Source organism: Lycium ferocissimum, chromosome 7 (assembly GCF_029784015.1).
Source record: "Lycium ferocissimum isolate CSIRO_LF1 chromosome 7, AGI_CSIRO_Lferr_CH_V1, whole genome shotgun sequence".
NCBI lineage: Eukaryota > Viridiplantae > Streptophyta > Magnoliopsida > Solanales > Solanaceae > Lycium > Lycium ferocissimum.
In genome coordinates this window covers 30,552,515-30,674,504 of record NC_081348.1, presented here as the reverse complement: position 1 = coordinate 30,674,504, position 121,990 = coordinate 30,552,515, and the positions used below count along the sequence as shown (strand labels likewise).

The 121,990-nt window shown below is 34.2% G+C and overlaps 11 protein-coding genes, 2 long non-coding RNA genes, 5 other non-coding genes and 2 pseudogenes across 26 annotated transcripts; all 20 read left to right on the top strand.

Moving 5' to 3' along the window:
* The first annotated feature begins 8,914 nt into the window (after window positions 1–8,914).
* On the top strand, window positions 8,915–11,148 carry LOC132064315 (F-box protein PP2-B15-like). The gene is made up of 3 exons (XM_059457260.1): window positions 8,915–9,442; window positions 9,965–10,083; window positions 10,485–11,148. Exons 1-3 carry the CDS (start codon window positions 9,173–9,175, stop codon window positions 10,951–10,953), a joined length of 858 nt encoding a protein of 285 aa, XP_059313243.1. The 5' UTR covers window positions 8,915–9,172; the 3' UTR covers window positions 10,954–11,148.
* Window positions 11,149–12,288: 1,140 nt separating this feature from the next.
* Window positions 12,289–13,723, top strand: LOC132064314 (F-box protein PP2-B15-like). Its single transcript, XM_059457259.1, has 3 exons — window positions 12,289–12,818; window positions 12,913–13,031; window positions 13,169–13,723. The coding sequence occupies exons 1-3, from the start codon at window positions 12,552–12,554 to the stop codon at window positions 13,575–13,577; spliced, it is 795 nt and encodes a 264-aa protein (XP_059313242.1). The 5' UTR covers window positions 12,289–12,551; the 3' UTR covers window positions 13,578–13,723.
* Window positions 13,724–18,218: 4,495 nt separating this feature from the next.
* Window positions 18,219–19,827, top strand: LOC132062703 (F-box protein PP2-B15-like; annotated as a pseudogene).
* Window positions 19,828–23,194: 3,367 nt separating this feature from the next.
* On the top strand, window positions 23,195–25,925 carry LOC132064313 (F-box protein PP2-B15-like). Its single transcript, XM_059457258.1, has 3 exons — window positions 23,195–23,611; window positions 24,117–24,235; window positions 25,294–25,925. The coding sequence occupies exons 1-3, from the start codon at window positions 23,348–23,350 to the stop codon at window positions 25,760–25,762; spliced, it is 852 nt and encodes a 283-aa protein (XP_059313241.1). The 5' UTR covers window positions 23,195–23,347; the 3' UTR covers window positions 25,763–25,925.
* A 1,753-nt stretch (window positions 25,926–27,678) lies between these two features.
* Window positions 27,679–28,699, top strand: LOC132062702 (uncharacterized). Its single transcript, XR_009416238.1, has 2 exons — window positions 27,679–27,803; window positions 28,445–28,699. It is a non-coding gene; the product is annotated as an uncharacterized LOC132062702 (long non-coding RNA).
* LOC132065875 (small nucleolar RNA snoR69Y) lies at window positions 27,748–27,851 on the top strand. The gene has a single exon (XR_009416838.1). It is a non-coding gene; the product is annotated as a small nucleolar RNA snoR69Y (small nucleolar RNA).
* Window positions 27,964–28,069, top strand: LOC132065877 (small nucleolar RNA snoR69Y). Its single transcript, XR_009416840.1, has one exon. It is a non-coding gene; the product is annotated as a small nucleolar RNA snoR69Y (small nucleolar RNA).
* Window positions 28,175–28,278, top strand: LOC132065876 (small nucleolar RNA snoR69Y). Its single transcript, XR_009416839.1, has one exon. It is a non-coding gene; the product is annotated as a small nucleolar RNA snoR69Y (small nucleolar RNA).
* On the top strand, window positions 28,389–28,494 carry LOC132065878 (small nucleolar RNA snoR69Y). The gene has a single exon (XR_009416841.1). It is a non-coding gene; the product is annotated as a small nucleolar RNA snoR69Y (small nucleolar RNA).
* Window positions 28,611–28,691, top strand: LOC132065883 (small nucleolar RNA snoR53Y). The gene has a single exon (XR_009416845.1). It is a non-coding gene; the product is annotated as a small nucleolar RNA snoR53Y (small nucleolar RNA).
* Window positions 28,700–30,806: 2,107 nt separating the features above from the next.
* Window positions 30,807–36,823, top strand: LOC132062701 (uncharacterized). The gene is made up of 2 exons (XR_009416237.1): window positions 30,807–31,588; window positions 36,586–36,823. It is a non-coding gene; the product is annotated as an uncharacterized LOC132062701 (long non-coding RNA).
* A 3,121-nt stretch (window positions 36,824–39,944) lies between these two features.
* LOC132064312 (glycine-rich domain-containing protein 1) lies at window positions 39,945–45,908 on the top strand. 2 transcript variants are annotated; one of them, XM_059457256.1, is made up of 8 exons: window positions 39,951–40,397; window positions 40,508–40,622; window positions 40,902–41,288; window positions 42,103–42,366; window positions 43,749–44,260; window positions 44,348–44,472; window positions 44,651–44,811; window positions 44,905–45,908. In XM_059457256.1, the coding sequence occupies exons 1-8, from the start codon at window positions 40,222–40,224 to the stop codon at window positions 45,445–45,447; spliced, it is 2,283 nt and encodes a 760-aa protein (XP_059313239.1). In that variant the 5' UTR covers window positions 39,951–40,221; the 3' UTR covers window positions 45,448–45,908. The 2 variants fall into 2 exon arrangements, with proteins under 2 accessions (XP_059313240.1, XP_059313239.1); XM_059457257.1 differs by lacking the exon at window positions 44,905–45,908 and having other exon boundaries at window positions 39,945–40,397; window positions 44,646–44,804.
* A 14,357-nt stretch (window positions 45,909–60,265) lies between these two features.
* LOC132064311 (F-box/LRR-repeat protein 3) lies at window positions 60,266–67,436 on the top strand. 3 transcript variants are annotated; one of them, XM_059457254.1, is made up of 8 exons: window positions 60,266–61,713; window positions 62,171–62,296; window positions 63,823–63,927; window positions 64,026–64,425; window positions 64,785–64,914; window positions 64,994–65,288; window positions 65,775–65,885; window positions 66,985–67,105. In XM_059457254.1, the coding sequence occupies exons 1-7, from the start codon at window positions 61,084–61,086 to the stop codon at window positions 65,853–65,855; spliced, it is 1,767 nt and encodes a 588-aa protein (XP_059313237.1). In that variant the 5' UTR covers window positions 60,266–61,083; the 3' UTR covers window positions 65,856–65,885; window positions 66,985–67,105. The 3 variants fall into 3 exon arrangements, with proteins under 3 accessions (XP_059313237.1, XP_059313236.1, XP_059313235.1); XM_059457252.1 differs by lacking the exon at window positions 65,775–65,885 and having other exon boundaries at window positions 60,272–61,713; window positions 66,985–67,436; XM_059457253.1 differs by lacking the exons at window positions 63,823–63,927; window positions 65,775–65,885 and having other exon boundaries at window positions 60,271–61,713; window positions 66,985–67,436.
* A 7,396-nt stretch (window positions 67,437–74,832) lies between these two features.
* Window positions 74,833–77,294, top strand: LOC132062120 (putative pectinesterase/pectinesterase inhibitor 22). Its single transcript, XM_059454759.1, has 2 exons — window positions 74,833–75,871; window positions 76,537–77,294. The coding sequence occupies exons 1-2, from the start codon at window positions 74,873–74,875 to the stop codon at window positions 77,164–77,166; spliced, it is 1,629 nt and encodes a 542-aa protein (XP_059310742.1). The 5' UTR covers window positions 74,833–74,872; the 3' UTR covers window positions 77,167–77,294.
* A 3,171-nt stretch (window positions 77,295–80,465) lies between these two features.
* LOC132062700 (probable pectinesterase/pectinesterase inhibitor 20) lies at window positions 80,466–83,284 on the top strand. The gene is made up of 3 exons (XM_059455225.1): window positions 80,466–81,150; window positions 81,453–81,812; window positions 82,374–83,284. The coding sequence occupies exons 1-3, from the start codon at window positions 80,622–80,624 to the stop codon at window positions 83,075–83,077; spliced, it is 1,593 nt and encodes a 530-aa protein (XP_059311208.1). The 5' UTR covers window positions 80,466–80,621; the 3' UTR covers window positions 83,078–83,284.
* Window positions 83,285–85,452: 2,168 nt separating this feature from the next.
* Window positions 85,453–87,733, top strand: LOC132062119 (probable pectinesterase/pectinesterase inhibitor 20). The gene is made up of 3 exons (XM_059454758.1): window positions 85,453–86,004; window positions 86,310–86,462; window positions 87,630–87,733. Exons 1-3 carry the CDS (start codon window positions 85,479–85,481, stop codon window positions 87,731–87,733), a joined length of 783 nt encoding a protein of 260 aa, XP_059310741.1. The 5' UTR covers window positions 85,453–85,478.
* A 3,987-nt stretch (window positions 87,734–91,720) lies between these two features.
* LOC132064308 (probable pectinesterase/pectinesterase inhibitor 7) lies at window positions 91,721–93,265 on the top strand (annotated as a pseudogene).
* A 435-nt stretch (window positions 93,266–93,700) lies between these two features.
* On the top strand, window positions 93,701–97,137 carry LOC132064310 (pectinesterase). Its single transcript, XM_059457251.1, has 4 exons — window positions 93,701–94,973; window positions 95,355–96,149; window positions 96,784–96,877; window positions 96,974–97,137. Exons 1-4 carry the CDS (start codon window positions 93,965–93,967, stop codon window positions 97,131–97,133), a joined length of 2,058 nt encoding a protein of 685 aa, XP_059313234.1. The 5' UTR covers window positions 93,701–93,964; the 3' UTR covers window positions 97,134–97,137.
* Window positions 97,138–108,586: 11,449 nt separating this feature from the next.
* LOC132064307 (uncharacterized) lies at window positions 108,587–111,505 on the top strand. Of its 2 annotated transcripts, none has more exons than XR_009416531.1 (6): window positions 108,587–108,878; window positions 110,240–110,309; window positions 110,401–110,463; window positions 110,679–110,829; window positions 110,916–110,972; window positions 111,120–111,170. XR_009416531.1 is itself a non-coding variant. In XM_059457250.1 (6 exons), the coding sequence occupies exons 1-6, from the start codon at window positions 108,679–108,681 to the stop codon at window positions 111,210–111,212; spliced, it is 525 nt and encodes a 174-aa protein (XP_059313233.1). In that variant the 5' UTR covers window positions 108,589–108,678; the 3' UTR covers window positions 111,213–111,505. The 2 variants fall into 2 exon arrangements, 1 of the variants encoding a protein (XP_059313233.1); XM_059457250.1 differs by having other exon boundaries at window positions 108,589–108,878; window positions 110,788–110,829; window positions 111,120–111,505.
* Window positions 111,506–113,774: 2,269 nt separating this feature from the next.
* On the top strand, window positions 113,775–116,237 carry LOC132064306 (uncharacterized). 5 transcript variants are annotated; one of them, XM_059457249.1, is made up of 4 exons: window positions 113,778–113,967; window positions 114,120–114,458; window positions 115,686–115,970; window positions 116,034–116,237. In XM_059457249.1, the coding sequence occupies exons 1-4, from the start codon at window positions 113,916–113,918 to the stop codon at window positions 116,048–116,050; spliced, it is 693 nt and encodes a 230-aa protein (XP_059313232.1). In that variant the 5' UTR covers window positions 113,778–113,915; the 3' UTR covers window positions 116,051–116,237. The 5 variants fall into 5 exon arrangements, with proteins under 5 accessions (XP_059313229.1, XP_059313228.1, XP_059313232.1 ...); XM_059457246.1 differs by having other exon boundaries at window positions 113,775–113,967; window positions 114,120–114,455; window positions 115,686–116,237; XM_059457245.1 differs by having other exon boundaries at window positions 113,777–113,967; window positions 115,686–116,237.
* The last annotated feature ends 5,753 nt before the right edge of the window (window positions 116,238–121,990 follow it).

Below are 121,990 nucleotides of genomic sequence, written 5' to 3'. Positions count from 1 at the left end.
TAACAATGATAATCAAACCCCAATTATTAGGACCGCATTTTTTTGTAGTGATGTTGCTTAGCTGGATAATCGATGGTCGCCGTCAAGTGCAGTGATAACCTTGACATACACTGGACTAAATTATTTTCTAACGAGTTTAATTTTGACACTCCGTTCAATGCATGTAATTTTTTATACCATCAGGTAACGAAATTTTAAGATAAGTCTCATTAAAATGTGGGATTTGAAATCTTAAAAATAAAATATGTTGTCTGCTATAACAGATAAAAATGACATGATACATATTGACATTAACGATGATGGTAAATATTACTTAAACTGGTGACTTGTTACTTTTAGCAATAGTGTGAACTTATTTTCCTTACCAAAACACGCATCGTTATAATTGACGATGAGCTTAGTTTTTGTACGATGGCGTTGTAGTTCCTTTTTTATACTACTATCAAATTTATCGGTAAATGTTTATAAATGGTTTTGATCTTGAATTTATTTCGTTCTTTATTGTTGTCAACTTCAGTTAATAACATTCCTAGGATGTAATTAATAACTATTGCTCTACTGCTTCAAGGCTTCTGTAATGCGCATTTTTTCGAGTTCATCTTCAATTGAGTAGTTTCCTTAATTACTTTTTTAAACAACTGTGGAATAATCTTTCTAAACCATGAATAGTGCATAAATAATTGTTATATGACATGTTCCTTGTCCATCACCCATCGGTGCCATGCATAACAACCAGTGGCGGATCCATGATTATATAGTCATGGATGCTCACTTCCTTTAACATAAAATTACTACTAATCACATAGTATAAGTGCATCCGAACATGACAATGAAAGTTAATAAGAAACCTACGATTAATATTATCCTTACCAAAAGAAGACTTCTAGCGTGTTGTACTTATACCCAAAATCTCTAGCTTTAGTGTGTGCTTGGTACGACTAAAAATGTTTTCTTGAAAATATTTTAAAAAAAATAAGTGCATATCTTACTTATCAAAATATTAATCTTATTACGTTTTTTTTTTTTTTTTTTTTTCAATTTTCTTTCTTCGACCAAGAAGCTGAAGAAGCCAAGAAGGGTTTATTTGGTGTTCTCTTTCTAGAAATCTACAAATGTTTTTATGATTTAGTTAGTGAATGAAATATAAAATAGGAAAAGTGAAAAAAAAAATAAAGAAAAGGTAAGCAAAAAGTGTGAAAAGGTAGGAAAAGAAGAGTCAAAGTTTTAACATAAACTAAGAAGTTTCAGTTTCCGTTTTTTCTTTTTTTTCCATTAAAAAGATATCTCATTTGCCTTTTTGCCATTTAAAAATGCTGCAGCATGGTTTCAAACCCTCGCTAGAGGGCACCAGCGCGCTAAAACTTCCAACTTCAGAACCAAAGCACCCATCAAACTTTTTGGCCAGTGGGTGCGCACGATTGTAATATATACAATTTCCAATATTTTTTATATACGTATACAAAGTTTCTGTCGGGGTCAATGGGTGCTCGAGCACGTGAAATCTATATGTGGGTCCGCCCCTGATAACAACTTTTCAGTCGGATATTTTACCAGCATCAATGACCCAATACAAATTACTTCCTTTGTCTAAACATATCTGTATTTACTTCAGCAAAAAAAATGGTTACAAGATATATATAGTTGCCTTTTAATTTCTAGGCTTAATTGCAAAGATCACGTTACACTAAACTAATAAAGACGAATTGATATATTGGATTGCCTCCGTAGACTCTTTTCATAGCAAGATCATCCATGTAAATGAAAAGAAAAAAGAACAAATATTTTGGTAGATATACTTTTTAAAATCCAACTCGCTCGCTCTTTCTCTCTCTCTCTCCAATTTTCTTAGTTATTACTTCCAATTAGGGAAACGAAATCATTAAAACAAGGTAATACTAGATTTATAAGGCAAGAAAAGGGATCCTCGCTCTAAATGAGCTTCGTAATTCATTGTTCTGAATTATAGCTCTTCTCTTTTCATTTTATTTTAGCATAGACCCACACATTTCATACTTTCTAAGAGAGATTTTCGTTGAAAAGTTTCCACTTTTAACCATTTTCTATTTAGGACAAAGGTGCAAATATACCCCTCAGTGTATCTTTTTTTTCCATCATTATCTCTGCTCCATCAAAATTCGTTATTATAAGAAGATCATCTTTATCACATGATTATTGTCAAAACAAAATAAAACATGCCAATTAAGATAAGTAAGCTTCATACAATTTTTTATCTCAATTTTTTTTATCTCTTTTACTTAATTCTGCACGAATTAATTTTCAAGAGTAAGCTCATATTGCAACTGAATTATGCTATCAATACATACTTGTGTTGGTTAAAATTACTACAATATTGATTAAAAACAGAAAGTTAAGACAGTAAATAAACTATCGTAAAGTTGTGTCGTGGCAAGCCACTATTTTGAAAGAGATTTCTCCCCGACAGAGATGCAAATTGTTGTAGTCGGTCACTCCCCAAGGTTCTACAGTCACTTCCAAGCATGTACACTCATGGTTGAAAGTTTGGAGATTGCACAAAAGTATTGCCCAAAAAACTATTCAGAGAAGGAGATGTAATTAGAATTTATATATATATATATTATCGACAAGAGAAATCTGTATTGATTTATATAGGTAGAAGACCATTTCTGGGTAGTTTCAAAGAAGGTCCGAAAAGCCTCTTAACGTTCGGAAAAATAAAGAGCCATATCAATCGGAGTAATGGTCGAGAATAAAGACCGTCATTAATTGTAATTGACTATTCACTCCTAGGGAATGAACTTGGACAGTTATCTGGTAAGCATGTCTGGATAATTTCGGGTTAGCTCAAAGAGAGAAATAATATCTTGCAAAACCAAATTTGAATTAGGCCCCACGTATATCTCGCGCGTGTGAGGGTGGGGGGCAAATCGACTCGTTTTGCATTGCAAGCCCAATTCGCATGTGCGCGAGGTCACTCCCTTTTGCTAGCTCTTTACCAACCCAATAATACACAACCCAATATAAAAAGAAAGAAAGTTCTTTCCACTACCAATGTGGCAGAAAGTGTATTTCCTATAAGACAAGCATGAATAAAAATAAAAAGAGGCCCCAAAGAATAAAGAAAGTAAAGGGAATTTCTTTATTCTTTGCATTACTAAATGATTTATTTCCAACCACTTGTTTATAATGTGCAAAATGAATAAAAACAAAAATTCTCATCACATTATGCAACTCTCATGTCATAAGAACTCATTTGTGATAACAATACATTTACTACTTATTAAAGTTTTAAAAAAACTCACTAAAAGGCTTCTTGTGATTGTTATCCAAATCTGAGGATTTTATTTTCTTTACGATCCTTCCTCCACATTTTTTATGATTGTCCAACCAACCATCCCACGACTCAAGAGACTCCGTAAATATACGTTTGCTACCGTCTTTAGTGTCGACAAAAGTGTAACCCGTGGCCACATGTGGTTCTCCGTTCAACTTTTGTAAATGACAGATGTACCTAAACGCAATTTCCACATTGCAACAAATTAAATGCGAAATAGATACTTCTCTGAATTAACCGACACGTATCAATGTTTTTTTAATAGTAAACGTTGCCCTTTATATATTGTCCCGTAGTATAATTCTCAAGAAAATATACCTTTTGTACCTTCTACTTCCAGGTCTAAACTATCTTCTTTGAAAAATAGGAAGCTTGAAATTATTGAGTTTTTTTAATCTGTTGTCTCGTATTTTTTAACTAGTATGATATTAGTAATGATCATATGAATTTTATGAGGAAAAAAAAGTCATCCAACACAATTTGATGGTAACGCCATCGTTAAACCATTTTTTTAATTAACTTAGCCATTTTGTTACATTAATTAATTTTTAACAAATAATGGATAATGTATTACACTATCAGAAGTGAATTTATTTATACTTGTATTAGTTTATTAGATTCTTCACATTATGCTTAATTGATTACGTAAGAGTAATTTATATGGAACAATAAGTATAAACTTGTATCGGTCTGAAATATTTTAGGAGTTAAAAAGATATTTGAAGCCATTTGAGTGAAATATAGGACTTCGTCCCATACTCAAAATCTTGGTCGCAGATATACATAACCTTTTCAGCAAGCTGTTTAAAAATTATTTTGCATGTCTAGTCGTAATAGTCTATAATTATTGTTGGGGTATACTTATTGTATAATAAGTGTATAGTCAATATATAGTTTGTGTATATGTTGATCATACACAAATTATGCAATGATTATATAGTACGAATTGGATCTAGTAATAGATTTTATATGTGCTACTTAAATTATATCTATTTTTTTTTTAAAGTATATAATTTGTAGGTATTAGCAAATTTCAGATAGAAATTGTCTGCTCCTCCTCCGCTTCTTCTTTTTCACCTTGATCCTTGTTATCTGACACAACTTTTGTTTTTCAAACATAGATGAGTACTTGATATTGGATGCTTTTGTGAACAAACCAGCGAACAAATTCCTAGAAGTCAGATATTTATTCTTCAATTCTCTTTGCGTTTGTTCAGATGAATGAACTTTGTGTTCTTCTCATCGCAATTGTCTACCCATCTCCAATAATGGTTGCTTGAGTTTCTTTGAGCATCTTATTTTCTGTTATATTCATCATCTATAATTCTTGCTCTTAGTTTATGTTGAATCACACGCAGCTTAGAATTAGAAAGAGTCAATAATTTCATTTCTCTTTTGGGCTCTCTATTTTTCATATTTCATGATGAAATTGGACACGTGATAAGCGAACAGCACTAAAATGATTCTCTTTTCAAGGTATATATTAAGGCATCACTTCTATTGCGTCAGACTTGGGTCATGCCAATTTTAGAAATTTGAGTCTGGTTAGGTTTGGTAATTCCAACTTCAGACATACAAGTCTCAAGTTGGGACTGTCAAGCCTTATTTTAGACCTAAATATCTAAAGTTTGAACTGCATAAATAATATGCTTAGTTCATACATACATGTCTCATGATAAGCTTTGGCAAGTCTAACTTCAAACTTGTATAGTTGTGCGTCTAAAGTTTGTAATTTCAGATTCAGATTTTCAATTTCGGTCTCGTAGATCTAAAGTTTATTAATATGAAACGGCCAAACATTAAATATTTTTGTATTTTTAGCTATGCTTTAAATAGCAATCCTCGAAGCGGATCTATGTGCACTTAGTCCGACTATACACTTTATACTGACTAAAATTTGGAAAAAAGTAAAATAAAAAAAGTAAATTACAGCATACTCCACACAATCTCTTTTTCTCAAATTTAACATTCTCTGTCCCCTTCCTAGAAGTATTTCAGTTTTGTCTATCTCTCATAATTAGACCATCTTCTCTAATTATAAAACAAGGATTTAATCTGGATTTTAGTTATGTGTTTCCTTTCAGTTAACTATGATATCTTAGTTCTCTGTGATGGTATAGTCACTTTTCCTTTCTTCTCTTTTTAAAATGTACGTAATTTTTTGTTAATAAATACATTAGAAAAAAGATTTTGAGTCTATGGGTGTCTCTGATACAAGAAAAATGACTTCCAGAAAAACATTTTGATGTTTAGTATGATGAAACTATGAAAGTCGTGAGTCGGGAATTTTTATTTACCTTGCGATAAGTATTCCTTTTTATAGATATCGTTGTTCATGCGGAAGACTAGTAAGGAAACGGAAGATTCATATCAGCAACAAAACTCTTCCCATTCCTTGTTCGGTTGTTCCTGAAAAAATATTTGCCTAATAAATAATTTTTGTCATATCAAATGTGTATATATCAATTTGATTTTTTTTTTTTTTATGCCCTTTAGTTTATGTGTCAGCGTAGAAGATAAAACCTAGTGGTCATTTAGTACGTTCTCCAAGTGGTTCAAGTGGTAGTCCTAGATAGCGCACACCAAATTAGAAGTCACATAAGTCTTCCAAGTTGAGTTTGCATTTAATAGGAGTGTCTTTTTCACCTGTCATGGTTCCTTGCCCTTGGATTATTATTCAGCTAGCTCATCTTTGAAGCAAGTTGTGATTGATTTTTATTTCGTGCAAAATAATAATAATAATAAGGAATATTACTGGCATGATGATAATATTACTCATAATGCACTTTTTTGAGTTAGGTAAAGTTTTGATGACTTTCAAAAGTCCTGGAACCAAATTGAACGCCTTTCTAGATGTGGATTAATAAAGAAAGACTAGCTTTTTTGTGTCTACACGTCTTCAATATTTTACAGAAGTGAATAAATAGAGATTCCAACCGTGACACTGGGTTTGCATAAAATTGACGAGCTGTTAGTTTCCACTCAAAACAATCTGTTGCAGTCTCCAGATTTTGACCAATTTGCAATATGAAATCAGCGGTATATTTTTGTAAAACCAAATTATAAGCACGTTAGATTATGACACCCCCAGCTTTGACCAGTTTGGGCGGGTCGTGCCTATTGCCTCTGTACAAGTATGACCCCCTTTATTACTTTTTTTAATTTAGTTCTTTGTCATAAAGAAACGAACCATATTGATCAGTTTATTACTATCAAAGGACTTTTGTAATCCTCATAAAAATTTCAAATTAATATCAAAAAAAATTATTAATTACTTTTAGATCCTTTTCTTATTTTTAGAGTCAAATTTACTTTTTGGTTCTTATGATCTATTATTCAAAAGCTATCAAACCTTCTACCTTATTTCCCATGTTACTTTCTCCTACCATCTTATCTATTAACCTAAAATACAACAATTTCTTCACTACTCTCATTTTCTCCTTTTTCATTTGTTGCTTATTATTTTCGGACAATTTTTTCTCTTGTTGTTGGTTCGTTTGCTATAGATTCTTACATGTCGGCATTTCTTTTAATTTATATTTGCATTATAAAATTTGAGAATTTCTGAAAACTCTTTTACTTATATTTAGGCATTTTTTTTACTTTATATTTATACTTTAATGAGCTCACATGTGTTTAAAAAAAATTGTAGTGTTTAAAAAAAAATTGTACTAAAATGATTTTCAGATATAGTTTCGAATATTATTTAGTCTTTATGGTCTATTTTATCTAAAATATTTGTTATTTGGAAAAACAAGATAGAATTAATTATTTTTTTCAACTTTACCCGTGCTCTGATAAATATGGAGAGATGTGCTGAAAGAAAGATTAATATTAATTGAGATTTAAAAAATATAAGATAATTTAGTTAAAACATGTTTTAGTTAAAATTTGAAGAATGTAATTTTAACTCAATAAAAAAAATTATGGACAATTTTATAAGTCGCCTTTAAAATATCTATGATTTTTTATAAATACATAAATAAAATTTATTAAATCATGCCATATAGTGTTGTAAATGAAGAAAATGTTCTCCGTCAAGATTGAGCTATCTTTAAAATCTCTTGTTTCGTTAACTAAATTTAATCGTTTTAAGTATAGAGTATATATGAAGAATTAAATTTCATTGATTCTCGAGGTTCATTAATAAATATAAGTTATTTCTTGAATTTCGTCTAAAACTAAGGTTAAAAAATCGCATTTAACTGGCATAAACCCTTGATCAAAATAATGAGTGAAATTTTACAAAATATCGAAACAAATCAATTTTTATCTATGAATAAATTCCCACGATCACAAATTTACAAAAATTCGAAAATATTTTTTGATTTATGAGCTTTGCAAGTTGTAATTATTATACTTTATCTATATCATGTTAGTAGGATATCGAAACACTGTGTCCCTTTGAGATTTGGTAATTTTTGTATTTAATGTTCTTCCTCATGAATAAAATTTTCATTAAAAATCATCTAATTATGTGACGAAGAAATTTTAATAATTATAAAACTTATCAATAAGTTATCATTAACCTGCAACTATGTTAAATTATTTATGTGGTAGTAAATGTGTCACGTTATACTTATTTAATAAATAAATTTAATTTTATATTTTAAATTTGGGCTCGTGCTAAGCAAGGCCTTCCGTAACTATAGGGAAAAGGGTCGAATATACCCCTTTACTTTAGTTTATTAGTTAAATATATCCTCTGTTAGCCAAAGTTGATCAATATACCCTTTCCGTTAAGAAAGTATTTATCCATACCCTTCAGATAACATAAATCCCCAATTCCACATTAAATTATCCAATTTCACTAAAAAAAACCATACCCGACCGATCCGACCCGCAAAAATATTTCTTTCACCCAAATATACCCCTGTACGACCTTAACCTCAATCCATCCAATTATCATAGATGAATTAGACAGGCAAACTAGCATACGAGGAAAAAGAATTGAACTAGGAAATAATGTTGGAAATACGGAATTCAAAATATTACCTGCAATGATATTTTTTCTTTCGCACTTCCTATTTTCCAGTCATTTTGTCTTTTCTTTTTTATTTTCTTGTCCATTCCATCATTCTTTCTTTTTAATTGCGTTCAGTCAATTCGACAATCGTAAGAAAATCAATCACTTATAGAATGATACTTCTGAGTTCTTGAGGCATTTTGGTCTGATATCGAAAGTTACCTTCATACTTGCACATTATAGGATTTCTATCGATAATCACGACATAATCTTTTATAAATTTGCGACCTTGTTTTGGTGGTTGCTTGTTCAGGAAGTGCCAAAACACTTGAAAATGGAAGTGGCCTGCCTAATGCTGCTGATTAATATGGACGGACTGAGGTTAAGGTCGTACAGGGGTATATTTGGGTGAAAGAAATATTTTTGCGGGTCGGGTCGGTCGGGTATGGTTTTTTTTAGTGAAATTGGGTAATCTAATGTGGAATTGGGGATTTATGTTATCTGAAGGGTATGGATAAATACTTTCTTAACAGAAGGGGTATATTTATTAACTTTTACATTTGTAAAATAGATATTTAACTAATAAACTAAAGTAGAGGGGTATATTTGACTCTTTTCCCTAACTAGTATCATTAATAAACCAGATCATTAGACCAAAACAATGTGAATTACCGGTTGAAAGAAATAGGAAACTTCCCCACAAGACCTTCTCCATTACTACGTGCCCCTACTGTACACGTATATTTATATCTCACACGAACAAATGTTCTCATTCAAACTACAGACTTTTGAATCTGAATTCTGAACCAAATCCTTCATTGGATTACTTCAACTTAGGTCCTTTTTTTCTTCTCATTCTGATTTCTTCACAAAAGATAGTAAACGTTACAACAATGGTAGCAGCAGGGGAGCACTTATATGATCTGCCAGAAGATTGCATTAGTACCATAATCTGTCTCACTTCTCCCCCAGATGCACTAAAATTGTCACTGGTTAATTCTATTTTCCGGTCAGTGGCAGAATTGGACTGTGTTTGGAATGCTTTCTTGCCATCCGATTGGCAAGAAATTGCTGGAAATTCAGTCACCCCTTTGAAGTTTTCTTCAAAAAGAGAGCTTTTTCTCTGCCTCTGCAGTTCCATTCTCATAGACGGTGGCAACAAGGTAAGACTAATGAATCATATATTGGATAACAGTTTCTTATCAAGCATGAAGTTATTTCAATTTATGTTAACTTATCATTTATGGTAACAAAATAAGGTTAGAAATTATATTAACGAGTTTAAGTTTTGTACGTTGAAAGTGGATAGTAAAAGGTAAAATTGACAGATAGTAATGGATAACTCTTGTATTTTATGGTAACTTGGAAAATAAAGTGATATCTGCTATAAATAGTTAAATTACACCATAATGTAAAACCTTTTACGTTATAGTGTACAAAACTTAAATCATGTATAATGTATTATTCATTTGGTAAGTTACATATTTGGTCGGTCGGTAAAATATAATTACATTCGCTAGGCAAATATACAGAAAATATATACTACTATAAAAAATGTAATCACATGAACAAACATTTTTTTTCAAATTATGGTACCCAATTTCTTCATTTTTCGGGGCACAATCTCAAATGGGTCGGAGACTTAACGCATATAGCTGATCATTTCTATTATTTTCATGTTTCAGGCCTTTGCTTTAGATAAATCAACTGGAAAAAAGTCATATGTAATTTCAGCAAAAGAGCTCTCTATTGTGTATGGAGATGAACCAGAACATTGGAACTGGAAAACTATCCTAGAATCAAGGTGAATACCCTTCTTCTTTTCTTATTTTTCTTTTGAGATATTGGTCAAAAAACCCGAAGTATCGCTTTTAGCGAGTCCCAACCTGTACTATTTAGTATTTGCGCTTTCTACCTGAATTATCACAACTAATTTATTAAATCACACCTTTACATCTGATGGTGCGTGGTGTACATACCTTTACATCTGATGGTGCGTGGTTCGATTTTTTTTTTTTTTTTTTTTTTTTAAAGATGGTGCCAAATGATACTCCACACGGATACTTCAAGTAGGGAACTAAAGTTATACTTAAGATGTGTGTTTGACCATTATCTTTTTTTTTTTCCCCTTCATTTTCTAGATCAATCTGAAAGATAAAAATTCAATAATGATGCTAATTTCTAGTTTGATAAACTGTTTTATAGGTTTGCAGAGGTAGCTGAACTGAAAATGATATGTAGACTAGAAATACAGGGGAAGATGAAAACAGGGGAACTATCTCCAAACACAACATACGGAGCTTATTTACTCATAAAAATTTCGGAGCGATCATTCGGGTTGGATTCAATTCCTGTAGAGATTAGTATTGAAGTTGGTGATCAAGAATCAGTGAGCAGTACTGCTTATTTACGCCACCCAAGAAACAAGAAGAAAGAGCAAATGGAGTCTCTGTTTTACAGAAACAGAGTTGAGATGTTGAAAACAAGAGTGAACCAAGGGGATAGAAGAATGCCTTGTGAAAGGGAGGATGGGTGGTTGGAAATTGAGCTAGGAGAGTTCTTTAATGGAGGAAATGGTGATGAAGAGATAATAATGCGGTTGATGGAGGTGAAGGGTTATCATGTTAAAGGTGGACTTGTTATTGAAGGCATTGAATTAAGGCCTAAACACTAGTCAAGATGTCAGGTTTCCTTTCTTCTTCTTTTTTTTTTTTTTTTTTTTTTTTTTTTTTTTGTGAAGTCTAGGATGGGATATCTTTTTTCTTTTTTTCTTCTCTATTAGTATTTTTTGTGCGTAAACCAACAGGTTCTTTCATTTATTTTCTTCTTTTTCTATTAAAAAGGTTATTATTGAAGAGTTTCATTTATACATTATGATAGTGTGAAAAAAAATTACTATCAAATCACTTCAAATATAGTTCAAATAACCAACAAAAATTGCGGCGAAGTAATAAATCTTTCCGTTAATCGAGAGATTTGAGTTAGACCCGGCGTTTGTTAGAAAGTGTTTTATCTTTCACGAATGTGAGGCTGCATTGGCAATTTAAATTTAATCGAGCCTTAATGTGAATATCGAACACTGGGCACTATTCGAATACCAAGCGTTATCTCGTCAGCCCATAATATCCAAATTACTCACATTGACTGATACCTTAACAGCTCAATGTTTGGCCACTATTCGAAACTAAAAACACGTGCAAATGTGGCCAAAGTTCTATCCTTTCAAAAGTTATTGTGGAGGTCCACGATGAGTCGAATAAAAATGAAAGAAAGTAAAGAGCAACCAAGGTTGACTGACAACTAAGATTATGGGAACATAAACACCAGATTCCAACACTTATCACACGCTTTCTTTAGAATTTTCCCTTTTACGCCTTCTCTTTTTGCTAAATTCTTCTTTGGTTAATTATGCATTTATGCCTAATCTCTTAACTTTGTGGGTCATAGTTCAAAGGGAAGTTCCTTTAATTTTAACGATATATACTTAATGACCTCCTTAACATTCTTTTATTGACGATGTTACTTTGAGATTTTAGTTCACAAGGAGATAGAAAAACTGTTTCAGTCTGCTTATGGAAAAAATCTCATCTTCTGCTATTTCTCGCAACACTTAGGTACCTTAATTTCCTCAGGATCAGAGTTCTAGTCATTTGATTGCAGCTCTAATCCATGTCAATTAGTTGTAGAGTTCCAATTCTTTAAATATTCCTTAACATGTTACCTTCGTCTATTACTCGCGAGTTCACCGCCCGAATATAACACTGAAGAAAAAATAGTGAAAGTGTACTCAAGTGTCAAATTTCACCCCACCAATAATTAACCTTTTCCTATCGATTTACAAGTACTTAATTCCACCACAGATATTAATTTAAAAATATCTTCTTGTTTAAAAGCAAATAAATAAACGATAAATAAGTTATAAACTACGTCGGCACTCGTACAGAACTGTATGAGATATTAGCTGGCAGATTTTTATCCAAAAAGGTCGAGAGAGCAACAAATGATTCCTTGTCAATTTATCCTGTTTGGCACACCAACTCAACCAGGAAGCTTCATGTCATTTGAACAATTCAAAGTTCCACATTATTAGACCTAAAACCCTCCACCATTCCACACTAGTAGTATATAATAAAGAACCAAAATGCAACATGTCCAAAATTAATCAAAGAGATTTTACAAACCCAAGATTCATCTCACCCATATTTCAACAAAAAAGAAGCAGTACATTGAACAAAGCCAAAGCCTTTCTATTTTTAGATAAGGTTCAAGAAAATGGCAGGGGCAGAGCTATTCAATAGATTGCCTGAAGATTGCATTTCTTCAATTCTTTCTCTTACTTCACCTAAGGATACACTTAGCTTCTCGTTGGTTTCTTCCTTTCTCCGATCAGTGGCATCATCTGATTTTATATGGCAAACATTCTTGCCTTCCGATTATAACCAAATTATTGACAAATCTGTCATACCATTCAATTATTCTTCAAAAAAAGAGCTTTTTGTTCATCTCTGTAACTCAATTCTCCTTGATGGTGGTAACAAGGTATGTATACAGTCTACAGATGCTATTGCCAAATCAATTCTTCCTGTCCTCCATTTTTAAAGCTTTTCTAAAATTGTTGTTGTTATAATTGTAGAGCTTTGCATTAGACAAGTCAAGTGGCAAGAAATCCTATATAATCTCAGCAGAAGAACTGTCCATTTTGTATGGGGAAGAACCAGATCATTGGATCTGGAAATCAGTACCAGAATCAAGGTTTGATCACTCGTTTCCCTTCAATTTTAACTTACAAATATGGGTATTCATAAAATCAAGTACTACCTATTTTGAAAAAATGCAATCTTTTCCTACATTCTTGAAAATTTTAACCTGCTCATTTTTTTTTCTTACAGATTCTCAAAGGTGGCTGAACTGAAAGTGATATGCAAACTAGAAGTAAAAGCAAAGCTAAGGACAAGTATGCTTTCTCCAAACACAAAGTACGGAATTTATTTCATAATGAAAATCTCGGATCGTGCATTTGGTCTGAATTCAGTGCCTGTTGAGATTAGTGTAGAAATAGGCGATCGGAAAGAAGTTCACACGGCTTCTTTAGACCACAGGAATGGCCAGAAAGAAAAACAGAGGGATCAGAGATTGCCGTATAAAAGGGAAGATGGATGGATGGAGATTGAGTTAGGAGAGTTTTTCAACGGTGGAGATGAAGATGAGGAAGTTAGAGTAAGTTTAAGGGAGGTGAAGGGCTGCCATGTTAAGGGTGGACTTGTCATTGAAGGCATTGAAGTTAGGCCTAAACACTAGGATTCTTATCTACTCCCTCACCAATTTCATTCATTTTTTCTATAATTAATGATTTATTTGTCTGGTTCATGTCAAAGATTGGTGAGGAACAAAAAAGTGTGATAATGAAATATTGGAATATACTATTGGTTTTAGAAGTGGCAAAATCAATCTAATTTATTTGTAACTCATATAAGTTTCTTCTTTGTTTACTTGATTTAATACTAGATTGAATTCGAAATTACTCATGCAAATGGGTCAAACAATGTAACCCAACGAATAAAATTCAACCTAAACTCAAACATACAAAATGAATTCTTTAAGACAGGTAATTGTATCAATTTTGAAGAACTCGAAAATCATAACAGCACATCGTTTATTTGAAACTAAGGCCCTGTTTGTCCATAGATACCAAAAAAAAAAAATCGCTTTTTTTTTTTGGAATTTTGGAGTTGGAGTTGGAGTTGTGTTTGGCCATAGTTTTTGAAATTGTAGTTTTTGGTGAAACGTAGTTGAAAAAAAGTGAAAAAGGTGATTTTTTTTTTTTGAAAAACAAGTTTTTTGAGTTTTGATATTCCGGAATACAACTTCAAGTTGTATTCGGAATTCTCATGGCCAAACGCTGATTTCGGAAAAAATTAAAAAAAAAATCCGAAATAAAGTGAATAATTTTTATGGCCAAACGGGGGCTAAAAAAAAGTAGGGTATCTTAACAGCTCATCGTTTATTTGAAACTAAAAAACAACACGTGCAAATGGGCTCAAATTTTATCCGTCTAAAATGAGGCAATTTGCACGATTGTCCTTATTCGGGGTGGTCTTTTTTCTGCCGCTTTTTGATTTTTGCCTTTCGTCTAGTACCTCGAAGTTCTGGGTTTAAATTCTGACTCAATCAAAAAAAAAATCGTAAGATAGAAGTCCGTAGCAAATTAGTCCTATTCGACCAAAAGTTAGGCTTAAGGCAACCTTTTGCCTAAATTGCCCAAAATTAGGCCTATTCAGGCAAAAGTTATGCTTTAAGGCAGAGGTTTGCAGATAAATTTTTGCCCAAAATTAGGCGGGCAATTTGCAGGATTTTCCTTCGCTGGGGGTGGTCTTTAATTTTTTCCCCCTCAAATTAGTGGTCTTTAATATTTTCCGCTCAGTCAAAAATTTAAAAAAAATAAAAAAAAATCGCAAGGCATAAGTTGGGACTCGGGGTTGTGCCTTAAGGCAAAAAAAAAAAAAAAAAAAAAAATTGTTGAAATTTTGCAAACCTTAGCAAAAGTTAGGCCTTGAAGGCAGAGGTTTGCCTTAAGGCCTAATTTTGGGTAAAAGCTTGCCTCTGCCTTAAGGCATAAGTTGGGGTCTAACTTATGCCTTGCGAATCCCAACTTTCGCCCTGCGAATCCGAACTTATGTCTTGCGATTTTTATTTTTTTTACTGAGCCTAGATTCTAATCTAGGACCTCTGAGTGTTAAGCGAAGAGCAAATATTAAAGACCAACAATTTGAGGGCCAAAAATTAAAGATCACCCCAAAAGAAGGGCAATCCGGGCAAAAAAAGCAAATTAGGCCTTAAGGCAAACCTCTGCCTTAAGGCCTAACGTTTGCCCGAATAGGCCCAATTTTGGGCAAATGTTAGACCTTAAGGCAGAGGTTTTGAGAGCAGGGGTTCGAATTCAGAACCTCAAGATATTTTTGATCACTTTTTTAGGCAAAGAGCAAAAATTAAAGACAAGCGCCTTTGGAGAACAATCCACGCAAAAAAATGTTTTAAATGTTACTCCCTCCGTTCATAGTAAGTGGCTATTTGTCCTTTTTTGTTTTGGTTCAAAACCAGTAGCCGCTAACTAATCAAAAAGAAATATTTATTTTCTTTCAAATTTATCCCTATTTAGATAAGTTAATATTTTATATAATCAAGAATTTATATTAATTAGGTAGCATTTAATTAAATATAATTTAGTTAAAATATTTTAGAAGTTAGTATTTTCTTAATATGTTTGTAAAAGCCTAAGGGTCTGTTTGGAAAGCCACCTGTAATTAGAATTGGTGTAACTACTAGGGTAGTAACTACATAGCCTAGTAACTACACATTATAGTAATTATGACGACCTATTTGTTTGTCATAACGTAATTACTGTATTTTAATTAGGTAGCATTTAATTAAGGATAATTTAGTTAAAATACTTTTTTTTCCCCCTAGAAGTTAGTATTTCCTGAATATGTTTGTAAAAGCCTAAGGGTCTGTTTGGAAAGCCACCTCGTAATTGGAATTGGTGTAACTACTAGGATAGTAATTACACAGCCTAGTAATTACTCATTATAGTAATTATAACGACCCGTTTGTTTGTCATAACTTAATTGCTGTGTAATTATAAGTGTCTTGTTTGGTTGCATAATTACATAGTTATATTAGGTTAAAAATAAAATATTAATACTTCACAAATATGTGCCTTTATAAATGATATATTAAATTAGGTATTTAAGATACATATTGTTTCTTGAAATATATTAATTAATATTCACATATTTGTAAATCATATCATAAAAATAATTGTATATACTTTTCAAATATTTTAATTTAATTAATTATAAAAATTAAAAGCACACATTTTATAAGAACATCACGGGCTGGATGTTTGACAAAAAAAATAATCTATCAATCGTAAGTGAAAGATGAAGAAATAATTGAAACGGAAAATATAGCATAAATTCAAAAAGAGAAAAGAAAATTAACATGATACTTTTATGTCAAATTCCAATATAACATAAAATAAGTTCAACATAACTTAAATAAATATAATTCAAAAGAAAAGTTCAAACATATATAAGTCCATAACCTCATTCAACAATGAAATTTTACTTTAATAACATCACTCGTTATATGTCAAGTTTGTTAATGACTTATTCTTTCTAATATTAGGAGGTGTAATTTTAATAACAAGAATAATAACGTAGTTATGCTAAATGAAGAAAGTAAGAAGATTTTTTTTTAAAAAAAGTACGAGTAATTATATGGAATCACAAGAAGTAAAAGTTGGTGAAAATGAGAAGAAAGAAAATGAAAGATAAATAATATAAAAAGATATTTTAAAATATGTAAATAAAAAAGAAGTTAAAGTAATAGAAATAAAAGATAAATTAAAATAAAAAGAAAAAAATTAAAAAGTAATCCTGTAATTACACTCAATTCTCAATCCCCCTCTCCCCCTTAAAAATTGGAGAGTGTAATTATTCCCTTTCAATTACACCCAATTACATGGTGATCATATAATTACTTGGCCTGACAAATATATCAAACTGCCCAATTACATTAAATTACACTCAATTTCAATTACACCGTGACTTTCCAAACAGACCCTAAATGAATACTTATTATTTTGAACCGAGGGAGAATTGTAGAGGTCATCGACGAATCAAACAGAAATGATTGAAGTAAAGAAAGCAACCAAAATTGACTGTCAAGTTCTCAGTACATTTATTGCTCGCCCGTGATTTCTCTGCACTACCCTTTAGTCCATCCTGTAGGTAAAATCATTTTCTTACACTTAATTTTCACGATACTTCAGAAAATTACTTTCTCCATTTCATAATAAGTGTACATTTTAGCAAAAAAAAAAAAAGCCTACCAACACTTATTACACGATTTCACTGAATTTCCCCTTTTTGGCCTTCTCTCTTTGCTGCTATTTTCTCTGGCTTTGCCCAATCTCTTAACTCTTTTTGTCAATTATTGAAAGGAAAGTTCCTTTAATTTTAACGTTATACATACTGACCTCCTTAACATTCTTTTGTTGACGATGTCAGTTTAAGGTTTCAGTCCGCTTATTTGTAAAATGAAATAAGTATCATTTTCTGCTATTTAACGCAAATTTGACGGATGGGGCTCTTCTCCATTTTCACTCTCTCTATTTTTCTTAAGTTTTTACTTAGATGAGAGATACATGTCATAATAAAAATTAAAGGTTATGATTTAATTGCCCAAAGTAAAATCTTAACCATGATTAGCATAACATATGGTATTTCCTTTATTTACTCTAAAACTTTTTGGCAATCACACAATTGAAACTAAAACATTATCTCAGTCATAAATATATTTAATTCTTTTTCCTACTTTATTACTAGTTCCGTTTTTTAACTGGTTTTATTTTTATTTTTGTACAGGCACTAAACTACTAGTTCTATACTTTTTTTACCTAATTCTTCTTTACATCCCTATCAAATATGAGAGAAATCGACATCATTAGCTTAGTGGGAAGAGTAAGACCAAATTGAATCAACTTTAACATTTAAAAATTTAAAAAATAAAAAAGAATATTTATAAATTTTCCATCGTTACTTTTTGCACAAAGGAGTAATTTTCTATCTAGTGAATTACCCTTTATATTTTGTACAATTCGTCCAAAAATAATTTTCAGTTAGGATGATTACTGTTAGTGCACTTTTTTTTTAGAACCATTCTAATTCGTAAATGTTTCAAATAGGACACTGTATAAGGTGGAAAATATTAGGTTAACTATACCGTTTAATATTTTTTTACGTAGAGGAAATAAGGAAAAGAGAAAAGTTTTTAATATATTTAGGAAAGATATAATGTAGATCTAGAATTTTGGGATTGTAAAAATATGTTGGGTCAAATTATATTAGTAAGTAATTAATTATTCTAATTTCTAACCATGGTTAGTGCTTTGTATTAGTAAATTAAATTTCAGCCGTTGATTCAAAACTATGACATGTATCTCCAATCTAAGCTAGAATTTAGACAAAATGAAGAGAAGAAAAATGGAGAGGAGCCAAATCCACATTTGACAGCTTTGCATGAGATATCAGCCAGCTATTTTTTATCCATAAAGTTGGCATACCAACTCAACGAGCAAGCTTCACGTAATTTGATCATTCAACGTTCTGCATCTTTAGACCTCAAAAACCATGCAAGTGCCACCATCCCACTCCACTATATGTATGCAACAACCCAAATCCAACATTTCCCAAACAAAGTAATCAAAGTGACTAAGAATCATCTCACTCTAATTTCAACAAAAATCAGCAGAACCCACAAAAAAAGAAGAAGGAAACAAACAGTAGATACATTTAACAAAGCCAAAGCCTTTTGTTTCAAGAAGATAAGGATCAATACAATGGCAGGGGCAGAGCAATTCAATCGATTGCCAGAAGATTGCATTTCTTCAATTCTTTCTCTTACTTCACCTAAGGATACACTTAGCTTCTCGTTGGTTTCTTCCTTTCTCCGATCAGCGGCATCATCTGATTTTGTCTGGCAAACATTCTTGCCTTCCGATTATAACCAAATTATTGACAAATCTGTCATACCATTGAATTATTCTTCAAAAAAGAGCTTTTTGTTTGTCTCTGTAACTCAATTCTCCTTGATGGTGGTAACAAGGTATGTAAACAGATGCTATTGCCTAATGCGTCATCAGTGCTTTCATTTCTTTATTTGTAGAGCTTCATTTTGAAATTGTTCTTGTTATAATTGTAGAGCTTTGCATTAGAGAGGTCAAGTGGGAAAACATCATATATAATCTCAGCAGCAGAACTGTCCATTTTATATGGGGAAGAACTGGATCATTGGACCTGGAAATCCGTACCAGAATCAAGGTTTGATAACTTGTTTCCCTTCAATTTTAGCTTACAAATAATGGGTTTTCCAAATATCAAGTAGGAGTGACTATTTCTGAAAAATGCAATATTTTCCTACATTTCTGAAAATTTTAACATGCGTTTTTTTTTCCTTTCTCTGACAGGTTTTCAAAGGATGCTGAACTGAAAGTGATATGCAAACTAGAAGTAAAAGCAAAGATAAGCACAAATATGCTTTCTGTAAACACCAAGTATGGAATTTATTTCATAATGAAAATATCGGATCGTGCATTTGGTTTAAATTCAGTGCCAGTTGAGATTTGTGTACAAATGGGTAATCAAAAAGACGTTCACGCGGCGTATCTAGACCACCGGAACAGTGATAAAGAGCTACCGGAATGTTTTATGCCGCATAAAAGGGAAGATGAATGGATGCAGATTGAGCTTGGAGAGTTTTTCAACGGTGGAGGTGAAGATGAGGAAGTTAGAGTAAGTTTAAGGGAGGTGAAGGGCTGCCATGTTAAGGGTGGACTTGTCATTGAAGGCATTGAAGTTAGGCCTAAACACTAAGGAAAATTTAAAGATTCTTACTACTCCCTTACAAATTTGGTCATGAGGACCAAAAAAGTTTGTACTGTATAATGAAACGCTATAATATACTACTCCATTGGTTCTCTTTGAGGGGGAAGGTTTAGAAGTGGCAAAACTATTCAAATTTATCTGTTACTCATCTAAGTTTTTTTTTTTTTTTTTTTTTGGGTTGACTTGTTGGCTTGATTTAATATGTTGAATTCGAAATTACAATGTAAATGGGTCAAACAATGTAACCCAACGAATTAATATTCAACCTGCACTCAGACACACGAAATGAAATTTTTAGAAAGGTAATTATATCGATTTGGAAGAACTCGAAAATCATGTCAATTTAAAGATTGAGAATTATGTTAATGTGAAAGAACTACAATAAAAAGGTCAAAAAATTAAAAGAGGAGGTTTTGGATGATGTTGGCCAGTTCGAATTATGACATGTTATTTTATCTATCTTTGGGTGATTAGCATAAATAAGATTTCTGGATGCCACTGTTTAAATTTTGGCATCGTTACAAAAAAGGTGTGCCAAAAATAGCTTCATCCGAATCTGTAACAAAATCTTGGCAGTCGACATAACTTCTTGTTTGATATTGGGCAAGACTTGTCTTAACAGCGAGTTATGATGATCATCAAAATTTTAGTTACAAATCCTAACAAATCGCAAGGATTCCAATTATAAGACTTGCCTTAACAACAAGTGATGGTGATCGTCAGGATTTTGGCCACAAATCCAACAATCACCATAACTTGTTGTATAGAAATTTTAGCAACGCATTTTTGCTTCAGAATTGATCCAAATCAAATCCAAATGATTCCAAATTGATGTTCAGTTTCTAATGCTAGTCCCAACAATTTTCAATTGTTACCTTCAACTCATACCTTCAAAAATCAATAGAGCTGCTTTATTTTCAACTACAAACAAGCTTCAAATGTCTATGGATTAGATCCAATACAACTTTATGTGTTTACAATGTGGACACAATTTTTAACCTAAAATTAAAAAACAAATATTAGATGAATGGTTTTGAAAAGGAGTGGCAACATATCTATGGGGCCTTTTTCAAAGTTTAGCTCCTTCGAAGCCGTCGTCAAGTCAACAATTGGGTAGCCCAATCTATAGTGCACATTAATAACACCCCAAAGTTACAAGATATATTTTTGTTCAAATTGAAAAGGTTAAGAGGGTCACACCAAGAGTAATATTAACATCATCATCATTTTCTCTAACTTCTTGGATAAATAACATCATACAAATACCATCATTCCACTCATAATCCGTTACATGGACAAACTCAAACTCACAAGTTATGTATGCTGCTTGACTGATACACACCTCATATAAAAGTTTAATTGATTCAAGTTAGAGTTCATGATCTCCATTTGGTTAATTGATAAATATACAAAACAAGCAAAGAGTGACCCAAACAGCAAGCTTGTCTGGTACAAATATGGCTTATATATTTCACACATCAACTCAAGTAGAACAAAATTTGAAAATTGGAATGTCATGGAGATCTTGTTTTTGACACGTCGACCCAAGACCACAATTTGGAATTGGGATGTCGTGGAAATCTTGTATTTGACACACCGACCCAAGTAGACCCTATATATATATATATATATATATATATATACACACGTATTTATGTAGGTATGTATACATACATATATACGTGTAAATATATATATATATATATGCGTATATATATACATACATACATACATATATATATAACACTTGGCGAAGACAATTAGGATAATTATCTGAACAAATAATTAGGCATCTGAATTATTGATTTCAATTAACTAACAGTTAGGCAACTGAATAATTACGCACCAGCAGAGTTGGACAATCTGAGGAGTATGGCACCAACATATTTGGAAATTGCACGTTCATTTTCAAGTACGATTTAACAAGATATATATTATAACATGAAAGAGCCCCTGCAAAGAAAAAAAAAAAAATCTATATATGTGGTTAAAGACTCAGATAGCTCACTCGGCTGGTGCCTAATTACTGTCTACTCCTTAGCTTTGCCAACCCAAATTCTTTGTTGTTAAATTCGCCACTTGGTAGCAATACCGAAATTTTGGTTAAACTAGTCCTGCCTCTAGTTATAACTTATAAGAGTGTTTCTTTTAATTGAGAAAAGTGGTTTACTTGGGTCGATATTTAAGAAATTTAACGTAAACAAGGGATGATATAGACGACATTCCAAAATGTGGTCTACTTGGATCGATGTGAAATGTTTAAGCTTGATCTGCTATAGACAAGCTAATAATTTTGTTCACTCTCATTGGCCTTGTATATTTCACGAACCAAGTTTGTGATGATTCAGATTGAATCAATTAAAACTTTGACATGAGCTTCACTAATTCCCACAAAGGTATCAAGTAACTCTACTTGCTAAGATTTTGGTAATGCTTTAAGGAACACTATTTTTTTTTTTTTCAAGTTCTTATTATCAATCCACCTCGATTATTCACCACTAAATAGAATATCATACCTTTTGAATTGCTCAAATCTATTATGAAGTGAAATAATGGTTTGAAATTACCATGTATAATAAATAATTAACTCACTACTCAAGGTTGTGGTAGAAAAATCCGTAAAGTGACTTTCCCTTTAATGAAAGGCGCATGTATTTAAAAAAAAAAAAGGTATAAAGGTTGGGACCTTTTGTCAATGATAAACGCAATTGCTTTAGCAGCCTATCGACATTGAGCTGCCCTTGGATAGACTCCATATATGAAATGAAAGTAAATTCCTACAAACTAGGCAAGCCTGCATCTACACACTTTCATCTTAAACTAGCTTAGGATCGTTTACGCGCAATATTAACTTCTCGCAGCTGCACCAATTACAAATTAAGAACGAAATGTAGTATTTAATTACCAGACTTGGTGTATGGCACCAAAAATGCTAAACATGTCCCTATTGAACACAGAATCGGCGTGTCCATCTCAATATTAATTATACTACTCTAATGTCCAATCTCGTCGCTCCTCTTGAATCGTACTCCTTAGAGTCCATTTTAGTTGTCAAGTTCACTAAAAATAATTGGTCCAAAATAGTTGTCATTTTAGATAATTAAAATATATTTAATTTTTTTCCTTAGTATTAATCGTTCCTGAAAATATTAAATATTGATTACTTAGCATAGAAAACCTAATACATACACATAATGTTATGACTGTTATTAGATATTTAGATTAGCTCAACTTTGTTTTTGTAACATTTTGCTACTCATTAAAGATAGAAATAAGGGTATAATAATAAAAACAAAAGCTCTTCTTATTAATAGTTTCTTCAGAGACGTGTAAAATATAATGACGACAAATAAAATGGACCAAACGGAGCACATATAAGTTATCTCATTTTAAAGGTCAAATCTTACAAGTTGAATTATAAAATTGGCCCCATGTGTTTTTAAGGGGGTCAAGTTATATGTATATGTAATGGTAACCGCTCGCTTTCTCATTCCGATCATGTCCTCATATGATAATTTCATGTCGTCATCCTTAGGAAAGTTATATCTATTTTTGCCTTTATTATAGTAGTTCCTCTCATTTCCCCCTCCATATATCTAAGTTTCTATACTCAGAGTTCTCATCATGGCTGAGATGAAACTAGACCTTTTACCAGAAGATTGTATTGTTCAAATCCTCTCATTCACATCTCCTCATGATGCTGGTCAATTGTCTTTGGTCTCGACTATGGTTCGTGATGCAGCCGTATCAGACTTGTTATGGGAGAATTTTTTGCCATCTGACTATCGAGAAATTATTTCAAGATTAGTGTTACCTATTGCTTTTGCATCAAAGAAAGAGTTGTTTCTCAAGCTCTTTAAGCCTCTTCTGATTGATGGTGGTAGCAAGGTGCGTATTTGTAATCTTGGTGTAAATTAACAAGAATAAAGAGATGATTCTCCTTGAAGAGGACAATATTCTAATTTCTCGCACTTATATTCATAGACTACAAAATGGGAAAATTTCACGGTGGTCATCCATTGAGTTTATCATGCAAAAATTACTTCTTCGTTTTTATCACATAAAGTCAAACTTTAAATTTTAATCTTGGTGTAAATTAACAAGAAAAAAGAGATGATTCTCCTTGAAGAGGACAATATTCTAATTTCTCGCACTTACATTCATAAACTACAAATGGGAAAATTACACGGTGGTCATCCATTGAGTTTATCATGCAAAAATTACTTCTTCTTTTTTTTATCACATAAAGTCAAACTTTAAATTTTACATAAAACTGGATGATTTTTGCGTGCTAAACTCAAAGTTGGATGACTACCGTTGATAAACAAATAGATTGATGATAAATGAACTCTTGCGTTCTCTCATTTTCTTTTTGGCTTTGTAAACACTACAGTCCTTTTCAATTGATAGAAGATCAAGTAAAAAATGTTATATGTTGAGTGCAAGGGAGCTATCAGTTACTTGGTCCACCAATCCCCTTTACTGGTGCTGGAAACCCCTCCTGAACTCAAGGTATTGTTTTCTCCTTTTTTCTTCTCTTTCTATATTTGCTAAGGAAAGTTGAAATTATGGACTAAGTATTCTTTGAGTAGATTGGTAAAATGATTACGCTATCTGTTTCGTTTAGTCCTAGATGCGTACACAATCCCGGATATCAGTCTATTACACTACTAGGCATAAATTATTTCTAAATATTTTATATATATGAGAAATTTCGTAGAACTATATGCAATTATTTGCATTTAAAAAATGATGTCATAAGAACCTTCAATAATCTTAGAGAAAGATCACTCCATTTCACTATTAGATGTTGATAAGGACAAGATTACGGAACAGCTAGCTCTCCCTTGATCTACTTCCTTCCTTTACCATATATAAGAAGTTTATGTAGGTCACCGCTTCATGTACTTTCTCATCTCAATTTTCATGACAAGCTTATTCAGCAAATTTCAGTGTACGTGTAGCTGTACAGTTTATTTATTTTAGAACATAAAAGGTAAGAAAAAAGATGTAAATGCCCCTGTGTGGGCAAACAAGGATGACAATGGTATCTTGCTTCTTAGCTTATCTGTATAGTTGTATATTAATACATGCGAATAGTCAGAAGGACATTTTTGCCACAACATTGAAAAAGTCATGTTTCTCTCTATCTCTCTCTCTTAATTCTCGGAGTGTTGTGACAAGCTCTTGGCGCAAATTGCATATGGATGATATATGCCAAGACACAGGAAGGAAATCTGTATGGCGGTAAAAGTGTTTCTATTCCAAAATAAAAAAAGAACGACTATCTAATTTAAAGAAAAGTTTTAACTTTTATATTTGGATGGTAGTGCAAACAAATCAATTCATCTAACTATCTAAGTGATAATTAACTTCGTACAATCGTCCATGAAATATGAGATTAGTAACCTTAGGAATATGTTAGATTTGCTGCTACAACATGTAAAACTATTTCTGCAGTTTACTATATATAATTACGTAGATCTTTATCAATGTGAAAAAAGAAAACCTTTGATGAAAAGCACTAGTTAGTATTGCATCTAATCCAATTCTATTTTGTGTTCCAACAGATTTCCAGAAGGCGTGGAACTTATCATGGTATGTTGGCTAGAAATCAAGGGAAAGATAAACACTCGAATGTTGTCTCCTCGTACAACATACGGAGCATACCTCATTGTCAACCTCGCTGGTCGTGCTTTCGGCTTAGACTCATTGCCATCCGAGGTCTCTGTCAAAGTAGGTGACCACGAATCTAAAGGAATCGTATATCTACGCCATAACTATGCCAACAATAGGAAACAAGAATTGGAAATGATTCTGATGAGACACAGGGTCGAGACATTGAGATCAAGAGTTGATAGAGGAGGCCAAGAACGTGCTTTATGTGAAAGAGATGATGGATGGTTGGAGATTGAATTGGGTGAATTTTATAGTGATGGAGTGAATGATAAAGAAGTGACAATGTGCCTTAGAGAAGTTAAAGGTGAGCACCTTAAAGGAGGGCTTATTGTTGAGGGCATTGAGCTTAGACCCAAGTAAAATTAACCAAGGTGTTCCTCTGTTTTTTTGCTCTTTCTTTTCTCTTTTTTGATTGTGTAGAAATTAGCTTGTGTAAATTATGTTTGCAAAAGATGCGTTAACGCTAAAGTTTATGAATCGGCTAAATTAGATAAATTGTGGCAGCCGAATTTGCTAAAGACAAGTCATGGTATTCAGGATCAAACATCGAAAGGAAAGACAAAATTTGAATTCGTCAATTATGAAAGCAGGCCGTTTGCCAAAGACCAATACATAAGTGATTAATCATAGTCTAATGGATTGAGGAGGACGACCAATTATCGAGCTTGACGTCTCTAATTCAAAATTGAAATCATAAACTTTAGTTTGATTCGACTCCTTTATGGAAATGAGCCAATGTATAAATCTGAGATGTGAAAAAAATTCGAAAAAAAAAAAGGAATTTTGTCCTAACATCTAGGAATCCCAAATCATGAATATCAAAATGATTAATGCTGAAGATATTATGTCCCTTGGCTTGGCTATGGATTCCTAAGTTGATTTCAGGAACCTGCTACTCTTAACGATTGAGCATGTTTGGGTACAATAAACAAACTATTGCCAAACATTAATGTAAGAAGAGGACATGTAAAGAGAGTTTGGAAGCTTGAAACAGAAAGCAGTGTAAGGAAAGCTTAAAGGTACAATATGAAATAAGGATAACTCGTATTGGTATTGTGGTGATTTCATGATGTCCATGTGTTATTTGGCACACTAATGCGACACAAGGGTGAATTAGGTCGAACCAAATATTTGCAACCTTCTAAAAATTTGCTTAACTATTGTTTTGACGAGTCTGGTTCTTTACGAGTTTTTTTTATGAAATTAACTGAAAACTATAAAGTGAGGAATAAAGTAAAAAACAAAAGATTTTTATGTGAAAAATCAATTCACTCAAAAGGTCTAAAAATTATGATCTACTCATGTAAGATTTAACCCACACTCCACTAAATTAATGGGTCAAATTCAGATCGAAATTTATAGACTTACAACACAATAACTAAAACACTAAGAACAAAAATGTCATGACCCATGCGCAATGACGGATCCAGGATTTAATGGTCCCGGGTGCTCACCTTAAAATCAATAAAAATATATTGCTTTGAGTGGAATTCGAACTTGGCTCCTCCATGGCTTAGTCTAAAGCCTAAAACCTTTTAACCAGAGCATCAAGATCTTTTATTATTTTATACCAAAATTTCAATATTTTCTATATGTCTACATAGAGTATCGCCACGGTTAATGGGTGCTCGAGCTCGCATACCACTCAGTGACATGTAATTTATGTTAATACCGAGCAGAGCTTTTGAAGAAGAAGAGGACAAAGGAGGAGCATACTTTGCCTGAAATTTACCAAAATAGGCTACATGTTAAATAATTAAAAAAAATTGAATTGAATATAAACGAAATAGCAATTACAAACTGGCTACCAGATGTAATTGCCACATGTTTGTAATTGCTACATGACTAAGTCAGTCAGGCCCAACTTTAGATTCCATGGGCCTCTGTCCTCTGGACCAGCAAGACGAAGATCAAGTAATTGCACGGTCTGTCCTTCAAATGGACTGGTCTTTAATTTTTATCCTTCACATGAGCTGGTCTTTAATTTTTGTCATTTACCTTTAAATGATAAATTATTTAAGAGCGTTGGAATAGCTTTTAAATATTTAAATGCGTATCTTATGTCTCTAGAGACCTAAGTTAGATTTTAAAGAACAAAAAATTAAAAAACAGCCCATTTGAAGGACCAAAAATTTAAAACCAGCACAAAGTAGGAACAAAAGTAGAGGGCCCAAAAAAGGCAGGGGAACATGAGTGAAAGCCCAGTAGAAACCCTAGCCCCCAAATCTATTTAAACCAGTTTCCTCCTCCTTGTTTGATATCTCTGAGGTTGTTTCCGCATATCCTTTTCTGTTATTGTTTATTTTTGTTTGTTTTAATTTTGGTTTATTCTGTATAATAACTGTGGCGATTGCAATGATGATAACATTTTCCCAGCTCATTATGAGACCTTATTTTTAAGGTCTGGGAATATACTCCGTTTCCAACACATATATATCTGAGCTTCGCCTGATTTCAAATCAAGATGATGTTTTTTCTCAGAAATTGTGATTTTTTTACTTCTTTTTGGATTCTGTTTTGGTCTCTTTTGTTATAAATTATTGTTTGTTGTGTAATATAGTGGCGATTGCAATGAATTTAACATTTAATCCCAGCTCTATGAGACCCTATTAAATAAGGTCTGGGATTAGACTTCGTCTCCAACACATATAATATCTGAGCTTCGCCTATCTTTTCTCTGAATTTAAATCAGGGTGATGTTTTTTACTCAGCAATTGTGATTTATTGCTTCTTTTTGGGTTATGTTTGGTTTTAATTTCTGTGTAAAATTATGGCAATTGCAATGATGTTAACATTAATCCCAGCTCTCTGAGACCTTATTTTTAAGGTCTGGGATTAGACTTCGTTTCCAACACATATTATGTCTGAGCATAGCCATTTTTTTCTTTGAAAGATAATGTTTTTCTCATCAATTTCCTTTGTGGTTTTTTCAATTTATTCCAACTAAATTTTTTTTATCAATATTTGTTTTATTGTGTAAAATAGAGGCAATTGCGATGATGATAACATTTTCCCAGCTCATTATGAGACCTTAATTTTAAGGTCCGAGAATATACTCCGTTTCCAACACATATATATATCTGAGCTTCGCCTCTTTTTTGCTTGAATTTTCTCTGAATTGAAAATCAAGTATATGTTTTCTATTACTAGCAATTTCTTTTGTGATTTTTCATTTTTTTTTATTGTGCAAAAGGCTGGAGATATTGGTGTTCCCTGTGATGTAAGATTGACCATGCTAATTCTGAATTTTTTTTCTGAAGAAAGCTTATGTTATTTGTCTGAGGGAACATTCTTGCATGTCTCTTTTTTCAATTTTATCCTTCAATTGGTTATTGTTCTAATAGAGCGAATTGGAGCGGGAATAAAGTGCATTAAAACAATTTTAATGCAATTTCTCTCTTCTGATTCACTCTATCTATCAAAAGTTTGGTGTGAAGGCTTGGATGATACTCCAGGATTTGTTAGATGAGCGCTTAAATATGATCAAAGCTACTCATTTAGAGAGTGTTAAAAAATGGCTTGTAAGCTAAAAGGGAAAGGCGTAAGTTGGGATACGTTTGGCTTATACACCCTCGTCTCAAAATATTTGTAGTACTTGTCTCAATATTTATTTGTTTTATTTAATCAAGATAAAATTAAGTAATTTTTTTCATTTTACCTTTGGATTAAATAGCAATATTTAAGAGTTTTCACCATTCATGGAGTAGAGATTTATTGAGGAGAATGCGACAAATATTATTTTGAGACGGAGGGAGTGCTTTTCTAGCCTAAAAGTGCACTTAAAACACTTTGTATCTTTTCCAAAAATTCGATAGTTAAAAAGAGTTTTAAAAATAACAAGACAAAGTAGGTCAATCTAAACACCCTCTTAAGACTCTTTTGACTGTTGACCACGCTTATCTTGCACCAATTTGCTGGGTGGGACAATGTCCGTGTAATATACGCATAGAGAAATTGAGTGCAGTAAAGTTTTATTAAAAAATAATAATTTACAAATAGAAAAAATAAGTTTGAAGGATATTTTTAGTTCTTTTTTTAAAATAGAGGGATATTTTTTATCTTTTTCCCCACACAATATTTTGGTTAATAAGTTTAAAACAAAGACGGAATAGCCTAAGAGATCCCTGTACTTGTATAGTTTTGTCATTTCGGTATTTGTATTTACGAGTTTGTCAACTAAATACATTTATTCTTTAAAATTGAGCATTTTAAACCTCTTTAACTGTTGACCAAGCATATGTGACATTAATAGTGCTGAACTGGACAAAGTGTGTGAGATTCACACATATTAAGAGGTTGAATATGATAACTTGAATTAAAAAATAAATATTTTAAAAAGGAAAAAATGATTAAATAAAAAAAAAATTCCCAGCCTCATTTCCACCCCCTCCGTCCCTCTCTCTTCTCTGCCTCGCTGGAGTTGCCTTCTGGTGACTGGCGGAGTCGGTGAGTTACCCCCACCCCTCCCTTCTCTCTTCTTCTTTTTCTGATTTGGTCCCCCAACCTTCAAATTCTCCTTTTGACCCATAATTTTGGAAAGAATCTAATTTCGTTGCCCGATAGCATGCCAACCCACGCACCATGGCTCCTCTACCATGTATACTACCATCTTCAATATCAAGTATTCTTTCTTGTAATCTCACTTTCACTGATCTTTCAAATGATAATTACTCATCCATCAAAAACCCAACAACAAAAATAACTAGAAATGAAAAGGAAAAAAGCTAATCTCTCCTAAATTGAAAGCTCAGATTAGAAATGGGTTTATATTTAGTTTTTTTTTTTCCAATTTTTTTTATGTATCCTGATTTGTTCATCCATGGAGGTAAAGGATCCACGGGCGAAGGAGAGACGAAAATGAGGAAAATGGAGTGGCTCCGCCTCTGAAATTCTGTTTTTTGGGGGAATTTACAGCCGGTGAGGTGACCGACATGCGGTGATCTTGATTTTTTCATTGGCGGAGCTATTACCGGAAAAATAGTTATAGGATTTGCAAAATATTATTTCTAGTCACTTTCAATTTTTTTCATATAAAAATTAAATTTTGAAAAGGAAATAGAGGATAAAAATGTGTTTTAATAGATAAACATAGATAAGGATATGATATGGCATTAATTTTTCTAATGTGCCATCAATGTCAGAGCAAGTGAGGAACATGTGGTGAGAGAGGGGCTTAAAATGCTAATTTTTTAAGTGGTCGTTTGGTTGCTGGTCGAAATAAAATGCTAATTTTTTAAGGGATGGTATATAGGAAATTTTATAGTTTGGTGCAAGGTATAAATTTATTCCGGATTATTTTATACCTTATACGTAAAAATTAATGTATAACGAACATGAACGGGATGATAAAAGTACGAACATCGGGATGATAAAACTGGACAAATACTGGGGCCTCGCAGGCTATTCCGCCTAAAATAAATAATAACTTTTGTACAACAGATACACGTGGAAGAAGGGACAAGGGAAATGAAAGCGGTTCCTTCGTCGAGTGTATTGATTTATGAGTCAAATTTATGTGATGGCCAGCACCAAATGGCGTTTCCAAATTGGAAATTTTACATGTTGTAGCTAATATAGGAGGTATTTAAATATAATAACTACACTTAAAATAAATTACAATTAGTATCTATATGGTGTATTTCAATTGCCCCTCATAGCTATGTTGTATTCAAGTATGCAAAAACTCATATTTCAAAAGATACGAAGACGTCTTCCTCTCCCCTCCATCATCTTTGGCTGCCATCGTAGATCCATGATCACCATATTTGGGCTAAGCATTCTAAAAGCTTCAATAGCTTCAGGGCACTGAAGCGCAACTTCTTCACCTTCGTTGAGTGATTTTCGAGCGAGATTAGCTTTTGAGAGAACTTCTTCACCCACGTTCGACCTGATTCTGGCAACATGCTTCTTCTTCAGGTTGTTTCTCTTTGGGTCCAAAAGCTTCGAGAAATACGTCATCATAACCAACTGGGAGAGAAGGGTTAGAGGGATTGGAGAAAGAAAGAGAAGTGAATTTAGAAGAATGGGGTTTGAGAAAAGGGTAAGAGTGGAAGGGTTAGAGGGCTTGGAGGGATTAAAGAAAGAAAGAAAGAGAAGTGAATTTAGAAAAATAGGGTTTAAGGAGGGTTTTAGGAGATGTGAATGTGAAGAAGAAAGAATTACTTTGAAGAGTTTACTTTTTCGAAGGTGTTGACACTCAATTTTGGCCCTCTGTATTTAAAAACTAACTTCTTTAGATTTCCTAGTCATTAAATAGCACAAAATACTGTTTTTATACATTTTTAACTTTAATATAATTTATTGATGATTGTCCTTATTTTTAAATAATAGGAATTTTTATCAATTTATTTTCATTTTAAATAATTATTTTGTTACAAATCGTTTGTATATAAACAACATGCTAATACGGTTTTACTTCAATTAATTAGCAGTCTCCTTAATTCAAATCACATTTTTTACTTTATTCACAAAATTACCTTAAATATATTTTTATACTTTAGTTACAGTTTATTATTACATGGAAGTTGGAGGAACTAATTTTAAACACAGATAAAATTTAGGAAAATTTACTTGTCATAACTACCTCTAAGATTTATTTATGAATAATAACTACTTTATTTTTTATTTAAGTTTTGTAGCTTTATTTTTCAAAAATTACATTTCATAACTGGTCCAGTAACTTTTGAAATACATGTACCTCTTTATTCTCTCCCACTATACATTTAAGATTTATCATCTTCTCCAAACCCTAAAAAAAAATATTCTCTCTCCTCTCTCCCCTTCATTACCCATTAGATCCGAAAAAAATCCACTTTCAATACTGTTTGATTTTCCCATTTTCCCAAGAAACACACACTAGGTGTTTGTGAAATTGCTCCTTTGAAAGAAAATACAGTACTCATAGAATCATTTGAACATAAAACCCCCAGTTGGAGTAATTGTGGGGTATTTGATTACCCATTAATCACCCATTAGATCTGAAGAAAACCAATATTGGACTTGTCTGATTACCCCATTTTCCCAAAACGCACACCAACTGTTTGTGAAATTGCTCCTTTGAAAAAGAAAAAAAAAACTCGAAATCCCCAGTTGTATTAAGCTGGGGGTAATTGTGGGGCCTTTTTATTGAAGTTCTTTTATTGTGGGGTCTTTTTGTTTGAACAGAGTCCATTAACAAAAAGACCAGCAATGGAGTTATTCCAGCTGAACCACCGGAATCGAAGACAGCGGTTGGTAGAGCCTCTAGCCGCGTCATAGCCGATTCCAATCGTTGTATCAACTTTTCTTCCATTGGCACTGCGAAGCTTCTAGAAGTTTCTGGATCTATAATTGGAGTTTAATGCCCACGAATCGGTGATTGTTTGATATCAAAGAAATGTGTATTTAAATATTTCTTAAAGGTCTTCCTAAAGGTGAAATTCGTTGGAAAAACGAGAACCGATTTCGATCAATTCTTGATTTAGTTCTAGAGGCAACAACACTTCCTCAATCGTTAATGTTGCTACAAATTCGATTTCAAACTATGTTACAAACGATTTTCTGTGTAGAACTATGTTTACTTTTTCTCAGATCTCGAAAAGCAGGATGGTGGATCGGAAGAAAGGCGGCGGAGGAAGGAGGAGGGTTTTTCCAGTTGTTGTGGTGGTTCTGCAGGGTTTGTGGTTGTGGTGTTTTCAGTATATTTCTGTATATTTTTCAATATATTTCGTTATATTTCAATGTACTGTTTCAGTATATTTCTATATATTTCAGTGTATTGTTTTAGTATATTTCGTTATATTTCAATGTATTTCTAATTTACGAAACAGTTTCTGATACATTTCATTGTATTCCATTGTATATACGCATACTATAATTTTATATTTCTTAAACAATCAACCATATTTCATTGTATTCCAGTGTATATTTTTCTGTATTTGGAAGTATTTCTAAAAGTTTGGAATGGAGTAATTTGTAGAGAGAAATATGGGTTGTTATGGAACTTGAGTCGTTTGCGTGATACATGGTTGATTTAATTTGATTTACCATTTAAAATGAAAGAGAGAATATGTTCCATAAATACAACCTATTTTTACTCTGCCAAATTTTGTATTTTCATGTATTAAAAAACGCGAAATACAATCGAATACAACAAAATCAGCAAATTTTTTTTGAATGGACTGATTTTGATAGAGAGATGTTAGCTGTAATGGAACCTCATGAGGTTTGCGTGAATCATGGAACCATTAATCCAAATTACCATATATATTTGAAAAAGATTTTATTGTCATAAATATAGCCTTTTTTTAATTCAACAGCCACATTGTATTTCACTGTGTTTCACTATATTTCAAAAACGCGAGATACAACTGAAATACAGCCAAAAGCAGCTACGAATTGTAAATCTTCAACTTATAGCTATAAATTGTTAAAAGCTGTTAAAAGGTAGTTATTTGTGTAAGTTTTACTAAAATTTAGCACATGGTTTTGTGAAGCCCATGGTCTTGTGAAGCCCATGGTTTTGGCACATGGGTTTGGTTAAAAAGTGGTTTATCTTTGCCTATATAAAGGAGGACTTCCCCTCTCATTTTTTTCTCATCACTTGCACACTACTTCACATACATTTTTCTTCTCTCTACACTCTCTAGATTTTTTTTCTATAGGAAGACTAGCAAGGCTAGCACTTTCTTCCTCTTTCTATATTTCTTTTTAGTTGTCTTTATATTTCATTCATACATTGCTTCTTTACTTATTCATATATATTGTTTTTACATTTATTTTATATACATTGCTTTTATATTTATTTATCTATATTATTTTTACATTTATTTATATACATTATGTCTTCAAATTTCTTCATATATTGTTTCTATATTTTTGTATTCCCTATACATTTTTCTTTATATTTTACATACATTTTCCTTACACTCTCCACACTTTTCCTTTATATTATCTTACATCTATCTATTCTTTTGTATATTTTTTATACACATACGTTATATACATATACATGTACATATTTACATTACTTAACTACTAAGAAAAGAAGGAGAAACTTTTCATTAAAAGGAATGCACTTATTGTCTCTACATTTTTTATGCATTATCTTTATATTTTGCTATATTGTCTCTACAACTTTATTTATTTTCAATACATGTATACATTGTCAAGTATTTTCTTTACACTTTTGTCAATACCATCACACTACATGCCTATTTTTTTTATATATATTTTGCTATTTACATTTACTCTACATTGGCTATACATCATATTTATATTTACCTATATTTTCTTTTTTATTCTTATGTTATTTTTAAATACATCATCCACCTATACATTTGTTACATTACATACACTATACTAATCTTAGGGTCAAATCAAGTTTCATCATTCTTTTGTCAAATCATGTTTTCAAAAACTTTATATCAAATCATTTTTTCAATAACTTTTTGTCAAACTACTTTTTCAAGGGCTTTGGTCACATTACTTTTTCAAAGAATCTTTATCAAATCACTTTTTAAAGACTTTATGTCACATACCTTACTTTTTGACTTTTTCAAATTATTTTAACTAATACTTTTTCTTTCATCTTGCAATTTATTACAAATACTACACTTTTGGCCGATGAAGAAATTTCCGTCGATTTCCAAGGCCTCCCATGTACAAAAGACGGGTTTTTTATTTTAAGTTTATTCATTATTTCTTTAATTAATTTGATAGCTATTTATTCTCTTACTAACACTTTCACTAAGTGTTTATACAGGTACCCGGAGATACATCCCGAAGACGACACTCGGAAGGAATTCGAAGATTTCATCGAATCACTGCTTGTATTTACTTTTCGCTTTTTTTTTTTTTTTTATAACTGTACAAAACATAAACTCATAGTATAGTGAAAACTTTATTTTTGGAATGACGGGTTGATATATTTATTTACTCGTCGTCTTGTTTGTTAAACTTAAAATCGTCATTCGCTTTAGGCAAGACTTAGGCCGTCAATACTTTCATAACTAGATTAAATTGATTTGGTATAAATACTTTGTTAAATAAATTCACACTTTTGACATTGAGGCAAAAATACTAGTCCATCCCTTATTTTATATTCTTTATATACTCTTAATGCAACTTACATTTTATATTGTTTCGTATACACTAATACATATTTTAATTAAGTTAAATTCACATTTTTGACGCTAGGCAAATATTAAGTCGTCCATTTACAAATCTTTTATTCTTTAGAGGCATTACACATTTTCACTCATTTTTTATCCACAATTCCTTATACTTATTTTTTACCAATACTTTTTTACAATTATTTTGTTCCTTATTCTTTTGATAGGATATTCATTAAACAAGCACTCTTTTTAACTAAACGGTAGAAACAAGTCAAATAAACTTCACTTTTCTGAATAATTTCGTTATATAAAATCTTTACACCAATGAATATTCGTAAATTATTTTTACATTCTTTATGCATTAATATACCTAGTTATACAATTCTCTATACATTTTAGGTTTGACGTACACTCTTTTACACTTGAAATATGTTCTTTATATGTTTAACATACATACATTCTTTTAATATACATAGACGCACATTACATAGACGCATATTCTTTATATCGTTGATATATTTATTTTTACATAGTCTCACATTTTTTTTTTATATTCTTAATATAGTTACACATTCTTTACACTAACATATATATACACGCTTTGTACTAACAGATATACTTTTATACTTACGAGGTACATTCTCTTTATACTCTTTTATATATTCTTTTTTACTATACATTCCTTATGAATATTTGATACTTGATATAAATACATGTTTATACACTGTGTATACTTAATATATTATCACCTAGTGTAGCTTTTCATGAAGTCATAACATTTTGAAAACATGTAATAATAATGATAAACAGATAGATAATCCCCCTCTAGTGTTCAGTTAAACTAAGTCTAAGGATTGTCTTTGGACAGGCTCTGGGGATGCTTAATACCTTCCCCTCGGGGTAAATAAAACCCTTATCTAGAATCTCATAGGTTTCGTGGACTAAAATGGAGTAGACACACAAATACATATAGGTTTCCTATTTTTCCTTAAAAATTAGGTGGCGACTCTAACCCTTTTAAAACCAGTTAAAAGAACCAGGAAGTTGCAAACTATCTTGGACCCCATTCAAAATAGGGCGTAACAGAAGGGATAACAGGAGATTGGAATTCATGGCTTCTTCTCCTTTTTGTATCTCAGCTTTGAGTGTATTTGTTTAAATTTTAGAGGAACTTTTACATCTTTGGCCGGGATCCATGGCTTCTTCTCCTTCTTCTATCTCAGATTTGAGTGTATTCCTCAATTTTTAAGTGTAAATATAAGGTATGAATTTGACTGACTATATTTTTTGGGCAAACTAGATGTATTCTTAAATGGATTTGAGTGTACTCTCCATTTTATTGTGTAAATACAGTGTATTTTGTATTTCACCGAAGATCTGATTTGATTTGATTGTATTCTCAATATTTAAATACAATGTATTTTGTATTTTCGCCGGAGATTTGGCCGGATTTGACTGTATTCTTAAGTCTATTCTATATGTATTTGGATGACTGTATTTTGGAATTATGTGTTTGAATGCACCCGAAGACACGCGAAACAGGTCAAACATAGCTGTATTTTTTTTGGCAATAAACTGTAAATTATTATTACCACAACCAGCCAAACTTTCGGTACAAACAAAAGCAAAGCAAAAAATCCAAACTAAGGAGCACCCGACCCTCCTACCACCTTCTAGGAAGGGTGTAGGAAGGATCAGGTCTCACTCTAGGAACAAAACTGATCAATCAAATATGTGCATTTGCTAGCCTTCTTTGATTCTCTAAACATTGACACTCTTTCCCTTACTGTGAATTGTATTTGCTATATAATGAGGTCTTTCTGTACGCTGCAGTCTCTGAAGATCCTCCAGTTCCTTGATTGCCAAATCAAGTAGGTCAAACATAGTTGTATTTGGCTGACTGTATTTTTGAAATTGTGTTTTTGAATACAGTCAAATACACGCGAAATAACTATAACATAGCTATGAAATGTAATTAAGATTAAGATAGCTACGATTGGTTAAAAGCTTAGAAACTATAATTATTTATGTAAGTTACCCAAAAGTTAAACAATTTCGTAAATTGTTCGACGTTGAATGAATCATGAAATTTCAGGGTGGGTCATTTGCACTTTTGTCACTATCTTGTGTTGGTCTTTAATGTTTGCTCCTCAAGATAAACAATTTATTTGCGGGACATAAGTTTATATTTTTACATCATAATATTCTAAAAATTATGCCTTGCGTCCTAAAGAATTTTTACCCCGCTAGACATAATTTTGACTATGAAGGACAAAAACTTAAAGACCGGCTCATTTGAAGGACAAAAATTAAAGACTAGCCCATTCAAAGTAAGGACAAGCGTGCAATTTCTCCTTTCAAGAATTAACAAAGCGCCACGCCCCAACAAAGTTCCCAAGTCTAATCAAAGTGGGCTGATGTGCTGCTTTATAGGTACGCCAAAATTATCCTAGTCAGTCTTGAAAATACTTTCAAAAAAGAAAAAAAAAAAAACTTGATAATACAACACAGCACACCTTAATGTCTAATGACTCCGTTTGTCTATTTTGGTAGAAAACAAAGCCCAAGAAGCTTCTACGATAATGTCACTTTATACTACTACATACTACGTAGGATGTGACTATAAAATAAAATGATCAACGCGGGCAGTTTGATGCACCATTATTTGATAATACCCGAGGGAATGGACCACCAAATCATCTTCTTGATTGTGATGATGGGGCCAAGGATTGGGATATGACATGCAATGTCACATCCTTATGCAACAAATAGTGCTTGTTCACCTAATCATGGCGGTGGATAAAATGTTTTGAGAAGAAACAACAGAATGTGTTCAGCCAACTCAGTTGTAGTATGTATAGACTTGCGTACATTTGTACGCCTTTTGTTCCTATTGTGGAGGGTTCTATGGCTAAGTTTTACATATGGTTCAATTTCATGCCAGCATGTGAAAGTGGTGGGTCATCACTATCGTGTCAAATAAAAATGCCAATTAGATTGAAAAGTAAGTATAGAATGGCGGAGAGATCAACAACAAAGTAAGCAAATTTTCTACGATCCGACATATTCATCATATTCATTTTGTAATTTTAAAAAATGACAGTTACTCCATGCTATGACACATAAAGTAAGCTGTTAACGTGGAAAATGTATATCATAATTAAATCGGTATATATAATTTAAACTCTTAATAATTCTTTGGTAGACGCATCTAAGTTGCTCACTATGAAGGAGATTATACCATGCTAAACAATAAATCTAAGCAAGAAACTACAAGCTACTGCTTAAATTATCAGTTTCCTTTTTTTGTTTGCTTTCTAGCTCTTCTCTCTTTTCCACATTGATAGTCATTACTCACTCACTACCAAGTCCAACCACTATTGCCATCGTTTTCTTTCATCATTTTTGTTCACTTTTAAGCGTCCATTAGTGAAAAAGTAAAAAATGGTGGACGACCTGAATCTTGTCTGAGGCTTACATTTTGTTTTAATCTAACTAAGCCAAACTCGCTGGATAGGAAAAAGATTCATTTCCAATTTAACGAAAGTAGATTAAACCCAAGTATGAGTATTTCATTTATTTTTAAGCAATAAAAAGAAAAAAGCAATCAGGGTTTAAGCCTAGCTAACCAATTTAAAAATATAGTCAAACCTCTTTATAATAGTCATCCTAGTAGTAATATATTTTGTTATAACAGTAAGTTTTTTTGGAACCAACTTTTCATGTTATGTTATACTAGATGTTCTCTAGAATACATTTCTCTATAGCAATTAAAAATATTCAGACAAACGACACTGCTATAGAAAGGTTTGACCAGGTGTTAATGAGAGGATATCAACATAATAAAGCATCCAAAAAGACCATTAGGCCAATATTAGAAAGTTGCAGTAGTAATAAATCAAAGGCATAATGCATATGCGGCCCCCTAAATTTATTTTTTTCATTTTTTTTCATTTTGGCATCTCAACTAAGTCTTGTTCCTATTGAACCTCTGAACTCGTTCTTAAAGCGTGTCTATCAAACACATTCGACTTACATAGTATTCCATCTTCAACGTAGCAACATGTTAATAAATATTTTAATTTAATTATGCCATCTTTAAGTTAAGATTAGCAGCAATTTAGAGGGAAAAAAGAGTAGCTCTTAATTAAGCGGGTACTGGAAGAGCAAAACTAGCATAAACTGCCACATCCGTGACCTAAAGAATAACTTATCACATGTCTAAAATATCACTCCACCTTCATTTCCCAATTTAATTCTGCTTCTAATAAAAATCAGATATAAAAGGTTTGATGGACACATTTGAAGATGAGTTCAGGAGTTCAATAGAAACAACACTTGATTGAGGCATTAAAATGAAAAAAAAGGACAAATTTAGAGGCTGCATATGCATTAAGCCTAAATCAAAAGATATTTATTCTTTGTCCTTTCATGACATACGCAAAGCGACAAAAGGTCTAGTGGTCACAGCCAACAACAGTACTCTACTTTCGTACCTGAACAGTTCAAAGTTTACATTCCACGTGGCAACAAGCCTTTGCCACCATAGACCTCTTTCCATTTGTATACATTTGAGAATTGAGGAGCAACAAGGCCTTCTTCTTTAGCTAAAAAAACTTGCCTTTTTAAGAAGAATCCCGTCCACTCTAAAAATTTCATGTATTACGTGTTTCCACTAATTATTTAAGTGCAGAGTAGAGTCTTGAAAAATCTGCAAAAACAAGAATGTCAACTTCGGATGGTGCTTCCATGAGAAGCCTAAGTGAGATATCTGAGGAAGAAACTGTACGGTTGAGTATCGATCTTGTAGCTGCTTCCAGGCGAAATCTTGGGTTCTTGAAACTTGTGACTGAGTCTCAATGGCTTCATGAAAAACCAATCATTCTTGAATCTATTAGAAGGTTAATTATTACTAGTAGATTACAGTACTTCCACATGCTTTAGTCCTCTTTAACTTCAACTGGGTGCTGGTTTCTTGTTAATTTGAGTTTTTATTTATTTTTATTTGCAGGTATGATGAGTTATGGATGCCATTAATTTCTGATCTTTCTAATGGGTCAACCCCTCCAATGATTCACCCTCCTCTTGATATTGAATGGGTTTGGTATTGTCACACCTTAAATCCGGTAAGAAATACTAGTACACTGAAAATAGTGTACTTCTTTTACTTGGGTCTATGAGAATATATTGGAAAACAAAAACAAAAAGGTGTTATCTTTATCCATGAAAGTTAGTGTTACCATATGAATTTCTTACTTCTAGTTTATGGTAAAGTTACATAAAAGCTCCTTTATTGTACTTTCTCTTAAGTTAAACTGAAGGTGGATCTTCAGAATTTACTATTTCAAAAGTGTGCTAATAGTTCTAAGTTATGCTAAAGCATACTTGAATTTTGCTTAATTCAGGTAAGTTACAGGCAATATTGTGAATCAAGATTCTCTAAACTCATTGGAAAGGCAGCTATATTCAATGAAGAAAATGAAGAGTATGCATTAAACAGATGCAAAGAAATTTGGTCCCACAGATACCCAACAGAGCCTTTTGAGAATGAATCTGATGAATCCAATTTACAGAACACAGTTTCCACATTTCATGAAGATCTGCTAAAAGAAGTATCCAAACAAAGACATTTATACACCAAATTTTCTGAGCCTTACTATTCAGAGATTGTGTATTTGATTGCAGCTCGACAACGGTATAAAGGCTTTCTGTATATGATGCATAGATTTGCAGATAGTTGCTCTATGTTGGTCCCTACTTCAGATATTCTTCTAATGTTGATCACTCATCAGGTAAGGCTCTCTCTCTCTCTTTTTTTTTTTTTTTTAACATACTAAATTTTTGGTCTTGCCGAGGGTCTACCGGAAACAGCCTCCCTACCTTGAGAGGTAGGGGTAAGGTCTGCGTACACTCTACTCTCCCCAGACCTCACTAGGTGAGATTTCACTGGGTATGTTGTTATTGTATACTAAATTTTTGGTCTAATCGTTCACTTCTAAGTTCTATCGGGAAATCTTTATTTTCCTTTTCCATATACTTTTGGGGGAAGCAATTAGGACATTGAGTATGTCCTTAAGATAAGTTAAATAATTCCATAATGGATTAATAAACTTTGGTTTAATTGTTGTTCTTAGTAAATACTTTTTGTCATTATCTAAAAGAAGAAAGCCAAAAAGATAATTAATTTATTACATAGATCACATCCTGTAGGCATCATCCTGGTCAATTTTCATTGGCCTTCATGTTATTAGTAAGGATTTCTGATTTTAGTATTGCTCTATTAATAATATGCTATGATAGTTTATTCAACTATATAGTACTGTCAATTTTATTCAGCTTTTAGGTAGTATGGTTTTGAGCGTTATTGTAATTTCCGTAGTGCTTGTCATAATCCTGGTGGCTGTTTACCGTGATTCATGACTGATCGGTCTACATGGATTTTGTACTATTTGTTTACTTAAATACAAAAACTATAATGTTATTTCTCTGTTCAAATGAATGATTTCATCAAGTTGAGATATGTTTATTGTCTATTGTTGATCAATAATCACTGGTGCATTGATGCTTATGCAAATTTTTCGTTTTTTATGAATTTGATTTAAATAGAGTTATCCTACTGCATATACATTGGACACAAAGGGGTTAGAGGAGGAAATGAGAAAAGTAGTTGGAGCATTGGAGGTTGTGAAGGAAGAAGACATTGAGGACACTAAGAAACTATGGGAAAGATTATTTGATCAGCCATATGAGAAAGCTGGTGGGTTGGCCATTGGAAAGGCTGTTGATGTTAAGCCACCAATCTACTGGGAAGTCACAGATACTGATGTCAATGCAAAATACTCGTCCATGTTACCGCGATTCTTGCTTGAGGTTAGTTGGATCTTTTGCTTTCCCGCTTTGCAATTTCCCACTTGATAATATTAAAAATGCAATCACAGGGGTGTAGGGTATTGACTGTTTGATTGGTTTGTGCAAACTTTTCTAAAGTAGGACTTATAAAGGTATATTAGTTTATATCCAAGTTGGTGCCCTATCATCATCTTATTAGGTCACATTTAATTATTGATGTTTCTTTTTTGGATCACTCCTACTTTTCCTTTCTTTTCTCTTCTTCCATCTTTTATTTTATGTTTTCATGCTTTTGCTTGGGAGATGGGTTGTCTTTATGTATGCATCAGTAGATAAGGTCTGGTGTGTTGCTTTCATCTTAAGGACATAGTCGCTTATTCTATCCATGCCTGCTTGCCAAGTTTAATACAATGACAAATGGTTATCCTAGATAAAGGATTATCGAGGGGTAAAGATGAATTTGCAGAATTATATTAGAGGAAGGTGCTAAAGCAATTTGTTACCTGCACTTTCGTTAGAGTGTGGAGTAAAAGTTGTAAGATGTAAACAAAAAATGGTGGAGTATTACTGCTTTCTTGGCTTAGTAGTTGTAGATCAAAGCAATGTTCAAATATGCCTGCCATACGACTTGAAACTTTTCCTAAAATAGAAAAAGCAGTTGGAAATCATCCTAAAGTCGTTTCTCTCTGTAATTTCTCAAAATAATAAATAAATTTAATCTGTTACAAGAATCTGAAACTAATATCGTACTAGGAATTCATAACTGAAATCCGTGATGTAGTGTGGATGGCTTGGTTCCTCCCGTTGAGATCACCAATACTTTCCCTCTCATGGTGTTACGATAAATTGGAACTATCAAAAAGAAAAATAAGTTTTAAGGGTTTCACGCTGTGGGATCGAAATAGACTTATCTTGCTTGAATATATCACATAGATCCTGCTTATTCATTGTTATACAATTAGTCCCATGACCAGTTTAAAAGTTGATCAGTGAATACCATTTTAACTAGAATAACAAGTTTTTTACTTTGTTTTGTACTTTCTAGAGCTAAAAACTAATATGCTGCTCGGCAAAATACATGCTCCTCTATGCATAATCACAAATCTTCTTGCCTTTTCTATTGCTAGAATTTTATGTGAATCATATAAAATCATCGTCGTGAAGAAGGAAATAATTTGGTTATGCTAGTGGGGAACCTAATTGACAATAATCTAGTTTTATAAATGGTGCATTCACCAAGAAATGCAACATATAGTTATCATCTTTCGCTTCTTCCTCTTGTCTTTTGTTTCTTTTTTTTTTGTGTGGGGTGTGGGGGGTGGTGTTGAGAGAGGGGAATAGCACTGCAGTAGTATCTAGAAGGAATGACTAAAAGGTTGGCTGTGCTATGATTTGCATTACAGGTCTGTTTAACAGTGAAGCTAAAGAAAACTCTGAGTTGTGATGCGTCAAAGGAGTTCTTACGTCTTCAGATGGTTAGATGTCACAGGGAGCTAAAAACAGATAAACCACTCAGCAAATTTACGTGTCAAAGGTGGCAAAAAGCTTTGCATATCTATTGTGAGTTTGGAACTAAGGGAATGGTTCTTGAGGTTCGCCAACGTGGTGGTGGCTGCATTAAAGGAAGTAGCCTGAGAGAGAGTGTAACATTTCTTTGGAATGATTTATTACGTGCGCCCTCTCTCAATTTGGTAAAAGAAATTGACCAAAAAGTGAGGGTAGCTACCTCAATAACTCCTCCTGTCCAAGCCTCCTACTTGTTGAAATGTGTACCTGATCGAGTATCAGATGATTCAGGTGCTATGATATCTGATGTTATTCTGAGGATGAACCAATATCATCCCCAAGAAGGTCGATGGTTATCTCGGACTGTTCTGGATCATGCAGGCAGGGAATGCTTTGTGATTCGATTTAGGTGGTGGACACTTTTTATTTTGTCTAAGTGATCATCTGCCTCCTCGTGTTTTGTCTCCTGATCTTGTGTTGTTGACAATAATGCTAGAGTTGGAGGCGGCTTTTGGAGGAGAGGAGCTGAAACTCCTTCAGCTGTAAAATGGGAGGACCGCATTATAGAAATACGTGAAGGCCATTGGTCCTACGTTGCTGGTTCCATCGGTAGAGCACCTGGTATGTTATAATTCCTCTGTATACTTTCGTGTATCTGTTCTTCTGGCCAAACATTCATTTCAACGGTCAAGAAAAGAAAATTAAAAAAATTACATTTGAACTATTAGTGGATGTCTCCTATTCTTGGTTTCCTACCTAATTTGTGGTGTCATTTGCTTGCGTTTCTCATCTAGTACAGAGAAAGTGGTAGGCATTGCCAAACCAAAAGATCCACCAGAAGGATGGCATTCTCTTTGGAGCCTTTCAACAGGACATGAGCTATTAGCACGGTGGGAATCATCAACATCCGGTTCGGGCTTAAGTTTCAGCCTAATAAACCAGCAATCCACTGATTCAGCGGTACCGTGTTTATGAACTTTGATTCACTTCCAGCAGGAACTTAATTGTTAGAGTATTGATCATGAGTGATGCTTAAGAACACAATCATTGCAGGTGAAGTTATTGGAAGGGCGGCAAATGCAGTACGAAGTCAAGAAATCTGGCTTAGGTGAGGAGACAGAACATGTGTCAAATGAAAAGTTAAAGCAAGTTGAAGACAAAGAAGAAGATGGATTCATAACAGTAGTTAGGTTCTCGGAGGATAATCCGGTTGGAAAAGCGACAGCACTTGTTAACTGGAAGTTTTTGGTGGTGGAGTTTTTACCTGAAGAAGATGCGGTATTTATACTTCTTCTTTGCATGTCAATTATCAGAAGCATATCGGAAATGAAGAAGGAAGATGTAGGAAGCTTGTTGGTTAGGAGAAGAATAAAAGAAGCAAAGCTTGGTGACAGAGATTGGGGCTCAGTGATTCTCCAGGCTTCTTCATATTCTCCATCGATATGCTCACCTTATCTTCAGCCTTGGTATTGGAACACGAAAGCAGTGATGGGATCACAAGGTGTAGATAATATCCCAAGGCTACCAGCTCCAGCATTCACTTATACACAGGGGGAAGGTGGCGACAAATTGTACAAGCATGGAATAATCAATTAGAATGAATTAACATTTCCCAATAACGTGGAACGGAAGAGGATTTTCGAGCACAGGTTCTAAAACAGCTCTTTATAAATACTCCATTTAAAGTCATTTTGTCACTTCTATATATTGGTACAAACATATTTCACCAGCTCTTCATTGCTGAGTTACCGATTTAATTGGTAACGAGCATCATTATGTCTCGAGTATACCAATGATTTTAGAAGTTTTAGTTGGTATGTGTAACATTAGGCCAGTAGCACGAAGACTTGATGCTAGAAACACAGCCTTGTACAGAAGACACGGTCTTGGTATAAAGCCTTAAATCTTTTGTCTAAGATTAAGTTTGCTTAGAGTAGTTTGACCAGGATAGACTTATAATTTGTTTGGAAGGTCCAGTTTGCTCATTTCATTCTGCTGTTCGAATGTTTTCAATTAACTTGAAAGTCCCGAGGGAAAGCTTAATTTGCTTTGCTCCTCGTTTTGAGCATAAATTGTGCAGCTGAATACCAAGAGATTATACATAACGGAGTGACAAAAATTCTTGATATTGATAAGTTAGGTAGACAGATTTAAATAGGAAGAAAAAAGAGCTTTCAAGAGAAAAGGTGCAGCTAAAGTCTTAAGGAAACGTTTTACATTTAGAAGTAACAGAAACTGAGATTTACATTGGGCTACTGCAGGGACATTATTTTGTGTTGGTCTTTAATTTTTGACCCTCGTAACATACAACTTTTTCGCGTGACATAAGTTTATATTTTCGCAATCATAATATCCCATGATTATCTTATAAGTATAGAACTTAGGCCCGCTAGGTAGGGCTGTACAAAGAAAACCAACAAACTGCACCAAACCGATAAACCGAGAAAAAAACCCGACTAGTGATTTGGTGTAGGAAAAAAAAACCGATCATAATTGGTGGTTTGGTTTTACCCGATCATAATTGGTGGATTGGTTTTAACTAAAAAAAGTCAAATCGAACCAAACCAACCCGACATTACATGTATACAATTTTTAAACATATTTTATACATAAAAATATTTATTTGTAATATGATTTGGAATATTTGAAGTAAAAATTATGGATTTTATATGAAGACTTTTCCGGGAAAAAACTCGAAAAATCAGAGGAAACCCGAGGTTGAAAAATTTGACTTTTATTGGTTTGGTTTGGTTTATAGATTTTAAAACCCGACACAATTGGTTTGATTTGGTATTTAAAAAAAAATTGAACCAACCCAGTCCATGTACACCCTTACCACTAGGCATAAGTTTAATTGCTAAAGAGCAAAAATTAAAAACCAACCCATTTGAAAGGAAAACCATGCGGGCAATTTGCACGATTACCCTTCATACGGACTGGTCTTTAATTTTCGGCCCTCAATTCGCTGGTCTATAATTTTTGGCCTTCGCTTAAAAAGGTGGTTGAAAATATCTCGAGGTTCTGGGTTCGAAACCCAGCAAAGTCAAAAATAATAATAATTTCGCAAGACAACCTATGTCGGAGAAGACAGACTTTGCCTTATAAGGCATACTTTTAGTTATGCCTTAAGGCAAAGTCTGCCGCATAAGGCAGACATTTTGCAAAAGTCTTGCCTTGTGAGATTTTTTTTTTGACTGAGTGGGGGTTCTAACCCAGAACCTCGAGATGTTTTCGGCCATCTTTTTAAGCGAAGGACAAAAACTAAAGACCAGCAATTTGGGAGACAAAAATTAAAGACCACCCCAAATGAAGGTCAATCCGCGCAAAAAAATGAAATTATGCAATTTCATTGCGACTGCCAAATGGAGCTTGTTGATGGCCCATCAAGTATGCTTCTCAAGATCCAAAATGAAGGGGGCAATTCGCAGAATTGCCCTTCGTTTGGGGTGGTTTTAAATTTTGCCCTCATATTTGAAATCTTTAAATTTGCCTCTTCGTGATAAACCCATAGGTTCTGTGTTCGAACCCACGCTACAAATAAAAATTTTAAAAAAATTCGCAAGGCAAGTTTAAATTTCGCTATGCCCCCAACGGATACAACTTGTGAAGGAATTACCAAAGTTATGCGGGACCAAGATACTTATGCCTTATGGGCGGACTTGGCGTAAGTATGCGGTCCGGCATAACTTTGATAATTCATTCAAAAGTTTATGCCGATCCGGGCATAAAAGTTTGCCCATTAAAAGTATGCCCCCCGCATAACTTTGTGAAGGAATTACCAAAGTTATGCGGACCGATACTTATGCCTTATGGGCAGACTTGGCATAAGTATCTTGGTCCCAGATAACTTTGATAATTCCTTCACAAAGTTATGCCGGTCCGGCATAAAAGTTTGCCCGTTAAAAGTATGCCCCCAGCCGCATAACTTTGTGAAGGAATTATCAAAGTTATCTTGGACCGAAGATACTTATGCCAAGTCCGCCCATAAGGCATGAGTATGCCAGGTCCGCATAAAATGTGTAATTCCTTAACAAGTTGTATGCTTTGTTAGCGTATAGCGAAATTTAAAGCGCCTTGCGAATTTTTTTTTTTAAAATTTCGATCGCGCGTGGGTTCGAACCTGGGACCTATGGGTGTTAGCCGAAGGGCAAAATTTAAACATTTCAAATATGAGGGGCAAAATTTAAAGACCACCCCAAAAGAAGGGCACTCCGCGCAAAAAAATGAAATGAAGGCCTATAAAACTTCAGTTGGGTGTTGAAATTTCCATTTTTCTTCCTTTTTTTTTTTTCTTTTTTTTTTTCTTCTTGTTTTTGTTTTTATTTTGTTTCTATAATAAGAGTTAGGTGCAGGAGTTCTGTCAAAGAAAAACGGGGGTGTTGCAGTGCAAGTCTTCGTAAGAACATTGTTTATGAAATGGTTGACTAGTAGTGCTCCCTTTGTGTTTACTGCGATTTCGTCTTCTACTACTATGGTATTCCTAGAGAGATGTGCCTCAAGGTTAGCTATTGTATGTATTTATTTATTCTAAGTATGTCTTATAATTCATTTACATGACCAAAAAGACGCCTTTTATATTGAATGGGGTTAATAAAGAAGCATCTCGATACTTAACTAATGCATATAGCTAAGATTTTAGAACAGAGGGAGGGAAAAAAGTTAAAGTCCAAAAATTTGGATATAAATTTTCCAGTAAATTTCATCAGGTTGATATTGCTTTCTCTTGGGTTTTGGGGATGGCCTTTTGGGACACCTAACACCTTATGTATGTGATGCTCCTTTAATTTTCTATACATTACTGTTGCTACTTATTCCTTGACTTAATGCACTTTTTAGAAGCTTTATATTGAACTTGTATTTCAAGCTCGGTTGATTAATATTCCAATAATCAAGTTTTCAATTAACCAACAAAGGAGATGACAAGTGAGGGTTGCTCAGTTGGTAAAATGCCTCCACCCATGACCGGTAAGGAAAAAAACCGACAAATATGTTACATCAACCTGCAAACATTAGCTGATTTGGTAAAAATTACAGAATTGGGTTAAGATAAAAACCTTCTTTAAATGTCAACTATGTCAAATTGTCAATAATATAAGATCTCCAGCTAGTGTGAGAATAAGAATTCAGTTAGGTGATATAATATGGACCCTAAAAAAACATTTCAAATTTGTTTCAGTTAGACTCCTGTTATCAACTGCTATGTACGTAGATCCCATTAGATTACTTTATTTTCACGTTATAATAGGACGAAAAGTGGAGATTTGAAAAATAAATTTTACATCAAAGAGCTAAAATAGTGTATGATGCAAAGTCCTTAATCCAGATTAAAATAGATAAAGAAATGCCTCTCATTGGAATTAGCTACTCTTTGTGACCCACTAATCATGGAAGATTGTCTTTGAAATTTAAGTAACCTGTTTCTCAATATGAAAATCCGTATCAAAGCAATAAATGTTTTCTAAATCACATGCTATTACTAATGTTGTAAATTGTTGTACAAAACACGGAAATAGTAAGAAATTCTTGAAAAACAGGCGTGTCGAAGGCACTTTGTCAAGGATATTTCACCCAGTATAGATGTATCCCCCAGGATTCAACAAGCTCTTCTAGTACAAAACTAGGAGTCAGAATCTAACAAAGATTTCACAAAGTAATAACCCAGCAAAAGAAATATAAGAAGAACTAAAAAATAGTTTTTTGTTATCTGTTTCAACAAAGAGAAAAAGACTTAGTCTTTTATGGATAGATGAACGTTGTGGCTGTTAAAGGGTAAAGCCACTAACGTCATTATATAATTAATGATAAGTAAAGAGTCAAAAATCAGTACACCATATAGACGTTAGGCATCAGTTATAAATCACCAAATGAATGCCTTTTTAAGTCAAACATTTGCATCAAATGTTTACTGAAACATAAAAGCAAACAGTAAAATAATAGTATTCATTTTGGGATATTAAATTAATTGTTTTTTCTTAACAATCCCCCACATATCTCAAAAAGAATATAAAAATAAAATAAACGATTTTGCTGGGTTTTCACATATAAATATAATGCATCGAATCTGGTGTCGCGTAGACTATGAACCAGACCTAGATAAAATAATATTATATTTACAGAACAACTGGTGAAGTTTACAACTTCTATGAACCAAGAATTCTTTTGTAAGCTCATGGTCTTATTATGTCGCATTATACTTGCACAATCTTTGTCGTTATCGCGGTTTTGCGCTAAGAGGCCATGCGCGTGTCCTGGTATTCATGAGTGCTCTAGAAATCCGTCACAATTTCATAGAAGCGGCACCACTCCACACTCATATAGGTCTACCCATCAAGTGTATTCTGCAGAGCAATACACCACCTATAAAGGATATGGTAATGGTTAAGAGTTTATAGCTCAACCTCACTTTGTCTTGCAGCATATTGCACTATAGTCGCACACCATAGGAAGGGACATGATTTAATAGTGCACCTTCGATCAACTCATGACTTGTTATTACCTATATGAACCTAATTCATGGGATCTCCAATCACATAGGTTGGGTTACCATTATTGTTGATCTTCTCAAGTTGACATAGTAAGTCCCATTCCCCTCGATGTTTCAGTTATCAATTTCCTTTGCAAAGGTTTAGTCAGAGGATCTGCTAAATTCATTTCTGACTTTACATAATCTATGGAAATAATTCCATCTCTTAGCATATGCTTTATCACATTATGTCTCAAACGTATGTGTCTATTTTTCCCATTGAAAGATTTATTTTTCGCTATAGCTATCGCTGCTGACAATCACAATGCATAGACACGAGAAGGTGTTGGTTTTATTCCTATTGGAATACTTGCTAAGAAGTTTCTCAACCGCTCGGCCTCGTTAACGACCAACTCCAAAGCAACAAATTCAGATTCCATAGTGGATCTAGCAATTATGGTATGTTTGGCTGATTTCCATGTTATGGCACCCCCACCAAGGGTAAACACATAGCCACTAGTAGATTTTGTCTCATCTGAATCTGAGATCCAGTTAGCATCACTGTATCCTTCTAGTACAATGGGGAAATCCACTATATTTAATACCGTAGTTCATAGTATCTCTCAAATATTTCAAGAGCCTTCTTAATGCATTCCAATGATCATTGTTAGGATTATGAGTATATCTACTCAATCTACACACTGCATAAGCTATATCGGGTCTAGTAAAATTCATCAAATGCATTAAACTACCAATAATTTGAGCATAATAATTTTGAGAAACTGCTTCTCCATGATTCTTTTTCAATTGACTATTAGAATCAAAAGGAGTGCTCACGGGTACCACATCAAAATTTTCAAACTTTTTAAGAATTTTTTCTACATAACGTCCTTGAGTCAAAATCAAACCATCATTGTCTCTAATTATTTTCATGCCCGAGAATAACACTTGCTTCTCCCATATCTTTCATGTCAAAATTTGAAGACAAAAACTTTTTGGTCTCATTTACTATATCAAGATTAGAACCAAAGATAAGCATGTCATCCACGTAAAGACATATAATAACTAGGGGTATACATGGACCAGGTTGGTTCGGATTTTTTAAACACCAAACCAAACCAATTGTGTCGGGTTTTTAAGTTTATACACCAAACCAAACCAATAAAATTCGGGTTTTTCAACCTCGGGTTTTCTCGGGTTATTCGATTTTCTCGGGTTTTTTGAATTTTTCTTCGGAATAGTCTTGATACAAAAGATATAACTTTTACTTCAAATATTTCTTTAGTCCTAGTAAGATACAACTATATAATTAAGGTGTTTCTTAAGAAAATAACACAAAATGTGAGAAGAGTGATGACGTTGTATTAAAATATTCAACAAAAGCTAATAAAATCGGTTAAAATAAATATTGCTAATTAACAAGCCATAAAGAAAATGACCATAGTCTAAAAATACTAAGTCATGCTAAAATAAGGACGGCTAAATAAGTATTAATTACATGACAAAAAAAAAAAAAAACTTAAGTTATGTATTTTCACTCTCTAAATCAATTATGCAAAACTAAAGAATAGATATCCAACATTATTGTCATTCCTAGTGGTAAGCTGAATTTCTTTTGTTAGCATTAGTGTTGAGTTGGTTTTGGCCTAGACTTTATTTGAGTTACTAGCATCCATAGGATATAAAACTTATTGACATTCAAAATTCTAAGTTCAAGCTTGAATAAATATGATAATAGATAAAAAATTACGAAAAAATTTAAGAAATATTTATAAATTACATTACAAATAAATATTTTTATGTATTAAATAATTTAAAAATTGAATACAAGTAATGTCGGGTTGATTTGGTTCGGTTTGACTTTTTTTAGTTAAAACCAAACCAAACCAATTATGGTCGGGTTTTTTTTTTTTCAACACCAAACCAAGTCAAACCAAATCAAACCAAACCATTAGTCGGATTTTTTTCTCGGTTTGACTCGGTTTAGCGGTTTGGTGCTGTTTGTCGGTTTACTTTGTACACCCCTAATAATAACACAATGACTATCAACAAGTTTTGTATAAACACATTTGTCTACTTCAACAGAAGTAAAATCATTACTTAACAAAACTTGATCAAATTTTTCATGCCATTGTTTCGGAGCTTGTTTTAAACCATATAAAGACTTTATTAATTTACAAACTTTATTTTTTTGACCAGCCACTACACAACCTTCGGGTTGTTCCATATAAATTTCCTCCTCTAAATCACCATTTAAAAACACAGTTTTAACATCCATTTGGTGAATAAATAATTTGTGAATAGATGCCAATGCAAATAAAACACGAATAGAGGAAATTCTAGTCACAGGAGAATAAGTATCAAAATAATCAATATTTTATTTTTGAGTAAAGCCTTTAACAACAAGTCTAGCTTTATATTTATCAATAGAACCATCGGATTATATTTCCTTACGAAAAATCCACTTACAACCAATGGGTTTAGATCCCGGGGGTAAATTAACTAATTCCCAGGTATTATTTTGTAAAATGGAGTTATCTCAGATTTGATGGCTTCTTTCCAATGAGATGCATGAGGAGAAGAAATTGCTTCAGAAAAAGTTAAAGGATCATTATCAACAATATAAGTGAAAAAATCATTACCAAAAGATTTTTCTATCCTTGTCCTTTTACTTCTCCTCAAATCCTCATTTTCAAAATCATTTTGGAGAACAGGAACACTAGAAGTACTTTCTTTTTGAAAAATAGGAACATGAGAAATATTATCACGCTTTAAAGGAAAAATATTCTCAAAAAACTCAGCATTTTTTGTTTCTACTATGGTGTTGCGTTCAATCACATCACTATTGATTACAAGAAATCTATATGCAGCACTATTATTAGCATAACCAACAAACATACAATCAGAAGTCTTGGACCCTATTTTTCTTTTCTTAGGGTCCGCTAACATAACCTTGGCAAGACACCCCCACACTTTCAAATATTTCAAATTAGGAGGATAACCTTTCCACAATTCATAAGGAGTTTTTCCGGATTTCTTGTAAGGAATTCTATTTTGTAAATGACAAGCACATAAAATAGCTTCACCCCAAAGATTGTCGAATTTTACATGAGCTAACAAGCATACATTTCTTTTAAAGTCCTATTTTTCGGTTCGGCCTACTCCATTCGATTCGGGTGAGTATGGAGGAGTAACTTCATGAATAATTCCTTCCTTTTCACAAAAATCATTAAACAAAATATATTCTCCACCTTTATCGTATCTTACTCTTTGATCTTCTTATTCAATTGATTTTCAACTTGCATTTATACAACAAAAACATTTCAAAAGCTTCATCTTTATTTTTCAACAAATATACCTTTGTATATCTAGAAAAGTCATTTATAAATGTGACGTAATATCTTTTACCTCCGCTAGTCATAGTTTGTTTCAAATCTCCCAAATCAGTGTGCACTAAATCCAATAAATCAGATTCTCTAAACACAAGCATGTGATTTCTTAAATTGTTTAGCCTCGACAAATTTCACACTTATCAATACTTGAAAAATTAACATTCGAAATAAGTCCTTCGAATGCATTTTCTTAATATAAGATGAACTAACATGTCCAAGTCTAGCATGCCATAAATCAAAAGAATCAATCAAATAAGCAGAAGTACTATTTTTTCCATTCACAACATGAGAAACATTAAGTGCAAATAAACCATGGTTACAATATCCTTTGCCCACTAAAACATTAATTTTTATTAAAGAAACCATATTTTATTCAAATAAAACCTTCACCCCAGCTTTTCCTAATAATCCCACAGAGACCAAATTGGCTTGGATATTAGGAACATGCAATACTTCTCGCTTAAAGCAAAGTTTTCCCGGATGTGAGTTTAAGAAGAACTTTTCCTTTTCCAAGAACTTTAGTGGTTCTTGAATCACCAAGATATATAAATTCTTCTCCTCTATTGACTTGGGTGTAAGACATAAAATTATTTTTATTGGCACAAATATGCCTAGTAGCACCAGAGTCTATTACCCAGTCACTCACATTGATTTCAATGTTCTCTCGGGAAATGACCGCAAAAATAATTTCATCTACTTTATCCAAATTAATTTTTGATTCAACAGGATTGTCAATTTTCCCAAAAATTTCCTTGAAAGTTCTATTAATACTTGTAACCATGTTTATTTTCATTAAAAAGAGTAGAGATATACTTACCTACTTTAGTAGCATAATTCCAAAAGTTGAGTAGTTTAGCAAAGACAATTATAGTTGAAAGTATAACAAGAGTAGAACCTCCAACACCAACAGCTTTTACCGACCATCCATGATTTGTAATCACAAAGAACAAGTAAATGTCCATCCGATCACGTCACTAATCTTGTACACTTCACTCTTGGATACACCATAAAGTATCAAAATCATCAAGAACATAAACAAGACTTTCTTCGACAAAATAAGGTTAAATTTTCCGTGCTTCATGACAACAAGAATTATCCTTAAGATTGTTGTAAATTGTTGCACAAAACACGGAAATAGTAAGAAATTCTTGAAAGCTTGAGGCGTGTCGAAGGCACTGTCCTTAAGGATAATTCACCAGGTATAGGTGTATCCCCCAGGATTCAACAAGCTCTTCTTAGTACAAAACTGGTGAAATTTAATCTAACAAAGATTTCACAAAGTAATAACTTGACAAAAAAAGAAATATAAGAAGAACTAAAAAATAGTTTTTGTTGTCTGTTTCAACAAAGAGAAAAAGACTTAATTTATAGTCTTTTATGGATAGATGAACGTTGTGGCTGTTAAAGGGTAAAGCCACTAACGTCATTATATAATTAATGATAAGTAAAGAGTCAAAAATCAGTACACCATATAGACGTTAGGCATCGATTTATAAATCACCAAATGAATGCCTTTTTAAGTCAAACATTTGCATCAAATGTTTACTGAAACGTAAAAGCAAACAGTAAAATAATAGTATTCATTTTGAGATATTAAATTAATTGTTTTTTCTTAACAACTAATACTAAGAGCATGTTTGGATTGGCTTATTTTAAGTGTTTTTAAGCTAAAATAACTTTTAAGCACTTTTGTAATATTAAGATAAAATAAAAAAGTGGCTTTAAGCACAGGTTTTTAAGCCAAAACAACAAAAATAAGTCAAAAGCCGCCCATCCAAACGGGCTCTAAGTCATAAGATCGAACTGAGAAAATCTAAAAATGTTAATACCATATGTCTTTGAGTAGTAAGGCGAAGGACAAAAAGGGTCAAAGCTTCTAATACATTAATCTTACGAATAATCTCCATCTCCACTTATATAGTTTTTCTTACATAACTTTATCTTGTATATTATTTAATTCTCAATTTGGACTATGAAAGTGCATTGATTCCTTTACACTTTGAAAAGTCTATTTGGTTCCTTGGATATTCTATTCAACTAGATACCTCATTTTCTCTGTAAATTTAGAGTTCAGTAACATCAACATGGTCGCCTTTGAGTTGGCAGGCTATTATTGAGTAATCAAATTATTTTTCCGTTAGAGAGCGTGGTTAGTTAATTCCACAAGATTATTCCATTTCATTCCGCTAACAATAATTTAATAGGAGTACTATAGACTTAACTTAAGCCATAAACCATACAAGAAAAAAAAAAAAAAAGGGTCCCACATGCCCTTATGGTGAATTCGAATAATTAACAATCAAATGTCAAAATATAAGAAAAATTAGTCGTATTGGATGTTTATATTAAATAAAAGAAAATAAGATATATATTTTTGTAAATAAATTAAGTTACTTTTTTTACGGGAGAAAATAAGATATATATTTTTGTAAATAAATTAAATTACTTTTTTTACGGGTATTAAATACTTAATTTGATACTTATATAAGTCAGAGGCTAAATAACTTTTCTGAAACAGAAAAAATATTTTCTTTTGAGTTAAGGTAGAGAGTATTTGTTTTTGGCGTTTCTTGCGGTATTTAGTTTGAACGTTGATTATGTAACGACCCGCTTGGTCGTTATAGTCTTTTTGGCACTTTTTGACCTTTCCCCGAGCTTGTTAGCTCACTTTTGACCTGAGGGGACCGTTGACACGCTTCTCGAGGTGTTTGGATTTGATTTGGGAGACTTTTTGGGAAAATTGGGGTTTAAGCGAAAAAGAGTTGACTCAAAGTTGACTTTTGGGTAAATGGACCTTTTTCGGAAATCCGTTGATTCCAGGAGGTCCGGATGGTCTTTTAGAACTTGTTTGTATATTTGGTTCGGTTCCCAATGCACTCGGGTGCATTTCGGGACTTGAGTTGGGAAGTTGAATTTGAGGTTTCGAGGGTTGACTCGGTCAACGAGACCTCCGTTAGGAATTCCAAGGCCACGAGTGTGTTCGTAGCGTGTTTTTATGTATGTCTGCATATTTGGTATGTGAGCAGATGGCCTCGGGAGATAGTCGAAATTCAGGTTGAGAATGTGAAATCTTGGGATTTTCTGGTGTCAAGTGCCTGCTTTGGCGGCACTAGCGATGGCAGCAGTACCGCTATAGCGGCCAGTGTGATTTTGGGTATGACCGCTGACCGCCGAAGCGGTGCCTCTGAAGCGGTCTACTGGTCGCAGAAGCAGGTGTCGGGCAATTAACTTCATTAAATGAAGTGTTAAAAGCCCTAAGTCTCTCATTTATTACTCTTCCGAAATCTGAGTTATTGGGAGCCTTTCAAGGTGATATTTGGGGGAAAATCTTGGTAGTAAGTCCTTATATCTTCCTTCATATTCCATGATTTCATTATCATTTTAGGATTCTATTATCATGCTAGTTCACTAAGAATTCTAGAATTAAAAGAAGGTTCAATGAGTTCTTCTTCTAGGCTTTGTAATCTTGATTTATTGGGTGAGTTAGCTTCTTTAAGCATGGAATTGATGATTAGAATCCTTTATTTCATAACTTCTTCCTAATTAGTGGATAATTTATGAAATTGGAAGTTAGGGTTTATATCCAAATTTGGGCGTTTTGCCTAGAATCAGAATTTAAGTAAATTCTTGGTTATTCTAGCTTGATATTGATGGGAATTAATCACCTAGAGTTTTAATTCATGTTGGAAACTTTAGATTCCTAATTCCACCCTTCTAGTTCACAAAATCCATTCCATAGGTTGGGGATTTGGGTCTTGAATAGAAGTAAGGTTTGATCAATGTTCTTCTTGATTCTAATTTCTTGATTCGAATGTGCTTAAACTTTCTTTATCTCGAGGCTCAAAGGAAAGGAAAGACTATGGTGTGATTGTGGAGACCTTGTTGTTCGACCTTCCAGGTAGGTTATAGTTTATCCTATGGTGAGACTTCATTTAGCGAAGCATATATTTAGACGATATTGTCGGAAAATGCATGTAAACCGTCAGGTATGAAGTTGGGTTGGATATTGTCTTAGGTTGGGCCCTGTTGTGTGATTTTGGGGTTAGCCACCCCGTTGTGTTGTGACTTATCTTATTCTATTATTGTTGGCTCGATGCCACGTGGAGATAGTAGATATTGGAGACTATTGATGTATCTTGATTATGATATTATAGTATCTTACTTGTTGTCGTTGGAGACGAGGATAGTGATTCTATTATGGCTTATTGTGTAGCCTTTTCATGATATTGTTGGTGTGCCTATGCGTGGTACTTTTGATATTGATTTGATTATTGACATTGAACTCATACATTGTACGCATTCTCATTCTTCATGATATACTCTTGATATATTGAGGATACTTAAGGAAACACTGTTATGAGCTGGGCTCAGTTGGATGAGAGTGGCGTGAGGACCGATGTCCGATGTTTATCCCGAAATCGAGGATGAGTGCTGGTAGCGATTGCCGAGGTTGTTGCCGAAATCGTGAGATACATGGACTCGCGGGTCCCCCATGGGTTGTGCTGCCGAGATGTGATGTTCCATCATCGGAGTACATGTGTACGGTGCATATGCATTGCATTCACACTTCATACATTATTGCATTGCATTGTACTATGATTTCTATTGTGATATTCTTGTGATATACTGATTTGGATTGGATATATTGAGACTTGACACATTTGGGCTTAGATGCTATAACATAGGTGATGACGTGTACGTGGTGACTGGCTCGTGATCGACTTATACCTTGTTGATTTACCTGTTTATCTTACTTTATTGCCTGGACATATGTTAGGTAATCTTAATCGGCCTATGATACTTACTAGTATTTGTTGTTTGTACTGACCTACACTTGCTGCATTCTTTTATGAATGCAGAGTTCCAGATGGGTTCGACCTCTTCTCTTCGTGGCTGATAGTAGTTCGAGGATTGCTATTTAGAGTCTTACAGGGTGAGCACGAGGACGTTCGCCGCCTTGAAGATTCTTCTTTTATTTATGTCTTACTTGATATTCTGAGACATATTGAGACTATTGATGTATTATTATTACTTCCAGACTTGTAGATTCTAGTTAGATGCTCTTGTATGACCAGACCAGATACTGGGGTGTTTTGATGTATCTCCGTATTATTTATCCATTATTATGTCAGACTTATGTATTTCTATCTCTTCCGCTCATATACTTATTTATTCATGCTTTTAAAATTGTTGGGATAAGGGTTCGCTTACCAAAGTGGGAAAGGTAGGTGCCCACGCGACTTAGTGAAATTGGGTCGTGACAGATTAATTTAAATTTATATTAAATAATACATAAACAGGCTCTCAAACTTGGCCTCGACAAGTATGTCCTCTTACTTTGGGTGTGTATAAGTTGGCACCTCAACTTGTCTCCACTTTATCAGTTGAACACTGCAACTTATAAAATGATCATCTAGATACGTCCAAAATTTATGTTTTATGTCAGCATTTGTGTTCACGTGTTCAACTTTTTATAACTTGGGGTGCCTATTTATGCACACTAAAAGTTGGAGGGCATACTTGTCAGCGAAACCAAATTTAAAGACCTGTTTATATATTGTCATTTGCTTATCAAGAGGTAAAACTTCCAAATCAAAAGCAATTCAATTTTCAGGGTTCTGATCAGAGAAGGGTGAATACTTACAAGGTACATTTACAGTAACAGATGGGTACGGTCATTGCACGTTTCAATCTTTATTGTCCTCAAGTGACCACTTTCACGAATTTACGTTGTTGTAGGGACCCACCACGAGAGTAGCAAGCGGTATTTTCAAAACTTCCCTAATCTGTGTGCCATTGTTTGTTTATAGTTGAGATTAAGTACTATTCAAAGGATCAGATGCCTTTCACTTTATCTCACCCCTCTCTCTAACACTGCCCTCCCTAATTCTGATTAATTAGTTTAACACTTCCCCTTTTGTTCTTTCTTCTGCTCTTGTATTTTGGTTATTTTGTGGGGGTAGGGAGAGGCCAAGAGAGAGAAACAAAGTTGGTGAAATCGAACTTTGCACTTGTCAAATATAGAGTTTTGATCTAATATTAACATAATGTGGTGTTCTAATTAGAGGAGCATCTAGAGTTCACTATATTTTTAAAATTATGGATTTATATTTACTAGTTGTTGCCATTTAATTGAATTTTTATATATAAATTGATGCCGTGTGATGGAAATACTGAGTTCAGATGAATACTGAATTCACCCCTAATTGTATTCTACCAAATTGATTAACAAAATTAAATTATTATATATTACTGTAACATGAAATATTATTGATGTTATGTTGCTTAGCTCTTCTATACGACAACTTTAAATAATTGACGCTCATAAAGAAAGTATAGTCGTTCGACCTACTTAAACTTGAATGAATCATAAATTCATAGCTCAATTCATCTGGTCCCAAATGATTTTTGAATAAATTAACATTGATCATATTTTATCTCACCTAAACTTGGCCTAACTCCTTTTTGATACTACAATTTGTTACTATCTTAAGAAACTTTAAAATTTTATGAAGTGGCATTCTTTTTTAACGCCCATGTCGCAACACTCATTTATTTTTGTGAAATAGAAAATTTCAAATGGGTAGAATGGTGTCACGTGACATGCCTAAATTTTGGCCATGCCAACCAAAACAACATGGTACTCACTGCAGTGTACAGATCACTTATCAGTCAAATGCATCTCCATCGCCACTCCACTTATCTCTCAAAATCAAGAAACCTTCGTTTCTCTTTCACATACATGTCTTTTTTGCCCTATGACACAGTTGTCATAGAACCTGAAAAACATCGCCAGTGAATTAGTCCTTTAACATGAAAATCTTCGTCTACAATACCCGTTTTATCATTTCTCCTACTCTTTCTTTTTCCACCCTTCATCTCCTTCTCAACGTTCGCCTCCTCTTCCTTTTTGTCCCGACATAATACACCCACACTTTCCTTTTCTTGGCATTTTCCTACAGCTTTCATAGGAAGCAAAAGATCCACACAGAAAATATTGACTAGTTGAGATTAGTTCAGTGTTTGCTAAGATCTTTTTTACAGAGTATTTGTTATGTCCCTCATCGGTACTACTACGTGTTGATGTGTAGTTTAAATAGCCTTGGGCTATTGGACTAGCTAACTTTTGGGGCGTGGTTCTTGTTACAGTATTCAAGATTTGTATGTCATCGGGTAGCTAGCTTTTTGGGGCGTGGTTATTGTTACAATATTCTCTAGATTTGTATTTGAGCTTATCGAATGTTTGAATTGAATAGAATGAAACGGGTTCAAATGGTTTGAAAATAAGGGTACTCCAGTTAAAATTTATTCAATTGACTTGGGATTGAGGTTTAGTATTAGTAGTTGTTGTTGTTGTTGTTGTTTCCTTTAGTTTTCATGGATTCTGCTCCATTACTTTCCCTCCTTAACGATGATCTTCTAATCCGAATACTCTCCTTCATTACCCATGATTCGGACCGCAAATCTTTCCGTTTAGTTTGTAGAACATTCCTCAAAGTTGACTCATTCCACCGTACCCATATCCGGATCCTCCGACCCGAATTCATCACTACCCTTTTCTCCAAATTCCCACGTATCAACTCCCTTGATCTCTCCATCTGCCCACAAATCAATGACGAGGCAGTTTCCATGCTGATGGGTCACGGGTCGACCCATTGGAGTATCCGGTTAAGGAAACTGGTACTGAGTCGGAGCACCGGGTTGAAGTCAACCGGGTTGGAAATGTTTATGAAGTCATGTCCTGTTTTGGAGTCTGTTGACGTGTCTTACTGCTGGGATTTTGGTGACAAGGAAGCTGCTGCTTTATCTTTTGGTGGGTCTTTAAGGGAGGTAAAGATGGATAGGTGTTTGGGTGTTAGTGATGTTGGTTTGGCTAAAATAGCAATTGGGTGTCAATGCTTAGAGAAACTTAGCTTGAAATGGTGCAGTGAAATTACTGATCTTGGGGTTGATCTTTTGACCAAGAAATGTACTGAACTGAAACACCTTGACATTTCATACTTAAAGGTTTGTTATCCTTTTCTTTGGATTTCTATTTCAATTTGCTCGTCTGGGCGCCGAGGGTAAAAAAATAATGAAAGACTATTAAATCTTGTGGTTTTAAATTAAACAGATGTGTAATGTACGAAAATATCATTTGAATCTTGTGGTCTTAAATATGTCAGGTAGGATGTTGAGAGTCATGAATTACTAATTATAGAAAGTGACAGTCATGAATTACTAAATATAGAAAGTGACATTCTTGTTATCTTGTGGTCTTAAATATGTCAGGTAGGATGTTGAGAGTCATGAATTACTAAATATAGAAAGTGACAGTCATGAATTACTAAATATAGAAAGTGACATTCTTTTTGAAACAGACTAAAAAGGAAAGTAAAACAAACAAATTGAAACGAAGAGAGTATCAAATAAGGTATATGTCTTTACTTGGGTTTGTAAAAATGTGGGTTTAGTTTTATTTCAGGTTACTAGTGGATCGTTGCGTTCTATTAGCAGTTTGGAGAAGTTGGAGTTTTTGGCTATGGTGGGGTGCAGCACTGTGGACAATGAAGGACTGCATTATCTTGGAAAAGGGTGTCCTTCGCTTCAGGTGATTCACACGTTTGAACAAACTATTGTGATGAGTTGTAGAAATATATGAGATCTTAGCTGTTTTTGGAGTTTTCTTCTCCTCTCTTAAGCTGACCTTTACTGCTAGTGGGCTTTTGCCGATTTTAAGCTTGAAGATAAAGCTTGTATGCAAATTGCTTCATAAATAGACATATGTAATCTCTTGTGATGAAGAATAAGCACATGTAATCTAATTTGGTTATAGCTTATTGAGTCATAAATATTAACCCCCTCAGATCCAATTTATATGACACAGTTTGACTCGGGATGGAGTTTAAGAAAAAAAAGGAAGAATTTTGAAACTTGTGGTCTTAATCATGCCGTACCATTTATGTGGCTATGTGAAACTTGTGATCTTAAACATCCCATAACATGTGTGTGGCTATAAAAGAACATATGTGTGTCTATAAAAGCTTCTTATTGAGTATAAAACGAGAAGTATAAAGTTCAATTGTATCATGATATCAAAAAGGACTAATAAGGAAATAGTGTCACATTCATGGAAACATAGGGAGTAGTTCGTTCAGTGTCATGGATGGAACTTGATGCAGTTCTCCTGCATATGACATTTTCCTGATGGACAGATTATGCAGTGAGCACATGAATCTGGAACACAGGAAATGCTTACTGGAAATTATGGCAGATGAGCTTTCCTGGAATTTTGACTGTAGGCGAATAAAGGCAGCACTTGATGCTGCATAATTTAGTCCTGGTCCCGCTTTATCTATCTATCTATTTGTAACTTTTTTTGATATCCGTGGTGTCCGGGCCAGCTTGCACGCGCCTTGACTAATTCCAAGGGATACCTGCCACTTGCCATTAGAAACAGATAACAGGTCTACCGAGGATAAGAGGATAAGACAGAGGGGAAGAAACCACTTAGTGTTTTTTTGTCTCAGTTGGGATTTGGACCAGAGACCTCATGGATCTCAACCCACTTCATCGACCACTAAGCCACACCCTTGGGTGCTATCTATTTTGTATTTTTATGAAGCACACTTTCAGTTTTTTCTGGTGGTCTTTAAGCATTCCAGCTGCATTCATATTTCTTCTTTCTTCAAGTTATATATATATGGGGACCCGCAAGGGTGGCTTAGTTGATTGAGCATAGGGCTTTCATAATGGAGGTTTCAGGTTCGAAACTCCCTGCCTCCAACAGCAGGGGATTTGCCTTTTGGGTCGAGCTCGTCGCACGGGGCTGCCTAGTGCGGGATATCTCTTCTGTGTGGTTTGCGAGCTAGTGCACATGAGCTGAGTTTACCCTGTGCGCACCCGAAGGGTAGTGCCTGCGGGTTCCGTGTCATAAAAAAAAATGTTATATATATATATATAGGGAAAACCACTTTTCTGTCCATGAATATATGAAATTAGTATTCAAAAGCTCTAAGTTTAGCCTATGTTGTGGCTAATTTACCTCTAAGAAGTACTGGTCGTGAAATTGTCTTCAGGTTAGTGAATGTACATAAGTTAGTTGCCATAACTATTCATACACTTGTCTGATCACAGGCTCTGGATGTATCAAGGTGTGACAGACTAAGCTCATCTGCCTTAGCTTTCTTGATTAATGGACATCCCTCGATGCTACAAATCTACGCTAGTTACTATTTCCATGTGAGTAAATTCGTTGTTAGAACCTACATTTTAAATTATTCCTTGTGGAGTTTTTGATGTTGGTTCTGCAATTTAGATTGAGAATCTTGATGCCCCAGGAGTATCCTACTAAAATCATCCAAGGGCTGAAGGACCTAAAGAATCTGAAAACGCTCGTACTTGATGGAGCACTAGTTTCTGAATCATTCTTCAAGATCATTAATTTCAATTGCAAGTATTTGGTTGAAATTGGGCTAGGCAAATGCAAAGGAGTGACTGACAAGGGAATTTTCCAGTTGGTATCAGGGGGTCTTAATTTGAATGTCTTGAATCTCACATGCTGCAGCGATCTTACAGATATTGCAATATCAGCTATAACAGATTCTTGCCGGAGTCTTTTGTGCCTCAAGTTGGAGTGCTGCAACTCACTCACTGGGAAGAGCCTATATCGCCTCGGATTACACTGTTCCTTACTTGAGGAGATTGATCTTACTGATTGTTTTGGAGTCAATGACACTGGTGAGACTCAAACCATCCTTCATTTTGTTTTTATTAACATATGTATTCTGCAACCATTCCAAGCATGCATGTGTATCTTCATAAAATGTCACGTTCCATTTCCATTTTTATATTCTTCACTTATGAGCTTTGGTTGGCTTCCCATTCCTTAAGGGCAAGACATCTGATTTTCTTCTTTAAATGACATGTTGAAGGTTCGTACATTCATGTCCCAAAGTTCCTTGTGTAAAGTTTTCAATGATACGGTTACTCCAAAACTTGTGAAGTTAATGACTTACCTTTAAATTAAGCATATCTAGCTAGGAAGTCAGCTATGCTTTAGAGGTGTGCTTATATGTGCTGCATCTCATCTCTTGCAGGACTTTCTTACCTGTCTAAATGTACAAAGCTTGTATGTCTAAAGTTGGGATTATGTATTAATATTACCGACAAGGGCCTGTACGCTATTGCTAGAAATTGCAGGGAGATTCGTGAACTGGATCTATACCGGTAAAATGATTGCTTCCATCTAACTTATCCCGTGAATTTGAGATGTCTTCTTATATTATATCTTGAATACGATTTGCAGGTGCAAAGGAATTGGTGATGACGGACTCTATGCTTTATCAAGTGGTTGCAAAAGAATGCAAAAGTTAAACTTGTCTTATTGCAGTGAGGTCACTGATAAAGGGATTGAATGTCTCGGCCATCTACCAGAGCTCTATAACCTCGAGATGCGAAGTCTGTTGAATGTCACAGGCACTGGTTTAACAGCTCTTGCTACTAGATGCTGTGGACTTGCTGAGTTGGATGTGAAAGACTGTGCTAACATTGATGATTCGGGTTTCATGGCGCTTGCTTATTACTCTAGGAATTTACAACAGGTATGATTGCTCAATCTTGAACTACTCCCTCTACTTCTTGTAATTGATGACGCCGTCAAATCTATTTGTCATGTGCTTTCTGCATTACCAGTAGATTAGTAATGGTTATATGATAAGAACAATACACCTTTTGTCACTCTTTGTCATTCTCTTTAAATCTTGAGAACATTAATAGAGTTGTAATCCTATTTTGATAATCTGTTCAATACAACATAGCTCTCTTGGTCAACAATTACATTTATGTAGGTGTTAGGAATATATTTGAGGTTATTAACTTAAGATGTGTCGTATTATAAAAAAGCATTCAGATATGTCATGTCACTTAATATTCTTACCAACAACAGCATCAGTGATGTATGAACAGTTACTGATCAATCATACATGAATTTTCTAGTTTGTTTTCTCTGAATACTCATGAGCTGTCAAATCGAGACCATCTGAGGATCAACTGAACCTGATTGTTTCTTTTTCCAATTTCAATTAAAGGACAAAAGGAATCACATGGAAGGAAGTTGTCTCAAAAGACCTACAATGTTTCGGAACGAATGCAGACTTAGCTTAAGATAGTGCAAAATGGAACAAAAAAATCCATAATAGGTGATATTTATTAGTTGGGAATAGGTTTTACCAATTTAGTCTTTTTAGTACGTTGGTTTTCAACTTATTGCTTTTCTAGGAATATTTTGGCCATAGTAAATATATATGTCTGCAAAAATATAGAGAACTTTTAATATTATTATTATTATTATTATTAGTATTATTTATATATTTAACTCATTTTCCATTTTTATTTTTTATTTGGTATGATTCCCCAGACCTCACGTTGTGGGATTTTACTGGGTTGTTATTGTTGTTGTTATTTTTATTTGGTATGATGATGACATGAGTTGAGCTTAAATGGAGAAGCATGGTCAGTGAGGATTCATACAATCAACCCCATCTTGTTTGGGAATTGGAGCATAGTTGTTGTTGTATCTAAATGACAAGTTTAATCGTGACTTTTGTTTTAACATCATTCTCGTTTGCATCTGTATGATTGTTAATGCACTTTTCAACCAGGTTATCAGTTAGAATCAAGTCATTATTTGTTGCACAAAGCTGTGGCACAATTATTTATTTAAAAATCGATGCCATAACTCGACTTGAAAGTTAGAACATGCTTGGCTGAATTTTATCTTCTTTATCTGTCCAAGAATCAGATGTACTTGACAGTGCATTTTGTTTAGTAAGTGTCTTAAACTGAAATGAGCATTCATCAGGTTTAAACATTGCCCTTGCTATTGTTCTATGTTTATATGGTTTAATGAACAATCTCTTATGTTTGTTTAACTTGGAAAGTTGACTGAGTTCGAAATGAAGATCATAATCATTAAGTTATTCAGTAATGCAGACCTTTTCATGCTGCACTAATTTCTACTAGCTGGAATTGAGTCAGTTTGTGCAAAGAATATGGTTAAATTCCATGTGTGGGTAGATGCATGTATCTGTCTTTGGCACCCTTGATGCTTGTCTGTGCATTGTCTGTGCATTCAGACTTGGTTATATGGGTGCTGTAGTATAAGCAACACATGTAGATGTTATTAAATTTCATAGGAGATCCTTGTATACTGTAAACTTGCTATTGAATTGTTTCCGTTATAGCAAATTTTGTCTGTTGAATTTATCTATAAGTGCTGAAATGAATCTTTGATGGCAGATTAATCTGAGTCATTGTGCGATCTCGGATGTGGGCCTGTGCATGGTGATGGGGAACATGACACGCTTGCAGGATGCCAAGCTCGTAAACCTTTACAACGTGTCAACTAATGGCTTTGAGGTTGCTCTTCGGGCTTGCTGTGTTCGACTGAAAAAAGTTAAGTTGGTCGCCTCCCTGAGACTACACCTTACACCGGATATATTTAAGGCATTGAGGGCAAAAGGTTGCAGGATTAGGTGGGATTAAGGTCCAACATCCCAGCAGTATATGATAATGTGTGTTACCATGCATTTGAGCTGTTGAACCTAAAATTTCTCCCATTTCATCAGTGAGCAGAAATTTTCTATCATGTTGTTTTTAAGTCCACCTAAGAGATTTTGCGCGGTCTTCGACTCTTCACTTGTGTGGACACATTGTATAAACTTATATCTACCTTGCATTCTGGAGATTAACTGTGAATGTTTAAACATCATATTAGTGGATTTCTAAAGTTAGCGGCGGAGAAATCTTCTTATTAACCCTTTTGCCGTTTTGCGCTTGCTTGTTTGGTTCATGTGACCATTTTAATTGTGAACAAGAAAAATGATCTATCTATATCTACATCTATATCTATCTATATCTATATCTATCTTCTATACTATATTAAAAGCATGAACTCCAAAACTTAAAAGTTAAATTACGTAATTACCCTTCTAAATAATTTAAATAACTTGTAAAAAATACCTAATGTCTACGAACCAATACACCGCTTCATACAATTCCTTAACTGTCACAAATATTAACTTCAAACAGTATGGTAACAGCAACACAAAATTTATCTCTATGATGGCTTTTCGATGCGTTTTCACCAAATTTCCCCTTCATTTAGTTTTGCATATTTACTTTTTGTTCAATGATTCAGTTGATTCCTTTGTTTTCTTGAATGACAATTTTCAGTTTTTTTAAATGATAATTTAGGGTAGATGATGATGACATGGAGTCATCCAAAAAATCGATGTTATCGGCAGAGAATTCAAATAAGTTATGTTCCCTTAATCGTCGTAATTCAGCGTGATCGATGAAAAGATTTACAATGTGCCTGAAATATTTTGTCATCGATCTTACCTGTCACATAACCTGTCACATAAGGCAAGCATTTTAAGTACTCTATAATTTTTCACTTTCTTGAGAAGTTTGCTGCTTTTTCTACTACTCGTGTAATTTGATCGTACATTGTGCGAGTCGCTCAGTTTCCTTTTCATTGTCTAAGTTTTGGAGTATCGTTCTTTATAGTGGATAAGCCTAGGAGTTTCTTTTTCTTAAGTATCTATTCTTTTCTAGCATCTTTTTCTTTACCATATTTGTTGTTGAATTCTCTTTAATCAGTTTGATATTTAATAGAATCTAAACACACTGAAGAGACCAACAATAAAAGGTTTTACCACAGATTTCTTCATTCTTTCGAGCAAATATGCTCATCTTCGTACTATACTATATTAAAAGCATGAACTCCAAAACTTAAAAGTTAAATTACGTAATTACCCTTCTAAATAATTTAAATAACTTGTAAGAAAACCTAATGTCTACGAACCAATACGCCGCTTCACAAATATTAACTTCAAACAGTATGGTAACAGCAACACAAAATTTATCTCTATGATGGCTTTTCGATGCGTTTTCACCAAATTTCCCCTTCATTTAGTTTTGCATATTTAATTTTTGTTCAATGATTCAGTTGATTCCTTTGTTTATTTGAATGACAATTTTCAGTTTTTTTAAATGACAATTTAGGGTAGATGATGATGACATGGAGTCATCCGAAAAATCGATGTTGTCGGCAGAGAATTCAAATAAGTTATGTTCCACTTAATCGTCGTAATTCAGCGTGATTGATGAAAAGGTTTACAATGTGCCTGAAATATTCTGTCATCGATCTTACCTGTCACAGAAGGCAAGCATTTTAAGTACTCTATATTTTTCACTTTCTTGAGAAGTTTGCTGCTTTTCCTACTACTCGTGTAATTTGATCGTACATTGTGCGAGACGCTCAGTTTCCTTTTCATTGTCTAATTTTAGGAGTATCGTTCTTTATAGTGGATAACCCTAGGAGTTTCTTTTTCTTTAAGAAACATAATCAAGGTTCTAAAACAAGATGTCTTGATGCAGATTTTTATCTAAGTATCTATTCTTTTCTAGCATTTTTTTCTTTACCATATTTGTTGTTGAATTCTCTTTAATCAGTTTGATATCTAATAGAATCTGAACAAACTGAAGACCAACAATAAAAGGTTTTACCACAAATTTCTTCATGTTTTACCACAAATTTCTCCATTCTTTCGAGCAAATATGCTCATCTTCGTATAAAGAGTTAAATAGTAAGTGTAATTAGGTAAGACTTGGACATTTATTGCTTTAATTTACTGTCCCAATGTTTATTGTTGCTTGTTCAAGTCTGTTACTGCTATTCTATCCAGAAGGATCTATGTCCATCCCCAACTTCCTTTCAATCCACATCGGAAAATTGAGGCTTTCTCTACCGGTAGTCATCAAAGGAGGAATGGGCACATGCTGGTTCGATAAGCCAAGGAAAAAAAACCACCGCTTGGTTTTGACACTCAAGCTGTTTACCGCCATTCATAATTATAATTTGTTAATTGTTTATTGATGAAAGTTTTAGATAGGCCGATGCTTTTGAACAGACAAGCCAGATTTTTTAATTTTATCAGGACATTTATTTCTAATTCTAATGAGTCTCTTACCAAAATCTAATGCGGTTGGGTTCATTCATAGTGCTGTTACAAAATTTTAAGAGGCCGCAATTAATTTCTTTATGTTTGCAACAGTGATAAATAAAATATAGAGTCAAATAATCTCCAAGGTTTGATTGTATCAATCATAATATGTTTTTTCACATGACCAACTTTATGTCACGTCGACAACAACAGTTCTGGTTGTGACAGAGTAACTGAAACCAATAGAAGGAACATACATTAGGAATATCATCTATAAGAAAGTATTAGGTGAGATACGCTTCATTTCATGTTTGTACCTTATAAAATTTAAAATGAGTAAAAAAGACACATGTATCTAGACTGTGATTGATTGTTCAAATGATATCTAATTATCGTTACCACAAGTCACTATTGAGAATGTAATTAAATATTAAAAGTGTGCTCTATCTAACAACTTAAGCTTTTAGATGATATGGTCATACACTTCAATATGGTATCAGAGCAGCGGAGGTCCTGGGATAAAATCTTACCGTCACCCACTCCAAAAAAAAAAAAAAAAAAAAAAAAAAAACACGTGCTTGGCCCATGAAAAAAAATCGGGCACGCATGTGAGGGGGCATGTTGAGAATATAGTTAATAATAAAAATGTGGTCTCTTTAACAATTTAAGCTTTTAAATGTCAGACACTTCAGTAGTCACCATACAACGATCCACATTGACCATTCACAGAAATTCGTACTTATTATTTCATATATAAATATTTATTTAAGATTTTATTTAGTAATATTAATGGTAACTTATAAGATCATGCACAACATGACTCGAAATACACGTGTTGCTAAAGTTAAATTACTAAAATACTCTTTTTAAAAAACCTAACTACTCTACTTATTAAAAAAAAGGTTTGAAACCAGATTGGATACAAACAGAGTACCTTTTCAGCGAAGTTGTATGGGTGAGGTCCTTCAAAAAAATTCTATTTAAACTGCCGAAAACAGGAAGATTATGTTCTATGTTTGCAACTTTGAGGCTTCTCTTTCGAATTTTATCCCTATAGAACCCGCTGAAATCATGGAATATTTTGGTGATGAAAGTGACTTGAACGTTGTTGAAGACATATATCTCCTCCACTTTTCATTGAACCTGGGTCAGTAAATAATGTTCAAGCTTTTCAAGAAAATGTCAGAGAGAGAGAGAAATGAACCTGATGAACCATAAGCCATTGAGAAATGGCTTTAAATGGAAGAAACGCCAAATTTGAATTCGTTGAATACATTGTCCTGAGGCACTTTTCATACAAAATCTGAGTGGAACACTTTAAGTTGAGGCCTTGAAAGATATGTAATTTGATAAAATTTTCATGAAATTAAGAATTAAATGGATACAATTGATAGGGAAGGATTATTCAATTGTCATCAAAGAATCAAGAAATTCTTTTCTTATCGAAAGCATCATGCGTAATAATAGCTTGAACAGAGGCACTCTTTAGAGTCTTTATATGTTGGTAATCGTAATTTATTAATATATGGATATACTAGCTTTGATCTTTAGAACTTTCCGAGAAACTAGTTAAATATTATATAAGCAAAGTATTAGACAAAATCTTAATTAGATGGTATTACAAGATTTGTTTGTTTGAAGAGGCGTATTCTAAAAGCTAGTACTATATTAAAAGCACGAAGGGCCTTAGAAATGTTGATTGAACTTTTTGCCCTTCATTAAAAGACTTCACAATAGACAAAATTATCATTTACTATTTTTCACAAATTATTATTTAATTATTTATTTTCCTAATAATATTAGGAATAGTCACTAATTATTTCCCTTATTTTTGGGAATTCGAAACCAACTAAAGCTATATATTAAATACTTCCTTATTTGAACTAAGTGATAGTATAATAGAATTGTAAAAGAAAAATAACAATAACTTTAACCGCTTGATTCTTTTTACATATTTTAGGTAAACATTTTTTATTATTTTTTTGATAAGGAAAAAAAATTGGAGCACTTTCAGTTTCTTTTAGGTTTAGGACTCTTAACATGCAAAGAGGAAAAAGAGTCAAACGTGCGGAGTCAAAAATATTTTATTATTTCTTTATATTGATTTCTTAAGAATAGGGTTGTTTTTAAATACTATTCTTAGATTTTTGTGGCAAATAAAATCTTATTAGGGTTAGAAAGTGCATCTACATCTATAAAAAAAAATTAGCAATGGCCGGAAAGAAAGAAAAAACCTGAACCTCCTTAATTAAGACCATATTCGACGGTCTTTTCTTTTGAGATTGTGCTCTTTTTCAATTATACAATTTTTTATAATTTACATAGATTAAAATACACTTGTTTGATAGTGTGTGATTAATGATCTGATTATTTACTTATTTTTTCATAGATTAGTTGATTCATAGAAATGGTTGCGGTGCCGAGATTCTCCATAATATTAGGTTTAAAGAGGTAAGTTAATTGAATTAATTCCCACTATTTATATTTCTATGCGTCTTCCTTAGATTCTCTTTAGTCTTCTTTTACGTTTCTTCTACTATTCAGGCCTTATTATTTCGTTGGCATGCCTTTCGGCCTTCCGCCTTCATAGCATCAGTTGCTTCACTTGGTTAGTTTTTCAACAGCTTCATGATGTTGGAGGTGGAATACTATGTATTATTGTATTTATATCAACTTCTTACGTGTCTAAAACTTAAGTAGCTAGAGTAAGTTTGTGATGGATGTAACAATAAACATGTATAATTTGTGATCTAAGTATGTGTCACTCAATATTAATGTGCTAATTATTAGATCCATCCATCCATGCGTTCATATTCGTTACTATTTAAGTTGTTTGCTTGTAGAATTTTATTTATTATCTTCAAATAGTTTGGTGATATTAAAAGAATAAAGGCCTTTAGCAAATATTATTCACCTATATTTACTTTTTTAAAAAAAGATTTCACACTAAAGAAAATAGTAATTTAATAATTTCCCTAATGTTAACGACTTCAAAAGTTTAAATCAACTAAAATTTTGGTTATTTAATATTTCCTTATTTGAAGCATGTTAGCACTATAAAATCTATTAATATTTTACTTTATATATAATCTTTCCCTTATTTGAAGATATTATGACCAATTGTATTATTAGGACTCTGAAGTAAATTATTTATTCAAAAGCATTTACTCTCGTATGTTTTATTTCCCAGAACCACAAGCAAGCATTCTTTGATGGGAACTATGGCATATTTGTCTTGTCTTTAACTTTGTGGTGCATTCGTTATTGATAATAGAACTTGGAAAAACAAGTTTCTCTTCTCTGGTCCTTGCTGAAGTATTAATTCTGTTTCAAACTCCTTTGTCGCTTATTAGTGCTTTTGCTTTTGTTTTCCATCTCCTTTTATATTCTTTACTTGATATTGTCTATTAAGCACACCAATTGAAAAAAGTGAGGTAACTACCCTCACCACCTTCTTTACTCCTATTATTTTGGAAAAGTGAAAAAGAAACCGTTATTTTTGTAGTTTTTTTACTTTGACAAATATTTATTGGAAAAGTAAAAAAAAAAAAAAAAAAAGGGTCATAATTCTTCTTTTAATATTGGACGTTGAGTTCCACTAAAAAGTATAGAATCTTAAAGCAAAGTATACTTGGCTCATTTTTATAATTTAAGTTAATTAGTCAAGGACTCTTCCTTCCCATTATCAGATAATTTGATCTCACACAAAAATTGTTACTTTCAATTACAAGAAATAAATCCATCCAAAGCAAAATATAAGTAAGACAAAATAAGCTTTTCAAATCCCCATGGCATATATTCTCAAAACAAGCAAAATTTGATTCCATTTGAAAGACAATTTAGGTTATTGGTGATTGTAATAAATAAATGAAATCACATCGATATAGAGTTCTGAACAAATAGTGCCTCTATATTTTGGTGATTATCCAAGAATCGGTGCTAATTCTTTTGTTCTATTAAAAATTCTTTTTGGGATTTGGTTTGATTTAAAATTTAAAATATCAATAATTTTGGTTGGTTTGATTTTGTGTTATTAAAAAAAAATCAAAAAAAATTGAACCAAACCGAAAAATTGTATACATAATATTCATAATCATATATATGTGCAATATATTAATTTTATATTTCAATAATTCTCATAAAATTTTATTCTTTTCATCAATTGTATCGCTAATAGATTGACTTTAGGCCTTAAGCCTATTTCTTTAAAAAAAAAAAAAACATGAATCAAAATCAAAAAATAACTATGACTTTTACTTAGATTCTTTTATATTTGTTATAAACTTTATCCACCTAATTAAAGCTTATAGATTTCAAGACATTTTCTCCATAATTTCAAGAATATTATAGCTACCATAATTTAAAAGGGGGATAGTAAAAGATTGTAAGTTGACAACGAATGACAAATTCTTTTCTAATTATAGGAAGAAAAAAATATAGAAATAAATTTAAGTAAATATCAAGGCTTGAAAGTGTTATAAATATTTAAATAATCAAAGAATTTCGACCAAAGAGACACACGTTTAAATATTAATATAAAATTCATTTCTTGAATGTTTAAAAAGTTAAAATAAACTTCTTAGGAATGTAATATCAATGATGGAAATTATAACTCAAAATTACATGATTAAAGCAAAGAGAAGGAAAATCTAAATACTGACCACACGTAATTCAACAACTAAGTTAATGTAGTAATATTATTATTTTGTCATTTAAATGAATATTGCATATATTTTAATGTACATTGCTATTTTACATAATTTGTTCTTTTTGTATAAAATTTTAATTTATTAACACGCACAACGCAAGTAGCCTAAAACTAGTAAGAAGAAAAGGAAGGAGGAGACAAACATTTTTTAACAGTGTGAAACCAAAATATACAAGAATGGAGCCCACACACTGAAGAATCCAATTTTAGGTTTCCAGAAGTAGTACCGTACTTAGCCACCATAACAAATTGACACTACATAGTAAAAAAGAATTTTGTAACCATGCCATACAAGGCAGGATAACTTGAAAGTTGGAAAGAGAGAAGCATACATGTCCATGTCTAGAATTCTCCCTTTTCTTTCATGACAAGCAATTCCCAATTTGTATTCCCTTCCTATCACAGTTTCTTTTAAATTGGCCATTGCAACCATTCCCTGTTCCATTCTTCATCCAAAAAGTTCCATCAAATGGAGTTTACCAAATTTCTCTTCATTTTCATTCTTTTACCTTTCTACCAAGTTCTCTCCTTCTATGAACATAATAATTTCCATCCATACCAAACATCCTATACTCTTGATCCTCATGCCATGATCATTCAAGCTTGTAACAACATCCAAAACCAAGCCTTATGCCTCTCACACATACAATCCAACCTTGATAATCCTGGTCATAGGGACCCCAATTCAATCCTCAGAGCGGCCGTTCACAACTCCCTCAATCAGGCAAAGCTAGCCATTCAATCAATCACAAAATTCAGCACCTTATCAGCTTCATCCCGGGATCAAATGGCCATCGAAGATTGTCAAGAACTTCTCGATTTCTCGGTCACTGAACTAGCATGGTCCTTAGGTGAAATGAGAAAAATCCGAGCCGGTTCAAGGAACGTCCATTATGAGGGAAACCTCAAGGCATGGCTGAGTGCTGCATTGAGTAATCAAGATACATGTTTAGAAGGATTCGAAGGCACGGATCGACACCTCGAAAACTTCATCAAGGGAAGTTTAACACAAGTCACTCAACTCATTAGCAATGTTCTAACTTTGTATGTTCAATTGAATAGCTTGCCATTTAAACAACCAAGAAATGAGAGTATAAGACATGAAACTCCAAAATATCCAGAGTGGATGACTAATGGTGACAAGGAGATGCTAGTTTCTAGTCCAAATGGAATGCATGTAGATGCTGTTGTAGCCTTAGATGGAAGTGGCCGTTATCGGTCGATTGCACAGGCTGTGAATGAGGCTCCTAGCCATAGTAACAGGAGATATGTGATCTACGTGAAGAGGGGAATTTACCATGAAAATATTGATTTGAAGAAGAAAAAGACCAATATCATGCTTGTGGGAGATGGGATTGGAGCCACTGTTATTACTGGTAACAGAAATTTCATGCAAGGGTGGACTACATTTCGAACTGCAACTGTTGGTACGTACTTTTCTGATGAACCCTTTTTCTTTATGTTCTTTTGATTAGGTCATTCCACTTATGTGCCATTTTATGGATTTAAGTTACATAAACTAGCAACAAAGTGACCAAATCGCCAATATATTTATTTAATTGTGTGATATATCGTTAAAAATAAATTCTAGCGTGGGAATTATAATTTTGGAAAGTGTAGCTTTTCCGAATCATGAAAAGTACATTTGAGCATCTCAAATTGTGCATGGTTTAGGTTACTATTAAATGTTTTTAAGAAATAATATTGAGCTCCAAATTTTAGATCTTCCAAATATATATCCTTCAAAGTAGGGTCCACGAACGGATAAAACTAGAGCAATTTATGTTAACCCAATGTCTAAATAATGTATAATTAGTAGAGCAATGACCCACTGATTCAACTTTTATCTTTATAATTTTGGAAATGCAAGGTTGTTCAGTTCTCATAAGTGTAATGGATTTAATTTACATACTTTTTATACGTCAACGTATTCTAATCCGTTGTAACGGGTAACATGCCTTGTTTCCCAATATGCTAACCTCACCTCAATAAACCATTGCATGTAATTTATTTTAAGTACCTGATACTGGAAAAAAATCTTCAGCTATATATAAGTTCAACTAGTAACCTTTCTCTTGATTTCCTTCTTTAACAAATTTGTTTGAAGGGGTTCATTTATAGGCATAAACGTTTCGCAACACTGCTGGGCCCAAAACTTTCCAAGGCGTGGCCCTTCGTGTGGACTCAGACCAATCGGCCTTCTTCAGGTGCAGCATGGAAGGATATCAAGACACACTTTACGCCCATTCACTCCGTCAATTCTATCGCGAATGCAGCATTTACGGTACCATAGATTTCATTTTTGGCAATGGCGCTGCAGTTCTCCAAAACTGCAAGATTTTCACTAGAGAGCCACTTCCTCAACAAAAGATCACAATCACAGCCCAAGGTCGAAAAAGCCCAGACCAAAGCACTGGATTCTCAATCCAAGATAGTCATATTTATACTACTAGGCCCACTTATTTGGGCAGGCCCTGGAAAATGTATTCAAGAACTGTGTACATGAATACTTATATGAGTGGTATGGTCCAGCCTAGAGGATGGTTGGAGTGGTATGGGAACTTTGCTTTGAATAGTTTGTGGTATGGTGAGTATAAGAATTATGGGCCTGGATCATCACTTTCGGGTCGGGTTAAGTGGCCCGGTCACCATATTATTAAGGATCCTTCAACAGCTGGTTTCTTCACTGTTCAACATTTCATTGATGGCATGTCGTGGTTGCCTGCCACTGGCGTCCACTTCTCAGCTGGTCTTACCAATTAGTTTGCAGTAACGCAATTATAGTACATTGTTTAGTGGAATGAAATGATGTTTATATCATTAATTTTTTATATATTGTGTGTGTATAATTATATTCAAAGACATTTATTGGAAAATAAGGATTTTTTTTATCCCGATTAGAAGTGGAGCGTCTCAAAATCAATAGCTATCATTATTCCTTTTTCTCACTTCTGTCCAATTTTTAGAGAAGAATTTCTTCCTCTTGTGCATGTTTGCTTGCACCTTTTGAAATTTGCAATATTTTTCTCAATCATTCTTACATGATTATTTTTCATGCATATATTATTGATCCGGCATTTGCCAAAACTATTTTGGCCAGACCTGCGACACACATTGGCTAGTGTTGGGGCTATTTAATTACTAGGATCGTAGAAGCTCTGAATAAATTATTTTCCTTCAATAAAAGAGGGTGTTGTATTAATCCTACTCCATTCTCAAATAGCCTCTAATAAACAATGATATATATATATATATATATATATATATATATATATATATATATATATATATATATGACTAGCTCCGAAGTTGTTTGTCCCCAAAACGTTCAAGGCAAACAAAGGAGACACCATAAAATACATTATTTCCTCCGTCCTAAATTAATAGTCACTGTAGCTCAAAAAGAATTGTTTCAAAATAATTGTCATTTTAAAAAATCAAGAATATAGTAGGTAATTGTTTCTAATTATACCCTTAACATTAAAAAAATATTTCTTTTTAATTAATCCTGCTCCATTCTCAAATAGCCTCTAATAAACAATGATAACTTAGTAAACTATACCTTATAACTATTATTTGAAAAGATCTAAAGTGTCAGTTAAAATGAGATAGAGGAAGTATTGTATTATAATTAGGGCACAGATGCAAATATACCCCTCAACTTTGCGATTTAGAGCAGATATACCCCCGGTTAAAAAAAGATATATATATATATATATACCCTTATTGTTACAAAATGGTGCAAATATACCCCGGCCCTTACACATATAGTGCAAATATACCCTTTTTGTTGACGGAATTTTTTTTAAATATCATTTAGTTTATTTTTTAATTAAAAAAATACCACGTGGCTTTAAAATAAAATCTATATTTTTTTTTAGTAGACATATTTTTTAAAGCAACATGATTAAAAAAAATTCCTGGTGGGTCGGGTCTAGTTCGTTTAAAAAAATATCTCCATGGCTTTAAAAAAAATAAGTCTACCAATTTTTTTAACGAACCAGAACCGACCCACCAGGGAAAAAAATTATCAAGTTGCTTTAAAAAATATGTCTACTAAAAAAAATGGGTAGACTATTTTTTAAATCCACGTGGTATTTTTTAATTAAAAAATGAACTAAATGATTTAAAAAAAAAAAATCATCCGCAAAAAGGGTATATTTGTACCATTTTGTAATCACAGGGGTATATTTACTCCACTTTTATAATGGAGGATATATCCGCTCTAAATTTCAAAGTTGAGGGCTATATTTGCACTTTTTCCCTTATAATTATGTATCCTACTTTTTGTGCTTGGGAAAAAGTTCCCCGACTTCGTTATGTTCACTGAAGTTATGCTGGATCTATTTAGGTTTTCCTAACTATTTGACTATTAAACTACGTACTTCTTTTCTTAATTACCACTTAAGTATTTTAAATATCACCAAGATCGACGAGTAGATTCAAAATTTCTTAACGGGAATTTTTTTTCCAACCAATAGTCCATCAATAGGGCAATATAGTTATAATCTTATAGTTTACTTTGTTGTAGGGCGTTACTTTTTCTAAGTTACTAACTACATTTCTTTTATGTGGTTATTTGTAGTTGACTATTAAATGAAATGATAGTATGAGATTTCTACATATATACTCTTCAGGGTAATATAAAAAGCTAAAATAATTATAAGCTGGAAGGAGGGGAAGTAGTTCGATAATAAGCTAGGTGTTAAATCTATATTCTCCAAATGTGATCAACTACATTCAATGCTTAGGAAAGCAACAAAATGTGTGTACTTTGATTTTTAGAAGCATGCCACTACTTTTCATTAATATCATATAGCTGTCTATGATTTACTAGCATTTTAATGTTGTTGAATTGGTCATGAGTTGACCCACAACATATAGGGGATCTGTTTTAAGTTGACTTATGTTTAGCTGAGTTGTCAAGATGGTACATTCAGAACAGACTGCACTGGTATGTATGTTTGAGGTCTTCTCCACTGCTTGTTAAGTCTTAATTTGGTTATTTACATTTTGAGTTTAATTTATATACATTGTAAAAATATATATACTGACGATGCATATAACTTAAATTCATAAATTTTTCTTAATGAGGAAAATGACCCAACCTTTCTCTGTGTTAGAATATCCCTAATTTGCTAATATGCGAAAGCAAGAAAGTTGGACTTATGGTTGGCAATCTCCTAAATCGTTGTGATTACTATTTAATTTTCTCTTGGCATGTGCATAATTTGCCACGTGAAATATTGCACAAGTTTTTTTAGACTTTTAATTCCTTAATGCGACGTAGTCAATATTGATGTTCTTGCATATTTTTAGGCTTAAGGCAATTGAAGTTGACCTGTATAAGCTATTCCTATGCCTGAACTCGTACTGAAAGGGGCAATTGAACCCTCAACGGATTCTAATTCTAGGAAGGGGGTGGCACCATGAATTAATCAAAAAGCTTATTCATTTAATTGAAGGAAACTAAGACGATAAGCTTAACTAGCTTATGAGAGAATTTAGTCATTTGGTTAGCATGACATAGATAGTAGATAGTCAGCTCTCTTACAACCAGTTACTCGATTGATTAGAGAGAGACTGCTAATCTAACTGCCGATATGGGTATGCTAATATATTGATAGAGGATCTTTTAGTCCTAAAAATGAGAAAGTACCTTGTCTGTCGTACTGACTGCTTCATTGAATGTGTCGATATGCATTCTATATAAGGAGTCGATTTGCATCCTTGTCTGGCAGTTAGCTAAGCACAATGCTTCACAGTAGTTATTTAAAAAAATTATCTCGCAATTGGTCAATGAAACAGTCCAACGATGATCAAATGGAATAATTATCTTATGTGGCATTTTTCACAATTGTCCTCCTCCCTTTAATTTTGTGTAGAATGCACATTTCTTTTTCCCCTTTTAATATTGACGGAGAACGCTTCCTAATTCCAAATGGAATTTAAATATTTAAGGTTGAAAGTTTCAAAGTTCACTTGGTACAGCTTGACTTTGCTTGCAAATCGATGTTTATATTTTACATAATAAGAAAAATATCGTAACCGCCGAGAATCACTACTAAGAAGATATTACCAAAATAAAATGGCACTCTTTTCAACAGCATGGCATCCAAGTTGCCATGATCTATCCAACTATATTATATTCTTACAAAATGGCAATTGTTTTATGAAACTCATGTTGCTATATAAATGCATGTTTCCTATACATATTCATGCTCAATAAGCCTAATCCTTCATTTGCCATGGCATTCACGCATTATATCCTTGTATTCTTCATTATTCAAGTACTCTCTTTCTCTCCCTCTCATGCATCTCTATCTTCTGATACAATTTGCAGCATCACCCCTTATCCCAACTTGTGCAAAACTTTACTGCCTCAAAACAATTCCATTGACATTTATGACTCAGGAAGGCTCTCCATCCAGCTTTCAATTTCAACAACTAGTCAGATTCTTGACTCAATTAATGATTTCCTCAACCCAATTAATCTATTACTGCCTAAAAGCACAATTTCTGCTCTCCAAGATTGCCAATTTCTCCTTGGCCTAAATGTTGATCTATTATTGAATACTGCTAATGTTGTTAAGAAACCAAATAATTCACTTGAGAATACAGAAGCTGTTGATGTTGATACCTGGCTTAGTGCAGCTATCACCAATAAACAAACTTGTTTGGATGGTCTTCAAGTCGCGACTTCTAATTTACAGGTTGCAAACCTGATTACACCCTCAATTTCTAAAGGTACATCACACTGTAGTCTATGATTGTCTCATTTACAAGCTTAAGCTAATAGAGATATCACACGTTTAGTTTACTTGATTATATTATGTCTTAACACGCCTCTCAAATGTTGGTCTGATTTTTTTTCATGGACCAAACACGTGAAAATATGTTTTGGGTTTTTGAGAAACAGTGAGAGATTTGAACCAGGTCCCTTACCTAGTCCAATAAGTACTATATTTAATTGCATGACCATCTTAGTTATCTAAAAGCTTATGTCGTTAGAAAGTACACTTTTACTTAATTATATTATTTCTGGACAGGCAGCATGATGTGCAGTGTGTCACTAGCACTTTTTAAGAAGGGGTGGAATCTTGATTCTGGTTTAGGGAATGTTGTAAGTTGGAGTATGTTGAAAATTAGACAAAAGGTAGTGGTGAATCCAGATGGAACCGGGGACTACACTACTATCAATGACGCGATTGCAGCTTCCCCGGATAATAGCCTAGCAGTGGAAGGCTTTTACCAAATATATGTGGTTGCTGGCGTCTACCATGAGTATGTGTCCATTGCTACAAACAAGAAGTATTTGATGATGGTTGGTGATGGCATAGACAAGACTATAATCACTGGAAATCGAAACGTACCTGATGGATGGACAACTTTCAGTTCTGCCACATTTGGTAAGTTTTTCGTCATTTTGAGATATTACTATATTTATCTTCAAGTCAATCATACTGGAAAAGCCAGATCTCTCTTTGGATCTTTTATGGTTTATTAAAGAAAATATTAAGGAAGTAAAAAAAAAATTAAAAAAATTGCCCCTAATTAGTAAACTTTTCGGTGCATATTTAACACCATGCAGTTCCTATGTTCTTTGCTTATGGATTATATATTCCCTGGAAGTCATAATATCTTATCACGGATGAAATTTTGAGGTTGAGGATTTATTGAGGTTGGTTGGGGGGAAGGGAGATGGTGATAAAGCCTACTTAATAGTACTGCAATCATTGGGAAGGAACCAGGCACCAACCTCCTTTTTAAATTCTACTACATTGAGATTGTAAATTTTTATATTAGTGTATTAATCTATTATAGTAGTATGCTAATTTACGAGTAACTTCGTTAGGTTTCTTATCAAACAAATATATCTCTAAAACCTTCTAAGCAAAGTAATGTGTAATATTTTAATACCGCCAGTGCATGCATATAACTTAAATTCTTTCTTTTTATCACTAATGCAGCTGTAGATGGGCAAGGATTTGTCGCAATGAACATTACCTTTAAGAACACAGCAGGAGCAGCAAAGCTCCAAGCAGTGGCCGTTCGGAATAGTGCTGATCTATCCGCATTCTACTCCTGCAGCTTTGAAGGGTATCAAGACACGCTTTACACACATTCCCTGAGACAATTCTACAAGGAATGTAACATCTACGGGACTATAGACTTCATTTTCGGAAATGCAGCTGTTGTTTTCCAAAACTGTAACATCTATCCCCGCGTTCCATTGCCCGGCCAGTTTAATCCAATTACAGCACAGGGCAGAACAGACATTAACCAGAACACAGGCATATCCTTTAACAAATGTACCATTATTCCCGCTTCTGACTTGGCCTCGTACAATGGCAGTACTCCAGTACGGACATATTTAGGCAGGCCATGGAAAGAGTATTCCCGAACTGTTTATATGCAATCATTTATGGACAGTTTTATCCATCCTGATGGTTGGTCGATTTGGACAGGGGATTTCGCGCTAAGTACGTTGTATTATGCTGAATATATGAACACGGGTCCAGGATCGAATACCAGTAACAGGGTCACATGGCCTGGTTATCGTGGTGAAATTAATTTCATGGATGCATCTTGTTTCACTGTCTCCAATTTCATAGTGGGGGATTTTTGGTTGCCTTGGACTGGAGTCCCTTATGCTGGTGGTTTATATTTATAAGCTACAACTTTTTCTTGATACTTTATTTGGTTGTATTCTTCAGTAATTCCAAGTGACCTCTCTATCTTCTTTAATTGTTTGTGTGTTAGTTTCTCACCCAAATTTTTTAAATTAGTTCAATTCAAGAAAAAATGTCAGGTCAATAAAATGCTGGATGATAACCTATCGTTGTTATCGCTACATGTACAAAATTTAAGGAGAAAAACTGCCGTAACAAAAACCAATTTGCATAGGTTATCACCAAGATCAACGAATATCTCAAAAATTTCTTAACAGGAAATTTTTGTTTTCAATCATATTGTCCATCAAAAGAGCAATAGTTATAATCTTGGGCTCGTTTGTTTAGAAAACAAGTTATCCCGGGATAACTTATCCCGGAGATTAGTTATCCCGGGATTGTTATTCCACCCTCAATATGGGATAAAAAAACACTATTATCCCGGATAACTAATCCCGGGATTAGTTATCCCGAGTTTTTATCCCAACCAAACATGGGATAAGACGGCACTAAATTTTTATCCTAAGACTATTTTTGCTTATCCATCATACCAAACGAGCCCTTATAGTTTACCTTGTTGTAGGGCGTTACTATTTTCTTTCCTAGGTTGCTAGATACACTTCTTTTATGTGGTTAGTTGTAATTGACTTTTAAGTGATATAATAGTATGAAATTTCTAGATATATATTCTCAGTGTAATATGAAAAGCTAAAATAATTATAAGCTGTAAGGAGGAGAAGTACATAAATCGATTTAAAGCCAGGTGTTAAAATATATTTTCCAAATGTGATAAGCTACCTTAAATGCTTAGGAAATTAAACAGACCACTCTCTTTTTATTAAATCATACAGCTATCTATGAGTTAACATTTTAATGTGCTTGAATTGATCATGAGTTGATACACAATATATAGGAGATTTGTTTTAAGTTGACTTATGTTTAGCTGAGCTAGGTGGTACATTCGGAACAGTATGCCCTGGAAATTGGATGATCGTTTGAGGTCTTCACCACTCGTTGGCAAGTTTGATTATTCACATTTTGAGTTTAAGTTATATAAATTATATAGAAGATCAGATTTATATGTTAACTATGTATATAATTTAAATTCATTTTTTTTTTTCATAACGTGGAAAATGACCTAACCTTCTTTCTGTTAGAAAATTCCTAATTTGCGAAAGCAAAAAAGTTGACTTATAGTTCGCAATCTCCTAAAATCATGTGATTACTAACTCAATTTTCTTTTGGCTTATGCATAATTTTCCATGTGAAATATTGCACACATTTTTTTTGCTTTTTAATTCCTTAATGCCACGCAGTCAATATTGATGTTCTTGCCATCGATTGACATTTGAGGCTTAAGGCAATTGAAATTTACCTGTATAAGGTATTCCTATGCCTGAACTCGTACTCAAAAGGCCAATTCAAGACCCTGATCATGGGTTGTATTCTAAGAAGGGTGGCGGTGCCCTGAAGCAATCAGAAAGTGTATCGATTTAATTGAAGAAAACTGTGATTGGCGTAGCTAGCTTTCGGGAGAATCTGGTCATTTAGTCAGTTCATAACTAACTCTATAAAGCAAGGGGTAAAACTTGTATGAAAGCTTTTTCCTCGTGTAGTCGTCGGCCTTTATCCTGCCAATGCTGACATAGACATATAGTAGACAATCAGCTCTCCTACAGCCAGTTACTACGTTGGTTGGGGAGAGAGTGCTAGTCTTAACTGCCGGTGCAGTTATGCTCTGGTCCTAAAATAAGAAAGCAGCTTGTGTGTTGTACTGGTTGCTTCATTAAATGTGTCACATGCATTCTATATAAGGAGTTGATTTGCCTGCTTATGTGGCAGTTAGCTAAGCACAATTCTTCAGTCATTTACAAAATTATCTCACCAATTCTCCAATGGTCAGTGAAACAGGCCAACTGATCATTTGGAATAATTATCTTATGTGGTATTTTTCACAATTGTCCTTGGTTCACCTCTGCTGCTACTGTCTGATGCAATCTTGAAGTTGAAACTATAAAAGATGAACCGAAAACCATGTTCCTTTCATGACCATTATTTGGTAATAAAGCCTACTTAATAGAATGCACCTTTCTTTTTCCCCTTTTAACCTTGATGGAGAACCTTTCCTGATTCCAAATGGAATTTAAATATCTAAGGTTGAAATCCATTTAACAGAACCCAAACCATGACTTATGAAACTTGTTTTCACTACCTCCACTAGGGAAATCATTAATTTCTTCATTTTTAAGGTATTTGTTTTCCGTGAAAAATGTTTTTCAAATATGTTGACCAACAAAACATGGGAAAAGTGGAAAATGTTTTCCTCCATACCAAACACACCTAATTGACAATTATTTTATGAAACTCAATTGCTATATAAATGCATGTTTCTTATATGTTTTCATGCTCAATAAGCCTAATCGTTCATTTGCCATGGCATTCACACACTATATCCTTGTAATCTTCTTAATTCAACTCTTTTTCTCTGCCTCTCATGCATCTCTCTCCTCCGATGAAATTTGCAACTTCACCCCTTATCCTAACTTGTGCAAAACTTTACTCCCTCAAAACAATTCTATTGATATTTATGACTCAGGAAGGCTCTCCATTCAGCTTTCCCTTTCAACAGCCAGTCAGATTCTTGACTTAATTAATGGTTTCCTCAAACCAATTGGTCTATTACTGCCTAAAATCACCATGTTTGCTTTCCAACATTGCCAGTTCCTCCTTGGCCAAAACGTCGACCTATTATCGGATGCTGCTGCTTTTACTAAGAAACCGAATAATTCTCTTGAGAATACAGAAGCCGATGATGTTGAGACCTGGCTTAGCGCAACTATTACCAATAAACAAAGTTGTTTGGATGGTCTTCTAGTAACGCCTTCTAATTTACAGGTTGCAAACCTGATTACACCCTTAATTTCTAAAGGTACGTCGTGTTATAGTTTGTAATTGTCTCATCTAAATCCTTAAGCTGTTAGAGATAACACATTTTTAGTTTACTTGATAATGTTATGTCTTAACACACCCCTGGTATGTTGGTTTGATTCTTTTTCATCGACCAAACACGTGAAAGTACGTTTTTTGCTTTTTGGGCGACTGTGGGAGATTTGAATCATGACCTTTTTTCAGGCCCCATATCATGTTAAGTCGTGTGACCATCTCGTCTGGAAGCTTATTTTGTATGAGAGGACACACTTTTGATTTATTTTATTATGAACTATGTCTCAACAGGTAGCATGATGTGCAGTGTATCACTTGCACTTTTTAAGAAGGGGTGGAATCCTGGTTCTGGTTTAGGGAATGTCGTAAGTTGGAGTATGTTTAAAATTAGACAAAAGGTGGTGGTGAATCCAGATGGAACTGGGAACTATACTACTATCTCATGTTGAGTAGGTCCCTCAGACATGTGGGGCCCACCAGAGTTGAATAGTAAATACGCGTGGTACTGTTCACGCGTATAAAACGCATTCTTTTGTTTACTGGAACTGTTCACGCGCAGTGTCTTGTTCACGCGTTTCTTGACCACGCGTTTTACGCGTTTAAATAGAGTTCTAAGCTTTCCATTTGGAAAGACAGAAAAATCTCGGACAATACATCCGAGTGAGAGCAAAGTGAGGTATCTGTGGATCGTAAGAAAATAGTAGTGAAGAAAAATAGAGTGTGAGTGATATTGTAGTAAGGTGGGAAAAATCAAAAGTGTTTTTCTTTTGTGGGTGTAGTGGTCTTAGGAGTATTTATACTGCATTCTTCACGATGTAAAATTCCTTACTATAGTGATATCGAATTTTGCTCCTGTTTCGCGTGGTTTTCCCTTATTCGAAGGGTTTCCACGTAAAACCTTGGTGTTATTATTCTTTATTTTATTCTTGCTAATTTAACCATAAATTAGTGTTCGACGTTTATCACTAATACCGTGAATATTATTTTTGCGGGGCTATTTTATTCCAAACAAGTGGTATCGGCGAGGTTACTCGTTAAGTATGCTTTCTGTGGTTGCGGCACGGTGAACTTCCACGTGAGAAAAAAGAATTACTTTGGTCTTCGAATAAAATAGTATTTGTATTTGTGATAAACGATGAAGCTAACACTAGTAGAATGATTACTTTGAGTGGCGAAATTATGCCATTTGGAAGGGCAAAATGGAAGATTTGCTCTATGTCAAGAATTTTCATGAACACTGTCTTTGCAAATAAAAAGCGATAATAAATCGGATGAAGAGGGAATTTGTTGCATCGGCGAGGTTTGCGGCTTTATTAGAAGTGGGTTGGCGATAATGTGTTGAACCATATTTACGGGAGACACGTGCTCGGTTAGCCTATGGGAGCATCTTGAAAGTTTGTATGCTCGGAAAAGCGTAACAAGATGTTTTTGATAAAGAAAATGTTGGGTTTAAAATACCACGATGGTTTCGCAATGACGGATCATCTGAATATTTTCGGGGGATCATGAACCGATTGTCGCTATGGGCATTAATTTTGATGAAGAAATTCAAGGCTTGTTTCTACTTGGTTCCCTACCGATTCTTGGAAATTATTAGAACTTCATTATCAGGTCAGCCGGATGGTGTGATCTCTATGGATCTTGCCAAGAGCGATCTTTTAAATGAAGAGATGAGAAGAAAATCTCAGGTTCCTCTCATCGAGATGTCTTGGTGATTGACACTGGGGGAGAGGCAAGAATCGTGGTTCTCGAAAATAGAGAGTATCATAGAAGCAAATCCGAAACGGAGACTTAAAGATATTGAGTGCTATCCTTTAACGGGAAAAAGGGCACACAAAGTTCGCACGGATTTTGAAAAAGGAGAATAGAGATAAGGAGGAAAAGAAGATGGCAATCGTGTTGCAGCTGTCACTTACTGAAGAAGATCTTGTTACGCATGTCCTTGATGCGGATGCGATAAACATTTCTTGTGATGAGTCGAAGGTTTGGGTTGTGGACGGTGGTGCCGCGTCTCATGTGACATCACGGAAGGAATTTTTCTCATCCTATACTCCGGGTGACTTTGGAACTTTGAGTATGGGTAATGAGACTGCATTTAGGGTGGCTGGTGTTGGAACAATTTGTTTGGAAACTAGTATTGGAACTAAACTAGTTTTAAACAATGTAAAGTATGCACACGATGTTCGTTTGCACTTGATCTCTGTCGGTGTTTTGGATGATGAGGGATATGTCGGTACCGATGGTCTTGGGAAAGTGGAAGCTCACTAAGGGTTCCATGATTGTGGCTCGGGGCGAAAAGCGTCGTGGGTCTATCTTTCGACTACGGCCTGCACCCGTGTTGATATAGTGAATGCGATTGAGAGCAATAGCTCTTCAACATTATGGCATAAGAGGCTTAGCCACGTTAGTGAGAAAGGACTAAATGTTCTAGCCAAAAAGAAATTATTGTCAAATTTCGAAAGTGCTAAATTAGAAAAGTGTGAGCAACGCTTGGTGGAAAACAAAATAGAGTTTCTTTCAAGTCTCGTACTCCTTCAAAAAGAGTTGCTTGAGTTGGTGCGTTCGATTTATGTGGTCTAATGAAGACAAGGACTTTGGGTGGTGCGCTTTATTTCGCTACCTTTATTGATGATTGCTCAAGGAAACTTTGGGTCTACGTCTTAAAAGACTAAAGACCAAGTGTTGGGTGTCTTTAAGCGGTTTCGGGCCTCGGTTGAAAGAGAACTGGAAAGAAGCTAAAGTGTATTCGTCTGGAAGATAACGGTGGTGAATATTGTGGACCGTTTGACGAATCTTTGCAAGCAACGAAATTGTATCGGACACCGAGAAGACTCCTCCTAAGACTCCTCGGCTTAATGGTTTAGCGAGAGGATGAACGGGACCTTGATGGAAAGAGTTAGATGTTTGCTTTACGAAGCAAAGTTGCCGAATTCTTTTGGGGTGAGGCATTGTTGTTCCACGCATGTTATTAATCTATCCCTGCGGTTGCTTTGCAAAGTGATGTTCCAAACGAGTTTTGGTATGGCAAGGATGTTTCTATGACCACTTGAAAGTGTTTGGTTGCAAAGCTTTTGTACATGTGCTAAAGATGAGAGGTCAAAATTAAGCACAAGACAATGCGGTGCATCTTCATCAGTTATGGCATTGATGAGTTTGGTTACGGGCTATATGATCCCGATTGATAATAGGTCAGATAAGAAGTCGTGATGTTATCTTCATGGAGGATCAAACCATTGAAGATATTAACAAAGCGGAGAAGATAAAATCTTCGAGTTACGAAGGCTTAGTTAATCTTGATCAAGTTCCTCAAACAAATGTTGATGAAGTTGGTGGGCTCGATGACGATGGTGATGCCCGAATGATGTTCCGGATCGCATGTTGATGATGATAACGATCTTGCTATTGATGAGGTAGATGCTTCTACTCATGAAGTCGTGGATGACTCGGATATTCCTTAGAAGGTCTACTAGACACATGTTCCTTCTTCCCGTTATTCACCTAATGAGTATGTATTACTCACTGATGGGGAGAACCTGAATGTTATGAGGAGGCCATGGAAGATGAGCACAAGGATCAATGGATCGAAGCCATGCAAGATGAGATGAAATCTCTGCATGAGAACCATACTTATGAGTTGGTGAAATTGCCTAAGGGCATGAGAGCTTTGAAGAACAAGTGGGTGTTCAAAGTTAAGCGAAGAACACGGCTTGAAGCCGAATACAAAGCTAGATTGGTTGTTAAGGGATTTGGTCAAAGGAAAGGTATTGACTTTGACGAAATATTTTCTCCTGTCGTGAAAATGTCCTCCATTCGGACAGTTCTTGGTTTGACTGCTAGTCTTGATTTGGAGATTGAGCAGATGGATGTGAAGGCCTTTTCTTCGCTGGTGATTTAGAAGAGAGATTTATATGGAACAACACTGAGGGCTTGAAGGAAAAGGTAAAGAAAATTTTGTATGCAAACTTAAGAAGAGTCTATATGGATTGAAGCAAGCTCCCGGACGAGTGGTACAAGAAGTTTGAGTACGGTATGGGGAGCAAGGCTACAAGAAGACTTCTTGAGATCCTTGTGTGTTTGTACGAATATTTTCTCATGATGACTTTATCATCCTTGCTATATGTGGATGATATGTTGATTGTAGGCAAGAATGCTTCCGAGTTGACGAGTTGAAGAAATAGTTGAGTAAGTCTTTTGCAATGAAAGACTTGGGTCATGCTAAAGCGAGATTTTGGGCATGAGAATTACTCGTTCAAGAGATGAAAGAAAGCTTTATTTGTCACAAGAAAGGTACGTAGAACGTGTACTAGAGCGCTTGATATGAAGAATGCTAAGTGGGTTAGCACACCCTCCTCCCCGGTCATCCGGCGAGCAAGAGATGTGTCCTACAACAACGGAGGAAAAAGAGAGAATGGCCAAGATTCCTTATTCCTCTGTCGTCGGAAGTTTGATGTATGCAATGATATGCACTCGACCAGATATTGCTCATGCAGTCGGTATTGTTAGCAAATTTCTCGAAAATCCAGGGAAAGAGCATTGGGAAGCTGTGAAGTGGATACTCAGGTATCTAAGAGGAAGCTCAGATGAATGCTTGTGTTTTGGAGGATCAAATATAATTTTGAAGGGCTATACGATTACGATATGGCGGGGTGACCTTGATAACGAAAAATCCACTACCGGATATTTGTTTACTTTTTCGGGGGAGCTATATCATGGCAGTCCGAAGTTGCGGGTGTCGCACGCTTCACAACGGAAAGCGGAGTATATTGCGGCCTACGGGGCGGCAAAGAGATGATATGGCTCAAGAGATTCCTTCAAGAACTTGGATTGCAGACAAATGGAGTATATTGTCTGTTAAGCACGGTCGAGTGCAATAGACTTGAGCAAGAACTCGATGTACCATGCGAGAACAAAACACATTGATGTCGAGATATCACCGGATTCCTCGATGCTACGGAGACAAAAGATTCCGGTTGAAGAAAATCACAGATGGAAATGCGGTGATATGATGACAAAGGCGGTCTCAAGGCAAAAGCTTGAAGTTTGTTCCAAGCTAGCTGGTATGAGCTCTCGGTGATTCACGAGAACATTCTTCTCCGTGTCGTCGGGAGGGGAGAATTGTTGAGTAGGTCCCTGAGACATGTGGGGCCCACCGGGAGTTGAATAGTAAATACGCGTGCAATGTCGCGCGTATAAACGCGGTTACCGGCTTGCAAGCGTTCACGCGGTGTCTTGTCACGCATTGTTCACGCGGTTTATGTTCACGCGTTTTACGAGCTTATAAATAGAGTTCTAAGCTTCATTTGGAAAGACAGTCAGAAAATCTCGGACAATAAGATCGAGTGAGAGCAAAGTGAGGTATACCATAGACTAGCAGAAAAAATACTCTGGTGAAGAAAAATAGAGTGTGAGTGATATTGTAGTAAGGTGGGAAAAATCAAAAGAGTGTTTTTCTTTTTGTGGGTGTAGTGGTCTTATGAGTATTTATACTCGTTATTGCCACAATGTAAAATTCCTTACTATAGTGATATCAAACGCTTCCTCTTGGCCGGGTTTTCCCTTATTCAAGGGTTTCCACGTAAAACCTTGGTGTCATTATTGCTGCATTTTATTCTTGCTAATTTAACCATAAATTAGTGTTCCGCGTTTATCACTAATACCGTGAATATTATTTTTGCGGGGCTATTTTATTCCCAACATATCAATGACGCGATTGCAGGTGCCCCTAATAATAATAGCCTAGCAGGGGAAGGCTATTACCAGATATATGTGGTTGCTGGTGTCTACCATGAGTATGTTAACATTGCTTCAAACAAGAAGCATCTGATGATGGTTGGTGATGGCATAAACAAGACTATAATCACTGGCAATCGAAACATGCATGACGGATGGACAACTTTCAAATCTGCCACATTTGGTAAAAATTTTCATATTAATTCATCGTCAAGTCAATCATACTGGATTACCAAATCTTCCTTTGGATCTTTTATAATCTATTAAAGATTTTACAAAAGAAAAAAAATTGCCCCTAATAAATTTTTCTGTTCATATTTTAATACAATACAGTTCTAATGTTCTTTCTTTATGGATTAGTTACATTCCCTAGACGTCATATATCTTATTTAAGCTTCTTAAAAAACTATACCTCATCATCGAAATCTCACATGACTCTTTACTGTAGAGCCAGTTTTATATAGTTGTAGTATTATATCATCACCGATGAAAATTTAGGGGTTAACATTTTGAGGTTGATTGGGGGAAAGTGAGATGGTGATAAAGTCCACTTATACTAGTACAGCAATTATCGGGAAGGAAACAGGCACCAATTTTTTCGTTTTGAACTGTACTACATTGACATCGTATATAATTTTTACATTAGTGTAAGTAATCTGTTATAGTATTTTAAATTGTGTAATATTTTTAATATTGGCAGTGCACATAACTATTATTCTTCTTTTCATGGATCTAAACATATTCACTCTTGCAGCTGTAGATGGGCGAGGATTTGTGGCAATGAAGATTACCTTTAAGAACACAGCAGGAACAGCAAAGTTCCAAGCAGTAGCCGTTCGGAATAGGGCGGATCTATCCGCATTCTACTCTTGCAGCTTTGACGGGTACCAAGACACGCTTTACACGCATTCACTGAGACAATTCTACAAGAAATGTAACATATATGGGACTATAGATTTCATTTTCGGAAATGCAGCTGTTGTTTTCCAAAACTGCAACATCTATCCGCGTGTTCCATTGCCCGGTCAGTTTAATCCAGTTACAGCACAAGGCAGATCAGACATTAACCAAAACACAGGCATATCTTTTCAAAAATGTACCATTTCTCCCGCTCCTGACTTAGCCTCGTATAGTGGCAGTTTCTCCAGTACGGACATATCTAGGCAGGCCATGGAAGGAATATTCACGAACTGTTTATATGCAATCATTTATGGACAGTTTTATTCATCCTGATGGTTGGTCAATTTGGGCAGGAGATTTCGCACTGAGTACATTGTATTATGCTGAATTTAAGAACAAAGGTCCAGGATCGGATACCACTAACAGGGTCACATGGCCTGGTTATCATGGTGAGATTAATTCCAAGAAAGGATCTCGTTTCACTGTCTCCAATTTCATATTGGGGGATTTTTGGCTGCCTTGGACTGGAGTCCCTTACACTGGTGGTTTATATTAATTATAAGCAAGAAATTTTGTGTTCTATAGCTAATTCCAAGTGATCACTCTTCTTCTTTGTTTATTTGTTTGTCACTTTGTCACACCTAATTTTTATTAATAAGTTATATTCAAGAAAATATGTCAGGTCAATCAAATGCTGGATATAACTCATTGTTGTTATCGCTACATGTACCAATTTAAGGGAGGGAAATGACTGTAAAAAAATCCAATCAAGTTGGGTCTGTGATGCGTTCATTTCAAGGTTATTTACCCTGTAAACGTGTAAATAGACGTGTTCATATCATTTGTATACTTACGGTTAAGTATTATACTGTGTTTAAGCCGTGTACAAAGTATGGTTAAAATGTGCCCAATGGACCTTGGTGAATAATCATTTTTTTGTCCCCGTACCTTTAGGGTTAAATATTGATCAGTCAAAAAGATAGGAGTTGATGGATGGCGGTAAAAATTTCTAGCTTTTTGAAACCTATAATAAGACACAAATGAGCAACTTTCACTTTTATCCTCTGTCAATATGCTTGTTTCCCTCTAAGCTTCTTATCTAGAACAGAACAATGTTTGGGAAAAAGCTATAACTTCTCTTTTCTCTCGTTCGTTCTTTTTTCAGCCATTTTGAGGAGAGGGTCAAGAGCAATCCTCCAGGCCCTTCTCCGTCACACTTTGGTAAATTGAACGCTACGCAACAATATTATTTCCAATTATTTTTTTTTACAATATCTAATTCAACCAGCAGACAAATTTCCTAATAGAGATCAAGCATGGCGGGAAATAATCGTAAGAGGAATTTCACGATTATTGGTGTATGTTCATTAATCTTGGTGGCTATGGTAGTCGCAGTAGTAGTAACCGTGAATTGGAAGGACAAGAAGGCTACTGAAGAAGATGTCATGTCTTCGAAAAAAGCTATTGAAACCGTATGCCAGACAACACATTATCAACATACATGTGTTGAGAGCCTCGAGTCCTCGGCTGATGGCTCCTCAGATGCCAAAGACCTTATCCAAAAGTCATTTCAGGTGACAATTAAGAAAATTAAGGAAGCAATTGAGAATTCAACAGTCATGCAAAAGATTGAGAAGGATCCAAGAGCAAAAATGGCCCTGGAAAACTGTGAGAAGCTAGCGTACCAAGCCGTTAATGATCTCAATAGAACACACATCAAATTCGAAAGTTTTGAATTCAATGATCTAAGTCATTGGATTGCTGATTTGAAGATTTGGTTAAGTGGTGCCATTACATATCAAGAAACTTGTTTGGATGGCTTTGAGAAAACCACTGGAGAGACAGAGGAGAAAATGAAAAAGGCATTGAATTCTTCCATGGAGCTAACTAGCAATGCCCTTTCAATGATCACCGAGATTTCAAATGTTTTCACAAGCTTAAACGCTGGCTCCAATCGTCGTCGTCTCCTTTTTGATGATACCCCCGTTTTGGGTCATGGAATTGAGTTGTTGCCTGATTGGATCGACATGGGAAGGCGCAGACTTCTTGCTGTTAACATTTCTAAGGAAATCAAACCCGATATGGTTGTTGCTAAGGATGGATCAGGCAAATACAAGACTATTAATGAGGCTCTCAAAAACATCCCAAAGAATAGAAACCAGACTTTTGTTCTGTACATCAAACAGGGTGTTTACACTGAGAAAGTGGAGATTGATAGCACCATGACGAACTTGATGGTCATTGGAGATGGTCCAACAAAGACAAGAATCACCGGAAACCTAAACTTCAAAGATGGCATTCCCACCTATCAAACTGCAACTGTTGGTAAGTTTTGGTACGCTATTATTGTAAATACGAGTTACTTCCTCTATTCTATTTTATGTGGCTTTTGGCCCATTCAGAAAACTAACACGTTCTATATTTTAAAATTCTTTAAATTTTTCATTTTATCCTTAATGACATGCTCTTATATACATAGAAATATCATGGCAAATATAGGACTATAAGTTCTAAGGATACTTTTGGTATGTGCCTAAAATCTTTTCTTTCTTAAATAAATTTTATATCCATTCAAACACCACTATATAAAATGACATGGAGGGAGTTTATTTCATAACATTACATATATAATTGTTCAGTCAAATTGCAATTGTTTCATGTTCTCTTGTTTGTGATTTAATAGAAGAATAAATGTGACTATTGTAGCTATAATGGGAGATTATTTCACTGCTAAGGACATTGGTTTCGAGAACTCTGCTGGTCCAGAAAAACACCAGGCCATAGCTTTGAGAGTGGCAGCAGATAAATCAATCTTTTTCAATTGCCATGTGGATGGCTACCAAGACACGCTCTGTGTCCACACCTATCGACAATTTTATCGGGATTGTACTATCAGAGGTACCATCGACTTTGTTTTTGGTGATGCTGCTGCTGTGTTCCAGAACTGCACTTTAGCAGTACGAAAGCCTTTAAAAGAGCAACACTGCATTGTCACGGCACAAGGAAGGACAGACGCGCGCCAGCCAACTGGACTTGTCCTTCAAAACTGCAGCATTGTGGCTGATGATTCTTATAATGAGGTCAAAGGGGAAATCAAGACATATCTTGGTCGTCCATGGAAACAGTATTCGAGAACTATTATAATGGAATCTACCATTGATGATTTGATTCAGCCAGAAGGATGGTTGGAATGGAATAGCACATTCGCTTTCGAGACACTATTCTATACTGAATTCAACAATAAAGGGCCTGGATCATCCAAAAAAGAGCGTGTAAATTGGCAAGGTGTTAAGGAACTTCCTATTAATCGCGTTCAACGATTTACAGCATCACAATTCCTCGATGGCGATGCGTGGATACCAGCTACTGGTACCCCTTATACCGCTGGATTTTTCTTACCGCCACCAAAATATGATGCTTCTGTTGAATTCTCCCCTGTGGATGACGAAGAACTCAAAGACATTGGAAGCGGTAAAGGCAAATCTTCTTATGAATCTAGAGGTTAGGCAGTTTTAGAAGTATAATTTCGAAAAACTTCTTAAAAGATTTCTAAACTACTTCTTAAAAGAAATTATCTTTTATAAAAACAAATGCGTGTATATATCTATATGCTATATGCACACACATAATACATGCAAACAAAACTAGAAATTATTGAATTTGTAAAACCATCCATCAATAATAAAACTGCCAGACTCCAACTTACTTGGGATTGAGGCAAAATTATTGCTATTTGTTATTGTTTTTATTGCTAAGTGTGCTAGGAGGAAAAAATGCTTAGCAACTTACATTAAACAATTAGCAATAAGTTCGTTAATAGGAGTAATACTGTAAGGGGTCGTTTGGTACGTAGACAAAATTATCCCAGGATTATAGTCTTGAGACTAATTTATCCCATCTCTTGGGACTAATTTATCCCATCTAGGAGATGGGATAAAATAATCTCAGGATTAATGAGATAAGATGGGGTATTTCATCTTCTACCAAACATGATACAATATTAATCCCAGAGTTAGTGCTGGGATATCCCAACTAATACCGTGTACCTAAGAGTAGTAAAACATGTACACTACATAAATACTAATTTTACATTTTTGAATAAGAAAAGCATAACTATGTGAACATTATCCAACAGCGGATTCAGCTGCAGCTCCTGCAGAATCTCCAACAGAATCTTCTGCAGATGCTCCGTCTACAGAATCTCCGCCAGAATCTTCCGCAGAATCTCCATCTACAGAATCTTCCGCAGAAGCTCCCTCTACACAATCTTCTGCCGAATCTTCGCCATCTCCATCTACAGAATCTTCCGCAGAATCTCCATCGACAGAATCTTCTCCGCCGTCAGAAACTCCAGTGGAATCTCCGACAGAATCTCCAGCAGCAGATACAGATGAATATTCGACGGCAGCACAAGCACCAAGCTCAGCGGAATCTCCGAACGGACAAATTTGGCTTAATGCTAGTGGGAGTGACGGTAGCTCCTAAACAAGAAAGCTATTGGGACCTAATTGGTTTATAAGCTTTTGATTCTCATCAGGAGCTTATTGAGAATAATCATTTGGTTCTCATCATCTTCTTGATTGGGAATTTGTTCCTTCATTATGTGCTTGATTCAATGCTTGCTTCACCACCCAATCAACAATTTTTGCTACTATTTTTGGAGATACAAGCCAATTGTTGCTAACCGCTCGAACAATAAAAGAAATTGTATAGGAAGGGAAAAAAGAAAGTTGTTTTGTTGATAAAAAAAATAATTTTGCTATTTTGTCCATGTCCTAATCTGACCTGTAATTATACTCTTTTCTTTTTTATTCTGGCTTTTAAATTTTCATTTGAAAAGTTTTGTTTTACTCCTTTAGAGTATATCTAGGAATTTCAATGATAAATGCCTCAATATTTCAAATTAGGTGAAAATAGACAATATTTGTGGGTTTTCCATTGTGTGTTTTCTTTTTCCTGAGTCTTGTTGATAATTTTATTACATTAAATTAACTGGTATTTCTCAAAATTAAAAAGCCTCCTCTGTTTATATGTTTGTTTGGTAAAAATGAGAAAGTCATATCGTGTATATGTTATGTATAGCTATACAACACACACATCTATTTTTGCAGCCGATGTAGCCCACTATATCATTGGTGTGTAGATAATGTATCTGTTTTGTATAGCAATATATAAACATTACATATACTCTGTATACATAATGTATATGTTTTGTATAATTACATAAACACATGAAACCAACTCAAATTGCAATGTATAGATAATGTATCTCTTCTGTATAGCTATGTATAAGTTGTTCAACTTCTTTTTTAACTTTTGATTCATGAGTCTTGTTAAACTATATTACAATTATTTATCTATATATAATAGGAGAGGCAAAACAATGTGGGGATGACAAGTGTCATCACCTTAAACTTTCAATTTTAAAACACAAAAAAATAAAATGCAAATTCAGAAAAAACTGCAAAATATAAATAAAAATTTCCACGCTTGCAGATTCATAAATAATTGCACAACATATCGTTGCAGTCATCTTCTTGATCAATTGAATTAAAACTTCCACTGTGTAACTGTGTTGTTACCACTTTAAACGAGAGTAACCGCTCAAGTCTACATAAGCCACTACATTTTACAATTAGATGCCACTATTCTCAAACCAAAACCAATTTGATCAGGCCCATGTTCATGGTTCAACCTTTTCAGTTTTTACATTGGAAAAAAAAGAAGAGGTGCTGAGAAAAAGGTTGGAGGAAAAACGATAAAAGATCAAAAGTACCATTTGGTCACACCTATGATATCATTTTATATGTACAGCATGATCATTGGATAATTCAGTAAGTATTATTTTATTTTACAGTTTTTCTTTATGGAATGTTTTTTAATTCTTCATTTTTTTGCATGAATCAAGAAAGTGTTTCTGAAAATAATTTTTCATGATAATATTTATTTGAATTTAAAATCAAACATTAATTTTAAACAATAAGATAAGCATGTCTAATTAAAAAAATATTGAATTGAGATTAAAAAATGAGTTATAATGGTAACATAAAAATATTTGAATTGAGAAGAAAACGAGAATTTGAAACTAGAGAAATTCTAAGCAATAGAGTAAAATTATTAGAAAATGTTCGAATTGGGATAAAAAAGATAAAGATATTTGAACTGAGCAAAAAGGTTAAGCTTGAATTGAAATATTAAAATATTTAATTTTAATTTAAAAAGACCAAAATATTTTAATTTGAGATGATAAAAATTTGGATAATGAAAATAAAATAGTGACAATGTGAAGGCAATTATAATTTGAATTAGTTTAGAAAACAAATAAATAACAGATACTTAACTATAATATGGATAATCTTGAACAAGCGGCAAGCCATCTAAAATCTTATGTAGATTCAAAAATTTATGACAAAAAAAGAAATTTAATTGATTATTTCACTTAATAGAAAAACTACTTAGTGATAACACCACTAGAATTGAAGACAGAAGAATTTATCTATTTGTGTTTTGGACTAAATAAATATTGAGATTTATAATAAAATATAATATTATTTGGATTAAGGATAAATTGATGAATGAAAAAAAAAACTAATTAAAATATTTACATTGTTTACCTTATTTACTTTCCAAGGTTGTTAGCTTTTTAAAAGAAATAAAAACGATTAGTTAAACATTAAGAAAGGTATTTTTACAATTTTTATTGAAAAGTAATTGAGAAAGATTTGGTGTAAAAATCACCGATATGCCATCTTAAGCGAGCAAATTTTATAGTAGTTTGAAGATAATTGTCTTTTATTAAATTTTTCAATAACAAAATCAACAACAATTTGAATTATAGATAAAACAGTAAATGGGAAAACTAACTAAAATATTATAGTAGAGAATAAAAATATAATTAGGACAGCAGCATGGTATATATACCTTAAATTAATTTTAAAATAAATTGAAGTAAATAAATAATACTCGAAAATGTTAATGATAAATTTAAACTCTACAATAATTTCAAGCAATCTATATTAGGAAACCAACATTTACTATTAGGAAAAAAACAATCGGTGCCTTATATGAGTCCAGAAAATCTTGCCGACATTTGTGGAGGTAATTAAGTAATCAGTTAAATATAATCAAATCGTAAAATTAAAAGAGATTTAAGGGGAAGTTAATTAAGAGAGATTTGAGAGGAAGTTACGTAAGAAGATGCGGCACATAAATAAGGTATGAAATAATAGAATATCAATCAATAATGATACATAATTATGGTATATTTATTTTGTGCAAATTATTAAGCAAATAAGAGTGATAAATGTCCGGAATGTTATCTCTCTGCCATCAACCAATTCTCCAGACATCCTACTGCCTTTGCTTTTCATTGCTTAAAATTTTTAGTGTTATAACATGATGAATTCTTATTATAATTGTAGTTCCTTGATTATATGTTCTTTTGCATAATTATGATATAAAATGACTTTCTTAATCTTTTTCTTTTTCATTCTTTTAACATCAGGTTTGATAGAGAGGAGACCATGCATGTTGATGAGACGTTTTCTCAAGGACATCACTCATTCAAAATAAGAGCTAATGGAGGTTGACTGTTGAATTCACAACGTATATTTGAAACAAGAAAATTATTTGTCGGAAATGGTTTGAATTATTCAAAGTGTTTTAAAGTTGGTAAGTTTGGTGAATGCTTTATTTGGATACAAATATTTTTATAAAAGGTAAGTTAATAAGTTGAAGTTTTCATCATTGTTAGGTGGTAAATTTTCAGTAAAATAGTACCACACGAGGTCAATATACAAAAGTGCTAACAAAATACAAGGATTGCTAATGGAATAGAGACTATTATTATTTTAGAGAGTATGGGAGCGGATATTAAGAAATACAAGATGGATCTTGCTTAAGTTTATTAGGATTTGTTTGTTTTTTTAAGAATTTAAACTTTCTTAAACAATTTTGTATCTCTTCTCTAATTTCGGTTACCTTTTGGATCCTGTTTTTGGCTTGAATGTGAAAGTTACAAATGGTGTACCTAGGAAGGTAATATATTTGTTCTTAAGAAAAGATACTTTTATTTTTCTATAGAAATTGGTTCCCACTTACGTTGAGTAATAAACAAATTGGTTCAGAGTATGATGTGGTTTGTTTGGTTTTGCAGGATAGGTTTATTTATATTTGAGAATCGTCGTGACAAGGAAGTATTATACATTGTAAATATAGAGAATTACTTGAACACTGAATTCGCTACCTCATAAACATTCATTGTTTGTTTTACCAACAATGAGACGAAAGCATGTTGTAGTTTAGACAGTGTTCATTGTATGGGGTGAACTGTTCCCCATATAGATGAGGACTTCGATGAAAGCCATTCTTTGTAAGCTAAGGTTGTCAATTCAGTGTTCAAGTTAGTATATACACTACATGGAAATTAATATGTTAGTTAGAAGTTTGTTAAACCAATATGATCAGATATGATAAACAGGTAAAATCACAATTTAATAGAGTAATTAATATTTTTTAATTTTTTCCGCGCATCGTGCGAGTACTAAAACCAGTTAAACTAATAATAAGACGTTGTTCAAGCATTACAAGGAAGTTCTGTATGTTAAGTACTTCATTCCCCAAAATGTATTTTCCGAAAACTGCATGTGGGAAGAAAAAAAAAAAAAGGCAACTGAAAAACTAGACTAATTAAGAAGAAATACAGAGGACTGATGATGGGTCTGAGAGATTAATGGTGAACTTCAAGACAAAATTGAGAAGAACGAAAACATGAGACTGGAAATCAGGAGTAAGATCATTGATCAGAATCTTAAAATTGTTGACTGCCCCAAATCCAATCAAACGATGACGGAAAAATATGGCTACTGGTTTGGATGAATACAACAAGGGGTATCAAATCTCGGGTTGAAGTTTAAAATTACTTAATCGAAATGAATGAGGTAATAAATGGGTTGAAATTTAACATTGTCTGAAAAGTTCTTAATTTGGATTGGGTTGGGTAATAAAGGCTAAAAATGGGTTGGGTCATGACCCGCCCAACTTGACCCAATTCTTTTAAAGGGTCTATTTTCTAGAAAAATATTTTTTTAGTAAATATTTTCTAGAAATAATTATTCGCGAAAAATATTTTTCCTGAAAATTATTTTTACGGATTTTTCGTGGTAAATATTTTTCGAGTAAAACATTCTTAGTGAAAAATATTTCCCTTCATATTGAACACACCACAAACTTATAAGATACATGATACAAGAAAAGTGTATATATTAATAAAATACACTCAAGTTTAAGTAAATCTTAAAACGGCCTAGAATTGGGCTAATATTGAGCTAAGTTGGAGATCACTTTAAAATGGGCTATGTTGGGTTGAAATTTGAAATCGGCCCCGAATAAAATTATCTTGAGCCCGACCTAGCAAAAGTTTTCGGGATGGGCGGATCATCACCTTTTGGGCCAAATTTGACACCCCTACACAACAGTAAAAAGAGATTTGGGTAACAGAGAGAAATAAGATGCAACGAAAGACAAAAAAGGGATAGGGAATTGGAGGAAGTGAGGTGGAAAAGGGAAGAAAGGGGAGCGGGAATCTGTGTTTTAAGGAGCAGGGAAGAAAGAGGAGTGGGAATCTGTGTTTTAAGAAGCAGATGGTTGAAGTGTTAAAATAGAGCTAAATCGGGTAAAAATGTAATAGTTGGGCTAATATCGGTTAACTAGATGGCCGACTGGCACCGTCACACAATTATCTCATTCATCAATCATATTAATTTTTGGGCCTCCTGTACATAGAATAGAATGTTTCATGGGCAATTTGTAGGATTGTCCTTTATTGGGGGTGGTCTTTAATTTTACCCTTAGCTACAAGCCTCTTGATTTCGGGTTCGAACCCCTACTCAATCAAAAGTAAAAAAAAAAATTGCAAGGTATAAATTGGTATTCGCAGGCATTATTGTGAACCATGCGGACTCCATAAGGGTCTATGGGCTAGAAGTGGTAAATAAGACTAATCCAATTAAAAATACTGGGCCAAGCATAATATTGAAGAGTTTTATTTGGGATTCAGGCCCAATTAGCAAGTAGGAACTGTTAAAAAGGACGAGGGGTTAGAAAGAACGCTTATGCGTATTGTGATGCTTTGGCAAAAGTTTGCTTTTCTCATCCCCATTCTCTGAGTCTAATTCTCATCTCCTTCTTCTTGTCAGTTCTTCTAAGTCATTTCCATTGCTATTTCCTTGTAATTCTGTTTAGTTATTGCAATACTACAAGTCAGCTCCTTGCGTATCAACTGGTTATTTCGGGTTTGTTACATTGGTGTTTCATCCTTCGAACTCCATGGGAGCGATTGTACTAGATCGATTCAACGATGCAGAGAACTGAATTTTTCAGGCGGAACAATACTTCACCTTTCTTGGTTTTCCCGAGAAGTATTGGCTATCTCTCCCGTACCACTACTTTGAAGCCAATGCACTCGTTTGGTTCGATTGGCTATATCGCAACAAACAGTTCTACGATTGGAAGCGTTTCACGGAGAAATTGTTGCTCTATTTTCGGAATCACACCACCTTCACAGCGATGATGGGACGTGTAGTTGTCATTCCAGTAGAGACAAACGAGTATGCAGATGCCGAATACAAAGTGTTTGATGAAAACCCCCAACGAGATTCATCAACCGCGCCAAGCGAAATTGAACCTACTAACTCGTTGATGGTTCCTTCAGCTAAATTGGATGTTTCACGTGATATTGTGGTCATGAATTCAGAGGAGGACATCTCAGCGACTATTGCAACCGAAGTGTTCAACATTAGTTCTCTTCCAAGTGAAACTAAGTTGGTCAATATTAAGCTGCCATTAATACCAGTGGATTCTGCAGCTATTGATAATGCCAACGAAGAAGCAACAGTGGTGATTAGTCCTGAGATTTTATTTGATTCCAGTGTTGGAAAATCAGTAACGGCCAAGGTGCTCAATGAAACTCCCTAACAAACCGTTGAAGGCAAGTATGTCTCTCCGACTTATGCGACAAATTCTTATTATAGTGTTGTTGAAATTAGCACCATGTCTGCTGAACTTATAAATTTGCATCAATTTCCACCTCAACACGTCGGATTCAACTTCCTATTTGATACTGGTTCATGTTTGCATACATCAACGGGGAGCAATGTTATTGAAACGATTTCAGGTGTAGAAGTAGTTAAAATTGTAGCGGAGAGTCCTTGGTTTTATGAATCAGTTATATTTTGTTTGTCTGGTAATGGTGTCGACGGTGCTCCAATACACCAACAACTTGGTAAAGTCCTCGAGGAACTTTGTGCCCTACCTGATGAAACTAGCGTAGTGTTTGATCCTGGAGGCTCTTCTTTTGTCGTGTTTAGTTTTTAAGTTATCAGGAGCCTACAAGGACGAAATTTTCATTACTTTGTGTTGAGGCTCTAGCAAAATCACTATATTGCGTTGCGGTGAGGGTATTTGAGTGGGAATATTTGTCATGGGAGTTCAGTGAAGCCATACTTTATGTCGTCCATAACGATGACATAAAATGCCTAATTTTATTTCCATTTGGGGGAAATGAGCTTGGGGCTTTGGGTCTTATTGAGATTAGTGGACTACCAGGTGGTCTTCTCCTTTTCTTTGAGAGCTTTAAGCAACAGTTTGTCAAGGTTTATCTTATGGACTTCCTAAGCTCATACAAACTGGTGTTATCATTGACTTTTCTACAGGGAGGCAATTTGGATAAGGCTGCGAAAATTCATACTATCTTGGTTGAGATGGCTCTAGCTGATATTGGAACCTTTACTAGGATTATTGAAGCTTCCATAAAGGCACAAAATATTGTCAAAGCTTTTGACCTCCAAGCGACTAAATGAATTAAATCCATGGAGTGTGGAAAATTCTCTGACATTTTGTGTAATTTATCAGGAACTTCTACTTCGGACCTTTGATGAACACTCGCTCCTACTTAGGCCAATATTGTCAAAGGTTTGGGGTGTTTGTGGTGCTCGTATAGGTGAGATCGAACAAGCCTTACACTCCTCTGCTTCTAGTATTTTTCTATCGAATTTACTGCAAGATGTCAAACTGCAGAAACCGCATTTGTATCCAACTGAGGTAGCGAAAATTATGTTTCGGGTGATTAATACAATCATGGAATCAGGCTTAACAGCATACGAAGTTATCTTCAACATAATCTATAAGCTTTCTCCGGTTTGTGCTAAACTTATACCAAAGTTCTAGGAGCACAACCTGGTATATTGACATTGAGAATGCAAATGGAAGAGGAAAGAAATCTTCTATTGGAACACTAGACCTAATACTTGTTGTATTCGAGCATGCTCTATTTTATTTACACAAGGTCCATGAGATACTGATTGTGGAGATTGCTGGATATGGTCTATTCCCTAATTTTCCTTGTATCACAACTTTCATGGTATTCGGAGATCCACAAGGTTTGCCACTAATTGGATATTGGTTAGAGAAGATTGCTAAGGGAGTGAGCAAAATTCCAGAAGAAATAAGGAAAAGTTATTTCATTGGTGAAGGATCAGTGTTACATTATGGTAAAACAAAATTGGAAGATGAAGCTTGGTGGAGTCCTTGGGATGACTTACGGTCTCCTCATCATGTGTATATTGTGCCCAATGCAGTAGATGTATCCATTCTCCCTGATCGATAGAGACGGCGTGAACATGTTATAGCACTAACCATGATATATGGAAGTTTGAGTGACATCATTGGGCACTCTAGTCCTCTTTTGAACACATTCAAATTATTACACATATTTGCCATGTTATTCTTTATAAAGTGGTTATTGTTCAGAAAGCTAAGCAAGAATGATGAATCCAAGTCCGAAATACTCCAAGCTATCAACCAAATCATGATATTGTTCCTAAAGCGTTTGGCCAACTACAACCAAGGAGTTTATAATACTCCAAGTTGCCGGATCAAGTTTCCTAACCTGAACCTTGAGGACAAGCTTCTTTTTGGGGGCGAGAGTATTGTTGTGAACCATGCGAACTCCATAAGGGCCTATGGGCTAGAAGTGGTAAATAAGACTAATCTAGTTGAGAATACTGGGCCAAGCATAATATTGAAGAGTTTTATTTGGGATCTAGGCCCAATTAGCAAGTAGGAACTGTTAAAAAGGACGAGGGGTTAGAAAGAACGGTTATGCGTATTGTGATGCTTCGGCAAAAGTTTGCTTCTCTCGTCCCCATTCTCTGAGTCTAATTCTCATCTCCTTCTTCTTGTCAGTTCTTCTAAGTCATTTCCATTGCTATTTCCTTGTAATTCTGTTCAGTTATTGCAATACTACAAGTCAGCTCCTTGTGTATCAACTGGTTATTTCGGGTTTGTTACAGCAGGCATAAGTTGGACCAAAGACATAAGTTGGGTGTCAAACGAATGACAAATATTAAAGACCACCAATTTGAGGGACAAAAATTAAAGACCACCCCAAAAGAAGGATAATCCGCGCAAAAAATGATGTTTCGGCCTCACTGTTTATTTCTATTTTCTTGTTTAATAATCCAGCTCCTGTTGCTAACTGTAATAAAAAAAAAAAAAAAAAAAGTTATAATCATTCTTTTTAGTTTAGCTTGCTTTCCAAAGGTTTGATCTTCATTTTTTTCTTTCAAACCCCTGGACAATAATGATTGATTCTACTTGAATCTTAAGGATCAATTCGCAACAATCATAACTTGATTTTGTTATCATGTTGGACATTTCTTGTTGTAGTCGATGGCATATGGAAATTTTTATGCAAGCGTTACGTCACAACTCAGGTATATATGAGTTTTGAGTTTAAGGTCGTGAAGATTTAATAAGGTTTAACTTCTATATCAAAGTGATATTTACTCTTAACATTATCTTACAAGCAGCGTCACGTGGATGTATATTAGAAAAAGGGCTCTATATATGCATACATAAAGAGACATATTCTTAATTTAAACTTTATGGGTTTAATTTTTAAAGTTCTTAGCATTGAGCCTATATTATATTTTAAATTTTATGGGTTCAAACCTAATATTTATCGCAACTTTAATGAATTTTTATACATAAATTTATACTCTGCTTCGAAAGAGCTGATTCAAATATGATAAACCTAGTGCTATAAGGTTGCATCCGCTTCTGCATATACATAAGCACATAAATTTAATTATGCATATCTGGTGCGTATACCAATTTCTATTAGTTATCATGATTAGTGATAAAAATGAGTCAAGAATGTATATTAATTATTATTTTTAAAATAAAGTTAGGAATTTATCAGCAGGTAATATTGCATCAATACCCCAGCCAAGGGCAGCTCTTGCTTGGGTTGCTTTAATGGTAACTTTTGCTTTTTTTTCCCCTCTCTCTTGTAGTATGAGTGGACTCTAGGGGTCCTACTAATTGAGCAAAAAATATCAATATTAATTGCTTTCTAGATCGTTCTGCAATAAGTTTTGAACAACATAAAATGCCTTTGGCTGGCAGAATGTATTTTGGATTTTATTAACATTCTCTAAAAACGGCACAGGTTAAACAATAACATATGAAAACATTTCATGTATTTATTTGATTGGTGTAAACATTAATGGTGAGTAATAGCATTTTTGATCTAGCTCCCAAATATGCTTATTTAGAAAAAAGATTTTTGTAAAGAAGTTCTTTGGAATTATTTTTTTGGAGAATAGCAGTTTACGTTTGTCTATTCAATTGTAATTACTTTTACTATTTTTGTGCTTGACCAAGTTTCAAATGCGTTTTTCAAAAAAATAGGAGTATTTTTTTTAACCTCTGCTATTGCTCAAAACCATTTATTTTTTCTCCTAAAAATTAACTTGATCAAACACCTCAACTCTCTAAAATAGACATTGTTGACTTGCAGAAGCTTGGGCAAACAAAACAAAAAATAATGTGTGTGCCCTGCTAGTTTTTTTTTTTTTTTTTTTTTTTTTTTTTTGTGGTTTTCTCACCCAGTGGTCGATAATCGTTTTGGGCAGGACTGATTCAGATTCACCCCCAAAAAATCATTTTTTTTGTGCTAATTACCCTTCAAAAGCACTGGTCTTTAATTTTTGCCCCTCAAATTGGTGGTTTTTAATTTTTGTCCTTCGCTTAATATCCCAAGATTCTGGGTTCGAACCCCATCTCAGTCAAAAAAAAAAAAAAAAAAAAAGAATTTCGCAAGGCAGAGTTTTGCAGTTTTGTCCTGCAGGCAGAGTTTCTTAAACTCTACCTCACATACAAAACTTTGTCTTAAGGTAGAGTTTTCGCATGTCTGAAGGCAAAACTACTTGATTAGGCAGAATTTGACAAAGAAACTCTACCTTAAGGTAGAGTTTCAAACTTGCATGAGGCATGCAAATCTCTGCCTTGCGAATCCAAACTCTACCATGCGATTTTTTTTTAATTTCTAACTGAGCTGGGGTTCGAATCCGAAACCAAAAAAGTTCTAACGAAGGACAAAAATTAAAGACCACCCAAAATAATGGCATTCCTGCGAATTGCAACCCCAAAATAAGGAAAGTATTTTCTAATAAAACCTCTAATTGTGTGTCAGTAGTTATAGTGTTATACAATCACTCTCGATCGTTTTGCGTTTTTATTTTTTTTATTTTTTATTGTGTGATATACCTAGTTTAAAAGCTTTTTGAGGAAATTTTCAAAATTTAATTATTTAAATTCGCCAAAGCCCTTCACAAAAAAAAGTATTTGGGGTTATAGGATTTTGTGTTTTGTCAAATTATTTAGGAAGTGCTTTTATTTGTATTTGACCTATATTTTTAAAATTTACTATATAATCGTTAAATTACCAACAACAAAAAAAAAGAGTACAAATTTAATAGTAGAAACTTTAATTAAGTTCTTAAAATATTATTTAATCAAAAACCTATGCCAAAAGTTGAAAGTTTAGGGGGTTTAATTGAAATGGAATACCTAGCATTATAATACTAAGATTACCCGTTTGGGGGGAAACGTAAAAGTAAAATCCAGGAAGCGTCGCCAAGCACATACAGTTTGTGAAAAAAGCTATCTAACTCATCGGGCGATCTCCATGGCGGCCACATCATCCTCATCGGAGTCTTCATCGCTTTCTTCTCGTAGGGATCGTAAGCGTCATCGGCGCCACCGCAAAGAGAAAGACAAGGAGATCCGCAAGAAGAGCCGCTCTCGCACCACCAAACGTCGTCGTACTACTCGTCATTCATCTTCCGACACCTATTCTTCGTCTTCTTCATCATCCGAAGATTACAGGTTTGTTTGTTTGTGCAAAATAATTTGCTTTATTGAGAAGGGTTTAGGGATTTTGACGATCTTGTTTTTATCAACTTAGGGTTCATTACTTTTGTAAATTGACCCCCAGGGTGTATGAGTTATTTCAAATTATTGCTTCGATTTATTTGCTTATTTTGAAATTAGTTTTCTAGGTATTGGAAACAGCATTATTTTTCACTGAGATATTTCTCGCCTTGTCAAATATAAATAGATGGTGAGGGGTGTTCCCTTAGCGCCTTAACTATACCTTTTAAGTCATTGTTAATCCCCAAAATCTGGGGAGCATCATATTCAGACGATTAAGAGCCAGAAAAGTAGTAACGCTCAAGTTTTAATCTAGCCAACAAGTGTTCTTTTAGGGTAATGTAATGTTAGGAATATACCTTGAATTATTTTCTATTCTAGTTAGGGAAGTTGCATAGTGACGACTTGCACGCAAAAGTTGGCTTGCAATTTGGAAAAGCTTAAACAACATCTTGCAATAATGTCATCTATTTCTAAACCAAGAGGAACCAATTTTCCAAATTGCAGCTTGCAATGGTGTTAGCGATAAGTCATGCAGCAATAACAACTCCGCTTTTGTCCCAAACTAGTTGTGTCTTTGGCTATATGAATTGTCACTGACCATTTTACTCTATTTGCACTCATCTAATGCCAATATTATGCTAATACAAATACTTAAAACTAATTAGAAACGTATAAATCTCTTAGGGGCTGCTCGGCTACAGGGATTTATGGGGGGCTATCCCAGTATCAAATTTGAGATGAAATTTGCATTTGGTTGTGGGTATTAGCTGAAATCAGGATAAAATTTATACCAAAATCCCGGGATTATAATTGGGATAACTTTGTTTTGAACTAAATGACCGTTAGAGGTTAAACTACTCGTAGAAAGCATATAACCTATAGTAAAAGTTCTATTTAAAAAACTGTTTAGCCCATGATTTTATCCTCTCAATAGTACTTACACTAATATGTCCATTCTCATCTGTGTTATTGCGTTATATTGTGGAGGGCTTCTTATTGCTATCTTAGTAAATAATCATCCACCTCCAAACAGTTCATAAATAAATAATAAATTATTAAAAAAAAAAATATTGCTATCTTAGTAAATAGTAACTGCATGCACAATGCATCTCCAACTTATAGTAAAAATTCTGGTACATAATTGGATGCCAATTTTACCATGCTTTTAGAAGGACATGCTATGTCTGTGTTCCACAAAGTGCTTATTGTTATTGATTCTAGCCTGCTGTTAGTGGGAGGTCTCAAGTGTTTCTGAATTAGATGGCTGCTTTCATTTTCCTTGTAACCATTTAATTCAACTCTTTTGCTGACAGTTCCTCAGACAGTGAGCGTGAAGAAGTCAACAGTTCAAAAAGACACGTACAAAAAGATAGAGCCACAAAGGTGGTTGCTTGAGAAGATTTGGTTATTATTTATTCAATTACATGTTTTGCTTGAATATTGACATATTACCAGCTTTTTGTTGCCTTTGTAGAAGAAGGATAAAGAGAGAGGGAAAAGTCACCGGCAAAAACGTCACAAGCATAAAATTAAAGAGGTAGGTTTTTGTTCTCTTGATCAAGCAGTCTTCATCTATTCTGCTGAACTACTTCTGCATTTTATGTTCAAATGTTTTACACAATTACTCCGAGCATATAAAACTAAGTACAGTTTCATAGCCCATATGAACATTTTAGATTTCAGTTGTTGTGAGCAATTGCACTTTTAAAGTATGAGATGCTTATAGTTTTTTCTGCTGTTTATCTTTTACGGCTCTTCGAATTTGGAGCTGTGGTCTGTGACATGATGACTGGATGCTCGATGACCTGTCTGGTTTTGTTACTTGCTTGTGGATTATGGTGGCAATACGAGCCATGTGCAGAAGCAGAAGGTGGAAAGTAGTGGCCCTGTGCAGCTCTCTAAGGTTTTAATTTTTATACTAATTTTTAGCTCTCGTTTAGAATTTTTTTCTCCCTTCTTTTTTTCATATGCGTAATCTACCAAATCCAGTTTTTGGGGCGTGACAAAGATGATGGTGTCCGTCGGAGTGCTGTCTCTGGCAAAAAGGTATGTTCATCTTTTTTGGAAACGTTGCTGCTAATGTTTGTTACCTTTAGCTTGTGTATTAATCGCCTTGAACATGGGTGGCGTTAAAGCTGTGTTACTTTCATTTCTTATTGTGGAATGATAGTGTTTAATGTTCTTAATTTGTAGATTCTCTTGAAGCTAGACAAGACAAAGGAGGACAAGGAAGCAGAGAGTAAACGAAATGAATTACTCAAATTTCTGAATGCAAATTATGATTGATTATTTGAAGCCTAAAAGTTAGCCTTTAGTTTCCCAAAGGTTCAGGCAAATGTTTGGCAATATATCTTCAAGTAAAATGCTCTCACTGTATACAGAACTTGGATCTCATTTAGCCTTTCTTGGTGATGATATTGGTTGAATCCAGCCTCCTGTTGTAGTTCAATATCATGCTGCTGCTAACAGTGTGGGAAGTTTGGGAAGTTTGGGAAAGCACCAGGCCGCCAAGCTCTCATACATGTTTTTGCAATACCATACACTGTAATGTTAAATTATTGAAGTGTTTTGGCTGATCATTGTTGACTATTTTTGGGAGCGGGAACCAACCTTGTTTTCTGATGAGAACTAATTTACAAAGTTAACTGTCTAATTTCATACAACTTATTTAATGGCTGACCACGTCTCAATTTTCAATATAGGCTTATAAACCATAATTTGACTAGTATAAATTAACCCCTTGATACTTTACCAAGTGTAATTAGGTGATCAAAATTGAACTTCTGCTGCTAAATGTGTTTGCCTTTTTGGTTGAGGCAGAGAGGAACTCGTACGACCTTGCGTACCGTAGGTTGTCACTTGAATTTCCTCCACACTTGCTTGCTCGATTTCAGAATTTCCTTATAATCTCGTATGTTTAAGGATAATAGTCATTTTGGACCACCTGGTTAACTTAATCTTCGACAACCAGCTAGGGTTCGTTATTCCTGTTCTGATTGTTGAATGCTTCCCTGCAGCCTCAGGTCTAACTCCTTCCCATTTCCTGTGATGTTTTTAGCTTCATTAGTTCTTGTTGTATGAAGATCATCTTTGAAATAGACTGAGGATGTTGGAGATTTTACATCTGCATACACTACAGAACAAGAAATTATAGTCTTACTATGACTAATCATATTGTTTCAATTTAATGTCATTTACTTAGTACATGTATAAAAAGGATTTTATGAAAACACGAGCTTACTTATTTTACTTATGTTCATGGAACCTCTACATATGGAAAACAAGGAAAGACAATCCTGCGCTTAAATCTAAATTAGTGGAAGATAATTGACATGATTATCAGTTTTTTCTTCTTTTTGAGGCAAAGGGGGGCATTTTATTGAAAGCAACATAGCAAAAGCGCATCTGGAGAAGGGGAACTTAAGGCCTGACCTCCAAAGAATCTATGGAAGCTTAGCATTCCACATTTCCACTCTTGAACAAAAGAGACTTTAGAGTCCGAAGGTCAGCTGTAAACTCCCAAAGCCAAAATCTTCGGATTGACTTATTTTAGGTGTTTTTAAGTCAAAATAGTTTTTAAGCACTTTTATAGTGTTTGGTAAGATAAAAAAAAAATGCTTTTAAGCACTAACAAAAAAAAATAAGCAAAAAATCATAAGTGAGGATGCTCAACTTATGGCTTATGCTTATAAGCCATAAGCATAAGTTATAATAAGTCTATCCAAACATGCAATAAATCATATTAGTCATTTCGGATTGTTCCGTTTTATCTAGTTTTAACCTCAATCATATTAAATCTATATAACACATTCTATCAAAGATTCCTCCCTTATTGTTGAAAAGAGGATCTAAGATTTAAACTTGATGGATCTATCTTTAAGGTTCTTAATACTGAGCTTGTTGTACATTTAAAATTATTATGGATTTATTGGATTTAACCTTTTTTGAAAGATTAGAGCATTTTCACATATATATTGCCTTGAGATGAACCTGTTGCGTAAGAGCTGCATCAGTTGTATTATAACGTTTGAAACTTGTTCTTCATTCACCTTTTGATGATTTTGTCCCGTCTCTTCCTAGTACTCATCTAGTGAGAAAGATAGATGCTTAAGCAAACGATGAATAGAAATTTGGGTGTCTTGTGCTTACTGATGAGGGCCAGAACTAAGGTTTGCTGAAGGTTATCTTCTTCCTAAAACAACTCTTTCACCCGAACAAAATAAATGTGAAATGATTACGTACAATCCACCGCACATAAAATCCCAAATTCTGCTGCACAACGCTTATCAGCCAAATATTGGCACTACTCGAAATGATGAAAGGAGTTCATTATAGCTCAGCATTAATGCAAACAACAAGAGAAGAAATTTTAAACTTACTAAAATTAGAAGAGACAAACTTCGAACTTGTCTGTTTCTTGTGTACAGACAAATTAAACGTAAGCTGTTTTCTGTTTACAGCTCCACCTAGTACAAGGACAAACTGCCAGCAAGGATCGGTGTTACGGTTTGGTTATCTTGAACCAAACGTAGGCTCTAGCTAAGCTCCTCTTTGTACTTTCCATAGACAAAGACAATCTGCCAGCAAGGTTTCATGCAATTTTCACTCGAGGCTTTAATGTCACACTACCTAAACTGTGAATTAAAATTTAAACAATGCAGTGAACTCATTACATGACAAGAACTTGTTACCTTTGCTTTTGGGCACGGTCACATCTAAGGTGAATTTGTCCTGATTATTTGGAAAAGCAGTTGACAACAAGTTCTCCCTTCCAATTTATCTTGACCTTCTGCCCTAAAAAAGAGTTTATTTTGACCTCCTGGGCAAAAAATAAATAGTTTATTTTGACGGACATCGGCCCCACACCATTTGGGGGAACAATTGTCCTAGCAGCACTATATAAAATCTCACCTTCCACAATTATATTCCGCCCATTGCAAACACACTTCACTTTCTCTTCCTTCATCAAATCTTTATTTTGAAATCAACATGAAGTTCATACTCTTCCTTGCTTTATTCTTGTTCCTCCAAAGAGCTCTTGGTAATACAATTGATATATCTCCAAAACCAAAAACAAATAAAGGCCCTACTTTAATTTCTTCTTCATCCTTAATTAATAGTAATAACTTTAGTAGTGTTTCAAGTTGTAACCTCTTTAATTTTTTGCCTTCTTTGTTTCGAGTTATTTTTCAGGTGATCTGATATGCGAGGAATTACCAGTGGAAATGTGTACGCTTTCAATTGATTCAAGTGGAAAGAGGTGTGTGCTGGAGAGTACCACGTCTGGTGAAGAAGGAAAGTTTGAAATGCAGTGCCAGACTTCAGAAGTGTTTGCAAGTAACAAAAGGTTGCAGGAATATATAGAGACAGATGAATGTGTTGGTGCATGTGGGGTTGATAGACAATCTCTTGGGTTGTCTTCAGACTCACTTCTTGATTCTAAATTCATTTCCAAGCTCTGTTCACATCAGTGTTACAACAACTGTCCCAACATTGTTGATCTTTACTCCAATTTGGCTTCTGCAGAAGGTGGTTATAACCTTGCTCTTCATTTTTCATGCTTGTTAGTTCTATGGAAAATTTTCATTTTATGACTTCTATACATTGATGATGTTACAAAAATACATTATTAGGTGATCTAAAAGATAGCTATATGTTTAATTACACTGATTATGTAAAAATTATTTACAAGATATTCTAGACAAGTTACTTAATAAATTTCGGTCTTTAACTACTCTAAATTTATCATTTATGTGCTGAAGAGACAATTGGTTGTATGCATTGCATGCTTGTCAGCTTGTGCCACCGAGATACTTTCACCTTCTTTTATTTTGTAGTTTCTCGCTCTTAATCTTTATTTGTTGTATAATGAATGATTTGCATCAGTCGTTATGTTGATTTCAGGAGAAAAACTAGTAGGCATTGGACAATAATTGGTTGAAGTCCAAAAATGGATATTTAATTCCAAATGTGGTTGGATATGAATTTTGTTAGATCAAAAGTTTAAATTTTTGGAGTAAAATTCATTTTCACTTGAAAATACTTCATCAAACGATATTTTAAAAAAAAAAATTCAATTGAAATTCAATTATATAAGTATTTTAGTCATATTTGAACTTGTAAAAGTCATTATTTGCAAGTGAAGACTTGACTGTGAAGTTATGACGCAACAACCTATAGGGACTTTTCTTTTGTTATTCTCCTCGTACCGTTTATCTTTTTAGTAAATACTCTTTTAAGTCTTGTCACTGCTTACATTCGTCACATTTCTGATTTTTGTAGCTGATACAATTTATATATTCACAACATGCCATTATAATTAGAGCACATTAGGATGTATTCACTCGGCAAATTGCTTTCTCCTTTCTTTAATTTGACAACACTAGACTTGGCCACTTTCTTCAGTTTTATTTGCACAAAGCATCCCATGCGTTAGCAGGGTCAGGAAAAGGGTAGACAGCATGGGCGGAGCCACCTTAGGCGAAGGGTGGTCAGGTGCACACCCTTCGCCGGAAAATTACACGGTATACATAGGTTAAATGTTCGCTATTATGAGTATATATTCGATTTTGCACACTCTTAACACAAGTGAGAAGAAAATTTACGTACTCTTCGCCTAATTCCTGGCTCCGCCATCAGACAAGCTACCCCTAATGCAAGTATTAGTGGCCGCTTCCATTATTTCGTACTCCAGTTTATATCATATCATACATTAATGTAGCCCCAAGCCTTAGATTTTGTTATCCTAAAATGAAATAGGTGCAGGGGTATCATTGCCAGAAATGTGCTCGTCGCAGAAAACTGGTCTAGGCCGGGGAACTTCTAAGCTTCTAAGTTCAGGTGCTGCTGCTCCTGGCGGTTATGGTGGTGGTCAAGTTTCTGCCGCAGCTCCTTCTCAAGATGCTGCAGCTCCCTCTCAAAATGATGCAGCTCCTGCTGCTCCTGTCGGTTATGGTGGTGGTCAAGATGCTGCAGCTCCTCAAAATGCTGAAGCTCCTCCTCCTCAAAATGCTGAAGCTCCTTCTCAAAATTATGCAGCCCCTTCTCAAGATGCTGCAGCTCCTTCTCAAAATGCTGAAGCTCCTTCTCAAGATGCTGCAGCTCCACCTCCTTCTCAATATTGAGTTGGTTAAATTGTAGTGCTCTTCCTAATAAATGTGTACAACACTCGCACACGTTCTATATGCCAACATCTATCACAATTGTCACTTTTAATGATTTGATGGATAAATTAATCACTTGTATTAAATAGAGTCACTTGTGCAATATGGGATATATAGTTGGTGTTTATGTACTTCCCTCAGTTCAATATATGAAGCATAATAATACTAGCCCCAGTAAATCCAATATGGAATAAAAGAAACAAACTATTACGTACTGCTGACCCCTTAATTTGTTTTTTTAACTTGATCCCTTGATTTGTTTGGACCTAAGCTGTTTGTCGTTATAAGTAAATCATAAGCTCAATCTAGTAATAACAAATTTAGAAATACATAAGAATTAAGATGACGCACTATTCCAACAAATCTTTAACTTTGATGCCAATTATTATGATGATGTCACATTTTAGAAAAAGATAAAGATTGTAAGAAAAAATCTAAAACTCTTAGAAAAAGTAAGCTTATATTTAAGTACTGCTCCCGCCATCTCAATGTATATAGTGTATTTGTGTAACATCCGTATTTAACTAAAGGCAAAGTGGTTATAGTCTAAAACTTTGAATGAAAAGTAGGGGTTTCAAAGTCTATGGGCCGAAGCCCACCAAAGTGATATAAGCTACGTTAAGGGATCCTGATGAGAAGCTTAGTTCTAAAGAAACAGAAGGTTGTACGCAACAGCCAAAATTTGCAAAGAAAGACCTCCAAATCAATTTTCAACTCCTATTAAAACCCTTGGTATCTATTTGAACTTGAACCGCCACTATCAAAACTCAAAGGTAACAATATAATTTATAGATGAATTTGGGTTAACTGGTGTTTAGTAACTTGAGCATAGTCAGAATTTAAGTAGTAGTTTTGTTATAATTGGGAACTTTGATATAGGGGTGGGCGTTCGGTTTTTTCAAAGTTCGGTTCGGTTTTTCGGTTTCGGTTTTTTGAAAGTGGACACCGAACACCGCATCGAATTAGTTCGGTTCGGTTCGGTTTTTTGAAGTTCGGTTCGGTTCGGTTCGGTTTCGGTTTTTCTAATTCGTTTTTTTGTAGCAATTACACATCTCTCCATTTATTTCCATTTTTCCTTCTTGATTGCTTCGAGTTACAGAGGTTTACGCTAGACTAATAAAATCATACGAGGTATATAAAATTTTATATAGTGTATAATCAAATTATGTGAGTTATATCTAATTTATTATAATAGGTGAAATAAATGATATGAATATTATTCTATGTATAACATTTTTATTATACTATATATAATAAAAATCAACACTCAAATTATTGTTATACTTGTGTTCAATAACCTGTAGTGTTAAATGAAAACTGAGATTTTATTTTTTATGGAACAATGAAAGAAATTGAGAATAAGGAGGAAGTAGAAAAGGTAAGAAAAAAACGCTGAAAAAAATGCGAATAAGGAGGAAGTATGAAATTGTATAAAAGCAGTTATACTATGAACAACAAATAGGTATTGGAGTTATTCACGTCTGAAGGGTTTCCTTATATATAGCAATTTGATTTACTATAAAACACTTAACCTACCATGTAATGTTTAATAACATTTAGTTGCTAAGAGTATGTAAATATTATAATATTATTGTCTACTTATGTTTTTTTCCAAAAAAAAAATAAATTATATTCATGTAGTAAATCTTCAAAAAAAAAAAAAACTTCGGTTAAACCGAAATACCGAAGAACCGTTGACCCGGAACCAAACACCGAACCGAAACACCGAATTTGTTATAAAAAAAAATCGAAACCAAACCGAAAAACCGAATTAATTCAGTTCGGTCCGATTTTTCGGTTTTCGGTGTTTATGCCCAGCCCTACTTTGATATTGAGCTGACCTCTATTTGTATATTTTTTACAATGAAAAATGTTCTTATCATAGGTCAATAGTTATTGGATTTTGCTTATTACTACATGCAATAAATTTTTAATTAGACTTTCTATTTTATCCACCCTTAAGCCAGGTCAGACTATCATTTTCAGGTTATAACAAATTAATGATAAGTCAAATTCCAGTGGATTCTATCTTCATTCTTTGTATAACGGCAATTTTATGCTATCATTAAGGAAGACACTATGATTATGAATTGTCTGTTTGAGTTGTTGAAGATTATTAGACAAACTGGTTTCTTTTTTGGGTTGATTAAAGAGGCTTACTGATTATGGGCAAAAACGGAAATTTCTTTAAGGGAAACTTACTAATCATAAGCCGCCTAATGTTTTTTTTTTCTTTTTCCTTAAGTTTCGATATTAATATAGTTGTTAAGATTAAATTTAGTTCAAAGTGCCCAGTACTTGACCCTTTGTAAAGTAAAGAGCCACCAATGTCCGAATTTTACCAAAACTGTCCCTTTGGGATTGAAATTAAGGATGTTTGAAATAAAGCTAAGCCACGTTTAATTTGTTTTAGTTAACAATTGTGGAAATCCATCGTTTCTTCTTAAAGGTGATATGATCTTTGCCAAACTGAAAAGAAATAAGAAAACGACGAGAAATAAATGATATAGCCATGCAGGTGGTCTAGACTCTAAAACAACCAGCAGTTAAGTGGTGTAGTTGTAAGTCATTTAATAAGGTGGGTGGGCGTATGGTGGTTCATTTACTTCCTCTATTATTGGATAGTCCTAACCACAAAATTTCTCTTTTTATTATTTTAGTAATGTGATACGGATGCGAGAGAATAAATACCGATTAGGAAATAATTTTAATATTACACTTTGGAGATCCCACTCCTGATTTTTTCTTAATTATTTTTTGGAATAATGGAGATCACTAGTGAAAATGAGTAAAGGAAAAAAAAACGATTGAAGTTGTTGAAATTTGGTTTCTTATGAATATTTATTAGTACCTATTACGCCATTACATCCTTTAAAGAAGACCAAATGTATAGAGGACGGTCCTCAAAATTAACTTCAATTTTTATTTTGATATTTCAACTAAGGTCAGTACCTATTGAACACTTGAACCAACAAAAAATATACTTATTGAGATAGCTCTAGCAAGGAAAAAAGAATCATTTAACTTCGTCAGGCCACGTCATTTAAAAATGACATATTGGAAAAAGTAAAAACGAAACCAAAGGGTTACAATAGAAGAAATTAATTAAGGTGGAGCTCGATAGGAGGACTAATATTTACACCTTACGGCGTACGAGTACATATTCATTCTCACTGAATCTATTTTTCAATAAACCACCCCTACCACCAAAAAAAATGTGGTCCTGGCATTTCATATTATACATATACTATAAAGCCTATTTTTGTCACCACTAGCACAAAATAGTCAAATAATGATGTGGATATATAGGTGATGTGCCTTCGAAGTATGGTTTTTCAATGCAAATCAGTATACACTTCGAAAATGACAGTTAACTTTGACCGTGTTGATATAATAAAGAGCAAAAAGTCTAAAGTAGGACCTCAATTTAACACTTCCACCAGCTAGCGTTAACAAAAGTCAAAATGAGCGCGCGACAATATTAGCCAATAACGACCTTTTATGCGGTCTATTCATGGGACGCACAGTGGTTTCCTCCACAATTTGTATGGCTAACTTGTTGAGGAAAAAAGTACGAAAAACGTGAACTTGGAACATAACTAACTCAACTCTAACCATTAGTTCGTAAGATGAGAATTGTTCAAAATAATATAAAAAAATTACATTTATATTCCACAAGAAATGTGGGAAAATTTTGCACCAACACATGCCTAGGCCAGCCAACTGAAGCGTGCGTACTAAAAAAATTAGCGAACTTTATATTGAATTTTCCGCCAGAAAATGACTTGTCGGAAACGTTTCTGACGGTGTTCTAACGGGAATGTGGTTGGCAACATAATATGGCCCAACATCGAGTAAATAAAGAAGAATTTGGATGGTTTAACTCTAATACTGTAATAATAAAAAAGGGAAAAGGGCCTGATTTACCCCTCTACTAATGGAAATAGTCCACATTTACCCGCCGTTATACTTTCGGCACAAATTTGCACCGTTACCTAAGTAGCAATATTTGCCCCCCGTTTGGACGGCAGTCCACCATGGCAATTAAACTTTCACGTGGCCTGACATTTGGATGACGTGGCATGCCACCTCACCACCCTCTCCCCACTCCATTTCTTTCTTCTACGTCCAACCAAAGCCACCTCCAACCACCATTGAAGCCACACAATTTCTGCAAATCAGATTCAAGTAACCACACCACCAACCACCCTCAAACACCGAAAAACCGCCGCAACCACACCACCGCCGGCGACCACACCACCAAAACAACCTTAACTCCGGCGAACCCATCTCCACAACCACCACACGCCACTGCCCCGTCCTCTCTCTCTCTCACCTTTTCGATACACCACACCACCACCCCCAAGACAACCAAACAACCTTTTCCCCTTTCTCCTCCATCTCAACCCAAATGAAAAGAACCCATTACCAATCAAAATCTCTACCCTGTCATATCATTTCCACTCTCAAACCCCAACTCAATATTCCCACCGCTGCCCTCAAATTCATTTGAAATTACCCTTTTATTTTCAAAACTTTCAGGCATTCAATACCCAAATGTTGTATTTTTACACAATGATGAAACCCTTTTTCTTAATCTTTCACATTATCGTAAAGATTTAGCAGAAAGATTAGCAATGATGTTAATGCTTACAAGAGTTAAAAGACATTCTCTTATGTTATTGAAAGATTTAAATTTTTTATCTAAAAGTATCTTTAGATTTGTCAAATGGGTTTTAAGAATTTTAATGGTTGTGAGGTTTTTGGGCTGGAGTTAGATAAATGGACAATATCCGGGTAAAGTGATAGTTGTGGCGGTTATGGTGATTCCGGTGAGATGGGTTAGTGAAAAAGAAGATATAATTGTTGGAGGAGATGGTGGTGGGGTGTGGGTTCAATGGTGGTTGGAGGTGGCTTTGGTTGGAGGTAGAAGAAAGAAATGGAGAGGGGAGAGGGTGGTGAGGTGGCATGTCACGTGGCATGCCACCTCATCCAAATGTCAGGCCACGTAGAAGTCAAGGGCGGACCCACTAGCAAATTTTGGGTGCTCCAAAGACCCATTGAACTCAGACACGGAGTGTATAGCTGTATAGAAAATATAAAGGAAACAGATATAAATAGTTAATAGAGCACCCATGAAGTGATAAGTCTGATAGGTAATTTGGTTAGGGGAGGGTGCTGGAGGCTTTGTTACTAAAGGGTCAAGAGTTCAAATCTCACTAGGAACTTTATTTTTTTAAAATGCTAGATTATTTTTTCTTCTTTATTATTATCAAGCACCCCCGAACTCAAAATCTTAGGTCTGCCACTGGTGGAAGTTTAATTGCCACAGTGGACTACAATCCAAACGGAGGGCAAATATTGCTACTTAGGTAACGGTAGGAGCAAATTTGTGCCGAAAGTATAACGGGGGATAAATATGGACTATTTCCAATAGTAGAGGGGCAAATCAGGCCCTTTTCCCAATAAAAAAATGAATCTTGAACCTACACAACTCAAAAACATACTCATTAGATGAGAATAGTCCAAGACCATATAACAAAATCAAACTCTCATCCACAACCAATTTGGGACAACTCAACACATATTTGCTTTCCATTGTCAAATTGAAGATACAAATTCCAGCTGTAAGCTCAGCAGATAGAAAATCCACTACTTCCAACCAAGAAACTAATGGGTGTGGCACCCTTCCAATTTAACAACATGGATTATAACCATTTGAGTATCCAACTGAAACGTACAATCATGCATTATGTCACGTTTTAATACATAACATTTCAACCAAAAAAAAAAATATATATATAGGCCCGTTAGTAGGGCTATCAATTACTGCTACTTTTTCAGTTCCATTTTATTTGAATTTATTGTATTTCTATAATGAGAAGTTCCTATAGTCTATAC

Excerpts from the sequence above, each read along its gene's own strand:
- LOC132064315 (XM_059457260.1), top strand. The coding sequence starts at position 9,173 with ATGGTAGCAGCAGGGGAGCACTTATATGATCTGCCAGAAGATTGCATT. Across the intron at positions 9,443-9,964 it reads TCATAGACGGTGGCAACAAG|GCCTTTGCTTTAGATAAATC; the intron begins GTAAGACTAATG and ends TTCATGTTTCAG. Across the intron at positions 10,084-10,484 it reads AAAACTATCCTAGAATCAAG|GTTTGCAGAGGTAGCTGAAC; the intron begins GTGAATACCCTT and ends ACTGTTTTATAG.
- LOC132064314 (XM_059457259.1), top strand. The coding sequence starts at position 12,552 with ATGGCAGGGGCAGAGCTATTCAATAGATTGCCTGAAGATTGCATTTCT. Across the intron at positions 12,819-12,912 it reads TCCTTGATGGTGGTAACAAG|AGCTTTGCATTAGACAAGTC; the intron begins GTATGTATACAG and ends TTATAATTGTAG. Across the intron at positions 13,032-13,168 it reads AAATCAGTACCAGAATCAAG|ATTCTCAAAGGTGGCTGAAC; the intron begins GTTTGATCACTC and ends TTTTTCTTACAG.
- LOC132064313 (XM_059457258.1), top strand. The coding sequence starts at position 23,348 with ATGGCTGAGATGAAACTAGACCTTTTACCAGAAGATTGTATTGTTCAA. Across the intron at positions 23,612-24,116 it reads TGATTGATGGTGGTAGCAAG|TCCTTTTCAATTGATAGAAG; the intron begins GTGCGTATTTGT and ends TAAACACTACAG. Across the intron at positions 24,236-25,293 it reads AAACCCCTCCTGAACTCAAG|ATTTCCAGAAGGCGTGGAAC; the intron begins GTATTGTTTTCT and ends GTGTTCCAACAG.
- LOC132064312 (XM_059457256.1), top strand. The coding sequence starts at position 40,222 with ATGTCAACTTCGGATGGTGCTTCCATGAGAAGCCTAAGTGAGATATCT. Across the intron at positions 44,473-44,650 it reads TTCCATCGGTAGAGCACCTG|AGAAAGTGGTAGGCATTGCC; the intron begins GTATGTTATAAT and ends CATCTAGTACAG. Across the intron at positions 44,812-44,904 it reads AGCAATCCACTGATTCAGCG|GTGAAGTTATTGGAAGGGCG; the intron begins GTACCGTGTTTA and ends CAATCATTGCAG.
- LOC132064311 (XM_059457252.1), top strand. The coding sequence starts at position 61,084 with ATGGATTCTGCTCCATTACTTTCCCTCCTTAACGATGATCTTCTAATC. Across the intron at positions 61,714-62,170 it reads TTGACATTTCATACTTAAAG|GTTACTAGTGGATCGTTGCG; the intron begins GTTTGTTATCCT and ends GTTTTATTTCAG. Across the intron at positions 63,928-64,025 it reads ACGCTAGTTACTATTTCCAT|GAGTATCCTACTAAAATCAT; the intron begins GTGAGTAAATTC and ends TTGATGCCCCAG.
- LOC132062120 (XM_059454759.1), top strand. The coding sequence starts at position 74,873 with ATGGAGTTTACCAAATTTCTCTTCATTTTCATTCTTTTACCTTTCTAC. Across the intron at positions 75,872-76,536 it reads CCTTTTTCTTTATGTTCTTT|CGCAACACTGCTGGGCCCAA; the intron begins TGATTAGGTCAT and ends GCATAAACGTTT.
- LOC132062700 (XM_059455225.1), top strand. The coding sequence starts at position 80,622 with ATGCTCAATAAGCCTAATCCTTCATTTGCCATGGCATTCACGCATTAT. Across the intron at positions 81,151-81,452 it reads TACACCCTCAATTTCTAAAG|GCAGCATGATGTGCAGTGTG; the intron begins GTACATCACACT and ends ATTTCTGGACAG. Across the intron at positions 81,813-82,373 it reads TTTCAGTTCTGCCACATTTG|CTGTAGATGGGCAAGGATTT; the intron begins GTAAGTTTTTCG and ends TCACTAATGCAG.
- LOC132062119 (XM_059454758.1), top strand. The coding sequence starts at position 85,479 with ATGCTCAATAAGCCTAATCGTTCATTTGCCATGGCATTCACACACTAT. Across the intron at positions 86,005-86,309 it reads TACACCCTTAATTTCTAAAG|GTAGCATGATGTGCAGTGTA; the intron begins GTACGTCGTGTT and ends ATGTCTCAACAG. Across the intron at positions 86,463-87,629 it reads GAACTATACTACTATCTCAT|GTCAGCCGGATGGTGTGATC; the intron begins GTTGAGTAGGTC and ends CTTCATTATCAG.
- LOC132064310 (XM_059457251.1), top strand. The coding sequence starts at position 93,965 with ATGGCGGGAAATAATCGTAAGAGGAATTTCACGATTATTGGTGTATGT. Across the intron at positions 94,974-95,354 it reads CTATCAAACTGCAACTGTTG|CTATAATGGGAGATTATTTC; the intron begins GTAAGTTTTGGT and ends TGACTATTGTAG. Across the intron at positions 96,878-96,973 it reads GAATCTTCCGCAGAATCTCC|AGAATCTTCTCCGCCGTCAG; the intron begins ATCTACAGAATC and ends ATCTCCATCGAC.
- LOC132064307 (XM_059457250.1), top strand. The coding sequence starts at position 108,679 with ATGGCGGCCACATCATCCTCATCGGAGTCTTCATCGCTTTCTTCTCGT. Across the intron at positions 110,310-110,400 it reads AAAAAGATAGAGCCACAAAG|AAGAAGGATAAAGAGAGAGG; the intron begins GTGGTTGCTTGA and ends TTGCCTTTGTAG. Across the intron at positions 110,464-110,787 it reads ACAAGCATAAAATTAAAGAG|AAGCAGAAGGTGGAAAGTAG; the intron begins GTAGGTTTTTGT and ends AGCCATGTGCAG.
- LOC132064306 (XM_059457245.1), top strand. The coding sequence starts at position 113,916 with ATGAAGTTCATACTCTTCCTTGCTTTATTCTTGTTCCTCCAAAGAGCT. Across the intron at positions 113,968-114,119 it reads GTTCCTCCAAAGAGCTCTTG|GTGATCTGATATGCGAGGAA; the intron begins GTAATACAATTG and ends GTTATTTTTCAG. Across the intron at positions 114,459-115,685 it reads TTTGGCTTCTGCAGAAGGTG|GTGCAGGGGTATCATTGCCA; the intron begins GTTATAACCTTG and ends AAAATGAAATAG.